This window comes from Myiozetetes cayanensis, unplaced genomic scaffold, assembly GCF_022539395.1.
Source record: "Myiozetetes cayanensis isolate MyiCay16 unplaced genomic scaffold, myiCay2020 scf13, whole genome shotgun sequence".
Lineage (NCBI taxonomy): Eukaryota > Metazoa > Chordata > Aves > Passeriformes > Tyrannidae > Myiozetetes > Myiozetetes cayanensis.
Genome location: NW_026086937.1, coordinates 12,634,158 through 12,777,048, shown reverse-complemented (window position 1 = coordinate 12,777,048; position 142,891 = coordinate 12,634,158). Strand labels below are relative to the sequence as shown.

The following is a 142,891-nucleotide window of genomic DNA, read 5'->3' as shown; positions in this document are numbered from 1 at the left end:
TCAGGCTGCTGTGTCTGAATTTATATGTGTCTGTGTCACAGAGGAGGAGGTCCTCATTTGTGATGGGGGATTGCAAAGCTGTGTGGGCTTTCTACATGAATAAGTGTTTGGGGAACCTGTCCAGACTGGCTGGGAGCCTCACCCTGACAGGTTTGGGTGTAAGGAACAGATATGTGCTGTTTTCTTCACTGAACTCTCATAGACATCCGAGATGTTGGGACTGGACCTATGTTTTGAGGGTGAATTGGGAGCCTCTTATGGGAATGGCTCAGCTTTTAGCACAGGTCAGGGCCTCTGCAGGGTGAAAGGATTTTCTCCTCATGGCCGTGCCAACTCCTGTGCCCTCAGGCCCTGCCACTAAGGCTCAGAGGATCTTTATTGCAGCGGCATTGCCACATTAAGCACCTTAAATCAATCATCTGTGCCTTAAATCATCAGTCAGGAGCACAGAGGGACATGGCTGTGTCCTACAGGAGTGGGTGCTGGATAAGCTCATTGTGGATGAGGGGATGTGTGCAGGGAATGTGGCAAAAGCAAAACAAATAGGCAACCCAAGTCCCTTCCCCTTTACATTTGGGGGTCCAGCAGCTGCTTGCATTGACTGATGGATGGCAGCATTGCCCAGGCACCTCCATTTACCCTCCTTGCCTTCCCTCTCATCTTTCATACCATGCTGTATTTCCCTCTGCTCCCTGGATGACCCTTGGCAGAAGCAGCCTTGGCCAAAAAACTAATGAAGGCACTTACTGTCCCTCAGGGTGTTAACGGGCTCACTGGTCCTCAGAGGCCTGTCACCCTATCAACTCCTCCTTCTTTGTGGGTTTGGGTTATTTTACAAGCTAGGTAAAGGAAGGGTCTGGGAAATGGATCAGCAGGAAAATGCACTGATGTGCTTGATACAAAGCTGCTTGTGCATGGGGCTCCTGTCCCCTGCTGCAATGCTCTCCCAGCTGCCCTTCAGTGGCAATGTGTTCTCCTGTGGGTGGGTGGTAGGATTAGCAAGATTTCCCTGAATGTGAACTTGCAATTTGTCATCCCCTGTGCTTCTGTGAAGACACAAGGAGAGCCCCTCTGCAAGGCTTACAGGTTACCTCATCAAAAGTGTGGTGGTTTGGGGTGTTGGAGGTTGGAGCCTTCACTGTGACAGAGAGCCATGATGTCCTTAATGCATCCCACTACCTTTGCTCTGCAGGTCTATGTGCACTTACAGAGAGTCCATGGATCTCCTTTCCTCTCATGTAGCAGACAATTTTTCTGGAAGGCAACCTGCTGCTACAGCTGTGAAATGGAAGTATGTTCACATGCTCATGCTGGAGACATGATGTGCTTTCCCTCCTTGTTGCTTGTGCTTTTGAGCAAGTGACAACTTATATTTGTCTCTCCTTTGACATGCATCAGAGGAGGAGTTTTAAATGAGCTTGCTTGTGTTTTTGTACATTTACTTCTTTTTTTCCCAAAAGTCTGTGTTTTCTTTATTTTAAAGAAGAAGAATGTTGAGGTTTTTTCTAAGATGATGTTGAATTCTTTTCATACTGGGGAAGAAATCAAGATAAAAACTTCTTGCCTGACAGTTTTTAAAAAATCTGCAATTTGTATCCAAACACAAGAAAGAGGTAACATCTGTCTCTCAGGAGTTCACAAAGTAAGTGACAAGGAGGGAAAAAATGGTATGTTGCTATGTGGTTCCCCAATGAGACAGATAGAGAATAGGCATCACTGGAGATCAGATGCCCCAAGCACAGATTTCAAAGCTGCTGCTACCTACCTGCTAATCTGGAGATGAGATGTACTCCTAGGGCTATTTAAAGTGTACTTTGTGTGCTGTGACACTCAGGTAGTCCCCCACAGTAGCTGGACCTCAGGATCTGCTGCAGTCAATGTGACCCTGGAATATGGCAGACCCTGGCAGCTGTCAGAATGTTGCTGAGTTTGAGCTATGTCAGGTCACAGGATCTGGCAGAGAAAATGAGGGCCTTCAAATAGAAAGCTGACTCTTATAAAATGTCTCCTTTTGTCTCCAAAATCCAGTGCAACCATCACTTCTCACCTCAACAGACAAAATTTATTGAAAAAATTTTGTACTGAAGTATGAGCTCATGTTGTGCAAACAGACAGTTTTACAAATTTGTTTGCATAAAATTATTCACCCCGAGTTTGTTGGCTGTGTATCCACCCTGCTGGTTATTCAGATGTTCTTCACTGCTCTGATTGTTCTGACTGTGCACTAGTCATCACCTGGTGCCAGGGGTGTCTCATTGATCACCTGCCACAGGAGTACAGCTCTCACTCCCCAGCAAGCTGAAACCCACAGCATTTTCAATGATTCCCACACAAACACTTTCAGGGTGAACATGCCCTGAGAAAGAGTGTTTGTGAATCTCCTCTTTCTTCAAGGACCTTCCCAAAGGAAAAGACTTTTACTTACTTTTTTTTTTTTTTTGAGAAAAAGCGTTCTCTGTTTTACATGAAGTGAATGCACTTGAAGCAAAATTTTTCCATGAAATCTAGTATTTATTCAAGATCACAGAGGCAGGTATTTAAGCACCTAAGGCTACATAGGAGCACCCAAAGGTGCCAAGCTTCAAACACTTCTTGTTCTGCAGTACCAGTTTTTTTTCAGACACTCTCAGGAGAGGTGAGATGGAGTCTGGAAGACAGCCCAAGTCTGAGACATATTGTTCTCTCTAGCTAGAGCATCTTACAAACAGAAAGCTAATAATTTGGGAGTTTAATGCCTCTGGGGAGTTGCAGCTCGACCTCTGTTCTGCTTTACGCATCTGGTTTTCTTGCCTGTGCTTTGCAGGATTGCATTTCTTTGATCAAAATCATGAAGGATTGGCTCAGCTGGGATTAAGAGGGACCCATGAGCCTGGCTCCCGTTGCTGAGTTTTAGACACACAACTAGGCACACAGCTCCCTGACTGAGTTGCAGAGACATGGAGGTGCTTCACTTTAAAAGATTCTCAGTACACAAGCAGTTGTTGGGAGATCCCTGATTGCTGTTCAGATTCTCAGCACCTTTCCTTCCCTATTTTTTAGCCCAAATTTATCCTGTTTTACAAGCCATGCCATTTTACAGAATTTTCTTTCAAGAGATTGAGTTCTTGCTTACTGTGTCAAATGCAGCTCCTTAGGAAAGCAAGAAATATTGTTCGTTGAATTCACCTCTTTACCTAACATAAATAGGAAGAGGAAAAAAAGAGAAACATTAGAACAAAGTATGCTGCCTCCAGAATTTGAAGTTATTTAACACCTACACAGTGCATTAGGCTTGTGCCTCACAGTGACTTGATCACCAGGTGGTATTTCTCATAAAGCTTACCTGGTCCACTGAGGTGCAGGTGCCAACACCTTTCCTGTTCAAGCTCTTGATGCAGAGACCCAGCTTCAGCTAAGCATGTGGCCACAAAAGCAGTTTTATTGATTTCATTGGGCCAGCTTGTATGTCAGCCAGTGCTGTGCTCACATGCTCTGTGAGGTCAAGCCTGTCTTTCTTTGTGCCAGGAAGGACATAGGCTCTGTTCATATTACAGGAGCTCAACAATATCCATCGTCACATGATAACAGCACACACACAGGCACCTACTTTGCAGCAAATTGCATTTAACGTGAGGAAAGAGAGATGAGCTTCATTTGCTGCAGGCAAAGCCCAGGACATAATTTCTTGCACCATGCCAGATGATGTACAATAGCTCATTAGGCAATAGCAACTTCATCACACGCCAGAGCCTCATATCCTGACCAGTGTGGGAGGAGGACGGGAAGTAGACTGTCAAATTTCCTGACATCCTTATGTGGTTGTATCATCACAGTAGCTGAAAATCTATCTTGAAGGTATTTTTCCTCAAAATTTCGCTCTAGCCCAAAACAAAAGTACACAGCCCTTGTTTGGAAAAAAGCATGTCCCAAAGCAGGGAACTGAGCTCAGGTCTCCCAGAGTGACAATAAATGTTCTCCAAACACCAGGACCCCAATTCAGAAAGACAAATTTTGTTGTACTGCCCTTGGCATCACCGACCTGCACTTTGGTTTCTACTTAGCATCCTCCTGAGGCAAGGCAGATCTCCACCTGTGCTCTTGTGTGTGCCCTTTGTGCTGGGATCACAGCATGGGATATTTTTGTAAATTATCTAATGACCGAACTGAAAAGATAGTCTTTCTAGGGTTACCACTGCAGGCAGGACATGACTCCAGAACACAGTATCCAAGCATCTTTGCATAGTAAGGGAGGGTGGTTGGCTGCAGTGTCTTCCCTCTGTGCCCAATGAGAAGGGCTGCAGGGCTCGGGTTAGCAGTATCTTGGTGATATGAGCCCCCATAGGGTTTATGTCATACCTATATTTCAGAAGTTACAGAATGTGAAAGATATTATTACCAAAGAAGCATGTTGTAGAGCCAGCTCCTCTGGCCTAACGACACCTTCTTTTTAAAGGTTTCTATGTAATGCAAATTTAAAATAAGGGCTGTGGAGTGGTTCTTTATTACAAGTAAAATGAATTCCTCTTGTGCCATTACGTGGAGAATGGAATGGTTGTGCAGCAGTAAATGGGCCTCATGAGAAGTCCAATGTTTAAGGCTGAGATGTGGTTTGAGAGACCACAATGTCAGTGAGGACAGGTTGACAATTACCCTTACAATCTCCTTTCAGTAACTGAAGTGAAACTGAAAATATTCAAGGAGATAAATACTGTCATATTGATCCTACTGATGCATCTGTTAGTTAAATGCCCTGTTCAGATATCATGGTGTTGGAAGTCAGAGGTTTTTTTAATGGTTGTGAAGCCAGGAAAAATGTTTGTCCCTGTTTTTTAATGGAAAATTATAGATTCTTTCATTTGTGATATTCAATCCTACTGAACCATTTTGTTTGTTTACTTTTAATTCTACTAATTTAATAAGCTTACAGTAGATATAAAAAAGGAGTCTAAAGTTGGTGGGTTTGGTTAAAAGTACTTTTCATCTAACAATTTTCTTCTCACTTTAGTTTACACTGTGGAGTTTGAGCTTTTGCATTCTTTTAAGCAATATCTTCTGGTTAACCAGAATATATCAGAAGCAAAGTCTTTGCTTTCCACACCTACTGTGAAATAAAAGCAGCATGCTTTTGTCTGCACCCCAGGATAACAGCATTCTCTCATTTGGACTATCAAAACTGCCTGTGACAGGAAAGCACTGATTTTACTAGTTCTGGGCCTTGGGGTGCTGCCCTCTTCTGGAAGGAATTGCAGATCTTGGGTCACGCCTAAGAGCATCAGTTCCTAAATCTGGGACCAAGCCCTTGACCATGGATCGAGCATTTTTAGAAGTAGGGCACGTAGCACAACAGAGGTGGTCCCAGACGTGACTTTTCAAGCAGAAAATTGCAATCAAAAATGGGTCTGTGCACCAAAAACTAAGATAAGGAAATTCTATGGCCAGCTCTGATAGCATAGCAACTCTATTCCTGCTTTTTCTACTACTAAATGTGCCCAAATGGCAGTTATCTTCTATTTTGGGGAGCAGAGAAATCTGGAGATGCATCTTATTCCCGAAGTGCAATGCCAAGAAATTATTGCAGAATGATTCAGAATGCCTATTATTTCCTGTGCATGGGTTAGTCCCCAATTGTTCCCCCAGTCTTGGGAAGTCAGGTAATGATTCACCATATCACCTCTTCATAAAAACTGGGCTGCTGTAAGTGATGAACCCCCAAAAATGTACAGCAGAGAATGAAATTAGGGCAAAGGTCTCAATCATGGCTCTGAATTAACAGAAATTTTCACTGTGTAAAGGAAGAAAGGCACATAGGCCTGAAGGCTCATAGGCATATGTGAACACTTGCCCCTAAAAAAACAAAGAATTATTTAGTTTTAAAGGAAGGATACTAGGGAGATCAGATCATAAGCTGAGGCAAAGTTGGGGCATTATGAAGGGTTCTCCTGAAGTTTATCTGGAAAACTCTTCTGCTTTCTGAGAGAGAGGATCATACGTAGGTGTCTGTCCTTTGTAGGGAAAGGGTCAACCTTCTGCAGGAGATATAAAACCTCTCTGGATGCTTGAGGTCCTAATCTGGCTTTGGAAGAGGAAAGGTGCTAAAATTTTTTTCAAAGGACAGAAAATGGGAGAATACTGAATTCAACCCACTTCCAGCCTTAATGTTCTCTGCAGGTCTTTGCTTTTTGACTTTTTTTTTTTTTTAAGCCTTTTTCTTTTCCCCACACCATCTGTAAAATTGGTTGCACAATATCCCATCTATGTGCCTGTCTTTCTCTGCCTGACAGGCAATTCTACTTCCCCCTTTTCCCAAGAATCATCAGGCCCAAGGGGATGGCAGGCAGGATTGACTGCTTGCAGGATGGCATGAACTGGAAGGTCTTGTAAGGGTCGCCAGATGCAATCTAAGGCTTGTGATGTTTTGTAGGTTTTGAGGAACAAAATAGTAGAAGCACAAAGTGTGTTTTTGCTTTCTCTCTCCCAGCTTCATTTACTTGCTCATTAAACTCAGAAGCATGTAGCTACACCCATAGAAAATTACTGCATTTCATAACCTTTAATTGATTTGCCTATTTATGGGGAAACTGGTATTTCGGGACTATCCAACTGTGCCATCACTATCACCTTTTCATGGGTCTCTCTCTGGTTGCTGCAGAGAGGCTCTGATGTGTGTCTGCCTGGCATAGATCTGGCAGATCCATAGGCTGAATTCTTCACTGCAGGTTACTGAAATTGGGAGAGCTCTTGTTTGTAGATGGGGCAGATATTCGTTGCAGCATGCTCTGCTCTGTTTGCTTGCCTGGGTGTAGATATTCCAGCAAAGATTTTGAAACACATCAGCGTGCTGCATGCTGCTAATTATGTTCCTTTTCTATACTATTAGGAAAGGTAGGGGCATGGCTGGCATGGAAAGTACTGTAGTCCACAGTCACTGACATGGGTGAAATTGCTCCCCACATCACTTCTCTCAGTCTCCTGGGATTTTCAGCTATTGTAAATTCAGGGATGCAGTAGACGTCTGTGTGAGCTAGGAGGGGGTTAAGGGTCCTCCCAAGGTCTATCCTGTCACAAGGGCACAATTCTGAAAATCCAATTCACTGGCCACAGCCTTTGTTTTGAAGGTCACATCTGTAAGGATGCAGCGCATGACAAGAAAGTGCTGCTTCACCCACTTTGTTGATCTCAGTTTTAACTTCTGCTTCTAACTTCTGAGGTTGTAAAGCCTACTGGCCATGAAGACTGACCATTCACTGTCCTTTCTGTAGCTAATACCCGTGTTTTGGAAGTGCTTATGCTGCTAACCCTGCTGGTGGGAAAGGTATTGATTCAGGCTTGGATGTTACAGGAGTTTTGCCGTACGTAAGTAACGGTTGAGCTGCCCAAAATAGCCCAGGACAAGCACCATTCAACCCACGGCTGATGTATAAGTCAGAACTCCAGCCTCAGCTGAGGGGTTTGCAGCTGCTCAAAGGTGGTGCTGGGTACTTGACCCAGTAAATCCCTCCTCAACAAGCCTGGTGTCCCCAGGGAGAGCACAGTCACAGTGTGTTCTGCTCTGCCTCCAGCAGGTACTTGTAACATATGACCAGCATGGGGACTTGTTACTGGGATGTATAGACTTTTTGGTGAGGCTGCAGCCAGCATGGGCAAGCACAGGGTGTGCTGGGGAATAGCAGAGCAGTGGTGGCAGGCCAGACCATGGCCCTTGCTGTCAGCTTTAGGAACTGATGCCCAGCTATGTTGCAGCATTGCCAGGAAGACAACCATGGCAGGCAGAAGGCTCACCAGGGAGCTGAGACTGCATGACACCACCTGCAGCCCAGAGGCACCTGAGGTCACTCTGTGGTGGCTGAGATTTACTGAGGCTTTCAAACTAGGCTGGTTCACAGCAAGCTAAGGGCGCTGCATGACCATAACGTGACCTGCACTTCTTTTTAACTCCAGAGCGTGAACAGTTATTAAATTTTCTATGCCTCGTGGGAAACACCACTTTTTAGGAGCTGAAGCTGATGCAAGGATGCTTTGTGGAAGGGTATACAAAGAGTATTCTTCCATAAAAGACCTTCCCTGTGCAGTGGGACCCTGCAAAACTGTCAGCTGAGGGTTGCTTTGTAGCAGAAACTGGAGCTGTCATGTGGGGCTGTGTTCACAAATGCAAACACAAGAAAAGAAGCCAGAGAAGAGCAGGAGTCTGTGTGTTCTTGAAAGCACTTGCAGCACTTCAGTCTTCATGTGTTTTGTTTATTCCACCCCCCCCCCCTTTGTTCCTCACTTATCACTGAATCTCTCCTCTCTTCCATTTCTCAATATCTCTCTCTCCCTGCCTTTTGAGTGCAGAGTTGTGCCCATTTGCCCAAGCATCTCTGCAAGCCTCAGTCTGAAACTAGACTGTAAGAGCCTCTTTTCATTCCATCCACGTTATGGTCCTCAGCAGGGCCACACTGAATGAGGCCAGAGGAGCTGGGTGTTCCTTTGCTGCACCTGGCCCAATGTCTGGAGCTTATTGCTGCATCAGAAGCCATCACGCACCCTCTGCCTTGAGAAAAATGACCCCAGGCCAAGCCACCATCTCCAGGTTATCTCCTGCTAATTGCAGGACATCCTGGGGAAGATGGTGGCATTTACACCTTTGATCCCAACGCTGCAAGGTTGGGTTCTCTCTTCTGCAGGCTCTGAGAGAGTGTAGGTGTTTGCTTTAGGCTATGATGACATGAGAAATACCTTAGTGAGGCGAGGCGTGGGTGTATTGGGGCGTGACTCAGAGGAAGTCAATGTACAGGGATTTGTTTTGTATGCAAGAGATCTATTCACTTTAGTTACCAGCATGGGTGTAATTAACTTTTCTTTTTACATTTTATTATTTTGATTATTAATCATGGCTTCAGAATGGCTGAGCCAGTGAAGATTTTATATGCAATTTCAAAAAGTCCAAGATCTATATTACCAAGGGCTGGCTTGAGAGAGCCAGGGAATTTGATGACAGTTCAATCAATAGAGTCTGATGAGGGACCAGTGCAAATCAAACAGGCTGGTAGCCTGGGGCAGGGTATCTTCCTTTAGAAAGAGAATAATGAAGGACATACTTAAAATTGGGCTTGGAGAAGTCTTGTCAAGACAGCTGTGGAGAGGATCAGTATGGAAATAGAACGATTCAAAGAAAATTAAGTTACTTGTTTAGCTACTCCATATTTCCTTGGCTTTGGAGTGGGACCTCTTTTTCTCTTATTTGTTTTAATTGACAATAGGCAAGATTAACTATAGTTCTTAAACACAGTAAGGATCACTCTGAGGTTACTCAAGTTTGCAGAGCCTTAAGTCTTGTCTTCATACATGCAGAGTCAATCTTTCTGCAGGAGACAAGGCTGTATAGGTCAAAAGCTTGCCACAGTTTGGGGCTCCATTCTGGTTCTGGTTCCCTTAATTCAGGAAGGAAAATTGAGATGCTGAAGCAAGTCCAGAGAAGGGCAACAAAGCTGGTGAAGGGTCTGGAGCACAAGTCCTATGAGGAAAAACTGAGACAGCTGGTGGTGTTTATCATGGAGAAGAGGAGCCTCAGAGGTGATCTTACTGCTCTCTACAACTCCCTGAGAGGAGGTTGTAGCCAGGCAGGGGTCAGGCTCTTCTCTCAGGCAACCAGTGACAGGACGAGACGACATAGTCTTAAGCTGTGCCAGGGAAGGTTCAGGTTGGACATTAGGTAGAATTCCTTCACAGAAAGGGTGATGAGACATTGGAATCGACTGCCCAAGGAGGTGGTGGAGGTACCATCTCTGGAGATGTTTAAGGAAAGCCTGGACGTGGCACTTAGTGCCGTGGTCTAGTTGTCATCGTGATGTCTGGTCATAGGCTGGACTCAATCTCAGAATTTTTTTCCAACCTAATTGTGGTCTGATTCTGTGATGTTCCAGTAGAGTTGCTGCAATGTGTATAAAACAAATCTAGGACAAATGCACAAGGACCACATGGCCCTGCTGCAGGAAAGCTCTTCTTGTCACAACCCTGCTGCATTCTGCAGTGAGATCACCAAAGTAAATAGAACAGTTGATGCCAAACCAACTTAGCAAGCAGGCTGCAAATCCTATAAAAGCTGAAAGAAATGTTACTTCAAAGTAAATAGTAATTCATTTTCCAAGAAGAAGAGGTTGGATTTAAGTGAGAGGAACATGAATCATGTTGCCTGCAATTTGACTTCTGTCCCAATTTGAGACTAAAATCGATAGGTTAGAATGCAAGTCAAGAGAAGCAGATGGGGCACCTTTTGCTGATCAAAACCAGAAAAGGTTTGTATAAACTCTGCAAGCCTGGAATGTTTTAATAGACAGGTTCAGAGGCTTTGATAATATAGTGTTTTGACTGGATTTCTCTGTTCTCATCCCAGATTGCCTTGTTTCTGTTTTAAATGAGAAGCACCTTTTCACAAAGGTGTCTACTTTTCCAGTAGTCAACTTCAGGTCCCAGCATGAAGCCAACATAATTCAGGTGGCTAACTGAGAAGAACAGGAGAGAAAAGGAGCTTTTGGTCTTGTGGGAAACCCTAAGATATGTTTGCATTCATCCTAAGAGGGAGAAATGGTGTCAAGATTTTCAGGAAATAAAGAAGGGATTTCTTGCAACTAAACACAGTACATTGATTTGGACATATGGAACAAAACTTCTATTTTGTTTTGATTTAAGTGAAACCTTTTTTTTTTTGATCTGCAAGTATTGAGAATTCGATATTGAGTAGTTCTCAAAACTTGGTTTAAAATGAAAGTATTTTCTTGCTTAGAAATTTCAACTCAAATACACTTGAGCCAAGACAGGCAAGAGAAAGAGAGAGGAGAGGGGGACCAGGTGGTTTTGCCATGGTAGAGCATAAAATGGTCAACTGGACACATGAGACAGAATGTGCAGGCTAGAAAAGTGCCATTTGAGCATGTCACTCCTGTCCAGAAACAAAGTGACTGGGTTATTACATTCCAGTAAATGTGACCAGGTAATTTCCAGACTAAAGTTATTTGTGTGCACTGCCTTCACTGATTCTTTCAGTCCAAGGATGTCAGGTATAGAGCCTGCTTGGGCATCTCTGCACCTATGTCACTGTCACATCTGTATCCATTTTGTTTTGGGAGGGGTGACAGTCTCATTGCAGCCTGGATAGTTGTAGATCTCCTCCTAGAGAATCAATCAATCTCCTTTTCCATTTCCAACGTTTTCTCAAATGAGATGCCAGCATTTTCTTTTTTGTTGCTGAAAGAGTGTATGTCTGCTGATGTTGAGGTATTCCCAGCCTGTAATACAGAAGAGGATGAAATGGCAAAGCTCTTTTATCAAGGGCAGAAAAGGGAAAGAGACAGAAAGAGGCCACTGCTGGTGAGTGCCAGGCACAGTGAAGACCAGAAAAGCTTCCAAGCTCTTTCTTGCAGTTTGTCAAATCCCTGGCTGACTTTTCCACAACTCATTCCTTGTACCTTATAAACAATACTTAAGTCAACGCAGACAATTGTGGCTACTGGTAAAACCCACAGAGAGTAGCTAAACACAATGGAAATTACTTATTCCACCATTTGTTTTTACTTTGGAGCAAGCAAATAAGAAAAGAAATGAGTAATTTTTCTTCATCCATCTTGGCTTTTGTCTGCTCAACAACATGTCATTTTTGTGTGTAGTTGTGGTCTTGATTTTTTTTATTTATTGTTGTTGTTTTTTATTTATTTACTTTTTTCCTGCTTTGCTTTCTTGGTTTATGATTGTCACCCAATGACAACTGCTAGTGCCACAGGGCTAGAACCTGGTAAAAGACAAAGCAAAACCACCATGCCTTTGGGGAAAGGACTCTTCTACCTTGCCGAGAAACATGTTTGACAGGTTTATAAGCCAAGGTGGAGTTGGAGTTCTCTGAGCCCTTCTGCCCTCCTTGAAAGATGTCAGGTGGGAACCTCAGCAAAGCTAGTATCTTGAGTAGCATCTCCAGGGTTGGGCAAACTGGTTCAGGAAGAAGAAATTGCATCTCGGACTGAACCTTTGCCCATTTCTTGATGGGCTGAACCTAAATTTTGTCTTCCAACTCAGAAACCTAAACCTGGAACATGTCAGTCCTCAGAGCTGAACCTTCACAGATACTGAGAGGTGTGGCTGGTATCTTCAGATCTTTCTCCTGCATGTCTGCCCCTCTGTCCTACCTTGAGGTTAATTATTTGAACATCAACCAGCATTTACTCCATGTATGCTAATCCCAGACTGGTGTGGGCTTCAGGCCTTTAGTAGAGATTTACTCCCCACAGGACCACAAACCAATGTGTCCCTTTGGCTTTGCCAAGAGTGTGTTAGAAAGCAGGGTCTGTGGGGATGCATGTGGTTAGCCTAAGCAGCCACTTGTCATTGTTGAAGAGTCTGTGTGGTTTTTAGGAGGAAAGGGATTGAATAGTCTTCCTCTGAGTTGACTCAGAAAAAAACAGAGCAAGGGGCTGAGAGTAGAAATGGAGAGGTTTCTTTTTGCCCTTAAGGCAATCTTGGAGATTATACCTCCATAAAGAGTAGGTCTTGCACAACAAAGATGGAAGAAAGGGCTACAGGAGACAGAGCAATGGAAGAAGGCACAGAAAAGGGAAGAAGCTTCCGACAGGGTACTCAGAGGCATTTGCTGGCTCAGCACCTTCCAACATTTATCAGCCTTGGGTGAAAATGGTGAGTGATGAATAGCAGGGATATGTACTGTATCCCTGAAATCTGGGATGGGCTCTAGGCTGAGGATGCCTATGTCCATTTTGTCAGTAAGCCATAATGAGCAGAACAACACAAAGATTTGTTTTAGATTAAATTAGGGATTTTGGTCTAAAGTGGTTCAATACTCCAGTTCTATTGTATTATTTTGCAACTGCAGTTGAATCTGTAAATCTTGATGCCTCTGCCAAAGGGGATAGAGGGACTGATTTCTAGTTCCTCAAGCCTGTAACATCAGCAGCTCTTCTGAGCAGAAAAATAAAGTTCTTGAGTTAGCAAAATAATGCTCCTGTGGCCTGAAACTCAGCTCAGAAGTGCTTCCTGGGCTCCTTGTGTAGCTGCTTCCCTGTTGCAAATCTTCATAAAGCAGAGAACCTTCTGTTTATATTTTCACTTGCAATTGGCAGGGGTTGGCAGGTTATCTGAATACTCTATCTCTGTCTGTATTTGCCTACTTCTGATCTGTTGACAGTATAAGAGTGTCAATATTTTTTCCCTTGTAAGGTGATATGAGCAACTGCCTAACTGTTGACTCAACTGAGGATTACTAATTTCAATAGCTAGTTAACAAATCAGCCCACACTCCAGGTAGAAGGTAAGTTCCTGCCACTTCTGAAAGAGCCCTGGGAAGCTAACAGTGATCAGTTGCTTGGAGCCCAGGGCTAAGCCAGGGTGGAGTGTGATGATGTTCTCTTTGGGAGGTGGTTCACCTGGCCAAGAAATAACCTGGGTGGAGCAGGTATGGTGCTTCATGGGATGCACTATTTCAGGATGTCTCTTCCTCCAGTTCTTTGGATGGTAGCTTCCAGAAATTTACTTTGCATTTAAATTGTGGCAAGTAAATGCTGGATTTTCTTTCCTCCTCTTAGTGCAATTTTATAAAACTTATCCATCTAGCTTGGATCTCTTCACAGAGAGAATGGAAAAGCAGGCTGTAGCAAAGGTTGGTGAAAAGTTTGCATGGAGCTTGCCAGCCCAAATCCCACCTACCTGGGTCATAACAGGGTACTTTTTGCCATGTGGCAGCTGCGGAGCACATTTCAGAAATAGGTTGTGTCCATCTTGTGCTGAGCTATGCCTTCCTCCAAGTGTACAGGCACTGAACATGAAAGACCTGTGCCTACTCAGCAGTGCTTTTACTCTAATTATTATTTTTAGTCATCTTTGAGATACCAGGAAATGGCTTCTACTCCATTTCCCATTGCCTTAAAATGCTATTGAGATGAACATGAGAATGTAGCACAGGCTGTCTGTGTTTATCTGGCTCTGCTCTGCTTTCTATTTGTTCTGCAATTGTCTTGTGAAACACTGTGTATGCTGTCAGGCATGATTTTTTTTTCCCAGCTCTGCTCATCCCTTTCTTTTGCACACATGCGTTTACAGTTTTTACAGTTCATTTTTTCTAATGGAAATAATGTCCCATAAAGGTCTGAGGTTGAGAGAAGAGAGGAGTTGCATGTGTGCTCTTTTCATTACATTAGAAATGAGGGTTGATCAAGTTCCACTGGAGTGAATTTACTTGTATTTCCATGTAACAATAGCCTAGAAAAGACTTTCTGTCTTTATTTACAGTTCTACCATGTGTATGGATACAATGAGCTCAGAATCTAAATAAAAGATGTGGTGGTGGTGGGAGATGTCCACCTCAGCAATTTGTGCACATGTATAACCTTGCTCTGTTGATATTCAGTCTGACAAACAATGTTTCTGGTTTTACTGAATTTTTTTGTCAGCTTCTGTGGAAAATATCCCAAACGTATCAAACTTATTCACTGTCAGTGCTGGGGAGGCATCCATTGTGCCTACAAATCTTCTATTTCAGCATCCAATTACCCATCCAAATGCACAATGCCACATGAAAAGCAGCTGGCAGTACTGCAGGACCAAAGGCATAGTTTAGTTACAGGTACCTGTACATAATGAAAAATTCTGGCTGCCTTGCTGTTTCACAGCATCTTTTACATGTAAAATGACTTATACAGATGGACAAGACAAAGAACGGGAGAAAGGAAATATTGTTCCTGTTTTTCTGGTGGAGAAACTGTTGGCCAGCCAATTTCAGCAAAGCATTTGAGGTGGTGCAAGGAGTCTGTAGGAAGCTCTGAAATGTAGTGGAATAAGTGTAGGAAAATCACCCCTCTCCTTTCTCCATGGCTGGGACAGCCAAGGTGGTGATGTGACAGGGAGAGCTGTGCATCAGCTCTGTGGTCAGCCCTTGAAGAATGAAGCTTCTCAAGGTCCTCTAGGTCTGCCTAAAGACATGAACCTGCACCTCCTGACTCACCCTGTGGCTATTTTGAGCACTGAAAACCCAAAATTTACAGATTCAGCTGCAGTTGCAAAATAATCCAATAGAACTGGATCTGAGCCACATTAAATCAAATCCCTAATTTGAATTAAAACAAATCTTGATAGTTTGAACCCATAATTTCTCATTCACTGATTAAAAAGTTCCTCTCCAGGCTGGTTTCTTACTTTTGCTCCTTACCTTCTTGACAAGAGCAAATATCTCCCTGCTTATCTCACTTGAAATCATCTATTTCACATTCATCATCTGAATTCAATTAAAAATAACCTGCAGCTGTAATTGTTGAGGGCTGTTTTTAACTGAACTCCCTTCATCCCAGAGCATGTGGGATTTCCCCCTGCAGTTTCAAGAGCAGGTGGTCAGTGGGAAATTCCTACAAGCTCCTCTGTGTGGGGCTGCTCTTGGGGTGCTAGTCACAGTGTATTAGATCTGACTTAGCATGCATCTCTACAAAACAGAAGACTGATTACATCCTCCCTCCCCTTTCTATCAATACTTGACACAAACTATGTGAAAAGGGGGGCTATGGGATGCAGATCTGCCCTTGAGTTTTCCAGTGCATGTGCGTGTGTGTGTAATAGGCAGCCAGAGTGTTCTCTCAAGATTGCCTGCAAATAAGTTTGTGCAGCATGACAAGATGTACCACAGAAGCATTTTGGTTCATTTTGAACATACAGAATACAAGTTCCCTGCAACACTTGTGTGACTAGCACGGTTTATATCATTAAGCAATTAGAAGCAAATGGGTTTGGAGTGTGTAAGTATTCGTTCGTCATCCTTCTCTTATTGTTAATGGGAAGCTTCCTGTTAAGAACTGGGTGAGGCCCTGCCTTGCAGAAGTGTTCACAAGCAGCGTGAGAGATTCTTGCTTTTGTTTCTACTTTGTGGGAACCCAGTGAAGTCTGCAGCTCAGACTGAACTGCAAAATCCAGACCTCAGTTGTGGAGAAATAACTTATTCTAGGAGATGAGAGGACCCTGATTTGGCTTCAGTTGTCTTAGCTTTTCTATCCTTCAGGAATCTCAGTAAAATTTCCTATGCATTTTTTTCTGTTTAATTAGAGCAATTTTTTTTTTTTTTTTTTTTTTTTGGTGGAAAGCTTAAGGCTCAGTGGTTTAACTCTCCTCTCTGACTAATAGCAGAGAAAAAATGTTAAAACTTGTTACTCTTCCTTTTTATTCAACTTGGCACATGAGGAGCAATAGTTTACTCAGAGACAATTTGGCAAGGGAATTATCTTGATTTCGTTCAACGTCTTTGAGTGTTGTAGTGAAAATGGGTTTTGATTAGACAAAGTCAAAAGCCCTTGAAATCCTCATATGTACAGTGCAAGAAGTGGAATCCTTCTCTTGTAACTTGTCATCGCTGTGTAAATGTGAGCTCTTGGTACCTCTTTCACTGGCTTTGAAAAGGCTTTGGATCCAAGAGCTGCTCTTGGGGAAAAAGGCTTCTGCTGTGTGCCAGTTTACTTGGCAACATGGTCTTTCTCTCATGGTCCAAGACAGAAATACACTGTGTATCCCCCCCCCCACACTCAAATAGGAGCATTCAGTGTGGACCAATGCTCTCCCCAGCCCATTTTGAATCTGGGATCTGTTTGCAGATCTGCTTGCACACTCTGTCATTTTGCAGCTTGAGAAGATGTATTTCTGCTTTAGCCAGAGAACTTGGTCTCCTCCTTCCCTGCGTCCTCTTCCCTTAATGCAACACTAAAATTATACCAACTTTAAAGGATCCTTGGCATCCAAAGTAACACACCCATATTGTAACTTGTCCAAATTTACATCTCCAATGCAACTAACCCTACGCACACTGATATCTTTTTTCAGTGGCAGGGTGGATGTCCGTGTCTACATCTTTGTGGCCATTCCCTGGAGCACAGTGCCATGTTTGGCTCCTGTTTAGATGTGTGTCCCTCCAAGAGCCCAGGTAGTTTCATTGCAGTGACACACAATCATAGCTGCAGACCAGCTAAAACCCACCCTGTGTCACTCAGGTTTTGGAAGGCTTTCCTTTCCTCCATTTGTTTTGTGTGTCACCAGGCCATTTCTGTCCCTGCAGCAAGGGCCCTGGGGCATGAGCCCAGAGCTGCTTTGTTCAGCAGCAAACCCACCAGCATCTAATCCCGTCTAATGCAAGTGGGAAAGCAAAGCTTGTAATATGGTGTATTTCCAGGCTCTCTTCCTTCCCTGCTGAGACAGGCCATGAAATGTTTCAATTTTACCATCAGGTAAGCAGGTTCTGTGATTAGCAGACAATGAAGTCAGATTTCCTGGGCTTTGTCCACTGGTTAATGAAGGGATGGCTTGTTGGGTTTGTTTAGGTTTGTTTGGGTTTTTTTTTCCCCAGAACTTTCTTTCCTCTACTGCATCATATTAAGACTGCAATGTAATAATAACCATTATATATGCACAGCAGAGAGATCCCCGGATGGACGAAGGGATTCTCTGGTGTTTAATAAAATAGTCTCCCCCACTGGTATTTCTCCTAGATCCTGGTTTTATAAATGTTCTCATTAAGATTCTTTTAATCTGGTAAAGGCTGGACCACTTCTTGCATCCTTCCCTTCAGAGAGCACAAGACACTTGTGGTTTCTATCTACCTGGTCACCAGACAGCATAAAATTTGTAAGAACTGAGTATTTTCCTGAGCATCTGTTAGCAGTGGTAGGAACTGGCCAGCTCCAAAATGAAAGTAGGAATGTTGTAGAGGGAGAAACTGGCTCAGTTACTGAAAGTCTGTCTCTCTTTAGTGGCCTACATTTCCTGTCCTGTTCCCCAGCCCTACCACGTATCTCTCCTATACAGAACGCTTTTCATTCATTGATTCCCAAACTGATTCTTATCAAATAAAAAGAGTTGCAGCATCTGGATGTGATTGGCATACAGACCTTATCTGAGCCAGGGCATCTCTCCCTACTACAGCTGTTCTTTGCCCCTTTCCATCTCTGTCTGATACCTCTTAAAGGGGTGTGTGTACATCTCCTAGTGCTGCTTGAATCCCAAGCTACAAGGCTTTACAGAACCATCCAAAGCAGTCTAGTAATGTCCCTCTACTCTGTGCTGATCACATGGCGATTTCAAATGACTTGAGCATTTCACATTTTTGTGTAATCTGCTTAATGTGGGGGCACTTTGGGAGCTCTCAGATTGCAGGGAGTTCAGGGTAATTTTAACTTGTTGGAACACCACAAGTTTCCACAGATCTGAGCATGGAGGTTTGGTGGGGTTAGGAGCTGCAGTACTTGCCTTGGAAATGAGCGGCGGAGGACTCAGCAGGTCCGTTTGCCTTTCTCTTAGAGCAGGCATTTACTGAATGAATAAGGACACTGGTTGGCACCTAATATCCGTCTTGGAGCGATTAAGGTGCAAGGAGATCTGCATGTGCTCATTTGCAGAGGTGACATTTCAGATTGAAGTGGATAGTGATCCCATCTGTGAAAGCTGATGTAAGTTATTTGCCGAACAGTTAGACTCCATTTTACAAGGTTACTCTTCAGTCATGTTTTATTGGCAGCACACTGACATGCAGGTTATTATGCAAATTCTCAGAAATGCTTATCTGTGGTTTGACACTGTTGATCTATTCACAGTTATAATCTCCCTGTCCCTATGTCTTTTCCTTCTCTTGGGATAAAACGTTACAGACGTAAAAGCTATGATAGTTCCTCACCCTGAGTTCCTTGCTTATTATATTCTCTAGTGTTTTTCCGGGAAAACATTTAGATCTCTGGTACTTTGGTCAAACTTCAAAAGAATCAATTGATTAGCAAAGACAAGAAGCAGTTTCTACAAAAGAGACAGCTAAGCAAAAAAAGTGAGGGAGAGGAGGAGCATTTTAGGAGTCAACTAATTAATCAGTGGCATGAAGAGGTTATCTAGATGCTTTATGCTCACTTACTCCCATGAGCTGAAGCACAGAACTAGACTGGTAGCTGCCAAGTGCAGAACAACCCAAAGGAGAGTGACTGAAACTTGCAGATGTGCTTATTCTTATTCCTCTTTATGGGAGTTCTTCTTGTCACACTGAATTGTTACACAGTGCAATTTGCTACCAGAGGAAGCTGTGAGTATAAAAAGCTTCTTTCAGTTTAAACTGGTAACTAATGACCGGCTTACTAAACGCAAGAGTAACATCTCTGGCTTGGGGTCTCCCAAAGCTGGAAAACGTTAAAGCCTGATGAAGTGCTGCAGGTGAGTCTGGTGAGATCTGGTCAGCAAGACCTGGTGAGTCTGGTGTTCTGTAACCCACCCCCTTCACCCAAGGGTGTGCTTGGTCCCTCTCCCATAAGCTTCTCTTCAGAGTCAGAGCAGCAGAAAATGGGGGAGGTGAATTGTCCTGTTTCAGCTACAGGATAATGAGACTTGTAAGGCACCAGTTCAGCAAGAAAGATTGCTGTGATTGAGATCCCACTATCCTCGAGTGGCCATGCAGAAGGGAGCCTGCCTTGAAGGCTGAGCTGAGCCCTCATAGGGCAGATTTTCTTGGCCAGCATTAGTGGTGATAGAGTGATGAAATAAACTTCATTTCCTCTCCTTTTTAAAAAAGGAACTGTATCTCACTGGGTAGAACCTCCTTGTCCTTCATCCTCTAGCTGAAGCCCAGAGCATGAGTCTTTGGCTTGTGTTTGTCCTTGGGAAATCTTGAAGAGAACAAATGCTGAGCCAGACTGAGTCTCCTCTGGCAGTCGGGGAAAGAATGAGTATGCAGGGGTATGTGGAACACTTGGGGCTGAACATAGCAGTGACAAAAAGCAGAACATGCTGAAATTCAATGCTTAATGCATGTCATCTTGCTGCTGGGAGGTTGGTTCTCCCTCAGGCATTAGTTCTTGCAACAGAAGATCTGAAGTCCAAGAGGTTTCCTGTGTGCCAGCTACTCCCAAGGCCTGTGGGCATCCTGGTCATGCTCCATGCTAGGTGGCAGGGTGGGGGCTGCAGGAAGCTGCCAGCATCCTGCCTCTGCCAACACCCAGGAGAGATGCAGGGAAAAGGAGCTCACTACCTTCAATAGCTAGGCTGCAGCTGATTGTCAAAGGCAGCCTAATTTAATTAGAGCTGAACTGGATCTTTATTTAATGAGAACTGAGACTAATTAATTTTTGGAGTCACAGTTTGAAAGACGCTTTGTTCCTTTTGAATAGGTAATTAAGTGAGGCGTACGCAGACAGTCTATGCTCTGCTGCATTTGCAAAGGATTTGTTCTCTTTCTTATCTTCATCTTATTTGTATAAGTACTTTGGAATTAGGAATTAATTGTTTTGTTGATAATGATGTTGGGTATAATTATCTTGCTTTAGAAAGGCAGACTTTGTCCAAGTACCAGGGCTTTGTCTACTAGAGGACGCTGACCAGACCAGAATTGCTCTGCCGTGATCATGGGTACAGAATAGATGACAAGCTGCCCAGGATGATGAGTTGTCTTTGAACTGCTCTGAGCTAAAGCTACTGCTCAGGAACAGAGTGTCCAAGTGGGAACCACTGCAGAGTGGCAGGTGACAGCATTTCATAACACCAGTTCCAGTTGGCTTTCCAGTGTAGACAAGTTGTCTTTCATGTGGCTTCAGTTCTGCCAAAGCAGTACAGTGTCACCACAATGCCTAGCTGCCTGGCTTCAGCAGAAGGAGATTTTTTTGTCCTTTTTTTTCCATTTGTAGTGGCCCTATGTGCACCACTGCACTGGATCAAAACAGCTTGGCTATTTTGTTCCTCACTCCCATAAAAGCCACAGGGGCTCTGATGTTTGGAAACAGAAGGCAGCATCTCATTAATTGAAGTGACATTCATTTGCAAGCCAAGGTTTAATATTTTGATTTTCAAAGTCTATGGAGTAATCTTCTGTGACTCATTCCCCATTGACAACAGCCATTAACCCACAATGTTCAATATCTAGCAGGCAATTTCCATTAGAAAGCAAACTTGGTATTTGAGCCCAGCATTCCTTACGATGGTCTTGATGAATCTTTTTCATTTGTGATGCTTAATACAGAGAGCTTCATGGTTTCTGGCAGCTGAGTTAGCACACAGCTGAGTACAGCTTTGATTTGTCTGAGGACCATCCCTGTCTTGACTGTTTTGTGGGCTCTCTTTGCTACCTCGCTGCACTTATGTACATCACGTATACCTGGGGGTGCATCTGTATGAGTCCACAAGGAAACCAGGTCACATTCACAAGACTTTTATCCATGTGCACATACGTTCTTTTGCAAAAGCCCATTCTTTGAAAGCTGTGGGTTGGTACAAGATCATGGCTGTACGACCAGTTTAAAGCCATTGAAATAGCATATGTACTTCTGACACAACAACACTTGCCCTCCCTCAGCTTGGCCCATTGATCCAAAAGAATGAAAATTTTAACTTCTTGATGGCCCAACCTTACTGGAAAGAAAAGGAATAGTTTATACTGACAATAGATAGAAACTAGGGCAATGATAGTGTGTCCCTGTCAGGATACTTCCCTGCCACATCCCTAGATAGATTTCTTATTTTTTCATCCCATCCATATCTTTGGAGATCCATTCTCATGTTTCAGTGTCTCTCTAGGAGAACAGTAAAACCTCTTTCAGAGGACTGCTACAGAATGGTACATATTTCAGACCTGTTGCCCAAACAGGGAATGCACTGTTGATCCATTTCTACCAACCCCAGTTTTTACACCTACCTATTCAACTTTAGAAGAGACCTATGCTGAAATATGTCTTCAGAGAATCCCTACATCTTAACTTTGGAACTTCAGCTTATTCTCTCACCTGGGGTCTGTCTGTGCTGAATGCAATCTGCTATAATCATGCTTTCCTATCTTTCATTGCTTAAGGGCTGCTTTCCTATTCCCTGACAGAATCATTAATTTTTTCCTACTCTTGCTACGTGTATCTCTTTCTACACTTTTAGATGCTCCAAACCCCTTGTATTTCCTTCAGAAACTCCTAGTGAGAGGCATTTGGTGCTCTCTCTCACCTGTAGGGCACTCTCTAAGCACAGGCCATGTGCTATGTTACCTGGCTGCCAAAATGGCAAGGCAGTCCTGGCAGGTCTGTTCTCCATTTCATTGAGACTGGAGCCCAAGAAAGCCATGCTGGTGGCTGCACCATTTGAGTGCCTGCTGTGGGAAGCCTCTGCCCATGAGGCCCTTCCTGGGCAAGGGATATTTCCAGAAAGAGACTGCTGTTCCCTTTGATCCTTTCCATGTGGAAAACAGAAGCAGTGACCACAGGGCTCTTTGTCCTTTCTCTTACCCTTCCCAGCTCCTAGTCCCAGCTCTGTCCCTCCCCTGCTCATGTTCCTGCACTGCTGGGAACTCTCGAGCTGCCTCAGGCATGAGAGGTGCGTCGCTCTTGTATTGATGTGGCAGCGTGGGGAAGGAGAGGTGAGGGTGCTGAGGGCTGAAGCAGGAGAGCCTGAGAGCAGGTGCACTGTGGTTAGGGCATATGACTCTATCCAGTTAATCACCTCGGAGCAGGTCTCCACCTATTCCTCCCTCTCTTTTTCTGGAAAGTTACTGTAAGTTGCATATTTGTGATGCTTTCTGCCGCTGCAGGCAGGATGACTTGTTTTCTACTATCCAGTCACCTGCAAATAACTTGCGTTTGGTCAGCTGCATCATCTAAGGACAGCCTAAATCTGCTGAATGGCTTCCCCAGCCTGGTTTGCACAGTTCTTGACCATTGTGAAATGCAAGAGGTTCTCCTACAGTTTACAGATGGCCTGACCTGAGATGATGCTGGATGCATCACGAGGGATGAGGCACTCTCTGAGCACAGAGCATTGCAGAATCAGACCTTGCTGGATGCAGAGGACGGCAATGCAGTGTTTGCAGACAGATGTGAGCCCCTGTCCTGTCTGGACAGAAGCTAGCTCTGGATTGAGGCATATGGCTGTGGTTATGATGGTGCTGGGTATACTGGTCTGGGCTCTCAGCCAGGCTCACATAGCTGCATGGCTTTGAGTTCTGACCTGAATCTTATCTGGCTAGGGCACAGCTCACTATAAGTCTGCTCAGAAGAGTCCATCAGAACAAGTCAACATGGTTATCCCACAGACGTGCCAAATGTGTCTACAGAAACGAGTAGTCAATCCCATCCAGATTCCTCACCATTAATCTTCATCTAGAGTCACACCTCTTGAGGCCAATAATGTTGAGATCAGCCAAAATCAATAAAATTCTACATTGTTAATATATCCTCAGTGCAGTGCAGCTGTCCTTGCTATGCAGGGAGCATAACTTAATCTCACAGCGCAACGTGTTGAATTTATCGCTTGGTGATATACAGGAAATATAGAGTGATGGGTGGGGAAAATCCTGGGGTTTGATTCAGAATTTGTGCTATATCTGTGAGTAAAAACACACATCTGACTCAAAGCAAACAGCTGCCGTTTGGGCTGTAGTCTTTCACAGTGCTGCTTTCCTCCTTTTTTTTGGCTGGTTCTGGGTGGCAAGAAGGGAGATCAAGAACAGAAATTGTATTGAATAAAATTGATTTGTGGGAAGAAAAGCAAGCAATCCTTTTGTGTTAGGGGAAGGCTATATCGTTCAAATGAAGAAATAATTTCCCTTTTAACTTAGCTCTTGAAAAATGCCACAGTGAATTATTTAATCTCTTTAATCAGAGCCCCTAATCTAGCTTCCTCACAGGCATTTGCTCACAGTATCTATGTCAGCCTCTTAGCACAGGGAAAGTTGCTCACCATTCTGACTCCTGTGCTAAGAGGAATTTCTGCATACCTGTCCCCCAGGCTGCTTGCTTGCTGAGCACTCCCCAGGGCATGAAAAGTGGGAAAATACCAAAAAGGGTAAGATACAGTTGTAGCCTGTTAATTAAACTGAAAACAACGTCCCGGTGGCAAAAAAACTTACTTAAGTCAATGAGAATTCTTCTGTGACTTGAATAAGGACAGTTTCAGCCCAGATCTAGATCCATGAGTCCTGTTTATATGGCTTTTGGGCCATTTAAACCTCTGCTGCTAATATTTGGGTTTTGAACTTCATGCTGCATTTTCATTCATGGGCTGCCCGTAGCTCTGGTCACTTCTCAGTTACTGAATGCAACATCAACATCTATAGGAGGTCTTTTGAAAATGCTGGACTTTGGTCTGCTTTTTCCTTGAGGTTCAGGTAACTGATATTATTCTGTTGTTGCTTTCCTTATGGTTTAAAGTTGAACTAGAATGACAGAGCAGGATTTTCTGGCTTTAGGTTTGGGACTAACTTCAAGGAAACCATAGAGAGTCGCTTCTTTTCATGCATGGTGTCTCCTGCAGGGTTATTCTCAGTGTGCATGTTATCACCTTGTGTGATATATAATCACCCAGAGGCTAGGACATGCAAGCACATGGTTGTGAATACCCACAGAAACACTGTGATCCCTTGCCCTGATGCCAGAGATAAATGCTTTGACTCTGGACTCTATTATATTCTCAGAACCAAACCACTCAGCAAACCTGCCTCGTGATTCCACTCAACCCTGTCATAATGATTTTAGAAGAAAACCACAAGAAACGTGGTGGTTTTGGGTCCTTGTCAAAGCACAGCAGAAGAGCGTTGGTTGATTACTTTTTTAAAATTCATTTTAACATTACATTCAGAGTGAAAGTCTGGGCATATACCTAAATATTAGAAATGTAAAGAGGGCCTTACATATGATTGTGGTAAGAAACCACTGATATAATTTGAAAACTTACCGTGTATGCAGGAGATGAGATAATTTAAATATAACTTTGTGAAATCCCACCATGAAAACTGTATGTGCTTATGGGTTACTCTACCCTTTCTTTGCTTTCTATCTTGTCTTAAAAGCCTGATTTTTCCTGATACACTAACAAATAAAAATATTCAAACTTCAGCTCTGTGAATTTAACATTTTCTTCTCCTATCCTCTTTGTCCATGCTTTCCCCAGACACACACACAAACAAAAAGCAGCCCATGGCATGTACCTGACAGTGATATGCCCTCCTCTCCACACCTGGGTATGAACGCACTTGCAGACAGCTGCCGTGAAACAAAATCTTTTTGTGATGAATAACAGCTCTGGAGCTCACCAGGCATCTGACTATTACTGGTCAGGGGATTGCTGAGGTCAGGGGCAGCATGTGCAATTACAAAACACTGGGCAGTTGTCCAGGCGATTGGTGGAGGCACAAGCACACCCTGTAGCTATGAGTGCATTTGAGCCTCTGGACTGAGCAGTATTGAGGACAGGGGAGTGTGGTGGTGGCAGCTCAGGCAACTGCAGCTGTGTCTCATGACAGTGAGCAGAGCTGTTGGGAAGGTGACTAAGAGGCTCCAAAGTGTGTAGCAAGTTTCTCCTCCTGGGCTATCCACTATTCTACGGCTAGTGCAGGGAGATTTGATAATAATGCTCACAACTAAGCCAGATGTGCTGCTCTGGCTGATTGGGGCATTACCATGTCTTCATACAACCCTTCTCTCTGCCTGGCCATCATGCCAAGATGATTATTGTCGCATCAGGCATGAAGGGAACACAATGGGGGCTTTGTTTGCAGATGCTGCTGACCACAATATGATGTCTAATAGAGTCTCACCTCTCTTCATGTTGATGAGACACTGGTGCATGAAGTGATATAGGAGAAGCACTGGCAGGGACTCGTCCTAGTAGGATGTGTGTGGTGACAACCACTGCCAGGCAAACAGGAGGCATGGAAACATCTTTAGCCTCCCCACTAAACAAACTCTGAATTAATTTCTCAGAGTCCTTTCCAAACTCTGTAACTGCTAATGCATTCAGTGTTCTGAATTGCTTCTCCTTCCCCCAAACTCTTATGGGACCAAGAATATCTGGGTTAGAGGCCATCAGCAGGTAACACTGGTGTGGCCCTCTGTGCCCTGTCAGAGGGAAGTTTGCAGTCCTTCCAAGAGGTGTGAAAGCTGACATAGCAAAGGCCTCCTGAGATTAATAACAGAATAGGGCTTTGTGTGCAGAGGATTCTTCACTCTTCTCCACTGCTTTAAACAGGAGTGCAGAGGGTCCTAGTGAAGACAACCTTACACGCTGTAGACAGAGCTCTCTTAGATCTCTTTAACGGTTGGAATTGTGAAATATTTGTTGCATCTATAATTAGGGAGTAGAACAGATGGCTAAAGCTTAGTTATAATTAAAGTCTAATGCACGGTAAAATATCCCAATGCAGCCAGTGATTCAGCAGCAACCAAAGAATTTTAATTCCTTCTTTGCTGGGCTTAAGCTTCAATTGCAGGAATTGAGACTTCAGGGAAAATCTGTTGCATCACTTATTACATAGGGACATGGCTCTATATTAAAGGATTGTGTGGAAATTTTTGATTGCTATGTATTAAGTTATATTGTGTGGTCTTGCTTACCTTAGTAGTTTGAAATCATGTGTGAAAAAGGCATGTGAATTGTTTTAACAACACAGAATCTGCATGTTGCAATCTGTTTTAGAAGAGACTTTCTTAAAACCTGTCTGCCTAGTAATTGATTGCTAATGCTTCGGGATAAGTTATTTGGAAAGAGGCATTAATGAGGTGCTCTTAGAAACACATTTTATTTATAAATCTGTTTCAAATGGAGCTTTCAGAACATCATTTAATGCACATTTAACACCACTTTCAAGTATGGATCAGAGACCATGAGAACTGGAAGTAATTGAATAAGCTTCTCATTTCCTGGGAGTCAGGAGACCAGACACAGAGTTAGCATTAGGCAAAGAAACATAAAGATGTGTTACTGTGAGCTTTGCAGACTGTGGAAATGGTTTTTATGTTTGAGGTTGGGCTTTTTTTTCCATATTCTTATTTAAAGCAGAGGGAGGTAAGTAATACATCCTGCCAAATGTATGCAATGCCAGCTCTCCCGAAAGGAAAACATGGAACAGTTCTGTACCATTCCTGGAGACTGAGAAAACACCAGAGGAAATGTTATTATGAGTGCTCCCCTTCCTTATCTTCTCAGATGACTTATTGGACAGATTTACCTGTATCTACCTGGGATATCAGGACATTCATTGGTACACTAGTGATGCACTTGCTGGGGCTACAGCTGCCTGAGAGGTTTTAAAGGTGTCCCCTCCTCCCCTTTCAGCAGGCTGGAAAGAGCTGTTAAGTGACAGGTTTTTCTCAAAGCTGTGATCAGCCTTGAATGGCCACTGCTCTACCTGGAGGACTTGTGTGGCACATCTTTCGTAGTGAGTGCAAAAGGAAAGACCTGGAGTTTACTGTGGATTATAGGCGTGCAGAGAGCCCATAACTGCTCAGTGCCTAATCAGCATCCCATACATTTTAGTTGTCCCTCTAGTGCTGTCTTAAGCTGCAGTGGATTTGGGCGCAGGAGTTGTATGTATGCTACGTGGGCTCCACAGGACTTAAAAAGCTCCTACATTTAGCAGAGCTAATGCAGATTGTGGATGCTGCCTAGAAATCCTTGAGCAGGAGGCAGGTAGTGTTAAAGTTTCCAAACTGATGCTGATTGAGCAATTTGTACCATGCTTTGGAACTCTGCCTTTAAGAAGGGTGACTTGGAAAACAAAACAAAACAAAACCAAAACTATTAACAAAAAAGGTAGGAATGTTTCCCATCTCTGAATTTGTCTCAAATGTGGGGCAAAGGGCTAAAATACCCTTGTTCTTCAAGGCTAGTGCACTCTGCAAGACAGAGCTGACCTCCACACAGACCCTAGTCTCTAAGTGAGTCTGGAACAGCCTCTGGAAAAAGTTATGGAAAGTCAGTGGCCACCAAGAAAGGCAGGGTTTGGTCTTTTGATGGATGAAAATAGAATGGGGAACAGAGGGACCTGCCTGCAGGACTCTTCAGGGAATTCAATATGCAGGGAGAATAAAAAGCATCCTCCTTCACCCTTATCACTATTCCGAAATCAAGTGTTTCTGACCTGTCATCCCATGAGACAACAGCAGCAGTGCTCAGCAGCGAGACTTGGCAAAGAAGGGTCTGTGGAGCGCCTCGGAGCCGGCCCCACAAGTGCTGGGAATTATGGGTGGCTGCCACCACTGCCTGGCTGCCAGTAATGCCATGGCCGGGATCTCTGGTGGCTGGGATCCCCGGTGGCAGGGATCACCAGATGGCAGGGATCACCAGATGGCAGGGATCACCAGATGGCACTGTTACGCGCATTCGCAGTAATTCCCGCACAGCAGATGTGCGCTGCCTAAGAACACGCAGTGTTGCTGAAGTTTTTAAGAAGCTGATTCTTGAAAATCAGCTGTTGATTTTCAGTCTGCCCCCTGTGTGCTGTCCCTCGAACCAGCGTTGCTGCTCAGGGGAGGTTTGATCCCCCCAGAAGGAGGGACTAGGCTTCTAAGAATGTAGGATCACCTGTGTGTTGGGTACCTCTCGTTTAGCTAGTGTTACCCCGATGGTATGTCACTTCTGGCATCTTCACTTCCTAACAAAGAGCAATACTGGCTTCTGCCATCCCATGGCCGTGGGAAAATTACCCTGGTTTGAAAAGCTGAAGTCTGAGCTGAGAGCTTGGGACAGAGGGTTAATCTTTTGCCGACTTCAAGGGTGCAGTGTATGACGTGCTTAGCCTGAGTCACAGCAGAAATTGTTTCACTTTGGAAAAAGTGAGGTGCAAAGATTTGATCGTATCAGATGTGAGGCTTTGTTTTTTTTCAAGGATACATACATGGGCTATTAACATCAAAGCGCAAGGATGGGGGTAATGCAAGAGACTCTTTTTAAGTTGTTATCTTCTCCACAAAGACAAGAAACACTTGACTCTTCAGCTTTCCTGAGCTTTGCTTTGAGAGGGGAAAAGAGCTTTTATTAACTTCAGTGACACCAAACCCTTATTTCACGCCCAGGTACTGTAAGGTCACTGATTAAATGGATTTTGTACTCCATCCTGAGGAGGATGGACTGACTAGCAGAGCTGAGCATGTCCCATCCTTATATTTTTCAAGCTGTAAGGCTGGATAAGAACCTCTGTGCCCCGAAATGCAGACATTCTTGGGCTGTATCTCCAGCACAGTCAGGAGGGAAATTATTACCTATGTGAACACACCCACGATAATGGTGAGCTGGGTAGTGCTGGCTGGGGAGGTGTGGAAGTGCAGGCTTTAGCAGAGGATATGCAGGTTTGCAACCAGGGCTTCTATCACTAGTGGTTAATGCTTTAGGGATTTTTGTTTTAATTGCTACTGTTCTTGAACTGGTTTTAATCCCATTAGTTCAGGTATGCCTGCAGGAGCTGTGCTTGCACCTTGGATTGCAGGAGAGACATGGCCTTAGTGCTGGGAACTAGAGCTCTGGCAACCAAGCAGTGAGTTTTTGTTGTATCTTCTTTGGAAAGGGTAAATTCTTTTGAGACTGATGCTTTTGCATTGATGATTTATTTTCTGAAGCTGCCAAAAGGACAGAGAGGTTTCTGCCTGCGTAGAGTAGGCAGATGGGAAGCAGCAGGAACAGCAGGGTTGATAGCAGCAACATGACATGCAACTCAGCTCTGACTCACAAGGAAAAGTTAGAGGGAGTGAAAGATGAGTGACACAGCAATAGACTCAGTCTACTGCATTTTCTCTGTCTTCCATTGAGGCTGACAGTATATGCCATCCTTGCAAGGAATTTTCTCTCTAAGTGAATCTCTCTACACAGACAACTTGATTCAGAAAGGCTTTTGCCTTGCTTCACGTAGAGCGAACCTCTTCTTTCATTTGCTGCTGGACTGGTGCTGCTGCCTGTCACCAGCACTTCAGAAGCTGATATCCTTGAAGTTCCATGCACCAACCTCTAGGCTTCTGATGTGAACACCTGGGAGATAAGGGCAGAGTGTGGGAAAACTCTGGGATGGGGCTGTGGTGAGAGGATGAGTGAGAGCCTCTGCTAAAAACTGAAGGGAAATTGCAGAGAGCTCCTGGTCCTGCCCTCCTCTGCCACCCACCCCACTGCACAGCAGAGCTGGGGCAGGCTTTCACCCACAGGGATGTGGTCACTGAGGTTTCTGTCCCCAGCCTGGGCTTGACCCCACCGGGTGTGATGACACTGTGTGTATTTGCGGCAAGGTTGTCACCAGAATGCCAGACATGTTGTGTGGCAGCTGTATGAGGAGGCCAAGCCTTCCACCTACACAGCTCCTGCCACCCCTTTGATATGCAATCCTGACCCCACAGCAGGGTGTTGCCACCTGTCCTGGAGTGCTCAGGCCTCCAGCCCCACTTTAGCCCAGCCTGTGGCCCCGCAATGTCTCGGGAATGCCTGGAGACGGTGGTGCAGCTGCACCGGCATCAGGGAGGGAAATTCCCTCTGCCCCACAGGTCTATCACTCTCTCCCCACCTCAGGTGGTGGGAGTTTCCTGTGGGAGTTGCACAGTGTCCTGCCAGCTCTCAAGGACAGGGCAGGCTCTCTTGGGGTCAGGGCACTGCTGGGAGAGAGCCTCCTTTCGGCCTTGTTTCTGGTTTATCACTATAATCACTACTCTCTGTGTTTTACCTTCTTCACATGTGCACGAATAACCACCAGGTTTGTCCAGGGAGATGGAGCAAAATTCCAGTTTTGGTAGCTCAGACCTGGTTCCTTTTGCTCCCTCTTCATAAAGAGAAGAGCCCTGTTTTTTGTAACAGTGAAAAGAAACCTCTCCAGTGTTCATATCTGCTCTTTGCTGATGGTATTACCCTTACAGTTAATTTTGTTTGGTGACTCCTTAACCATAAGAAAATGGAGACTGCAGCTTCTAAAACACATGTTCAGCTTCAAGTCTGCTCTATATTATCTGCTTCCTGCTATGTGAAAACAAGTGGCAAAACCTCCCACTGCTCCCCATTTCTGCAGAAAAAGACCCAGTGTGTCCCTTAGTGGTGGGAATGTCTCTAGAAGAGGTGACATCCATAGCTGGACTGAGGCTTTACCATCAGACAGTGATGTAGGAAACTATAACTCTGAGGATCTTGGTGGGGGGTTAGTGAGATAAAGAGGCTGGGGAATTAGAAGGAAAGCCAGCCTCAGGCAACCTTTTTGGCTTGGAGTGATCCCACGGAAACACACAGAGTTGGCACTAGTGGGAAGCCCAGAGCACAACCCAATTAACCTGCTGAGATGGGTGCTCTGGGTTTCCTCCTAGCACCACTCTTTGCCCTGGGACCTGGAAGATGGGAAAGCCTGGAGCAAACAAGGGATGCCACTAAATGTCCTGTGGGAACTGGAAGTCTCCATAAACATGTGGGAGAAGTGGAGAAGAGTAAAAAGTGTTTTGCTCTAAGCTATGAGGTTGGAGTAGAAAGGGAAGCAGTGGGAAACTCCTGTTGTAGCTGTTCTGGGTGAGTTGAAAGTACTAATAGTTTCAAGGTTTCTCAAGCACAGAACTACAGCATGTCCTGACAAAGACTACAAAGTAGATGATCGTGAGGGGTGAGAACATGGAAGACTTCAGCTTGTGAAGTAGTCTGTTGTGAAGTAGTCAGTCTTACAGTCCCTGTCATCTGAGTTCCTGCTGAGACAAGATCCTGGGGACAAATACTTGAGAAGTGGTTTGTGTCTCATGAAACCATTCCTTATCCCTGCAAAGGGATTCCCAAACTATACTGTCTTTTACTGTGAGTAGATGATGCTCTGACACTACAAATGTGACAGAGGAGACACCAAAGGCAACCAGAGATCTCTGAAAGCAGTTTACCTTGTGCTGATGAGCAGGGCTGGAACAGCACAACTCCTGTGTTTCTTCCTAACTCTACATAAAACGTTGATGGCCAACAGGAGGGTTGTGCAGATCTCCAGATGTGTGGTACTCACATGCAGATGGCAGTCTGAAGACAGTGTGTATTTTAAAATCCACAGTTTTTAGCAGTGAGATGTTAGCTTGAGGAGAAGGGTGTGGAGAGCAATACATTAACACACCTTTGTCATCTTCTCTTTAGATTTGCCTATAGAGTTTTGCTGGACTGCTTGTTCACTGAGTTGTCACCAGTCCTGGATGCAGACTTGGCCGTCGGTGACCAAGAATGACCTTGATCACGGATGTTACACAGCATTGTCCTGGAGCTGCTGCCTGGGCTCAGCCCCTCGGGCCCCCACCAGCAGGTCTACGCTCCACTGGCAGGACAGTGCCAGCATGGAGGGCTGGAGTATGAATGCCCTGTTTTACTGCTTTTTGTTTGCACTAGGGACAAAATATGCTGGGTGGATGGGCAGGATTGTGTGTAAAATTGTGGTATTTTTATTTACTAGTTTATTTTTTAAGTTTGCTGTTCTCCCTGTCCTTTGTCTGTCAGTATGAAAGATGAGGGGGAAGGCATGTATGAGCCAAAAGCCAGAAATCTGACACTTCTGGAGCAGTAGGATCAGAGATTGGCTGGAGGCAAAATCTGAATTCTTAAGGAAGTTTTTCCCACCATCGAGCATTCGTGTAGATTCTCCAAAGCCTGTGAGGGTCATACTCCTGTTACCTCTTTCCTTTCACTGGAGTTACTGGAGTCTTTCCTCTGCTCACTTCTGTTCGTGAAACTCATAAAACCTTAACTCCTTTGAGACCTTTAAATATCTCTAATACTTAGTTGAAATTGGAAAGTGTGCTCAAAAGGCACACTGACGTGTGTTTCTATTCCCTTGAACAGCCAAGCTAAAAACATTTCATTGCTGGTAGGAGGGAATTATTTCCTTCTCTTCAACATTTTCTAACAAAAAATCCCCCAATATCCCACAGATCTCTTGCTCTTAAAAGAAATTCATTTTAACTTAAAAAAAAAAAATTAAAACAACCACAACCACTCCTCTGGAAACCCGAGCTATGAATGAAATGTTTCATCCCCTGGTGTAAAGGGTGGGGCTGATTTCAGGCAAATCCTGAAACCAGTAGTTGAAAAGGTGGCTCAGAGCAAAGCTGGCATCTCTCTGTCTTCCTCGACTCCAAGTTGTTCAAAGGTCCTTGGACCCATAGATCAGTACTGGAGCCACAGAGGTGTCAAGAAACTGTGCCTCTCTCTTTCACCCTTTTCAGGACGGGGGCTGCACAGAGGCATCCAGGCACTGACCTGGGTGGCAGTGGGGAGACATTATAAATCCCCATCAGTCTCCTCCTAAGGATATAAATGTTTGCCTCTGCTAAAAGATAATCTTGTGGTCATTTCAGTGACAGCTCAAATCGAAGCCAGAGAGAGGGTGAATGGGGGGGTAATGGGAGAGTAGTCCACAGCTGTTTCTCTGGCTGTTTTTCTCTCCCAGACGTCGAAGCAGCAGTGGCGGAGTGATGCCCTGCATTCCTGCCCACCTACACACATGCTTCCTCCGCATAGCCCCGTGCTGCCTGCTCACCACAAGCACTAGAGGCTTGGCTGTAAATCCGCTGTCCAGACAGATCCCTGACACCCTGGCTTCCGCCCTGCTTCTGCAGGACACGTGCCTATAGCCCTGAGATCAGCATCACACTCACTACCAGCAAGAAGCCTCCTAGGAAGGGCAGTGAACACTGAGGATATCACAAACACCCCGCAGCTGACTACCTTTGAAGTCTGCTATTGCAAGAAGCTCCCCCTTGCCTGCACTCCCAGGCTGCTTTGATCACAGAATCATAGAAAGGTTTGGGTTGGGAGGGACCTTAAAGATCATCTGTTTCCAACCACTCTGCTGTGGGCAGGAATACCTTCCACCAGACCAGATTGCTCAAAGCTCCATCCAGCCTGGACCTGAACACTTCCAAGGATGGGGTGTCCACAGCTCCTCTGGGCAACCAGTTCCAGTGCCTCACCACCCTCACAGTAAAGAATTTCTTCTTAAAGAATTTCTTCCTAAATTAAGAAGTTTTCAAATCCTCATGTACCCACTCAGTCCCCCTCTGAAATCTCCAGCTCTTGAACATCTTGGCCTCCTAGTAGATTTTCTTTAAGGCAATGCATATCAAGTTGGCCAAATACCACTGAGCCCTGAGAGCCTTCCAGCTATACATGGGGCACTGTCAGCTCACACACACACACCCTGTGGCTTGTGTTTCCACTGTGGACTGTGCTATGCAAAGGAGTGCCTTGCAGCTGAGAGGAGCTGGGTGCAACCTAACTGCAAGGGTGGATATCCGCCTAAATTCATGGTCAATCAACCCACAGCTAAATGCTGGCTGTGAGCAGGAGGGAGAAAGGAAGTTTGGGTTGGAAGAGAGAAATCAGAAGACTTGCTGGCTTTTGCAGGGCGATTTTGTGCACTGCTGCCAGTGGGTTTCCATGGCTCTGTTTTCCAGCTTGAAAAAGCAAGAGATTGACCTTCTGAGAACACATCCAGATCTCTGTGGGAGGCTGAAAATGTCCAGTTCTCCAGGAAAAGTAGCCAGGTGCTGTGTGCACTGCCAAAACAAACCAAACTATGAGCAATTTGCATATGCCCAGCCCCAGGTACAGACTGGTACAGGTCTTGGGCACTTGGTGGCCCCTTTTGACTTTTTTATGGAAATGTCTTTGCTAGAAACCCCTCTCATCAGTGCCTTGTGAGTGAGAAAAGAGCCCTGCTCCAAACAATTATTTGTCATCAAAATTATGTGGTGCTTCTTTTCAAAATTAAGTTGTGTTTTTTTCAAGAAAAGTTATTCTTTTGGTATGAATTGCTAGATGAAGACTAACTACCTCTTCTTGACTGCGGTGCTGCTAGATGTGTTCAGCACTAAAACCAAGAATCACAGGACTGATGGTTTGGGCTGTAACAGACCTGTATTTACTGTGTGGGGTACCAGGGGTACTCTGCTGTGCAGAGCTAAGGTAGCGTAAAACCAGAGGCCAACTTCACCCTCGGAGACAGAGGCCAGCCCAGCAGCATCAGTTTCAGGAGCTGCCAGTTGTACTTCACAAAGCCCTTGGGATGTGTGATCTGGGCATATGCCAGGTGAGAGACTGGACAAAATCAAAAGTGGGTCTGTCTCCAGGTGGGAATGGTCCAGCCTTTCCCTGCTCCCAGTGTGTTGGCCTTGGCACTCAGGCCATGCTGCGGAACACTCTTCTCCAGCTCCCATAGAGAAGTATGTAGAGCAGGATTTCAGAAGAATCTCATCTATCTCATGGCAATTCTTTTGTCTTTTATGCTGAAATCTGTCAGGAAAGACAAACTTTTCCAGGCTGTTGGAAGAACATACAATGCTTGACCACCCTTCCATGAAGTCAAGCTTGGAGAGGTAACAGCTAATCCCACCACGGGCATAGTAGAAGAAACCCAACAAGGTTCTGGTGTTTCTCCAGGAGCAAGCATAGGGTCTCAGCAGCGTATACAGAGCCCAACCTGCTGACTGATGCTCCTCCCCAGCAGGCTGGTTATCCACAGCCACAGGTGGAAGTCCAGGAGCAAAAGAACATGAACCCAAGCTCTTGCTCAAATGGGTTGTCCATGGAAAGGATTTGCCTGCCATGTCTTTGGTTAAGGGTGTATGCTCAAAGCCTAGATCAGAGCCAGGCTGTGAGTGTAGACGATGAGTTTATCCAGCCCTCCTTGCCCATTCCCTGGAGTACCTGCTGCCTCAGGAGAGGCAGCTGCTCAGGGTAAGCAAAGCACTGATTTCAGCAGTGGAAGGGGACACAGCCCTCTGCAGCCATGCTTGCCGTGTGAGTGCAAGCCCTTGTGTGATTCCTCCTTTCCCCTCCCCAGTAGGTTCTGGTTTGGAGATTCCCACACTTCTCCAATGACGCAGGCTACAAGGTTTGGTGTTTATTCTGGGGTTCAGCCTAAGAGAAGGAAGGTGTTTCATATTACTGATCTTTCACAGGCAAGGCAGAGGAATCAGTGTCCAGCAGTGAGGGTTTATTAACTGCAGTTAATAAACACATCCTTCACTTCCAGCCTCTCTTCCTTGGTGAATGTCACTTAGCGAAAGCTGCTTGGGCTTGGCCGGGGATCAGCCCTGCAAGTTTACAGGATTCACAATTCACAGATGTTAGGAACTATCAGGCTGAGTGTGGGTGGAGAATGTCAAGACTGAAATAGCTCCCCTGCCACCCTGGCACAGGCAGCAAAGAAAATGTTTCCACGTGACATTCTTCGAACAAAAATTTCCTACAAGGAAAACACAGAGGGAGAAAAATAAGAAGCAATCACTGCTGTCTCAGAGGGTTGCTGGTTTTTCCTTGGGAGGCTGGCATTTGTGCTGACAGTGGCACAAAATATGTGCTATAGGTGAGCTATAGGGCAGCCTCTTACACTTCTCTTCATGCACACAAACATATAGGTCTGCTTGAAGATGCAATCCTGCTAGTGCACAGATATGTGGTTGCTATTTTTTTCCTGCTGGAATCCATTTTAATTTAGCTCCTGATTCATATTTCATTCATTCTCCAAACCCACAAAACCAGGATAGGTTTACAGCCTGTACTATTTGGATAAATCATGGTGGGGCAAAACACAGGGGGACAAAACAGGTTGCTTTTCTAAATGATTTTCTGTATGACTCAAAAGACAGAGGAAAAAAAAGAAAATGAGGTGGTGGGGAGAGAATTAAAGCTATACCTTCTTGCTTTCACGTTCCTTCAGAAAAACCAGATCTGCTTTTCATCTTTGGTACTTTGTTTTGGTGGACTTCACTTTGCTCTTGTTTCTTTAGGCTTTAGTGGCTGAAAAAGATTTGATTTCTATTTTCTTTAATTTTCTCCTCAAGAAAATATTGGGGTTTTTTTAATTAAGAAAATGTATATATTAGTTACAGAACACCAGAACAATGAAAGATTTCTATGTCATCTCAACTCTTTCAGAAAAAAATGGTCAAAATCTATAGAGGGAAACATTAACAATCATGTCTGATAGTTTTCTTGCAGGGAGGAGAGCAGGAAGGGGAGGCAGAAGAGCAAAAGTTCAGAGTTAATTTTAATTGAGGAATTTCCCCATATTTTGTCATTCAGCTTTTGAAACTGTGACCACAACAGACTGTTTGAACTGTGGTGTGAGAGAGTCTGAAAAATTCCCCAAGCATCTATATGCAGGTAATAGCCACAGAGTTGACAAGGAAAGCTTTTAAAGTACAATGAAATTCAGCACGGGTGCTGCACCCAGCACAGGAAACTCCGGCCATCTGGAGACGAGGATGACCAGCGGCCACAGCAGTTTGAAAAATTGCAAGGGCTGCCAAAATTAAACTGTGAAGTCAGGCGGGAAGGCAACCAATGACCGGTGAGATCAGAAGTTCAGAGAAGCCCCAGATGAGCTCCCAACAACAAGTGTGGCCAGCGTACACCAAAGTTTATTAAGGATGTTGAGAGGAGGGGAAAATATCCGCGCAGAAGATGCCCAGCTGGCGAGGAGGGAGTGGTGGTGATGCTCATGTCACTTGATGAATCCCATTGGCCAAGTCCCCAGGAGATCCCACCCATTTGCAAGTGTAAAATAAATCTCTAAAGTTGTACCTCGTGTACCACTTGACCTTATTGCTTTTAGCCTGCTGGCTTTATAACTATTTATTTATTTTATTTTGGTTTGTCCCCAAAGAGGGGCTCAAAAGGAAATGAATTTCGAACCAGCACCTTTCACCACCTTGCAGTACTACCCTGATCCCTGCATCCAGCGGTGAGTCTCTGAGCGTGACGTAACTCTCTCCTATCGCAGATTTGATCTGAGTGTCTTGTGTAATTGTTAACTTTTCTGCTATCGTCCGGTGGCAGCTGGGCTGCACGCGGAAAAAATGTGCCGCTCTCTTCATGCTCAGTGGAGCTTATTATTATTTTTGGCTTTCTAACAGGTTACTGTTTAATTATAGGCATCCGTTTAAGATATCCCCTTTTCCTCTTTGGCATTAGAGGGGAAAAAAGTATGATAAATAACACGAAGGCTGATAGTATCTTCCCTTGTGTTTTGGAGCAGAAGGTTACTCTGTGCTCTGGGTAGTACAGGAATTGCTTTAGCTTTCTATAGTGTGTTTATTTGTTTCTTTAAATGAAAAAACTCCTGGAGATAATATGAGCTTAACTATTAAGCTCTGAGATTTTGTAATTTAAAGGATAAATAAACAATTTAAAACATTCAGAGAAGAAAAAAACCTGCCTTCTAAGAGCAAGTAATTTTCCAGGAATATTTTTTCCTTCTGTCTAACAGCCAGCCTCAGTGCCTGCCAAGCACTCTTATTTTAGCTTTGTTGTTATGCCGAGTTTTATAACTTTCCAGCAGATAAAAGAGCATGTCCGCACGAGGTGTCACAGTATCACATTGTCGGTTTGTTTGTTTCCCCCAGCAGAAGACACTATATTTAAGCATGTAAATGACATGTAGATGGTATTTTTCCAGTCATAAAGTTTGGAGAGGTGAAATCTTCTGAGCACAGTCACTTGTTGAGCTGTTTTAAGACTAGTTTCTGTCTGTGTTTCGTAAAAGCCCTGGCTGGTGTCTTACGAAGGCATTCAATCCCTGGAAGAGTTAACTATTAACTCTACATCCTCTTTAGGGTGTTAGGGAAGGCTACTCACGCTGCATAGCTCTCTGTTGAAGAAAGGGCTTGGCCACCATCACCCAGCCCTTGGCATTGCAGGCAGCTTTGTGATCTCAATTTTTTCCCCCTCACTATTGTGACTTGTTACAAGGTTGGTGGGGGCTTTTATCCCCTGCTTAATCCGCTGGGTGCCTGGTGCCACTGCTGTGTGAAAGTCCTGGGGAGGAGTGTGGAGACCTGGCAGCGAGGAGGGGCCGCGTTTGGGGCCAGCAGGGGGGAAGGAGCGGAGCTGGGAAATAGCGCACGGTCCTTGGCCGTGCTGCCGTGGCAGAGGAAGATGGAACGAAGCCGGCGGGGTATTGGATTCCCCGTCGAGATCTTCCACAACACGAGCCCCAGGGCTGGCCAGGCACATGCAGCCACACTCTGATCTCCTGCAAATCCGCCCAGCCCTGCTGATCCCGGCGGGGATGTGCCTGCGGCCAGGAGAAGTGCAATACAAGAGAGGTGCCCATCCGGGAAGGTGGATTCAGGCTAGCAGCAGCAGACTGTTTAGCAGATTAATAAATTTCCTCGGCTGGAAGCCACAGCCAGGCAAATTCCAAAACAGAAAATGAAGAAAAATAAAAAAGGGGGAAAAATTAATTTAGAAACTATGAAGATGCACTGGGCAGTACCAGCCCCTCTTGTCAATTGCACCCCACCTCATGTCAAATAACAGGTTCAGAAAATTGGTGCTACAGCTCAGGCAAAAACATTCAGGTGGAGCAGGAGTTAAAGAGCAAAAAAAATCCCTTGGCTGTATTCTGCAGATTTTTTTTAATGGGCCTTTCACCCCTTCAAATCTACCTTGTTCAGCAAGTCAGGCCTTTCAGCAGAAATGCTGCTCCTCGCCACATACCTTAAGCAGTATGATGAGTTTTCAAGTGAGCACTGTAGTGTGGGAAGCCTCAGGACAGATAGAGTTTGTGACACCCCTCAGTCATAAAACCTGTTCAAGATGTAGCTTAGAGTAACAACATGTCTCAGCTGTTATGCATGTCTGTTTACATGAGCCAAGAGTGGCATTTGTCCAATTGTTAGCGACTGTGCTCTGCCACAGGTCAAAATCAGCTGAAAGCTGGTCCCAGAGATGCTTTTCTCAGTCTGAAGACACAGACAGTCTTCAGCCTTAAGCTCCATCAGTTGCTTATTCATGATGTGCTGGGTGACATTTCCCTGACTGCTTTAACAAAATTCAATAGTTTCAGAATTGCATTTATTTTACGCTGTTTGAAACAGTTCTTCTTTGATGTGGTCAAAGTACTTTATTTAGCTAATGCCAGTGTGCTTCTCTGCAGCTTTAAAATTACATCTACTAATTATCTAACCATCAAACAGATAACGTTGAGCTGAGGCATGCTGGCAAAAAAACTCAATAGTGAAAAGTGTGTGGAACCCTGTCAAATTGTGGGGAGGGTGTCACACATATTTCCCTGTAGTTCAGTGTGGAGGGGGAAGCAGTTATAAATCCCAGTTAGCTCAAAGATTTCTGGCTCTGATTTACCCTCTGCTGTTGATTCATCTATTAATTTCTTCAGTTTGGGGGTGTCTGGCAGGCAGGCAATGTGGGACACAGCTAAAAGATTTCCTCTCTCAAGAGGTGAACACAGATCACACCAAGGAGCATTAGCTAATGTGCCATTATAATGCTCATATCCTTAATGCCTATCCTTAATGCCTATCCTTAATGCCTATAATGCCTATCATAGGCCACTGTGAAATGGTATATCCAAACAACACATAAATTCAGTGCCACAGATGAGGAAAAATAGCTGGGTGCCCTGAATCTGTGCTTATCATTGTTTAGGCCACTCCAGCTTCTGTCTCAACAGCCCAGCTCCCTCACTTAGGCTACTAATTTCTTTGTAAAGGTGGGTATCAAAGCAAAGCATCACAAAAAAAAGCATAGAGAGCTCAGCTGTGGCACAGGGCATCAGCCTCCTCCTTCACAACCCCACTCGTTGCTGTGGGTGCTGGAGTTCAGTGCTGGAGCTGCAGCACAGCTGAGAGGGGCAGAGGGACACTGGGTGCTGATGGGGATGTACATCCTAATGCAGAAGTGAAGGGTGCAAATGTAGCACGTGACTGTCTGAAGTGAGGTTCATTGGAAAGGTATATCCTGAGTGTGCTCATCTTTTGTCTTAAACAGAATGAGCTAAGAGATGCTAAAATTCAGCAAAAACCTCAAAATCTTTCTCTGTCTGCTTCCCTTATAAAAGGAAATACTTGAAATCGGGAATATAGACCACTCAGTTCTCTGGCTCCTGGGACTTGGAAAGTGCTTCTGTAATGAAAGAAGCAGCTGTATTGAAGTGCCAAGTCACTGACCCCCCTGAATTACTTCTTTGGATGGTACCGTGGGAGCTCATCCTGTGCTGCAGAAAACCCAGGTCAGCTCTGAGTCATAAAAAGAGCTGACTATCTGAAAGAGGCGGGATTTCCACCTTCCAAGAAGTGCCCACCTAGCTGCAGCTGAAAGCCACTAATGTAAGATGAAGAAGGCACTGTAATTATGATCAAAGTCCAGCCGTTGAGAGCTATGTAATTAGTATCTCTCTCCAAAGCATGTTTTTTTTCCAGCTAATGCCTGGTTGGGGGAGTGATGTTTACAGATAAGTCACTTGTGTTCTTGGAAATAGTGGTCATTAGGCTGTGTTTAAACCAGGAGCTCTCTTCTTTTGGGGCTGTTGACAATGCACCTGCTGGTGCACTGGACTATGGTCCTGCCTGCTCTGCTTCTCCCCTCTCTCCATGACCAGGCTAATTGGTGGTCTCAGGATTTGGCACCCTTGGTGTGTGAAGGTGTTCACTGTGGCTCACTCCTCCCTTCTGGATGAAAGGGCTCTCACACAAGCTGCTCCTTCTTTCATTTCTGGCTTTGTTTTCTCAGTACAATATGATATGGTCCAGCCTCCCAATTCTCACTAATAACAGAGGAACAACTCTGAAATCCTCCGGTCTCTGCAGCATCTGTGCTGGAAAGCTGAATTTTCAGACATGGTCCTGAGTTTTGGGTCGGTTGCCAAAAACAAAAACAACCCCTCCCTCTCTCCCCCCAACCAGGTATGTAAAGAAAAAAATCTATTTTTAGAAGAGAATGAGGGAAACCATCAGATATCAGTTGGCACATAGAAAGGAGGGGAGGGTATGGGCCATGTAAGCATCACCTATTGGGTGCTGTATCCGGATAGATTTTGGTGAGCAGGGTCTAGTTCCAGCCAGCCAGAGCTCCTGGGTTCAAAGAGATCTTTCATCAGGAGTATTGCATGTATCACTTCACCTTCCTTCATTGGTTCCCACACGTATCAAACAGGGCTGGTAAACGGACTGTGTTTATCAGATAGGAGTCTCTCCAAGGTTAATGCTTGCAATGCAGCACAAAGGTGAAAGCTCACTATACCCAGGGCTCATCTTTGCTAATAAGCATTAATGAAACGGCAGGCTTCTCCTCTTTGGGGCTGGCTACCCCTCCTGGCTACAGGCAGCAGTGTGATGTCCCTTCATAGTTGGGAATCCAGTAGATCTCCTTTCTCTTGGGTGTTAGTATTGTGACAGAGATTTGCTTAAGTTGTCATAGGGTCATGTTCTACAGGAGTATCTCATCCTACCTGCAAGCTCTACAGAATCCTTTCATTTAGGCAGCTTACATGCTTTTTCTTTCCTAATGCTATGCTTTGCTGAGGGATAACTGAACTCCTGCTCTGACAGGGTGGACAAATCTCAGCTGCCTTCACCTTTAAGCCCAAATTTGCTGTGTTGGCAGAAGAACTTGAAGTCAAGTAAGAAAAGACACAGGACTGGGTATAGACCTATTTGCAGAAACAGCCAGTGATTGATAGAGCAGGTACTTTCCAAAGACTCAAGAGAGGGGCCAGAAATTTTTCTGAGCAGCTTGTGGAGTGCTCAGAACAGCTGATGCCTTCTGGAGGAGCAGAACTGGCTCCATGCAGGAAGGAAAGGTGGAAGGGAGCTGAGGAGGCCCTTTCGCTATTGGCCTTGGTGAGCTCTCCTGTGAGGTGGTCGTCACCTTCATGGCTGTGCTGCCACCCCTGGTAGAGATTCCATGGGGGAAGGACCCCAGCTGGAGCCAGATGCACACGAGGGGACAGCATGCCATGTGCCAAAACAACTCTCACAGGGTGGCCTCCTTGGCAGGAGGGCTTTGCAGACACCTCTGCTGTGGACATGCTGCCAACATGGCATAGCTGCCTTCAGCACCTTGCCAGGGGTGTGAGCTGCTGGTGTGAGGAGGGAAGGGTATTTATCTCTTCCTTGAGATCCGTTCTTTGGTCACTGTCTTGTTCTTGCACTGCAATCTCATTAGAAGATGGGTCTAGAAGATAGAATCTTTGCAAAACAGTGCTCAAAAGCCGTACATTAAACCCTCTTCAGTTCTTTCTTCCTGGTACAGCCCCTGCAGTCCGATGATCACTGCTGCCCTCCTCCATTCTGTCCCTGCTTTATGTCATAGAGACTTCATTGAGCTGAGGATATTGCAACCCCTCCACAGTCAGTGTCAAGGACAGCACTTTTACCTCTTCAAAATGGTATAAGCTTCTCAAAAAAAATTTGTCTGCTTGGAGGTACTTTTAAAGCTGCTTAAAGGATTGAAGTGGAACCAAATCAATGATTTTCTGTGTTTTCTCAGATCTGAAAGGACTGTATGGAAAACATGTGAAGTCTTTCATGTGGTCCTTTTTACTGCAAGGAGAGAGCATCTAATTCATAGTACTTTGCTCAACTTCCAAAAATACTGAAGGAATTAAAGAAGCAAGTTCACTTGTTCAGAGGTGATTACGGTGTTCATGGTACATGATATAAGTTATAATCTATGCTGGTTTACATTGTACCTTCTGCTACAAACTAATTTGCAATAGATCCTCTCAACAAAAACAAGGATTTCTGGCCTGATAAAAAGCAAAAGGGTTCAGCTTTGATTTCGGGAAAAATAAAATTCTCTGACGTTCAACAAGTGTCCAAATGAGTATTGAACCCTTGTAAAAAAAAAGTCAGTAAGGGTCATAAGGTATGGGGGAGGAAGGAGGGTCTTGGATGAGGAAGAAATCAAGGAAACTTAGCTTTCAGTTTGGTGCCTGGCCCTATGCTACTTTTGTACTTATGTGAAAACCTTCATGGGAACATGGACATTGCTGTGGGAGCCAATGCTTACAATGCCATACAAATTTTGACTTCTCTTTACCTTAAAATTTTGTAGCCCATGATCAACATGGAAATAATCAGAAGGAAAATTATTTTTTTATAGCAGATTTCTGGAGTTTGTTTGATTAGCTCTGCTGATAATAGATAACATCTGCTTAGATAGCTTCATGCAAATATCTGTATCTGTTCATAGGGCTTTCTTGGGAGTTTTTGGTGCCTGTTTATAATCACCTACTACTGTGTAGCAGATCATCTCCCCACAGGATTTTGCTACTGAGTCATTTCCAGTCAGGTGTTTGAATGCCACAGGTGGCCTAATGTGACAAATACCAATGCATATAAGCAAGGGTAATTCGGTTAGTGCACGGAGCTATAAAGAGAACAGCCACCTCCAAGAGTGAGAAGGGGGAAACCCTGAAGCAAGTGATCAGGGGTTCAGTAGGTTCTTTGCAACATAAAAATAAGTCTGCTTACAAAACCTTGCCCTGGGAGGGTCAATGCCTGTCTGGTTTAGTAATGTTGATAAGCACCAAAGTCACTATATGCTGAACAAATGCATGGAAAGAAGCTTGAAGTGTGCTGGTGAGCTGGATGCTGCAAACAGCAATGGTTCAGCTGTGTATTGCCAGCAGTGTCTGCCTCTACACCTGGGAGCGGGAGGTGGTGGGACACAACAGTGGGATTGCTGTGCCTGCTGTCAGTGGAGTCTGTGAGGTGGCTGTGACAGGTGTGAAATTGAAGTTCAGCTGGCTCTGAGAGTTAACATGGGCATTAGGTGATCAAATATAACAGAATTTAAAATCTCAGTATTAGACAACAAAGTTTCTTTGCACTGTCTTCCAAGTTTTGTTGTTCATATTTGTGAATTTTCCTCTTAAAATATACAGGTTGGAAACGTCATTACTGGTTTTGATGGAAAGGGAGACTCTGTGTATTCATAGCACTCCAGGAGCTACAGCTTTAAGATAATCATGAGCAAAAATCATAAATCACATTAGGTGTGGCAATGTATTGATAAAATTATAGGGAGGCAACCCTGTAATTTCTTAGCACCCGTCATGGTTACAAAAGCAAAGATCCTCTGAGTGCTCCAGGTAGCGTTCCCTTACACACCAGCAGTGTTCCTGATAAACAGTTCATTTGTCTTCCAGGACTATAATCCGCTCTTAATTCTTTGTCCTTCGTCTGCCCTGTCTTGGAGCTATTTTGTGACACAGAGAAAGGTTTCTGCAAGAGCTCTTATTTTTGAGAGAAGGATTCTCTGCCCTTGGGCTTAGCAATAGCTGCCCTGCCACAGAGTAGCTACGTGCTGAAAAATGCAGCCTGTGCAGCATTTAGCAGAAGAGTATCACTGGTGGCAGGAGTGAGGAATGGGAGTTATTGTTTAGTATCCAAAACGCATCAGATTTCACAAGTTGGCTGTGGGGGTAACAAGTGAAAGCGTCAACCAAATTCATATTACAAGAATCTGCAACTAACATCTGCTTTGCTGGTGTTTCTGTTTTGCATTTTAATTATTTACTGAAACACAGGATGTTGCTGTTTACAGTTTCCTGCTTCTAAAGAGTTCTGGGAACTTTCTGTATTATCATGATGATTTAATTTATATTTTTGTAAAATTCGGCCTTTGAGAGAAAGTTTGAGAGGGACTTTGTAAGTCCCCTGAGCAGTTCATAGAGTAAAGAGTTTGTGTAACTAAAGACAGAAGCAGCTTTTGTAAGAGAAGGGGATTTAGGGAGCCAACTGTCTTACCTGGCTCAACACAAAATGTCATGAGTCTTTTGCAATCGACAGTCTCAGAACCTTCCTGTTCTAAAAAAGAATCATGTATTTCATGTTCCCTATCTGGCATAGCTGTCCCTCTGGTCTATGACTATATTTATATGACTAAATGCCCTGCTATGCATAGTTTTACAAAGCTAACAATCAGCATGGGCTGCATGATTTCTCTTGCTTTGCTTCCTCTTGGTGGGGGGCCACGTTGAGGCCCATGAGGGATGCCCTTTCACCAGCCTCTCACTGACACCTCCTCACAGTGGCCAAATTTGAGCTGGGCAGGGTGCCTTCCCTGAGGTTGTAGCTGCAGCACAGCAAGCACTTGGGCAAACAAATCCCAGGAGCTGTTGGGGAAATCCAGGTAGAGAGAGAATCTGACTCCTTAAGATGTCAAAAAAGTTCAAATCTCAGCAAGTGGAAAAGCAGCTCCATTCTTGGTAAAGGGTTTAGTGTCCTGGGGACCATATCCTCTTAATACTACTGATAGTGATATAGTGCAAGCAGGGAAGAGACTGCTTGCAGGAGACATGTCAGGCTCTAAATGGAGCTCAGAGCATGTTTCAGGGCTACAACCCCACCATGAGCCATCAGGGCTGCAGGCACAGTCAGAAAAGCCCAAGCTGTGTGTGTTTCTGCCATGCTGTGGAGTCTGGGTATGGAATACCCCTTAGGTTTGGTCCAGAAAAGACCGTTCTGCTCCATGCATGCAGTTTAGCAGAGGTGGAAGGGAGCTGAGCACTGAATTTCTCATTTTGTTTTTCTAAAGAGTTCAGATGGCACCAGCACTGAGGACAGGTTTGGAGAGGACTGAAACTTCCTTACCAGGGAGAAGTAGAAGCCACTTACTCTCTCTTCTGCTTTCTTTCTGTTAGGTTTGGATATTTTTTCCCCTTGGCTCTGGTTTCTTTCAGAGCCTTGTAGTATCTAATGAGAACCAGTTCCTCACTCCCTGATTGCCTTTCTGAAGCTCTGATGTGCTTGGATGAATTATTTTACTGTCTGTAATAAATAAAGTAATTTTTTATTCTGTGTTGTGGTCTCTGTATTGGTGTGATGGAGGTAGACTAGTGAAATTTGAGAGATGCTGATTGCACTCAACACTGCAAAAATTCAACAGACAATAGTAAGAGCCACAGTTCCTGTGTGAAATAGTGAAAGCAAGCTCCTTGTAAAAAAGAGACTGCAATAAATTGAGGTAGATACTCAAGGTAGATACTCAAGGTGTTGGGGTAAATGCAGGAAAAATACTGATGAGCAAATCTCAAAAGAGGGGAATTTGATTGGCCAAGCCTCAGGAAGCTCAGATTTCTGGCCATCACCTCTCCAGAACTTCAATTTTCCTTATTAAATACCTAAGTTCACTACAGAGGAGTAGTGATGAAGGCCTGTAACATCTGTATTTTTCTGATTACTGTCATCTCTTGAAAATTACCTTGCCCACTTTCATTTCTGGAGCTGTTGCTTTCTTTTCTTTTAATATTCCCTGATGCTCTGGAGACCTAGGTAAGTTGGAAGGATGTGGTTAACTGGTTTAGGCTGCTCTGGGCATTTAACAACTGCCTTTTCCCCACTCCTCCTCCAGAAGAAATGAGGGGTCTCCCCATACTGTGCAGCAGAATGCAATAGTAGAGGTGTCTGAGTCTCCTACTTCCCTAGATGCTCCCAGGCTGCAAACCACTACTGATGGTGGATGAGGGGACCATGGAGTGATTTTGGGTTAGGCATTGCCCCTGGAGAGACAAAAGATGATCTCTGTTGTCTTTAATTGTAGCTGCAGCTGGGCAGCAGAGGTTGGCATGTGACTGCAGGGCTGGAGGCAGTACCAACCCAGCAGGAGACCTCAGCAGAAACCTGTGCTTGTCCTCTCCTTCACCGAGCAGAGAAAGCACCACTCTGTTTGTCCTGCTGTAAAACCATCAGGGCTGACTGGCTGCAAATAGTGTTGAGCAAACTTCAAAAAGTAGACCCAAATATGTGTTCTCAGCTGGGTATCTGAAATTGAGCAAATGATGTCTTTTACTTAGATCAAAGGGATTTTTTTTTTTAATGGACTTGAAAATGTTTTGTTGCTTCTGAACAGTTTGCCTGAAAAGTTTCTCTAGCAATACTTATTTTTGGAATTGGCTGAAAAATACCTCAGAATTTTGAGGGCTGGACCTGGATTTTCCGCTTGTGCTGCTCTTGAGAAGACTATCTCACTTACTGTGTAAAAGCTTTCACCTCTGCCCAGCTGCTCTGACTCTTCCCTCTGCAGATGGGCACTGCTTTTAATGACCACTGCAATAGGTTTGGGGAAGGGATTGACTGGAAAAGTTTGTTACAAAATAATGCAACTGCTTTTTAATTGGTTTGGCGTTCAATGCTTTCTTAAAATTGATTATTTACATTTTCTTTTATTATTTAAATTTGGAAAGCCTTGGGACCACGTTACCCTGCAGATGTACTGATTGTCAACAGGTCGCTATGTGCTTTACAAATCTTGGGATACTCCTGTACCTCAGGAATGGAAGGACAAAGATGGACAGGACACCCATGGGCTGGGGGTTGAGCTGCGTGTCCTGAGCTCCATGCTTACACTTTAACTCTGAGCTTCTCCACAGAGATTGCTCAGGATTCTAGCGGTCTTCTGGACATTATATGGACTCTGTTCTCCAGACTAAAAAGCACCAATTGCATCGGAACTGCTGTGGCAGTGCTTCACCTTGGCCAGAGCTCCACCTCTCTCAGCCCCTGCTGAGAAAGGGAGTGGGTGTCAGGGCTGAGCAGAAGGGGAAGGGATGTCCGTGGCTGAGTTTCCAAGGATGGGTGAGAAGGGGGTGTCCAAAGTTGAGTGGAAGATACGAGAGGTCCGGGGAAGTTCACAAGATGCTGAAGGAAATGTTGAAGGAAAAAAAAATTAGAGATTACGTTCTCTAACAATTAGGGAACAGTAGTGCTGGTGGAGTGATGGGCTGCCTGAAACCCTGAGGACAAAGAAATATCTCTATTATATAGAAGTGGTGATTCTTTTCAGACTGATAATGATGACATGTGAATAGCTGATGTGATGAGACATTGATAGGAGATGCAGTGGGTTCCTGGGCTGAAGGGGTTACTGATAGCACACTGAAATCATTCTGTTTCCAGAAGTCATTCCCAGCAGTTTGCAAGGAGCAGGCCATGCAGTGCTCATGCTGGAAACCCTCATCATGGTAGCAATGGGAATGCAGAGGGAGTCTTTTTCTCTCAGAGGAGCTCTGCAGTCTGTGCTGGAGCAGGGTGCTGGCGTGGGGCACATGGCTGCAGTGATATAATGTGCTTTGAGGGGCAGCCACAAAGCTGCAAATGTAATATTCACTGCAGGCAGAGTCTTCCTTAAGATGACTCTAACTGAAAGGAGATGATGAATGGAAAAAAAATCCCCCTTGTGTTTTGCAGTATGGTGAATTAGGAGGATCACTCTGTGCAGCCAGTTTCACTTTCTCTGGCATAGGTCAGTCTTGCCTGAGTACTGAAGGGTGGAGCAAAGAGCAATCACGAAGCAGAACCATCCCTTCCTACCCCTTTCCATTCAGCTTACACACATATGCTTCCAGAAGACAAATCTAAGTCACAGGGAGATCAGGATGCACTATTACAGTAGACCCTAGCAGAACACTGAGCATTCCTCTGAGACAGAATTGCTTTAATTCCTCTAAATATATAGTTCACAGTTGAAACAGGTTGTGTGCAATACGAGTGCCATTTGCCTAGTGACTGTGAAAGGTAACAGTCACAGAATCACAGAATGCTGAGGGACCCACAAGGATCACTGAACCCAACTCTTAGCTTTCTAATGGCCTAGTGTCTTTCTTATATTGTGGTGTCCAAAACTGCCCCAATATTCCAGATGAGGCCATACCAGTGCAGAACAGAGTGGGACAATAATCCCCCTCGACTAGCTGGTGATGCTTTGCCTGATGCCTCCCAGGATATGGTTGGCCCTCCTGGCTGCCAGGGCACTGCTGACTCATATTCAGCATTCCTCCCCAGTTTGTCCTTGGTGGATGCTGCAGGACATCGTCAGTGTCACAGAGCTCTTTGCCACTGTCACTCCCAGTTCCCTCTTGTGTTCCCCATATCTCCTTGCCTGCTGGCTACTTCTGAGATCAGAGTTCACCCTTTTGGCAGTCAGCTTCTTTCATTTTCTAATGCACATCTCTGTGCCACTTGACCACTTTTCTCTAGCTGACCCTCCCCATAACCCATGCTGCTGTCCACACAATTTTTTAGTGAGATATCAGATCTGGGAAACATCTGAAAAATGTGGGAACTGGGAAAAAAGAATGTGCAATTGAACCATAGGTGAAAGTTCTATTCCGTCTCAAAGGAATCCTGTGTTGGTGTTTGTTATTCCTTACATTTGTCCTTTCTAATCCATGCAGCCATCAGTTTTATGGAAAGACAATCTGATGGGTTTAAAGAAGTTGCTGGAAGTCTAGATTTTAAAATGCTAAATCTGAGAGCTGGGCTCAAAATTGAAAGGAGAATAAATACCTGTGAGCACAGTTCAGCAGGACCTGCCTCTGCCAGGATGAGAGTCAGTCTCTTTTCGGATCATGTGAGCCAAGACCTTGGAATATGGCATGAGGCAGAGAAAAAAAAGCAAAAACAATGCATTATACAGTGCAATTCATGCTGGGAAGGGAGGTTGCTTGTTGATGAAGTAGACCCAGAAAAAGTGCACTAGAGTTCAATGAAATTCAGCTGCAATCTTCTCCGAGGGGGTTGAGAGCCTGTCTATCTACCATTTGGCTTTCATTTTGGCACCCCTGTTTGCAGCAATGAGCCAGTCCGATTTCCAAAGGTCCCTAAGAGGTGCTTCCAGGGTATGCTCTGCTGGTTGAGGGTGGCCACTGCGGTCATGGGGGACAAGAGCGCTCCGCACTTCGGGGAATTCCAGATGACACTGCCTGCCAGGCGCACGCTTGTCCCGTGCTGCCAGACCCCGCATCCTTCTCCTCTTGCACAGCTGTGAGCCTCATTAGGTACTGATGTCTACAAATCACTGCAGTGTTACAACTCAGAGCAGGGGGAATTCCAGCAGGATGAGGGCTGCCAAGTTCCTCGAGTTTTAATGGTGTGATCTGAAAAGGAGCCCCCTCCCCACTCAAAAGCTAAAAATACAACTGACACCAAGATTTAGGCATTTAGGCATAATGCTCATGAACTTTAAATCGTTTGTTTACCATTGCTTTTGATATACTTCAAGGTGTTACTGCAGAAGACAGGGACGAGCATATGGATTGGGATTGCTGATTGTGGACTTCTCTGCGACTTAATTCTCTGCCCAGATCACACCCTGTGATGGTTGAGGGCTAATCTATTAAGATTAATAATAGTTCAAGAAGCATTCAGGAAAAAAGATGAGGGTTTAGTCTGGGCATACAGTTTGGAATTATACTTCCTCCCTGAACTGTGAATATGGTTTCAATCTGCTTACAGCATTTCTGCAGCCTTGATTTTCATTCCTGGGAATTGGCATTTTGGTTCCTGAAGATAGATAAATTAAATTTGGGAGTTTCTTTTTGTAGGAGGTACAGTGCACACTCCACCTGAAGAAATTAAGGCCTTTTTTAATTTCTCTATCTAAACATCCAAAATCACTAGTTCCTTTTAGAGCAAGCACCAGACTGGGACTCGGATGACCAAGGTTGTATTTCTGGCTTGCTGCGTAACGATGAGTAATCCTGTGACCTCCAGGTGTCTTAGTTTTCCCACAGGTAAAATGTGAGTAATTACCCTGTCTTCCTTTGTAGAGCACTTTGAGAATTATGAATAAAATGAGCCATATTAGATATCATTATTTAGACATTATTAATTATTTTTTTGTACATTCGCATAATGTGGAAGTGCTTTCTTCATAAGACCAGATGTTCTTCTCTCTGAATCAAAGTTTCCTGAGTACTCCACTAGCAGGTCCTTTAGGTGAATGTATCTTGTGAAAAAAGAGCAAAATCTGTAGCTTGCAGAGAAAGACTTCTCTGGCTCCATCTGCATGTCCACTGGCTGAGAACTACATACTCAGTGATAGAAAACTGTACACCATTGATAAGACATCTCATGGGGAGAAGCAGAAAGCAGCATCCTGTAATTTTGGCAAGAAGAAGAAAAAAAAATCAAGAAAAAAAAATCTCCAAATCATTTTGCTCGTCCCTATTGTGAAAGTGTTCATGTCACAAAATTTTACACTGTGGCTATACGCCAATATCAAGTCATGAAGTTCTGCATCTTCAAACTATATGATAATTTCTGAGAATTTGCACAATGTAGGAGAAACACAAACCACCCCAGAGCTCCAGCTTTCAAGGGAAACTAAGGAGAACAGAAAGTGCTTGGATCTCTTTGTACCCAACACAGCAGCTTCACTGAGATACCATATTCATTTCTGGTTTCCTCTTATGAGGTTTATACTGTACTATTAACCCAGGAGTAGTTCACAGTGTTGAAGCACCAAGCCAATTTTGGATGAAAAAACAAAGGAAACCGGCTATCTCTTGGTTGCGACAGTCTTTATTTTTGGAAGGAGGCTGCTGGACTCACACATGCGCCCCAGTGGTGCTTGAGCTGCACCCTGTGTCAGATTTGACCCTCTATCAGCGAAAGCAGGTGGCATCTGCCTTTAAGGTTAAAGCTATAGAGGAGGGGCTGTGCATGCTCAGTATCAAACCTAGGTCTTGTTTTCCTCAGGAGCTTACAAGTTTTCCCCAGTGGTAAGTCCAACCTGAGTGTTTTGGCTTTAGCCCTTTCTAAGAAAGATTGTTTGCAGTAAAAGGTGGCATTTTGGGTGAGAAGTGTTGCTATATTGCAATAGTTGAGTTTAATAGTTTTCTGTCATTGTTTCCTGGTATGGAAAGTGGTTTGGGGTTTTTTTTGTTTTGTTTTATTCCTTTAATGTCTTCGATGTGGAGGTAGAAAGGGGGTAAATGTGGTGAAGACTGGAAGAATGTGCTCAGACTGAGCAGTGGGAGCAGAAATGTCTTGTTTTCCCTCTAGTTTGTGGTCATGCTGGGCCAAGCATTCGGGGCTTCATTTCCTCCAGTGTTGGGACCCTCACCTCCAGAGAAAGGCAACTGTAGTGCAGATGGGTTACAGCTTATGAGAGGCAAATGCTGTGCTTGCCAGGATTATTTGGTTTGGCTGTTGGTTTTTGGAAGGGTGGGTTGCTTTTTTTGTTTGGTTGATCGGTTTTTCGTTGTTTTGGATTTTTCCTTGTTAAGTTTAACATTCCCAGCCTTCTGGAAGACTCTGAAATTGAGTGCTGTGTGGACACAGCTACAGGGGCACACGTCTCTGCTGTATTTTGCAGAGATCTCATCAGTGAGATGGCAAAGGGGATCAGCTGGGACACATCGCCACCGAGGGGACTGTAACACAGCTCTTCTGGGGGAGTGGTCAGGAGGCAGCAGAACAATCAGTGTGTCTGAGGCTTCAGCCCACCTAGTGAATCTAGAAAAGTGCTTTCACCTGGAGTCTGGGCTGCTCTTGCTTCATCAAAATAAATAGGACGGAGCTGAGCTAGATTTTAGTGGGAGTGCATTGCTTCCTGAAACTTGGGATTTAGTGGTTCAGGAGCAGCGTTCCAGTGCTGCAGGAGGAAACACTGCTTTTGGTGAGGTCCTGCTTCTCGGAAAAGGTTTAACTTGCTATTAATAATCCCCTGGTGGTTTTTGAAGGAGGGACTTGTGGATGCAATGTCCTGTTCAGCTTGCAGTTTGATGGGGGCTGTAAATCCCCCTGTAGTTCTAGTCTGGTGTAGCTAGTGCTCTCTGCTTATGAAAAGCAGCCTGCTAGCTATTTCAGCAGTTGAGGTAGGGACTTACCTTAAAGTAGAAACACATTAGACAAGACTTACTACCATGCATTGTTCTATTGTAGTCAGCAGTTTGGTATAAGAGCCTGTGTTCAGTAGTGCCATTTTCTACTATGCCCTTTGGGACAAGTAGATGTGGCTAAAAGGGATGTTGCTTAAGTGCCTGTTGATAAAAAAGTAGCTGATTGGTAGAACCAATTTGAGCAATGCAAATGCCTGAAATCTTGTGATTAATTTTCAGTAAAATAATCATTGAGTGCCTAAAGTAGAGCATTTGCTGATGTGGCAAAGGACAGATAATTAGTGACATTTATGCATAGATTTTGCTTAGGCTTTAGCTGTTATTTTCCTGTGGAAATTCAGGCACTTAGGTATATGTTTAGTAGACAGAGGCTGCTCCTTTGTGTTGAAAAGTGTTAAGGAAAATGGCAGTAGGTTTAGGTTTTATTAAAATTACAGGAAAGAAGACATTTTATCTTGCACGCAGGTTTGTGCTCAAGTTGGTTTTCATGCAGCTTGACAGTCCTTTCCCACGTGAGAGCAGGATGGACCAAACTGAGTAAAAAGCAATGCTGGCCACTTCTCTAACGTCCACAATGTTATTACAGCTGCCTTGCCAAGGTGGGCTACCTAATCCTGGTGCCTCCTTTGGTGATTGGCTGGGTGCAGGGATAAAGATGAAGCAGCTGGAAAATATCCCTCTCTGGAGAAATTTGGAGTTGTGTTTGGTAGAGGGAAGTACCAGCAGTATCCTTAGCTGGTGTTATCAGTGTGTGCAGCTTATACCTCCTGCCTCTCCTGCACTGCAGGCTGTGGGCACTGCGTGTTTTGGGGTAGGTTTATAGTATTACTGCTGAATGGGACCACCACGGCCAGAGCAGGCAGGGTGAACTGGGTTGCTTTGCCTTTTTGACACAAAGAACTTTGTCCAGCAGTGAAACAAAGCTGGGGCATGCCGTGGCATGCAGCAATCTAGTTGTAGTGAGACTTTTCAAAGGCAAGTTCTCTGAGGGAGGTCTGTTTTGTTATAACTCTTTTTCTGTTGAAGTTAGTTCCTGTTTATGCAGTAACAAAAAGTGTTCAAGTCAAGAGCAGTTATGATAAGTGGCAAATAATTGTTAAAAGTGACCACTCTGGTGGCTTGGGAGAACCCACTGTGGGGTTTCTCTGCCCATTCCTATGAGGTCAGGACTGAGTGCAGGGTATTAAGCAATGCCTGAGGTCTGTGGGTTTAGGGGCAGGGCAGGTTGCAGAGCACGTGCTCCCCCCACTGTGATCCTTCAAAGCTTGTGGTGGCATTGAGTTGCAGCTTAAGTAGAAGGTTTTAGGCTGGATATGTTCTTCTGGGTTTCAGTGTGGCGTTCTTGAAAGTGTCTTACCAGACTGAAAGCCTGAAAGGAGTAATTTCTGGTACTTTGTGGGATAACTGCTGTTCTCAGAGGATTTGTGATTATTCACACGTAGTGTGGCTATGTGCTCACATCTGTGAGGCAGAGCTATTAGCTGTGATACTTCTGCATTTTATTTGTCTCTGGCTGTTCTTGAACTTTTAAATTATGTTATTTTGGGGGTTTTTTAATCACAAAAAGGATAAGGAACTGAAATGATACTTTTACCTATTTTGAGGCATGCCCAGCTTTGGCTCTGAGGGCTTAAGGCACTTGGATTTCCATTAGTTTAGAACAATGGTCTGCACTTTTCTAAGAGCATGTGGTTCTGTGGACAGCAAAGGTGAGGAAAACCCCACTATTTGCAGACTGGAGTTGTCCTCAAAACATGCCAAGTCACACAAATTCAGTCAAGAGAGCTAGATCCCTCCCTGACAGCAGACAGAAGTAGATACTTCAGGAAAAGAACTGTAGTGTGATCCTCCCTCTGAAACGCTCTTTCTTAATTTTGGCAGCTTAATAAATTAGGGTCTTCCATGCAATTTGTTCAGACCGTTGTGTTAAACAGGACCAATATGTGCCAAATCAAATATCAGTCCAATTCTTTGGAATCCAGTTACAACCTTGGCTCTTGCCACCGCTGTTTCCCTGGCAAGAAGCACAGCCATTTGCTTGCATTGTGCTGAAATAACTCTGTAATATGAAAATTTGTCAGGATGCCCCCAACCCTGTAGCAGGAAAGGTGGTCACCTGCCTCATACTCTAATTAAAGTTGAACTGAGAGTTTTTGTCAACTGCAAATATACTCAAGAAATTCCTCCCACTCCCCTTATATTCTTGCAGCCGTCAAGTATTTTGACATGGGTGTAAAAGCTGCTGTGTTTGAATTTAGAAATTGGCCAGTAGGATGAGAATGTGCAGCTGTGGAAGGCATGAGTGCTCCAGCTCTGTAACTGCTTCTCTTGGGTCCACCTATTTCTGTGAGGCTTATGGGAGGTTAAGGGGATAAAAATGGCCAAGGTAATTAGCAGATATGGTGGAAATAGTGGGTCAGGCTCAGAAATTGTTGGAGGGGCAAAGGCAGTAGACAAATAAAAATTTTGATGTGATGGAACTTATTTCCATAGAAAATAGAACAAAAATATTATTATTATTATTATTTAAATTTTTAAAAATACTTGGTTTGAGACTTCAGCTGCAGTGGCTGGGTGTAGGAGAAGTTGCCTAAATCATCCAAGGGCATGCCATTTAGAGAGGCAACCAACCAGGGACAATGAAATCACACACTGCTGAGCTGCTTCACCTGCTTCAAAGACCACCTGCTTTATATGGGAAGTCAATTATTTTGGGGTAAAAGGGAAAGTGGATTTTTTTTCTCTCTGGGATTCTTATGATGCAGCATCCCAGTGGATTCTGAGGTATATTTGTTATAATATATAGGGATAACTTATTGGGAAGGTTGGCCGAATTCCCTCCCCTCTAAATACAGCATCTGCAGCAGTGTGGAATGTGTGTTGTACAGCTGTGAATGTTCCAGGCATTCAACATGTCTCCTTTTTCACACAATAGCTTCTATTTATGGGTTTTCATCAAGTTGTACTCATGCATTCAACGTCTCTGTGTGTGTGTTTTTCTCTTTTTTTTCTTTTTTCTTTCTCCCTTTTTTTTTTTTTTTTTTTTTTTGCTTTTTTTTTTTAAGGTTTGTAGAAACTCCGAGCCCCTTCTCCTGGAAGGAGAGTTACTATCGATCAGCCATGTCCCAGGGCTCACAGCCGAGGGAATTCCTCAGCCCAGAGGTAATCCAGCATCTCTGGGACTTCCTGGAACAGTAAGTAGCCCTTATGTGGAATTTATGAAAGGTGTTTTAGGACAGGATGCCTCTATAATTAGGCTGCTCAGAGGATTGATGCTGTGGGTTTTGGAGCCTTATGTACCTGTTGATTAGATATGGATGTGATGATTATATGTATCAGTCTGTGGTGACTGACAGCTCTTGAGCTCTCAAGAGGCTCTACATCCAGGCTATGGGGACCAAATGCAGTGATCAGCAGTGACACAGACTCTCTTCAAGACCTCTGGTGGCTGAACTGAACACTTTCTAGAAAGTGATCATCTAAGGCACATGGTTGGCATTTTCCCCTAAGGAAATGGGGTCATTACTCTGTGTCCAGGCTGCATGTTTTCCTCTTTTGCTGAAGCCAGGGAAGGAGAGGAGGTGAAGATGGTGCAGAGTTCACCCTATCAGGTCCACTGAAGGAAATAAAACTGACTATGTTCCCATTCCTGACTTGCCATGACTAATGCTAAAACAGTTACTGCTATAAATCGTCCGTGAGTTCTGTCTTTCAGTGATTTAACTCTTGCACTCTTATCTCATCTTTCTGGTCAGGCAAGTGAAATATCCCTCCAGGCTGTGTCCTGGTTTGGGGCTGATGCAGTACAGCGGGTGAGGAGATAGCTGTTCATTAGTAATGACTTACTTTGTCATGAGACTGGTTCGTGGTTATGCCGAAGTACTGGATGACACCCTAGCAGGAGGGATGGGAGGGGAAAGGTGGGGTGGTGGAAAATGGAATTTGGCCGGTTTTAACTTTAGTACTGTGTTCTTTTCAGACCAATATGCTCGGTTCAGCCAATCGATTTAAACTTCATCGATGGCCCATCTGAAAATGGCTCTACAAACAAAATTGAGATTAGCATGGACTGCGTCCGGGTGCAGGACACAGAGCTGAATGACCCCATGTGGGTGAGTAGTGAGACCTTTCTTGACCTTTGGGGAAACATGGAGAGTTTCTGCAGGAGCAGTTCCAGCCGTGCTGCCCCAGGGCCATCTTCCTACCTTGGCTGACTCCTGACCTGCTCTCCTTCTCCTGTCACAGCAATGGCAGGAGAGAGGGACGAGGCAGCTAAACTGGCAGGAGAGCTGAGGAGTCTTTCGCAGACTACTCAACCATCCCTGCGCTCTCCCTGCTTAGAGCTAGTTTATGTGGCCTCAAGGTTAAAATAGTTTGGATTCTAGGCCCAGTTGCAATTTTGCTACCCAAGACCAGAGGGTCTTTACTGGATTTTGTTTTCTTGAGGGTCATATAGGAGTGAAAACTTTTTTCCAGACCATGGTTAGCTTTTTTTTTTTCCTCCTGTTTCTCCAGACTAGAGAGTGTTTACATTGAGTCTTGGCCATGGGTGTCTCATCAGAATGGCTCAAGGCTGGAATGCCGATGAGGCACTGGTGGTTGTTGGTTCGTTGCCTTTGGCACAAACAGACTGGCTCTTTCTTAGCAATAGCTCTACTGAAGAAACCGGGTGCTATTCTTGCAGGCTGGAGCAGGAGGTATTTTGGGAGTCTGAGTTGTTTATGTCCTGTTTCTGTTCTTCCTGAGTTTTGTATACTTTGCGGTAAAAATAATGTGTAGTTTGAAATTTGTGTTGGTGTCTGTACATTTTCTTGTTACGCTGTTCCTGAGAAAGTGTTGCCATTTAATTCCCTGGCTCATCCACCACGATTTTCAGTGTGCCCAACAATGGTATGTTGGCAACTTGAATCCTGGTAGTGTTTGTAACCCGGAGGATTGTGTCTGCAAGCAAAGAACTCCTGGGTCAGGCTGATTGCAGTCCCCAGTGACAGTTTGACCTGTTAGTCCTGCTTTGGTGTGACTGCAGGGGAGACTGCAGTGCTTTTCTTTTTCCATGGAGGTTGCAAAGGGTTAAAAGGCCAATTTGAGGTTGGGTATGTGCTCAGCTAATGTGGTGAAGCTAATCCGAGTGCACAAGGAGAGGTGACTGACATTAAGTCTCGTTATCTTTTGATTCTGCATTTTTGGGGGCACAGAGGGGTGGGGTGCAAGCCTTCCATCGCATCTGCATCTCAGCTTTTTCCACCACTATAGCAAAGCTCCAATGAAATGTTATCTCTTCAATGGGCCAAAAGATTCTCCACGTTTACAGGGACTTCTGATTTTCAAAATGCATAGTAATTATCTGCTTGAACTATATCCTCTTGAAAACAATCCCCACGAGTTTAAAGGTCACCAGCAGAAACTTTGCTCCTTCCATGCTCAAATCTGGACTTGTGGCATTGAGCACTAACAAAGCCTTCCCATCTCCAGCTCCTCCAAGCTGCCTGCAGAGAACAGTGATGGCTGATGGGCTCACTGAAGGCCTGTTCAGAGTCTCCCTCTCCTGTCTGTGGAGCAGAGAAACATGAATGGAAAGTCCCTTTCCCCTGTCCTCTCTGAGCCCTGCTGAAGTGAGCACTGGTGCTAGGGAAGGACACAGGCAGCTTTCTCTATGCAGTAACCTCTTGCTTATGATGGGCTTGATTCCAACCTTGCAGGAGGCATTTCTGGAGAAGTCAAGCTGTACAGCGACTTCTTTTTAAGAAGGGTTTTTCACTGACGTGACATGCTGAAGGGGGAGCAGAGAAATTCCATCCTCACCCTTACTGTAAGGCACCAGCTCAGAGTACATTAATGTATGTACATTAACAAATGTTCCAGTTTGTCTCCAGTGGAAGACAGCACCTTTGCTCAGTTGAATGCTGGACAAAAGCCTTCACAAAGCAAAATATGCATCGCAAACTTGTGCAAACAGCCCGTCTTTTAAAATGAGGAAAGCTCTTTTTACTCCCCTTACCACCACCACCACCTCCCTATAAATTTGCAAACATCCCTGACAGGTGACAACTCCCCTTGCAGAGAAGTCTGTGTTTGCTTTGCTGTTTCTGGGGCTCAAAGCGGCTGCAGCTTGCGTTAGCAGAGAATGTGTAGCCTGAGGCAAGGTGTTTGCTTTAATCTGAAATACCTTACAACCCTCTTCCCCTCCAGCTTCTCTTTTCCTTTGGATAGCTTCAGGGCACGAGCTTTCCTTGCACCTGTCTCTCCTGTAACCTCAGCCATGTCACTTCTAGACACGAGGTGCTGCACGCAGCTGATTGCAGCAAAGGGTTGAAGAGGGCAGATAAACACAAAGGAATGCAGCAGAAACAGAGGGGCCCTGGGAGATGAGCACTGAGATCAAGGCAAAGGGCTTTATAGTATTACATTTGTCTTAGCAAAAGAGAAAGGCCAGCTTTTCTCCAAAATGTATCACCATGTGAGATTTAAATGGGTGCAAAGCAATTAAGACTGGTGTTTTTGAAGCCATTGTCCTTCTGTAGACTTTGAGGCAATCCCAATCAGCCTTTAAAATAAGTTCTGCACCTTCTTTCAACTTGCTTCTGAAAAATGAAACTTTGTCTTAAAAGATGTCCACCTTTGATCCCAACAGTTGTGTTGGTAAGACCTGTGATTTTTTTCTTATTATTTAACTTTTGGGGGTACAGTTGTTTGTTCACGATAGAGTTGGCAGTGGGGAAGGAGCTATAGTGTTCAGAACAGTGCCTGAAGAAACTGTCCTACCAATGGGCTGGAAACTGAGCATAAGTTCTGCCCTGGTGAACACCCATTAGTTGTGTTCATTGCCTTGAAAATGCAACTGTTTAGAGAGAGAACTTGAGAAGAGGGATGGTTGACACAGAAACCCCTCTCATGTGAGCCACAGCCCTGTCTCTTGCTGAGCCAAGCCCTGGCAGTTCTCACACACTTGTTTTTAAGGAAGAAACATTCTTCCTGTGTCCATACAAGAAAGGGGTAAGAGAAACTGGTGATCTGTACTGTCTTGGGATGAAAAGAGCTGGAGGGGCCAGGAAGAGAGTTTGTGGGTCTGGTGTAACACCAGACAGTCAGCAGCCTTCCCTGGCTGTGTGCCTTGTGACCAGCTCTTTCACAATGTCCTGGGTGGCCCCTCCATGAGGCTGTTGGCTGTGCCCCTTCCTTTCCTCTGGTGTGAACCACAGGCAGGCTGGAAAATCCCAGCAAAGATCTGCCTTTTTGCATGACCATAGTGAAAGGCTGGTGGTCCCTGTGGGTGTGGAGAACATTTAGTTTCTGCCATGGCCCTAGTGTGGGAAGGAGCTGCGGATGTCCAGGGAGGTAAGTTGAATGTGTGTCCTTGTGGGCCTCCTGCCACTCATTAGACCCACCAAAGAGGGGGTCCCCAGCCTCTACTCTGATCAAGGATGTAGCCAGCAACATCTGTGCTTGGGTGGTGTCTAGCTCCCTGCGTTCAGGAGGAACACTAGTTGCAAAACTTATAACCTGCAGTGCTAGAAATTAGGTAATGTTATAGTAATTCTGTATTTTTGTGTGACTGACTAAATGCCCTGGAGCAACAGGGAGGAGGGGTCTGGAGACCTCTCTCTAGGAATGAGTGTGTGGCAGTGTAATAACCCTGCATTGCCCTGGAGCCCTGTTAGTGCTGTCAGTCTGACCTACCAGGTGCAGAATTGCTTTTCTTCACCATCCCTCAGAAGTCCTGTAAACTGTTCACCAATGCTTAGAGATACTATTCTGGACCCAGCTGCTTTGGGCTAAGGACTTCAGCAAGCAGCATCCTGATAAAAGTGTTATTTGAGGGATTTGCAGAGTCTGTAAGTCTTCTGCCACCACCATCCCAGCAGTGTGTCCAGTGTTCCAGGGCCCTTGCTGGCAGGAGCTGGAGTGCTGTCCCCAGGGATGGAGCAGCTTGTCCCCCTCCCCCTGTACATACATACCTTCCTTTCATGCCCCTGAGCGAGTCATCCTCCCACAGCCTCTTGCCTAACCAGTTCAGTGGAATGCCTTTTGCCCAGACAGTCGCCGTGGTCGGAGTTTTCTTAACCTGGATCCATCCCTCCCCATAAAAGGCAGAGAGAATTCCTTTCCTTTTTTTTTTTTTTACTTTTTGTTATTTATTTGTTCTTCCTCATCTTCTGCAAATAATTGTGGGGATTTGCTGTGTGTGGCTTGATTAGGCACTGCTGAGCTCCCTGTGGGGTGGGTTTTTGCCTTGGTGATGGTGGTGTGGTACAGGATGTTGTCCTTTTGGGTTTGGATACTCAGCTTCATGGGCTGTGGGTGTCCCAAACCTAGTAGCTTGGACAGAAATTTTGGAGGTGCGATATATGCATTTCATACTCTCATATGTGAGAGCTGAAGCTCTGTGTCTGCTGTTCTTCTTTATACATAGAGGTGAAGATAACAGTTGACTGTAGGATAGACAGGAGGATGTGGAGGTGTCAAGGCTCTCAGCCTCAGCCCTTTTCCAATGACACATCTCAGAACTGGTGTTTGATTCCCAATGGAAACAAGAAGCCTTTCCCATATTTAGCTTGCTGTAGGTGCATGAAGGAGCCACCCAAGCCACCTTGTACAAAATACCCTCCCCCGCTGCAGCCCAGTGGGCTGTAGCGGAGCTACTCTGACCCAGGGTGGCTGCTGGCCGTCTTCTCCATGCTCTCAGTCTTGGTACCATGTAAATCAGTTCAGTAATTCATATTTGGCAGCTATGCACTGAATTCCTGGGTTCCCCATCACCTGGGAGCTGTGGTCAGGATCAGATGTGCAACACTACGATGGGCAGACAGAAAAAATTCCAACCTACTATCCAGAAGGATGTCTGTGGCATCCTATCCAAGGCTTTAATATTAAAGCATAAGCTCTAAACATTGTTAACTTTTAATTGCTTCCTTAAAAGTGTTGGTCTGGACTAGGAGGACTCCACTTGCTGCAAGGTAATGGCTGAAGAAGCAGATGAAAGCTGGTTAAGAGACAGTGAGACTGTGGGACAGGCTGGACATCCCTGTGTACCCACAGCAGGGCAGGGAGAGTGCCTTGGTGCAGGGACTGACTAACACATGGTATGTGCTTCTATGGGCTCTGGCAGGTGTTGCAGCCTTGCATTTTTTTGGGAAATGGTTTTGCACCTGGAGGATAAGGCTGATTTGATAAGTACATGCAGCAAAGTGGGTTGTGTGGCCATCTGTTTCCATGCCTAAGTATTCCTGGATTGACCATAGAAAGGAAGGAAGGACTCTGTACAGCACAGGGATGTGATCAAAGCTTTTATTACTGTCTGGTTTGTGCTTGAGAGAGTTTGAGTCTTGCCAAGTTTCTCTTCTTTGTGGGTATTTATTTGTTCCATAGCTGTGCAAAGAAAGTTGAGATTATGCAAAGGCATTTCCATAATGAGCAAATGAATTATTCTGTTGGAAGCTTCCCATCCAGCACCTCTCTTGTTTGCAGTTAAACTCAGAAGCTTGCCTAATTTAGGTTTGGCTATGTAGTCCTGCTCAATGTTTAATCTTCTGCAGTGTAGGTCTCTCCAAATGATCATCACACTTAGGGCTGCAGATCCAAATCTAGAAATGGTCAATTCTTTCAGATAAGAATAAATGTAAAGAATTTATCTGTACATTCAGTTTGGCCAAAGCCTGAAGATTTCTCTTGTCTCTCATCTCTGTGTATCACAGGTCTAAAGATGTATTTATGCTTCTTTAAAATAATTTTTCCCTAGCTCCCTTTCCTGTGCTACTTGGCCCTGGTTCTGGCTGCAGACCAGGGCTGGCTTCATTTCTTGTAGGAATGCAGCCAGTTGATGAGTATCCTTACACCCAGTGTTTTATTTTTGATGTAAATTCACAGGATTTTCAAGGGTATTGAAGAAAACTAATGTCTGCTGTGCTATAGATCATTTTGGAAGCATATTTAAGATTCCTCTAAATATTTCTTCCCTTTGAGCATCTTGCTTTGCATCCATCTTGAGAAGGAATAAACTAACTTGAAGCTGAAAAACACAAAATTACTGGAAGGTAGTTTTGTGAGACGAGGTGTTCGTTCTCCTCTGGAGGGGTGGTTTTAACACCACGACTCGTATTGCTACAAGCACATGAAGTGGAAGAGTGAAGCAATTGGAGTCCTGTCATCTGCCTACATGCAAATACCTCAGAACAAGCAAAGCAGTCACTTCGGAAAACATCTTCCCCAAGCAGCTAGGCCTGCCTCCAAAGGTTTCCATGGTGCTGCACATGCTCCTTGAGCAAATATGGAGCAATAATGCATTAGTGCTTATTTTACATCTTTAAAAGGTCTGCACAAACACTGAATGAATCTTGATCTTGAAGCAACAGATTGTAGGAACTTTTACCTCTGGAGCAAGTTTTAAGGTTTATGCTGTCTTGATGGGAACTTCACTCTGTTTCTACCTAGTTGATGGGATCCTCTTAGGACCCTCTTTCCTTTCCCTCCCCTGCTCCCCTCCCCCACTGTAGATATAATTTCCGTAATTGTTGGGAGCACTTTGATTGGGTTAAAGCCTGTAAGTGGTAAACCCCTTGGGCAACTTGTGTTTCAGCAAGCCACAAGGTGCAGCATGAACACCAACAGAAGTGGAGTGGCCATCCCCAGAGTTCACCTTCCTCTGGACAATTTGTGTTTGTTTTGCATTGTTATTTCTGGTTGTTTTTAAACCAAATTGCTGGAAGAAGGAATATAAGATCCTTTTCTCTTGTTAGCTGAAAGTAAGGTGATGAACTGAGCTGTCTATATTCAGCCAAATGAAAACTTCATGGAGCTTTGTGGTATCCCTCTTTGTAGGCTGAGATGGATGGAGAGCACCTGTCAGTGCTGTTGCAAGCTGCAGAGCTGATCGTGCCAGGAAGGGGTTGTTTCTTCCCTGCTAAGACAAACCTAGAGCACAGCCCTGGGAGTGTCCTGCTCGCCTTCCTGGTCCAACACAGCCAAAATGTCTGTGCCGCAGAGAGCTGTGGGGTGTAGCTTTTGTTTTAAAATTAATTTCTTGCATTAATTGGGATCCTTGCTTTGAAGAGAGTCTTATGCATCCAAAGTCTCATGTATATGTTGCTTTGTGGTTCTGCAGATCCTGCCCACGGTCCTGTTAATGACTGTTATTTTTTCCTCCAATATTTCACGAGAAGACTTTTGGACTAGGTAATATTTTCTTCTCAATGTCTGTACCATCTGCTTTCCACCTCACTGTTGTTGATTTGATAGCACTGAAATTAAAGAGGGAGTGAATTGTCAGGCAGTCAAAAATTAAATCAGTCACTGTGAAGCTGTAGATTAAGGAGTGGCTTGTGGCCTGGATTCATTTGCTCACTGCTGACTGAACTCTTTGCTAATCAGCATCTGAACTTGGAGAGATTATTAAAAGATCAAAGGAGTTTTCAGTAATGAATGTAACTGTCACTCTAAAAGAATGGATTTTTATCTCCAGCCTGCTTAAACAGAAGGAAAAGGTACCCTGAAGTACTCTTATTTCTCTTTGAGAGCATGGATGGGTATGGTGGACCTCATGGGGATGTCCAGACTGGATTAAAATTAAACAAGTCTGAAACAAAAGTGATCAGTCTTGTGGGGAAGATCTCTGACCCAGTAATAGAACCCCATGGCCATTGCCATACTAGTGGTGGACATGGCACGTGAGAACAGGCAAGGGTCTCACAAAGTCCAGCACTGCGAAGTACAACATTTCTGCATAGGAAACAAGGCATAAAGCAGTTTCCTGGCTGCCTCAGGAGGTGTGTGGTACCCCAGCACTCCGGCGCAATGTAGGATAACTGTGATGTGTTAATACGAGAAGTGGGAATGGCCACTGGTAGCAGGGTCAGGGTTTAACCAGAGGTTTGGAAGACTGTTCTCGAATTATTGCAAAATAGTAGCTTTCTTTTCAGTAGTGGATTATTTTTAAAGGATTTGGGTGGGAGGGAGTTGGCAGTGGAACAGAGTCTGGTTGGAAAGAGGTGCTGTGATTGTGCGTTTATAAACAGTTCTGGGTTTCATGAGACCAATCTGTAGTTTATACAAGATAAGGGAAGAACAACACTTTCCTCTCAGCTGCTTGTGCAAGAGCAGCCCTGGTCTATCAGCAGTTGCTCTCTCTAATTGAAAACAAAAGCTCTGTAATCTGTTATCTCATTTTCCCTTTCCCTGGCCAGAGACTCCACAAACCTGGGATGCAGGTTTGTGCCATGACCCTGTCCCACCTCCAGCTGGAGGGATGGGGCTGTTTATGCCAATCAGGAGCAATTTTCATGAATTTTCGTGTGTAACCCTCAGTTAACTTTCAAAAAATATTTCACAGATATTGGGGGAGGGAAGGAGAGGGTCAGTCATGCTGTTTTGAGCATCCAAAGATCCTCACGAGGCAAAAATGCAGTTTGAATGTTGAGGCTTGTTACTCCAACAAAAGAGCTGCAGAGGCTTGAACCCCTGAAATCCCCTGGTCATATTTCCATGCATGAGTGTCTGCTGACCCGCGTTTTGCGTTCATCAGCGCAAAAGTGTCTGCTGGCCAGTGGTTTTGCAGGCTTATGTGCTGCCTCACCAAGAGCTCTGTGTTCATACAGTGTTATCTCTCAGCTTCTTTAGTGAAAAAGCAACTGTTCTTTAAAGAGAATCACTAGGGTACAGAAAAAGTTAGAAAACAAGATAAAAGGAGCACCAGGAATAAGCAGAAACACTTTTTAATAAATCATGTATGCTCTGTGACCAATCTGTGTCATACACCAACTGTGAGTCCTTGCTGGCACTTTCATGGGAATGATGCTTACCATCGTATTGGAGGGTTTTTGGTTGTGCAGGCATAGGGCAGGTGTGGGGGCCTTGGATCACCTTGGCTGGAGAGCTGAATCTCTCTGGAGGAGTGTTTTGCTCTCTCCTTAAATGGAGCTCAGCAGCCAGAGGGCAGAGTGCCCCGGGGCTGTGTGCGCCCTTCCTAAACCAATATTGCATAGTGGTTGTGAAGGGAACTGGTTTTGTTTCACAATTCCTTTCCACCTTCCCTCTCCCTGCTCCCCTCCATGTAGTGTTATCTCCTGACATGATGCCATTAACTCACTAATTAGCCCTAGGGGTGTTCTAGGGGAGATAACGAGACTGTAGGAGCTCAAATAAGCAGCGTGCGCAGATGTTTACCCAAGGTCGGAGGGCAGGGCTCTTGTGACAGGCGATTGCCTTGGGTAGGGCATGTTCCTTGGGGAAGAGAAACTCACCTGCACCATGGGCAGAGCTGGAGCTGGGCTTCGCTCCTGTCTTTGGCAAGTCCACCTATTTACCCTGCACTCTCAAAATGGGGGGGGGGGGGGGGGCGGGGAGTGGGAATGCAGTTTGGAGTCCTTGGAAGAAAGGATCCTCGGTACTAAAGACTTTCAGACAGGGTATGTTTGTAGCTTGAAGACTCATACATTTGAGTGCATTCCAAAGGAATTTCTGGGCTTCCGACCTGTCCCTGGGTCATTGGTGAGGAAGCCACGAGGGAATCTTATTTGTGCTCCCGGGTGCAGCAGAGAGAGCCCTCTGAGAGCTGGAGCTGCTTGGTCTCTTTTGCACGGGGATGAGCCACAGCTCCATGAAGTGCTCCAGAGCAGCCTGCCAGTCAGCAGCAGGTAGGATGATGCCTTTTATGCATCATCTCTCTTTTTTTTTTTTAATTTGTTCTGTCTTGCCACAGATGGTTGGATTAAAAACACAAAAAAAAGAGGAGAGACCCTGCTTCACGGACTGCAATGTTTTTCTCTCCCTTTTCTGTGGTTTAAGCAGTGAAGTTCTCTGCATGAAGTTTTCAAGAAGGCAGGTTGACTTACATTTTCTTGAAAGTATTTTCCTTTTGCTCTTGAACCTGGCTGTCTGCTATCACAGAGTATCATGTCTGTCCCTGTAAAGTCTTCACTGGAAAGACTCTCAAAACCAATTGACAGAGGCTTGCTTTTCGAGCATTCAGCAGTTATTCAGACGTAACAAAAACAAAAAACAAAACACCAGCACCAAAAAACTGTTCTGCTTTTCCCCTCCTCCTTCTCTTATCTCAGTCCTAATTTGTAAACATTTCTGAGTTAAGTGAATGTCACAGTCTGTGGTGATGCGGTTGATCCAGATGCTATTTTTATAGGAGCAGAGAGGTCTGAGCAGATTTTTTTTTTTCTTTGATCTGCAGAAAATTCTGCATGAACCACCTAACATGCAGGCAGGTGTGCGTGCACACATCCACCCTTCTACAAGAAATTACATAATCTCCAATTAACACTGCAGTTGTGGTAATGACATTTTTAATTGTCGCGATTTTGCGCACTTGCCTCGTGACCAGGAAGATTGAGAACTTGCACGTGGCACTGGCGAGAGAGACTGGGATGAACCGTGTAACAGCACAGAGAAGGAGCATTCAAACAAAGAGCTTGAATCAGCAGTTTGGCTTGGCTGACAGCTCATTTTGGAAACTTAGGGGTCTTGTTTGCGTATTACTTTTTTCTTCAGCATACCAGCAGGAGCCACAAAGCATTGCCAGAAGCTTTCTAGAATATCTGAGTCAGACCTGGGAGGGTTGCAGCTGAAACTTTCAAATCTAACTAGCAATTATTATTTTTAGTTTCCTACAGTATTGGAGGTAAATTGCCTTAAGGAGACTTCCTTTCCTGAGGCTGAGCTACTTTTTTTTAAAATTCAGTCTAACTAAGCATCCAAAGCATGAAGTGCCAGGCTTTTCTCTCACTGCTTTGGCTTCACTTCTTTGTTTTATACTTTGTTCTTTCTCTGTTCAGGGTGGGAGAGAGCTTATTTGACTGGAAGAATAGAGTTAAATCTTGTTCATCTGACCTCCATGTGAAGTAATTCTTAACATGTGAAAGGAGGGCCTTTGCCTGAATCTGTTTGCTTTTTCTGATTGGTATAATAAGGCATACAAGGCATACATACCCATTTACAAAGATTGTCTTGCCATGACTCCAGACCATTACAGTCGGTGTTTCCCTTGGAGACCTGTCCAGAAGGCTCAAACTGTAACTATCACTGCCCCATGGCTGAAAAGCGAGTGTGCAGTCTAAGGAGGTGGTGGGGGGTCATTCTGCTTTTATGACTCAACCACTTAAACCTACGGTATTTCAGAGAGTCAAGTTTTCCTCTGAGAACCTCAAAGATAGGCTGCCTGGCTGCTATGGTTGTTGGAGGTTCATCTATGTGAATTTTTTTGCATCTGCAAAAGGAGAGAATGAGAGCCCAAGAGCTTTTCTTTCTTGTGGTAAGGTAGAAAAGTTCAAGCCTTCCCTTGTCCATCAGTGCCCCTAAGAATATTCAAGGCATGACCCCAGCCCATGGGACAGAGGGGAGCATCTTTAGGTCTGAAGCCAGTGAAACAAAAGTTAGGATCCCTGGGGTAATGAGAGGGATATGCTGGTGCCTGGGCTGCAGCAGTGCTGGTGCGTGCAGTGTCTGGTGCATGCTCTGTTACCTCCTGCCACCCCGTTGGAGTGGTGGTGGCCTTATGGTGTCCCTTGTGGATGACTGATTTGCAAAAAGCCACTTGTCCAGCATCCACTTCAAGGTGACCACACAGGCTAATGCCTCTGAAACACTGAGCCAGGTCAGGGCAGTGTGTACAGAGGGAAGGGATTTGTGCTGACATGTCAATTTATTCATGCTATATACACTTCTCCTCGTGTTTGACATGCAGATCTCTTTGGATAAACTTCCACATATCTCTCTCTATCTGGGTGTTGTTTCACCCACAGCCACCTCCAGCCGCCTGTGGGACAGAAGATGGCAGATACACAGCACAACAATGCTGCATTAATGACTTGGAAAAGGAGGATCTTCTGATAGCATAGCTATGAAAGAGGTTTTGCAATGACTTGCTGAGATTGGGAGATTTATCTGTGTATCTTCTCATCCTCTCGCCATCCCCTCCATAGAGTTTGAACTCGTGGACCAATATCAAAAACTTGACAATATTTAGGGATCAAAATAGTCCTCTGAGCATAGCATAACTTTTCCTCACTATTAGACAACAGAAAATCCATTGGTGACTTCTAGTTTGATGTCCAGTTCTGTGTAAGCTTTGCAGTGGTGCTACAAAGTGACACAGTTGGCTAAGGGTGCTGAGGCTACTCCCTGGAAACCTTGCCTATATCTCCAGATTAGCACTTGTGTGGCTTTTTGGCTTGTGCCCATCTCGGGTGAGGTCAGGTAAGTACACCAGGCATAGCCCCTGGTGTTAAGTGGTGCTGGGGAAGGTGGAGAGGAGGGGAAGGGCTGGGGCTGTGGCAGTGCTCTGTTGAGTTGTTCCTGTGATGTAGGAAACCTGTTGTGTGCTCGGCAGGCTCTTGCTACCTGGTAGCTCAGGAGTACTGAAGGTGTGCATGGCCCCAACCTGAGCTGGAATGTTGCTGGTGGTGATAGGCAGGGCTCTGCCTCGTCTGGGGAGGGCTCAGTGCTCCTCTCTGCAGCCTGTTCTTGGAAGTGCCTCCTTGCATCATGCTTGGTGAGGAGGAATTGGTAAGGTGCACTGGAAACACTTGAAACCTTTTGCTCTTGTGCCCAGCAGCCCCCTGTTGAACTGTGCTCACAGGGTGGGAGCTAAATCAGACCCCTATCCTGCTTCTTGTGGCAAGAAGCTGCTGTGGGGGAAGGAGGGCACTGCGATCCTCTGCTCTGTGTTCCGTCATGTTTTGCTTCCTGCCTGAAGATGGTTTTGCTCTGTTTTATTAGTGGCAGTCTTACGAACGTGCTGCCCGTCTGTAGCCTGGAGAGAGGCTCATGTGAACTTGCAGTGTCCTTTATTTCACAGAGGCTGCTGTGCAGTGAAGAAGGCAACCCAGAGAGCTTGGCCCTCTGAGAAGCACAGCCTGCCTGCTTCCATCTCCCTGTGAGCCCGAGTCCCCTCCCTGCGTGCTCAGAGAAGCTGGGGTTAAATGATGCCCAGAGGCGAGGCGTGGCAGGGAGCAGCAGCAGCTCCTGGGCAGAAGCTGAGCTTCAGGGAGGTGTTGAGGCCGTGTGTGGGTTTCAACCCTGCCAGGCTCCCCTCTCCCTCCCTGCAAAGCACCTGTGGGTCGGTCACTCACCACTCGCAGTGGGAGGTTTGGTGTTTTCTGCGAGCGCTCGCAGTCCGTGCTCGGCAGTCCGGCACGGGGCTGCTTGACGACAGGTCCTCAAATAAAACCAGGGAGCGCTGTCATTAGGCTGGGCGGGCAGGCGGCCGCGCTCTGATCTGGATGTTTGGTTTCCTCTCTTTCCCCCCCTCCCCACCTCTTTAAAAAGGTGTTTTGTTTCTCCTTGCTTGCCCTGCTCTTTGGGAGCAGCTGGCTTTTGTTCTCGCCGTGCATCCCGCTCGCTCGGCGAACCCTGGCGCTGGGGTTGTTTTGGAGTGGATCAGGGTGATCCAGCCCCGCTCCAGGTGGGCGGCCGGAGCTGCTGGCAGCACAGCGCAGACCTCGCACCGCCGGCACGCTCCGGATGTCTCCATCTGGGACACTGAGACAGGAGGGGGAATTTTTTCTGCTTGTTCAGAGTAAAATCACAGTGGGGCCGTTGCGATCTGCCCGTCTGTGTGCTCTGCTCTCGCCCAGATTGAGTCTCAGCTAAGTGCTCTTACTTTCAAGAAGTTTGCTGTGGGTATAGTGTCCTGGTGGTTTTTACTGAGCAGTACCTAAAAACTTCTCTCATATACTAAGTCAAAATCGTGAATCCCTTTGGATGAATTGCCTTTTTTTTTTTTTTTTAAATATTTCCTTGGCGCAAGTTAGAAACAACTGTAAAGGAGGGAAAAAACGTAGCTGGAGTGATGCCCTTGCAAACACAGGACCTATTGGCTGTGAGAATGTATGAGAGCACACAGATGATGGAGAACGTATCTGGATTATGGTGCATGAAGCCAGTGATTGATTCTCAGCTCCTTGGTGTTTTTATCCCAAACCTGCGCACTGCAGCAGCCAGATACTTGGCTGCGTTATTGCACTGCCGGTGTCGAGCACTGCATCTCAATCCCTTCCCTAACGTTTTCGGCTTTGGTAGCAGCAAAGCCTGTGCCTGAAAAAAAAAAAAAAAAACCTGGAGTCTTCTCAGAAAATAAATAAATAGGAAAAGTTTCTCAGAGGGGCTCCTTTGGAGCAACTCCATGGCTAATCTTTTGAGTTCCCAAACTCATAGAAAAGTGACAGGGAAAGTTATTGTTTCCTTTTTTTTCCTTGTCTGTCTTTATCTTTTTTTCTTTTTCTCTTTTTTTTTTTTTTTCCTGTCCATTTCCCCCCCTTCCCTTCCCTTTGCTTTTTAGAGATTGGTGATAAGGAATTCTAACTACTTAATGAGCTGGGAGAGGCCTCTCTCCATTGGAGTGGAGGACTCCAGGTGGCACTTTGACAGATTGGACAGGTAAGGCAGGAGAGCCCCACCTCCTCCTCCTTGCCTATGGTTAGGTATATAAGGGAAACTTCAATTATGCAGAGAGGCACACTCTGAGTCCTGTTATCTTCCAAGTAGCATCACATATTTTTAGGGTCTTCTAGGGGGTGGGAGGTGTTTGTCAAAATCCTGGAGCCAGAAGAAAGAACAGCAGCATTGATCAATTTGACTGCTAACATGTTGTACCTGGAAAACAATGCCCAGTCCCAGTATAGCGAGGTAAGGATTCTAGGTTTGAGCTATGATATCGCTAATTATTTTTATTTTTAGTGAATGTGTGCGATTTCTTCACTCCTGAAGTTAGGTGTGGAATATACACTTCCTTTTCGAAACTTTTGCAGTTTTACAATGGGAAGAGTTTGGGCTAAACATCTGTATGAGAGTGAACTTCAAGTCTTTATATTTGGGACAGCAAATTTGTTCTGGGAACCTTGATCAGCTAAACATAATTTTCTTTCACTGGAGAATCAAGGCAGTTGTTTATGGTGGGCAATGCACACAGGTTGCGTTCCCGTAGCAGTCTGAACACTGTCTGTGTTGACTGCATTATAACTCTTTTACGAGTCTTTTATTGCCAAAATTGCTGCTTGGTGGTGGTTAAAAGTGGATGGTATCTAGGAAATAACAAAAATGTGTTATAAAGCCCTTCTTAGGTTACTTTTTAAGTAAAATATTATGCAGAGAAAGGTTTTGTGCTGCAAATGCTGCGTTAGCGTCCACACCAGTAACTCTTTTACTCAGTGCTGTTAATACCTTGCCTTGTAACTTACAAGCAGCAAGGTATTTTCTACAGGGTGTTTGTATAAGCATATTATATGAGGATGAGTGTGCGTACAATGGATGCGTTTTGCTTTCTACAGCCCTTTGCACCTCATGGGTGCGAGTGGAACACAAACTTCAGATGCAGCTTTGATTTAATTTTTTTTAATTATTAATTTAATGGCTTTTAACCAGCTGGGTCGATGCTTTGTAAGGTGGCAGTGGGGAGAATTGCCCACACGCTGTGCAAATCTTTCAGGAAGTTACCAGGGGTTGAGGGAGATCTAACGACAATATTGGTTTGCATTCCAGCGGAGACAGCAGCTGTGTTGACACTTGCCAGAATGGCAAAGCAGCCACAGCTCCTCTGTGTGCGCGCGTGTATTCCTGGGGAAAGGCTTGAAGTGCAGGGCATGGGGTGCAAGACCCAAAGCAGACAGAAGCAGACAGAAGCTCAGCCACTTGGAAGAGAAAACAGAATAGAAATTGGAAGGCCGAGAGTATAGCTAGGAGACATGATAGCTGGTGAGGGAAAGCATGTTAAAAGTACACACCTGGGGCTTGCACGCCTGGGATGGCGGGTTTGCGACTCAGGGAGAGCAAGGGGTAAACTGAAACCAGTGTACTCTCCCTGTGCCCCTCTGCAGGGAGTGTGTGTGGGTCCTTGCTGCTGCTGCTGCCGCTGTGCAGGAGACCCAAACGGTCTTTTCTTCTCTCTTCCTGGGTTAATTATAAACCCTTAAATGTGGAGAGAGCACTTCTTGGAGTGTTTGCTTGGTGTTATTTGGCTGCTATCTGATCAACTTTCGCTGAATAGCAGCGGTGGGGCTGTGGAGTCCCTAAGGTTGACTTGCTGAGCTCATCTGTCAGAAGCGATGCGCTCAGGAGCGTTCTCGCTCCGCTTAAATGCTGCTCATCATTGTTGCTGTCAGGGGAAGTTTTTAAAAGGCTTTAGCTCTGATTTTTTTTTTTCCCCTCTCTTTTTTTTCCTCCCACTCTCCTTTTTCCCTCGCTGTATTTGAGCAAGGTGCACCGAATTTGTTCATCCAGCGAAGCATTGTACACTGGGGAGGGAAAACTCGATTAGCATTGAGTTGGCTTCATTTCTGAAGAAGAGCAACCTTGCTAATGACTCGTCTCAAAAGAGGGAGGCTTGTTAATGCTCAGTTAAAATATATTGGTGATGATGGACCTCGCCCATCCTAAGCTTGCAAACAAGAAGTAGGCTTTGGCATGGTTTCCTTAAAAAAAGTAAAAATAAAAAGCTCTTACTGTGCAAATAGAAGCAGCACTTTGTTGTCATTGGTGCTTGCTGTAGTTCAGATTTTAGAGCTGTTGCTGGGTTGGTCACAAGGCAGCCATACCGACTCATGAAAAACTTAGTATAGACTATATTTTGAGTTTAAAAAATAGACAAAAACTTATGTAAGGAGGGGAAAATTTTTTTTTTCTTTTTCCCTGTACCAAACCCAAGTTTTAAAATGGAGAGCAGGGAGTCTTCTCTCACCTGAAGCCCTTTTTTTTTTTGGGGTGCTCTACCCAGCCGCCCCAGGTTCCTCGCAGCTAGCTTGCAGATACCGAGCTGTGCCGTCCTCACCCATGGGCTGTGTGGTGTGCTCTGCCCTGCAACTTGGGAACCGGCCCTTGCACGAGCCCCGATTCGGGTTGCGTGGTCAGGGTGGTGAGCTCACACCATCGCCCACAGCCCTTCGACGCCCGTGCCCGCAAGCGTGGTGCTGAATGCCATGGTGAGATGAGGTGTTCCTCCCAAATGGGTAAAATCTCCCTGAGAAAAGCTGAGAGAGGGAACAAGGGTGCTGAAGTGAATCATAGCCCTGAGAGGCTGGAGGTGGAACCTGCCTCAACCACTTTTCCAGCTTATTCTAACCCAGCATTTGATCTGGGTCAACTACAAGAATGATTAAACTCTTTGCTGGCGGAGCACTGGACTTGATGACCCTGGTGATCTCTTCTCGTGTGTTTATGAGTAGATGTGAAAAGAAGAGAGACACTGGGGTGGTTATCATAGGGTGATGAGGTGCTGATGAACAGGAATCCTTTGAATCTCACTGTGTCTTTCTGCCTCATCTCCACATCTGGAATTTTGTGTTGTATACAAACGTTTGTGGGGAAGCATGCACAGAATTGGGTGTGAAGGAGAGTATCTGCAAGTTTGTCCGGTCTTGTCCAAGTTTCCTGGGTGCTGGGAGGGGGGAGGATGAGAGCAACAGAGATTCCCTTTAGGAATTCTGGACTCTTCTGCAGTTTGGCTGAGATGATGACGCAGAGTTTGGAGTGTTTGCTAAAATCAAATTAAATCATTGCCAAAAGAATAAACACATCTTGTTCAAACACTGATAAGAAATATGTGCCATGACTCTTGATTATATCTGTCATCCTTCCCAAAGATCTTCCTGCTCTTTGTGGGAGACAAATTAAAGAATCTTTTTCCGTTCAGATTTTTATCGTAGTTTTGGGAGGGGAGAGGGGGAAACTACTTTTATACTAAGAGAGCTTGTGTAGTGCTTTATGACTTTTTGGCAGCATTCCTTCACACTGGGAATTTAGAAAAACTAAATACAGATGGCTGCAAATGTGTTTGAGGGTTGGGTTGGCCTGTTCAGAAGGGTGCATTTTTGGTTCTGTTCTTCCTTTCCATCTTAGCTTTTAAAATAATAATTCAGATGCCTGTGTTTGGGCTGTAGTACCCTGGATGTGAGTTCTCTTTGCAGAAGCAGGCATGTGGGGCTCTGGGGTGGCCTAGAAGGATGTCCTGAGGGAGCTGGGCCTCCTCAGTGAGAAAAACGTTTCTTGCACCTGTCTGGGATATTGGTTCAGCAAACATTAGTTTAAGGTTAAGGAATCTGGGGGTTGAGATGTAGCTGATTTTTTTGAGCATCAGCTTCATGGGTGTGCAGTAGAAGTATGACTTGGGCTGTCACATGGATTTGGCTGAAAACTACCAAAGGACAAAGCCATGGCTTTCCTTGGCTGTTTTTGCCACATAGCAGTAGTCACACCAACTCCCTTCCTGCTACCCCTTCTCTGGGGTAAAGCAAGCAATCTCTGAGGGATGCTGCCTGGTCACTGCCCAGGAGAGCAGCCCACCTGCTCCCTTCCTGCAGTCTGGAGGTACAGAAAGAAAGGCTTATCTCTGCAGTACCCTCTGTACCCCACATCTTGGAGAAAGTACTTGAATAGATGCTATACCAAGCCTAATGCGTTTCTCAAGGAAGAAGGTTTTAGCTAAACCTGACCTCTCTTGGTCCTATTTGTGACGATGTCTCCGAGCTCTGCTGGCTCTGAGCAGGCAAACAACTCCAAGTCCCTGCAGGAGGAAACCTCTCCCTGAACGGTGCAGGATTCAGGTACAAGTGCCATGCCTTCCAGTGGCCTCTCTTTATTTAAATATTATCAATACCCCACGTTTGGGCGCAGTCTGTCATTAGGAGCAAGGAATAGGGAGATGTATTGGAGGTTGTGGTCCCTGATTATGTCCAGCTGCAATTCCATCTACGCTTCTTGTGTGTTCATCCTTTTGGTTTTCCTGTAATTACTCTTAGGGATTCAAGTCTTTTTCATGTGATGACATCTGTGCAAGCTTGTGAGGCATGTGTCTTATCCTTGGGCTGCAAAGGTCTTCTGCAAGGATATAGAGGCTTATATAGATATAACCAGGTTCCTTGTCCTCTGAGAGGTTTTAAAATTTCATTCCAGTTGCAAGGGTTTGACCTGAGGTAGAAAAGCCTGAGGTCAGATATGCATGTATCTTTTGTTTGGAGAGACTAAGTGGATGCTACTGCCCATTTTGCCAATGAAGAGGGTGAAGTAGACAGAGAGATGGGTAATAGGAAGCTGAGACCTGCTTCTTGCCATGTGCTCCCATCTCCCTCTCAGCTGAAACAAGGGGATCGTGCTGGGGGAGAAGCACAGAGAAGGGCAAGAGTTGAGTGAGGTCCAACCCCTCATTGGAGCAGGTTTGTCATGCCATAGGTGGCTTTTTGTTCTATCATAGGGTACCAGTAATTTTTTGTGATAGTAGAGGTAATGTGACCCCCATATTGAGCAGTGAATTGAGGATTTTACCTGTAGAAATCCTCTCCTTGCTTTTAAGATGGAGGGACCTCAGCAGTCTAAGGCTGTGGGTGTCGCCCAGAAGTAAGTGATTGTAACCTGCATGTGGGTGGAAAGAATGAAACGTGTTCTTCATTACACAGAAATGAAACCTGATGACATTCGACCATCTGCACAGCTCTGTGTATGGCATGCAGTACCTGTGCAGAAATCAGAATAGTTTGACTGTGTGTAAAGTGTTGGTACTGATCAGGACATGCTTTGGGGTTTACACAGCCGTGCAATTACACTAGACATTGGATTGGAAATTGCATCTCCATTTTACAATTTTTTATACCCAAAAGAAGCATTAGTAAGCAGTATGAAATTAGGGACAGCTGATCTCAGTTTCTTGCTTCATTTGGCAAGAAACTGATACTAGGTGTTTTCTAGAATGAAAGTTTTTCGGTGTGAGAGATGAAAAAGAGCTGCCATTGCAGCGCGGTCAGGACGTTCTACATCTTGAACTGGTTGCAACTGATGATCCAATTTGTTTGCTGTTAAGTTGGCCTTGCTTGAGACAGGATGAAAGTATCCATGTATATATATGTCTTTTTTTTTTTTTTAATTATTATTTTTCCCCCTCCATGGGCATAGAGAAACAACAGAAAGGAACTTTTTCTGCCTTGTGTGTTTCAACCCATTTGGTGGCAACCTTTTGTCTTGTGTTTGTCCAGTTATGCCAAATGGAAGGGTTTATTCCCAGTTGTGGCTCTGTGTACCATGAGACAGAAGCATCACTAGTTCTGTGAAGAAGACATTGCTTCTGCAACAGGAAAGCTGTGGATGTTGGATGTGAGAGGGTGTAAACCATTTGCTTTGCTCTTTCTTTCCTCTGGAAGACGGTTATAACTAGTGGAGAAACTACTTATTTCATTATCGTGAAGGGCTGAATAAAAGTGGGTGTTGCATGGCTCAAGGCAAATTTTAAATTCTATTTACAAAATGTTCCCACTGAAAAAAAAAATCTGGAAACGCTTCAGAAAGGAGCTCCTGCACCGATGGATTTGTGCTAGACATTGTTAAACCCTGTTATTTTTCTGGCACTGCCTCCAACGCGTCTTGAGAATGTGCAGAGTAGGCAATAAAATGAATGCAACTCTTTTAAAGCAAGGTTGCATAAATCATCAGAAAGGAGAGGAGCTTCTCATACACTAACAGCAACACTCACTCCATCCTCTCCAGCAGGGAAGTGAGCTCAAGCTCTTTCTGCCACTTGGCCTGGATTAGTGTTAAGTCACTTTTGGTATCAAGTGGAATTAAGAGGAAAATGATTTCTCTCCAAGGGTGTTAAGGTTCAACTTTTTTTTTCCCCTGATGAGTTTTCTAGATTCTTTGTCTCAGTGCCATGATCACCTTGCAGTCCCTTGTCAACTATCCAAGGCCCTGATCTTTGGAGTGTTACGTGAGCCCAGCCATGGTTTGGCATGTGGGTGGGTCTCTCCAAGTGAATAAACTTGCTGTTCTTCAAAAACTTCCTGTTTTGTTTTAGTTTCTTCAGTTATAGTAGTAAATTACTTCTGAAGAAAATATTCAAGTCTTTAGTCTTCCAAACAGAGCTTCCCATCAGAGCTTTGCTGTGCTAGAACGGGAACCTGTAACTGTCAGATGGATTAAAGAGATGCTTCCCAGTAGGAGCAGACCATGGCATAAAGCCTTGGCAGAGCAGCCCAGAACAAGACTTTGCAAGTGATGATTTAGCTGCGAGCTGCTGGGAAGAAAGGTTCACCCCTACATTTCTCTGCCCTCATTCTTATAAACTCACTGACTCCTGGGGAAGAATCCCAGCTCTCTTCTGAAGAAGAGCCTATCAGAGGCTTTCCAGGGTTAGGTTAGCTGCTTGCAGCTACCTTGAGCAAGGAGCAAATAGAGCAGGATGATATTTAAGGTGATTGGGCTTTTACTTCTGTAAGCCTTCTAATATAAGGAGCAAACCCATCGAGAAATTACTTTTCAGGAAGTTGTAGATAAGACACATGAAAGCTTCAGTTCCTTGACGTTGGCAAAGTAAACTTGTATCCTTTTCAGGAACTTGAATCTAAACTTGATAGTATTTAAAATTACTGACCATTGTTATCAGCAAAATGTGGGAGATGGGGGGGGAGACGTTTGGTGGTTGCTTTTTTTGTTGTTGTTCCTGTTGGATTTTATTTTTTGATTTGTACTAGGTTTGAGTGATTGTGGAGTTGATCCAAGAACACTCAGTGATATTGTTGTATTTTTGCAAATCCCCTGTCACTACTGTTTCACCTGGAGTCTTAATGGTACAGCTAAAGGAGTAGTGTTTTAGCCAGGATGTGCATGTTAGTATCTAGAATAGATGGCTTGAGGTGTGATATATTTCTGGGCTTGTGCTCAGTCGTCCTGTTTGGAAGTGGACCCAAGTGGCAAGGCTGAGCATGCTTGAAAATTAATGCATTGATTGGAGTCCAGCAGCCTCTTGGGATCAGTTCCAGAGTTTGGATCCGGATTAAACTTTCCCCCAAGGACTTTGGGAAGTGGTATACAAGGGGACCTGGTGAAATTTGAGATGAGTCCAACTTCCTCAAGATGGCAAGAAGATGAATGTTTTTACCAAGGGCAAGAGAGTGGGAGGAAACGCCCAGTTTAGGGAGGGAAGGGGAAATATTTTATGGTGGGGTAGTGTCTGGGAATGAAAGGGATGGATTGTGTCTCGGCAGATATGAATCTTTCAGTTTTAATCCACATCTAGGAAGTAAATACAAAGAATCTTGCTGACTTCTGAGAATGGGGAGAGGGAGGAGGTGCAGTGCTGGGCTTTTCAGCTGTACTGCTGAGGCAGAAATCCCTGTGCTGTGGAGCTGCAGTCCAGCTGCATAAGAGGATGATGCACAGAGCTGGAGCACGGTGCCTCAGGAATGGAATCAGGAACAATAGGAATAGGTGGATGCCAAAAAAAGTGTTGAGTCAGCAAGTGGATCTCTGCTGTATGGGAAACTTTAAAGTGTTTAGTCATTTTGCTTAGTTGTTTCGGGTTTTTTAGATAATGTCATGATGTCTCTGGGCATCACAAAAGTCTTTTTTGGGGTGTTATTGCTCAGAGAACATAATAAAATTCTGACTGATTGCTCTGTAAAACTTGGATTCTGCAGATTTGTCTTGGAGACTCAGTAGCCTCTGCGAGCCTCTACTGTGATTTCTCACTGCAGCAGTTTTACTCTGCATTTCATCTACATCCTAGGAATTGGTTCCATCAGGAACACTGATTGTGACTGTCTAGAAATAGATGAGTAAATTTCCCTCCATCCTCTTTTAGCAGCAGAAAAGTGTGCAAGAAGTTCTTAAAAAAGAAACTAGAACATACACTGGCTAGGTGTGATCTAATACTTTGCAAACAGGAAACTACTACTTGAAGAGTAGGGTGGGAAAGCTGTTGAGAGGAGCCTTGGTCAGTCTGATGAGTTGTGTGTCTGAAAGGAACTGTGATGTTCAAGTTGGAGGGGTAGGGAGTTTAACATGGTATTGAATGGAAATTAGTAGGTATGTTGCTACTCAAAAAATCTGGAAGAACCCCTTTCTGTCTTTTGGCTATTGAAATCACATGAATCAGGTTAAGGGGGGGCAAATAATGAGAAATTCCTTGCAGTTAGCTTAGCTAACTTGCTTATTGCAAGAAGCAACCAATAAAATCATGGAAGGTCTGTTTTAGCAGAGTATGTTCCCATCTTTCTGTTGATGTGAGTGATTCCATATTGAACAGTGAACTTGTCAACTTCTCACTTTGCATAGGGAAAGGTCTGTCCAGCTGAGTACCTCATATGTTAATCTCTGAAGCTGTGCCTTGTATAAATGACTGCGGCACCATGTGTCCTGGTGTTTGCTGAAATCAGTAGTATTGGACTGGAGGGAAATACTGAAAACTGGGCATTGTTGTCCTGTTAAGACATTAGGTCCCATATCAGAGAGCCTGTTGGAAATCCTGTGTGTGCAGAATATGTGGCAAGGTGATTTAAATGGGGAAAATACTGGATATTAATAATTAAAATTAAAAATATTTATGTTTAAATAAAAATGTAAAAATAAATATTAAATATTCCTCAATATTTAAATTGGGGAAAATATTCTTGAAATTTATACAGCTGATGCAGTAAAGTTGCTGTGGAAGAAGCCTTGGCTTTGCATGCACATTGTGTCTGTATACTCTTACATACCCGTCTCTTAAAAGACCAGCTTTTGGGTCTGTTGTATGCACAGCCTGGCATCTTTGGAAAATGTCATCTAGAACTCCTGCTCACCTCTGAGTAGGTTGCAGCAGTGATGTGAAGCTGTTTCCGATGTGTACCCCAGAGGCTGGGTGGTTAGGGGAGTCTCCTGCTTGTGTGTGTGTGTGCTGCTTTACTGAACCCCAGCAGATCACTGGGATGCAGGCAGTGACAGCTTGGTGTAGGCCAGGAGATGCTTTAATACAAAAAATAGTGTTGGAAGGCAAAGCCTTGCCTCCTTTTGTTCTCTGCAATTGGGATATAATCAGAATTTGGCATCCGATCCTCTTGACTCCCCCACTCAATTTTGAAAGCTTTTCAGTCTGCTTTTTGGTGTCCCAGGCTTTTGAGAATATCATCCAGGAGTTTTCTTGCCTGATTTGGAAACATGAAATGGCCAAATACAATAGAAAATCCAGTAGATCTTTCTTTTAGTCTATAAGGACTCTGATGGTACCGTGTAACCCCTTTCCTCTGCTTGCTCTAACATGTTTTAATTTGCCCTTTGCCCTCCTATAACTCTTCTTATGAATTCTTATATTCCGTAGTTGCACCACGCTTCAAAGAGTGGGCGTGGGGGGTTTATGTGTGTGGCTTCTGGTGGGTTTTTTTTCCTTTTTTCTTTTTGGTATGTGTTTAACTGCTTGACTTATTTAACTTGCAGATGATCTGAATTTCTTGTTCTGACTAAAATGCTACCTAGCTGGAATATTTTAGCTTGATGTCTGAAAGATGATGCATTCTGATTTATGGAGCATAGTGTTGAATTTGGGAGCTCAGTTCAACTCCTGGTGTTATTCTGACCCTGGTTATTCATTGTCCTTGTGCCCTTTGGCCATACTTTGGTGGTTACCATGTCTGCAACCTTTCACTGTGGATGACACACAGATATCCTGTCCAGCCTAACACTGCCCTCTGAACACAATAAAATGGTACATGTCTGAAATTACTGATAACATCAATGGTTACTGTCCAGTAAAGAGTTCAAGAAAAAAAGCAGCTTTAATCAACTACTTGAGTTTTCCTCTCCGGCCCCTGCTTCTCCTCCTCACTTCCCCATTTGTATTTTAATTGGTTCCTCTTATGTTTAAAGTTTTGGGGTTTTTTATCCAACTTTTCAACATTGTTGTACAAACTCAGCACACAGGATTTCTGGGCACCTGGCTGAGCTGTTTCCCTAAGGTTGTTATCAGCCTCTGAAATCAAGCAAAAAAAGCTTTGCTGAGATCTTGCAGTCTTTTTCTAGTTTTTCTGATGCTGGTCTTTGTCTTCATTATGTTTACACCTCTTGGGAGTGTGAGGGGGTGCTTTTCCAATTCGTCTGTAGTTAATGGCTCTTCAGATCTTTGTTGGCATTGTGTTGTCCAGCTGGTCATGGGAGAACTTAGAATTCTAACTCTTGGCCTCTCTTTCACTTTTTAGGAAGCTGAGTTGTTTGGGTTATTAATCAATTTCCTTTACGATTTTGGAATTCTAATGTCTCATGAAAACATATAAATACGAAAGAAAGGAGGGAAGAACACCAAGGAAACCATACTATATCATCTCTACGAAATGCATGAAATCATATTAAATTGCTGAGCATAAACTCAGGGTCAAGAAATGACTGTGTTGCCGGGGGGTGGTGGGGGGGTGGATTTTGGACTTTTCCTGTTCTAAACTGTCTGAATTTTCAAAATAACTAAGCATAGCCTAGATACTCTAATGAAAGTGTTTCATATTCATGAAATAGGGCTTTTTTTATGTTTTAGGAAGACCTTATCGTCTAAATACCATAAAAAACACAGACTTTCAGAAACCAATTGTTTTCTATGCAAGTAGAACTTTTTTTGAGAGCCTAATTCTGAATTATTTTTTTTTAAGAGCCTAAAATGCTGCTCTGGGGAAGTCAGTGATATTATTTTCATATATATTGGAAAATATTTAGAAGCATGTACACAATGTAGGATGTCCAGCCTTAATATTTGTGTGAAGTGGGATGCACTGTCATTTTGATAATCCTTGAATTAGACAAGGTCTTTTACATGAACCTGTGGCAGGTGGTAGGAGTCAGGAATTACAGGCATTCCTGCTTTGGGCTGTGCTTGTTTTAAAAGGCACCTTGCTTCTGGCTGAAAAACACTTCTTGCTAAGTTAAATTAATTAACCAAGGGGCAAAACTCAAACTTTAGCTAAAAAGGAAAACAATTACAGCTAGGGGGGGAAAAGATGACTCCAAAGCTTACAGCCCTTATGGTTGGACAGAAACTTGCCCTCACATTGCTTTTCATTAATTTGTCTCATTCTCAAAGTCCACGTATGCAGGCAGGTATTTGTAGGCTTAAACTTGAAGTTTTGCTGAGTTCAGCAGAACTGTGTCACAGTGAGACACGTGGTCTATAGCCTTACTAGGTATGACTCTTAAAACTGTGCTGCTTTTGTAAACCTAAGGGGTGTAGATTTGGCATGATGTGCATACTGGAATGGCTCATCCCAGTGGAAAGCACAGAGACTTTTCTTCCTCCCTTCAGTATACAAGCCATACTGTTTTTCAAGTGTGATGGCATGTGTTTGCAAATTTCTGATGTGCACTGATCTCTCCTGTTTGGTGTATGTAGTGTCTTGTCCATCAAGTAGGCCATGGGGCTGTTTGGCGACTGCTGGGAGGGAAGGGAAGGTCTTTAAGTGGGCAGAACAGTGAAGTTCTTAAACTTTTATGTATCTGAGCTTTAAACGTAGTGGTGTGATTTCAGTTGATCACTTAATGTTGGGATTTTTTTGGTGGGGAGAGGGTAGTTGTTGGGGTTGGGTTTGGTTTTCTTGAGTTTTTTTCTCCTCCCCAGCTGATTAAAATGAAGGACTTTCCTTATGTGTTTAGGTGGTGCTGGAAGCTATCCAGGCAACTGCTGGGGCTATCTTACTACTTAACATGAAATACCTGTGCAAGAAAATTGTGTGTGTCACTCATGGCATTTTGGTTTTTATTCTTCTTGGAAGAAGAATATTTATTTCTTTATTAGTCTTAAATTTAGTTTGTTACAATTACTGTGGTTGTACATATTGCACAGCCCTGTAGCTCTCAAATAGATTCTCTTCTAAATAATATAGGAGGTGGTATGCGGAAATATTTGTGTTCCCTGCTTAAGGATTGAATTGAGCTGAGGAGATGCTGTTTGATTATGCTGCAGCAGGTCTAAGGGCCGTGATGGGAGTGACTGACTCCAGGGCCTTCTATGCACTCCATCACACTGGGAACCTGTTACGCCACTAGGATGGGAAATACCTTCTCTCTTCCTGGAAAATGCAATGTCCCAACAGTAGGATTATTCAAATCAGATTTTGTTCTATTATAGTGCCTGGGAACCTATCTTGGTAACAGTTGATATCTTTGGTTTAACCAAAGTTATCTGCTCTCTCACTCTCTGCACTGAGTATACGGTGCACATTATCGTTTTATCTGAGGATTTCCGAGTCCTTGGTGTATTCAGCTGAACAGTAGCTCTGGGGAAAAACCTCTTCAAAACAGACCCACAGAATCTGTGTTCATTTTAGAAGTGGAGCTGGAGGGAGTGCTGCCAAGTTGGTGTTGAAATGACTGTACACATCTTCCCCTCATGGCTTGGAGGGACCAGAGTGGTGTCCAAACTGAGTTTGTTCCTCATAAAGAAATATTTTAGTGTGTGTCTTTCTCTCTCTCTTTTTTTTTTTTTTTTTTTTTTTGTTTTTTTTTTTTGGGGGGTGTTTTGTTTTGTTTAAATGAGAAAACAGGGTAGCAAGGAAAATGAAATCACAGCTTTCATTGTGATGAGTGAGCTGTCTTGGCTTCAGCCCTGATCTTACCTAAGGGCCATGGGTGGAGCCCTTGATTTCTTGGCACTGCTCTATAGTGGCACAAGCAGAGTACCTACATCTGGTATTGTATCAGCTGCCTTCTGAGCAACTGACAGCAGTACCTTGGTTAATACTTGTGATAGAAGCACTTCTGTTTAGCTTGAGTGACTTACTTCCACCTACTAAAATCCTTTGCTAGGAAGGTTTGAAAACTTAGGTGGATTTATCTCTCTGGATATATTTGAGGTATGTGTCATCTGATTTGGATAGGCATCAAGCACTCTGGAAAACATTTATCCTCCTGCTTTTAAGATAACTGTTCTCCAGCAGGATTCTGAGTATTTTCCTGGTCTTGCACTGAAATGTTGCTGTAAGTTGCTTCCTACTAGTCCTGCAATTGTTAGCCCGAGTGCGTCACTGTGGTGCAGTTAAGGACAAAGCACCAGATTTGCCAAGCGCTGTGCAAATCTTTTTGTTGCTAATAACCGTGGCAGTTTATTAGTTTCATCATCTCATATCTGTGGAGAATAAGCACCAGGTGTTTTGTAAGGCTTTTTGAGTAGCTGGGCACTGTTCTTTAGCTGCACAGATCCAGTGGTGAAAATTAAAATGCAGTCAGTAGGTGTGTGTGATATAGATACTTGTTCTTTTGGCGTTAGGGAGAAAGGTTTTGATAGGGGTGGAGGCCTCCAGGTGTTCTACACCTGAAGATGAAAACTTTTCCTTCATTTTCTCAAGTGGAGAAACTTTCGGAACTCTCTCTGAAATGTTGGTAACTGGGTAGTTAATAGCTGTAGCTGTGTATTTTAGGGGATTTTTGCTGTGGAAGTCCCCTTGAGAACTTCTTTTGACTTGCATTAGTTGCTTCCCTCATGCCTTCATACAGAAGTCTCTTTGCACATCTATCTCATAACCGTATTAATTAACACAATGAGTTTAAAGCAGGATGTGGCCAGAGAACCGGGGGTGGGTTCTTTGCTGCAAGGCAGTATGAGAAGGGCCCCAGTTTGGGTGGGTTGGGGCATCTTCCCTTGCACACACCAGCTCTGCCATGTGATGGAGCATTTGCATTGCCCTCTGGTGGCAAGTGCCCCGGAGCTGCTGGGGTCAGAGGAAGGGCTCTGCTTTACCTTGACCACCACGTTCCCTGGGGAGGCCCAGCCTCCCAGCAGCAGAACCGTGCTTATGGCTCTGCAGTTTTCAGTCTGGGTTTTCATTCAGCAGCCTCTCCAGTGAAACCACATTTCTCCTAATCGAGAAGCATGAGTTAGCACAAAAACCTGAAAGTGAAGCTGATGGGATATAGGAAGCGAAACTGATAGCTCAAGATACAGTATTGAAATGATATTCAGAAATACAGATTCTAAGATCTAATTGTAGCTGTCTAATTATTTGCAGTTAAACTTGCCTGAAGGTTTTTGTAATGCTTCAGTGATATTAATAGTTTCAGAAACTTGAATGGAGGGAACAAAATAGTGAAAAAAGCACTGAAAATAGATAATCTTTTCTTTTAGCTTTGCATACAATTCTCTTCTTTCCACCAAATAACTTTCTCTTTATATCAGGATTTGGTGGTGGGGCTACATTCTGTAGTAGTTTAAAACAACCCCACAGCAAAACATGAGCTTGTGTTAAATTCTGGGCTACAAACTTGCCACTAATTAATTTCTGGATTAAATGCTGTTGTGATTCTTTCTGTAAATGGTGAAAGGAAGCTATGTTTGTGCAAACACACGCCCTGCCGACCCCTCTTGTGGGAGGCAATACCTTTCAGACTGAGTCTGCAGCCTCTTTTTGTTCTCGCCATACCCAGTGTTGCTGGGGCCAAGGGGCCTCGTTGAGGTGGTGGGTGAATTCCTGCGTGTGCCTTTCCCGGGCCTTTTGCCCCTCTAATTGTCCTGTTGTCAGAAGGCGTGTGCCTCCCAAAGTCTTATCTGATTCCTCCAAAACCTTGCAAGCAGTTCAGATGTTGACCCCTTGAGCACAAACAACTCTCCCACCTGCCTTGGGGCATAGCTGTGAGACAGGGTTTAGTGCTGTGTGTGTGCAAACCAGCGGCTGGCTTTGTCACTGGGATGGAGCACCTGTCTGGGGAGGGAAACAAGGGGCCAGAGAAGGTGAAAGGCTGGTAGGACTCAAAGCAGGAGAAGGGGAGTCCAACAGCTGCTTGTGTCAGCGTGAGGATAAGTGCAAAGAGATTAATAGTTATTTAAAGAGCAAATGGGGACACGGCATTTGACTGTGGCATGTCAGTGTATAAATGCAGTGGAATGGCTGCTCTGGCTGATAACATTTAGACAGATGGTCTCTGGACTGAAAGGAATGAAAAGGATCTTTGATTCTCATAAGGGTATCTTACGTTTTAATGGAGCACTTATTTTATTATTTTTGTTTAATTGATGTCCAGGCAGCACCTTCAGCATTTCCAGACTCTGCTGTCTTGTTAATGCTGAGTGCCTGTTTGGCCATCTTTCTCCATCAACTTAAGTTGACCGGATTAGAGGGAATAGTTTTAAAGTGAAAGCTGAAACACTATTGTTTTGCTGTCTGTATGTCTGAGCTGGTTTAGGAGACAGTTTTCATCACAGCTGTCCTTTCATCATTTGCTGGTTAGGGAGTATGTCTGATGGTAATCTCCATGAGAAATGAAACAACTGAGTGATAATTCTACATTTTTGGGAAGTCTTCAGGTCTTCCCAGGTATTCTGGGGCAGGAGGGCAGAGAGGGTTGTTTTTTGATTAAATAGAAAATTACTGAGCGGGTAAAAGACTGTTCCTGGTACAGTACATCATCATTTTGGCTCTTTCTGTACAGAATCATCCTCAAGGGAAAACATGTACCAAAAGTCCGTTAAATAGGTCTTGGTTGACTGAATAGCCTGCAGGAGATGAGACATAACTGTCATCTGCGTTGCCAAAGCTGCAATCTCCTTTTGGAGAAGGAGAACAAGTCTGGATCACTCATTCCCTTGTCAACTCTTTAGCATGCCATGAGTTCAATTGCAGATATTAACTTTCCCATCTAACAGGGGTGCTGTGCATCTATAACATCCACACTGCAACAGAGAAAGAAACTGAGGCAGGGAGGGCAAATGACTAACCTGAGGCAACACGGAGAGTCACTGGTTCACCCAGGATTAGGACTCAATATGTAATTGCTTTTATTACTCTGCTGCCTGCAGGCCTCAGACAAAGCAGAGGCCCATTAAGTGCAGTGCTTTTTACATGGTGAGGAGCAATCCCTGCCCTACAGACCTTGCTGCCTGCAGTAGGCTGAGGGTGGAGGGGGAGGTGAGGTGCCTTGCCCAAGGACACAGCAAGTTGAAGACAGAGCAAGGGAGGGAGCCAGCCCTCCCTTCCCTCTGCAGCCCATTCCACTTTCCAAAATGAAGTCCCCTATGCTGTTCCCCAGCAGACTTTCCCCTTCACAGCACAGCTCTTAGTTGCAAGCTGATCCATCTCTGGAAGGTCCCAAGTGCCTCACTGAAGATCCCAGACCATCAGCCTCACCTTCAGTGTTTAATGAAAAGCACAGAAAATATCAGCCTCTTGCAGTGAAACAGAAACCTAAGGAAGAGCTGCAATGGGAGGTTTAAATTTCTGTAATTCCTCCCCTTCTGGAAGAACAGCTGAGAGTGTAGAATCTTTGGGCATAGGGAGGACACTTCATCCCTGCAAAGGGACCATCCTGTTTTCCTCTGGCTGAAAAGACTGGTAACGCTGGATGTTAAATGGCTTGTCTAAAGTCCTAGGAGAGCTCAGCATATAGCTTGTGCCATTCCCCTTCAGGTACTTAGAGGAGTGGCGTGGTGCTCAAAGCTTCAGTAGGGCTGCTGAGATTCCTAGTATTGGGAAAGCTTTTTGATACGGGCCTTGTTGTTGGTGCTGATTCAGTGAACCTTTGATTTTTGGCTGATGAGAAGTTGTCTGGAAAAGGAGAAACTGTTAGAAAGATGAAGAAAGTTACGAGCAGACTAGTTGAAATACTCAAAGATAGGTGAGCTTGATGGTTCTGGGTGGAATTGAAGCTATAAGATCTTGAGGGACGTGAGCTGCTTTTGGACCCTTGGACAAGAGGAAGAGCTTGAGTCCCTTCTGCGGTGTCAGCAGCTAACAGAACCAGGTGCCTTTATTGCTGTGTGTTCCTGGTTGAGCCCAGAGCTGTTGGGAATGGGTACCACAAACCTTTTGGATGCTGCTTGCCCTAAGCTGGTTGCAGTTAGTACCCTTTGGACATACACAAGGATGAGACTGTGTAGCTGATGGAACCCCATATACCACTTGCCTGCTGCCCTGTCACTGTGGCCAATGCTGTATCCTTCAGAGGATCAAAAATGCGTGGTAATTGTGTAACTTTCCCCATGATATTTTCCCAGCTTCCAACTGTTTGTAGTTCAGAATTTTAAAATCAGGTACACTTGTCTTGATGGATTTTTCTCCAGCAGAACTTGTCTCCTGCTTTCTTTAATGTATGTAGGCTTTTAGTATTGCAGCATTTTGTGCCAAAAAAATTCCATGTTTATTTGTGGTCTTTGTGAAGAATCACTGTGTGTTTAAACCAAAGTTTTGCTCAAGATGTTTGTGTGTTTCCCAACTCTTCTTCTAAGAGAACATGAAAATTAATTTTGTATTTGCTTTTTTCCACATCACCTTGGAATGTATCCTGTTCTGTCATACAGAATTCCAGCTTTCTCCTCATTGTCTTTTTTCCAGGCTGAAAAGTTGTCATCTCCTGTATTACAGAAACGCATTAAAAGGATTTGCTTATTCTTGTCACCTTCCTCTGAACTGTGTTCCCCTCTTGTCTCTTTGAGGCAGGGGACCACGGCTACACATTGAATTTTAGGGCACTAGGCATGTGGTTTCTCTGTTAAACTCTTAATCTAACCTTTGCTTTTTCTGTACTCCATTCTCCAAGGCTTTTTGTTTTGATGTCTGCAGCTGTTTCACATGTTGTGTCTACTTAAGGCTACTTCAGTGCTACACACTGTACGACCGATTCTTCTCAGTTATGAGGGGGAAGCCTTCCATGCTGTCGGTTTCCATTCTGCTTGATGAGAACTTGAATTCTCCACCACTGTCTGTGACCAGTCACTGGGAATTGAGTGCATGGTGCAAAGTTTGGCGCCACAAAACTTTTTTTCCAGTGAGTCACACTTCAGCACAGTTGCTACCTGAGTTAAAGGCCCTAAGTGTCATGGTGTGTAGAAGAATCAGATCCACAAGAAGAGGAACAGTCTTTGTGTAGAGCACAAAACTGTTGGAGACAATGTAACCTTGTACAAGTTAGAGTCAGTTGCACTGTAATGAAGCTGCTGATTTTTATCAGGTTATAGCAGTACCTCCAAAAGGTCTGTCTGGGTGTTGCTAGACATAGCAAACCTGTCTCCTTGTGGTGGCTTGCTGCCATGCGAATCGCCTCCTAGTTGTGTACAGGCTCCTTTCCCATCTCTGCTGTTGATCCACTGTGTAACTGTGAGCAGCTTTACTTCCTTCTGTTTCAGTCACCGATGTAAAGAGGGGGGATATCCCTTGCAAGGCTTTGTCCTAGTGTGACACATATACAGTGGTGCTGAGATTATGCTATGTACCCTGTGTTGTGAAGGCAATGCCATGTCTAGCCAGCCTGTCCTAATGCTGCTTCTCTAACATTCCTGTGGATCTCTGCCTCCAGCCGCAGTACACGAACCTGGGGCTCCTGAACAGCATGGACCAGCAGATCCAGAATGGCTCTTCCTCCACCAGCCCTTACAACACGGAGCACGCGCAGAACAGCGTCACGGCCCCCTCGCCTTATGCCCAGCCCAGTTCGACTTTTGACGCTCTCTCGCCCTCCCCAGCCATCCCTTCCAACACAGACTACCCAGGACCTCACAGCTTTGATGTATCATTTCAACAGTCCAGCACAGCAAAGTCAGCAACATGGACGGTAAGGATATAGCATCACTTTGCTCCTTCACTGGCTTCAGTCCCCATGCCCTTAGTGATACTATTCCTATGATACATATCAAGGCTTATGCAAGGACAAAGTGACCCGAGTACTCTTCAGAGTATGATGTGTCACACAGATGGGAAAGATGTATCTTGGTTGCTCTGGGAGGGTGTGGTAGGAATTTAACCATCAATAATATCACTAGATCCCAGGTGAATAAAGTGCCTGGTTACTTAAAGACCTTTTGGGTCAAGTAGGTATGCTGAAATAAAACCTTGGGTGGGCATTAGCATTGCTTCAGTACTTCCCTTGGCTTTCTTCAGCATCCATGGGTTTCTGTGAGGTTTAGCATACGGGGCCATGCCAGCAGGATGGAGGTGGTGCTCCTTGTTCAGACCCATGCAGGGTGAGGCTTTCTCTTTTTCTGTGTCCTTTTCTTCTTGCAGCTTGTGTGGGAACCCCACTGTCACCAGCTTAGGTCTGCCCTGTGTTGGGTTTCTGTTAAGAGGGAGGGGTTGTTTTATTGTGGGGTTTTGTTGTTGGTTTGTTGTTTTGGTATGTTTTATTTAACACTTTGCTCTTGCTGTCAGAATACTGCCTTATAAAAAAAATATGGAAGCTTGAAACCTGAAACCCAGTTCTTGGTGGTGCTGGCTTGATTGTTCAATCTCTGGAGACTTCATAGTCCAGGACACAGCACTGCAGGAGCTGTAAGTCCAGCTGTTGTGGTTTAGGGCTCTAAGAGCAGACATGGTTATAGTAGATAGTATTGCTGTCTTAAAGGTGTTCAATATTTGCCTTTGTCTCCTGCAGGCACTTAGAGTAGGTGCAGCAAATAATGTCCTACCCCATGCTACCCAAATAAAAGCAAGGATTTTATTTTATTTTTTTTTAATAAAAGAAGATCAAGTTTCTACCAAAAGCTAGGAGCATTAAAATAGCGTGTGCTTTTTATTATTATTATTATTTTCCTTTTTAATTGGACGAACTATTTTAATCTCAGATTTAAATACAATCTAGTTGCAAATGCAACTAAAAAAGTAACTCCCAGCCACTGCTGCCAGCAAAGCAGCAGAACCCTTGTGCTCCACTCTGGAAAAAGATGCCACATAACAGTTGATCACTGTAAGCTTGCATCCTCTATGTTTTAAAAGCCTTTTCTGGTAAAATTTGTCTAGAACTAATATTAAGAACTTAGTTCAGAAAATTGTGTTAAATGAGGTTAAAATGTAATAGGTCCAGTCACAACCGAATTTTTCATTTGTTTATGCATAAAAGGGTGAGACATTTTAAGGTTGAGGTTGAAATTACATTTTTTACTCATCTGCATGAGGAGTGATGCTCTTCTGTACTTCACACTCGTTTTCATGTCCATGTTTCTCCTATGGCACTATACACATTTTCACTTCCTTTTAGGTGAGGAAACTGTGGGTCAGTTCTACTTTGCATTTCTCAGGGCAAAAAAGCGCTGGCTTGGATTTTTGCAAGCTGCTCTGGAGAGGGTCCTTTGAAGGAGATATGAAAAGACATTCTCTTTTGATACATATGGTACAAAGAATTATCTAATGCAGCTGCAAGGAACCAGAGTGTTTGATGCTGTCCTTTCAACTACGAAAAGCAGTCTTTTGAAATGAGGCTTGAACGTATGGAGTAGGCTGTTCCAGCAGAGATGAAGGCGAGAGAGCTTAAAGTAAGCTTAAAGTTAAGCAAGCACTTGAGATATTTTACCTTAGTGGTAGTGGATTTCTGGGATAGAACTGAAGGCTGAGTTTTAGTGTTGATATGAGTAGTGGTCAAAGATCAGATTACATGCTCACTTTAAAAATAAATAAAATCAGTATTTGGTGACTACAGTCATCAAATGTGTGCAGCCTAAGGGAAGGCACATTTAGCTTCCCCTCCTTGACCTTTACCCTGATGTGGACCACTCTACCAACAGATGAAGGTGTGTTTCCTATACACGTTGCAATCTGTCTAAGTCTATGTATTTTACTAAAGGAATGGGCTCCTGAACAGCTCTCTGAACAGAGAGGAGTGAGTGTGGTCCAGGTGTCCCTGCACTGAGCCAAGTGGCCCAGATTTAGCTGCTCATGCAGGAGCTGGTAGTGTGCTGTGTGTTGGCAGTGGATTATGACAGTCCTGTGGTGGTGGCTGGGGACCTTCAATCAATACACCTTTCAGAGCAGAGCATCTTTCCATCTTCAGAGCTCTGCCCTTCTGCTAATTAATCCACCAACTCGTTTCACATGAGCTCTTGAGCAGTTGGTAATATGTGTTCGACAGCTTTATCAGTGGGGTGGGTGGGGAAGGACGTGAAGGCTCTCCTTCCCACTGTCGTCCTGAGAAGTGTGGAAACACGCTTGAAATGTTGATGAAAGGAGGAGTGATTGCCCCATCCTCTCAGCAAGAGCAAGTTCTTGGAGTTGCTCATCCCCCCCCCCCATGTGACTTCATACACTTTGATTAATGCCTGTCATCTTTTTTTTAATGATGGATTAGGAACTTACCCAACTGGAAGAGTTTCTTCCACTGCAGTGACCTATTAAAAGTTTAATTACTTGATGACCCCACCCTTATTAAGAGTCCAAAACTTGAAAGCCTTGTTTCTGGGTTGTTGTTTTTTGTTTGGTTGGTTTTTTTTCTTCCTTCCCCTCTTGCAGTTCCCCAGGGTAACAGTATTGTAAGGAAATCCACTGTATTGCCCTTTCCCCTGTTTGGGAGTGGATGAGCCAGATAGACCCACATTGCCCTGCTGGGAAGGCTCAGGGGTGACTGGCAGGGGATCTGCTGTGCTGGGTGATAGCTCATTTCACCTCACCAGAGCTCCTCCGAGCTTTTGGGCTGAGTCATGTCAGATCAGCTCATGGGAACGAAGACTGTGGGCTTGGTAAGAGGAATGGGTTAGTTCTCCAAAAAGCAAGAGCTGCTTTCATGGAATGATTAGAGACCTGTGAAGATGCTTCAAATTTCTAAGCCACTTGGTGCATTTAGATCCCAGTCTGTGTGCTTTGGAGGCAATAATCTGGAATCACATGTAGATCCCAAGGTTACTTTTGTTGGAGGTGGGGGGAAGAAGAGTGGGTACTTGCTGACTACCTAAATGCCATGTGTCTGAAAATGTCCCTGGCCTGGAAAAATTTTTCTCCTAAAACTTTTTTGTTTTTTCCCCTCCAAATTCTGGAAACTCTTTCTGTGGGGGAGTTTTATTGTCCCCAGACAGTGGACACCCTTTGCAAAATCAGCAGTATTTGTACAATGTAGGCTGGAAGGGAGCTTCTCTGCTCAGGTTTGTGATGGGTTCCTAATTAAAGGGGGCAACAAAAAAAAAGAGCACAATTACAAAGTGAAGCACGAGCTGATGGTAGATGAGAAGGTGATTCCATATGTATGAGCAGTTCACTTTGAAAATATTACGAGTTTTTTCTCTGAAGCCCTTCATGACCTTAAGTAGGAATTCCAGTAAAACGTGCTGTCTAATCAGGTTAGGTCTTCATTTGTATGCAATGTTGATCTAATTAATGATGACAAATTGAGATTGGATTGCAGAGGACTTTATAAGCATCCTTGATTATTTTTTTTAATTAATGACCTCAGAATGCAAGTAAGAATATAAGCAAGTTAATCAGTCTTTTCAGAAGGAAAATCTTTAACAATTGAAACTCTATTGAAATATTTAAAAACAAAAGCCTTTATAGTCTAAATTGGACAGAGTTTCTCCTGTGCATACTCATACAATAAAACCTTTTTGAAAACCATGCTGCAAAGGAAAAAGCAGTTATTGTTTGTAATGCTGAGATGCAGAGTAGGTTGCTGAGGTTGAGTGAGAAGCCCTCTGAATTGGGTTAAGTAAGAACTTAAGCAGAATAGCGTCCCATTTATTGTGGAAAATTCCCATGTGCCCATGTGTGGCAATATCTCCTCCTATTTCTGCAGCAGAAGAAAGCGAGGCATTTCAAAAGTTTGCCACCGCAGATTTTTTTCTTTGTGGAAGTTGTGTGCAGACCTTCCCCACCCACTCTGAGCACAAATAAATAAATAAACAACTGCACTCCCTTTTCCCTCTAAAAAAATATTTGGCAATCACCTGTCACTAGCAGAACCTGCTACATGGGGAAAAACAGGATTGCAGTAGGAAAGTAAAAATTAAAATTGTATGTCAAGATAAGTAAAAGTTAACATTACTGCCAAATGCAAGCTATCAAAAAATTAATCTGATCCGCCCATCCCCAAAAGCAAGATACCACCTTATAAGTCATGAGACTCTTTTTAAAAGACAAACAGGTTCTTCTTACTCTTCCCCAGGTTTCTGAGCCTTTAGGGTGCATCTACTAAATATTTTAAAACTTTTCATGGTAGTCACGAGAAGGCAGAAATTGCTTTAAGTTTTTAAATGAAAACTGAAATTTATTTGCAAATTTTGGATTCAGCTGAAGAAAGATACCCAGCCCTGCAAGACTTGCATAATTCAGGTGTTGGCAATACCTGAGTTTAGCAGTTTTATTCTCATGGCCTGCAGTGGGTTGGAGCTGAGCTGGGGTTTGTTATGAAACACAGAGCTCTCCAAAGGTGCAGTCCGTGTTCCAGGCAGGCTTGCTGGTTTTCCTGTTCTCTGTAAACTCAGCTGTACCTACAACCATCAGAAAACGCTCAGATTTCAGACTCTCTTTGCTAGCAAAGCTGGATAATAATCTCTGCAGCGTGCATGAAAGCAAGTAAATGGATAGTGCCAGTTGGGCTTGGTGGATTTGGAAAAGCTGCATTTTAAGGAAGCTGAAAGGAATGCACTTAGATTAGTCCACACGAGCAATAACAGGTTTCTGTGGTTGAGAGAACAGATTCCTTGGCTGGGCTATCTCAGTATTTTTATTTCAGATTGGTTCATTCCATTTTTATTTTTTTATTTTAAATACATTCTGTGTCCTGATCGACCTAGTAAAATTGGGAAATTGTTGCCAGTCTCTATAAAATGAATTAAAGGACTGTGCACAAGCACAGTGAAGTGCTGAAGGGGCAATTAGATGTGTACATTGCCTTGACTCAGCAGTTCCTAATTATGTGTTCAGTGTTCTTTTAGATAATCTGTTCAAATAGTGCATCATTTCAGTAACACTGGCAATGTCCAATATGTCCTGACTGCCGTAATCTCTGCCTCACATGAAGACTTTTTCTAAAGGCTGGTGACTCTCCCGATGAGCACACAGGTGGGGCTGTGCCAAGTGTTCCTGTGAAATCTTAGCCTTGTGACTCCTTGCTGGTGTGTTGGTCAGTGCAATCGGAGCTTTCCAGTTTCACCCGTTAACATTGCATTTAAACCTAGCTGTCAGGAGAAAGGCACTGGAAGTGGCCTTGTTACAGGATTTTGGATTTTCTTGTCCTCAGAGGCTCTTAGTCAGCAAAAATATAGGATTTGGTTGTTTGTACAGGGCTGGTGAGAAGGGTCTTTGTAAGGAACTCATTTGTGCAGAGGGTTTACAGACCATGAGCGCTCAAATTGGTCACCTACTGGCCACTCTGATAAGAAATGTAGGCTTTCTCTTCAGCCCAGCTGGTTGTCCAGCATAATTTCACTGGTGATAAACCCCCCCCTTGTTACAAGAGGAGTGAGGAAGGGAAAAGATGCTGTAATCCAAAGGGAGAGAAGCAATCTTCAAGGAGGAGGCAGCAGAGGAGGAGATGGGGTTGCAGCCCTTGGATGCAGACGCTGCAGGCTGCGAGAGCTGATGCAATGGTGTGAACTGAGGGCTTGGCTCCTCACCCATCCCGGCGAATCAGGAGTGCTGCTATATTTGGGCATTTGTCTCAGGTGAGAAGTGGTTCAGATTTGGCTTCCTTAAGCTCTCAGCAGCTGTGCCTCTCTGAATAGGCTGTTTCCAGCACGTGTGGGCTCTTGGCACAGGGCAGATCTCAATTGCCACCATTACTCTTGTGCAGGGAAGAGATGGTGATCCTGTTTTCCTGCTTGAAGAGCTTCTGAGGTGTGTTTCCCTCAGTGTGACATTACAGGACCTAACAGCAAGGCTGTTGAGGCATATGTAACTTGTCCTAGGTCATCTACCTGGAAAGAGAAGAGCTGGGCTTGTTGTCTTTGAAGGAGGTGCCTTTCTCACGGCAGGGAGGTGTTTTCAAGCTCACAAAGCTGAGAAGAACCAGTTCGGCTGTGAGAACCAGCCAGGAGGGGCCTGCTGGCTTCTGTTTGGGTTTTTATGCTTGAGTGAAATGAGATCTGAGTGCATTAGGTTCCTTTTAGAATGTAATTGTGCTTTTTCCCCATAATATCTTTGTCATGTATATTTTGATTTTATTACTAGTTACCTTCTTCTGTTACTCCTTACAAGCAGCTGTACAGATCTGCATAGTAGTTTCTAGAAAATGTCTTGTGATGTGATCTGTCTTGCTTTTCTTCTCTTTCCTTTTTGTATCCCTGATTGTTTTGTAAGTCCTACCGAGGCAGTACTGCCTGCCTGTATGAACTGGGGTTTTGCTGTATGCTCTCTAATAGACCAGTGATGACAGAGCTGCACTGTGGTGTAAGACCGCTCTGTAAGGGACAGTCTGTACCCCACACGTCTGGTGATGCCCAGGGAGGACGAGAAAGGAAGTTATTTACTTACTCTATGAATTGGTATCTAGTAGCACTGAGAACTGAAAATTTGGGTCTCCTGCTTTGAGTATGTTCTTTCAAACGGCACAGTTGGTGTGGGACACCCAGCACGCCTGACCTGTTGAGAGAAAGCAGGCATCAGATGTCATGAATGTCCTTCTCTCTCAGCTAGGATTTAGTCTCTTAGTTGCAATGTTTGTGGCTGATTCTCTCCCACTGTAACAGGAGATGAGTTAGAGCTCACTTCAAGTCCCCCTGGATCTGAAAGTGAAAAATCATGAGACATTAGAACATAGGAGGATAGAGAAACAATGGGGAGGGGTTATGTCCCCCACAGGGCCAGAAAATTCCCCTGCTGATTTGTATCAGCAGTTTCTAGTTATATTGGCATCAATATTTCTTTTTCCCAGAAAATTTGTTATAAGGTTTTAGCTATTTTTGAAGGAAAATTCAAAGAAAAAAAAGTAAGTGCAAGAAACTTTTTTTGGTTCTTGAAGAGTTTGGTATTTTTTTTTTTTTGGCCATGTAGAGAGGAAAAAGTGTTAATTAAACATAATTTTCATCAATACAACTTGCACAAAAAAAGCCCCACCTACTTTCATGAGAAAGGAATAAAGAGAATCATAATCCTGGATTAGGTATCTTTCACTACACATATATAAAAACAACACCGTGTGAAAAGGGGGAAAATATATATGTGTACATACACACACCAAACATACCAATGTGCCTCCAGCAGTATTACCAAAGGAATTAACTTTACAAGAAACAGCCACAACCTGGAAAGAAGCCATTTTTCAAATAAAAGCTGAATGAGACTTGTGGTTTATGAGAACTATGAGAAGGAAGGGTTAAAAAAACATTTACAGATAAGAATAGCTGATGTTGGGAGATGAGTGAACATCTTTAAGTAAGGGAGGGTCACTATTTAAATCAGCTTTTTTTTTTTTCCCCTCCTCTTAGCTGAAAATTGGCTTCTAGTAAGAGCAACATGTAGGATTAATGTAGCACTTTAAGTCTTCAAAGTACTGCACAAAGATTACTTCCCTAATCAGCAAACACCTTTGCTTGGTAGGCAAATCAGGAGTGGAGTCGCCATTTTAGAGAATGGTAACCGAGGCGCCAGAAGTGCCAAAGTTTCCAAAACAGTAGTTTTTTGGGGTGGATTTTATTCCCCCCTTTATTTTTTTTTTTTTCTTTTTTTGATGCTTCAGTTTTTCTGTAACATTCAGCATGGGGACTGCCTCTGGGCTGGCTTGTAAAAGCTGCTGAGCTCTCCTGGATTTCACAAGTGCTAAGCATGCAAAGCAGCCCGGCAGAGCTCAAAGAGGCATCAGCAGAGTTGCCTCCTTACCTTTCCAAAGGTCACGGCCCGCTGGCCCAGAAGGGAGGCAGCGGCTCCAGGGCAAGGAGGGTTTCCTAATAGATTTCCCCCATAGCACTGATCTGTTTAAGGTAAACTGCATAACTGAGCACTGTTACAAGCTATTTCAACCCTACAACAAAAAAAAAGGTCGTGCAAAAACTGTTTGAGTGGCTGTTTAATATGTTATTTTTTTAGTAAAGTATATCAGGTAGGCTGATGCAAGACCTATTGCTCACTTTGTAGAGAAAGACTGCCCTTGGAGAGGATCGTTCCTTTCTTTAGGTCAGCTGAAATATCACATTTGTCATAGATATTATGTCCCTGCCAACTCAATGCAGAGCACACAGAGCTTTGGCAGTGTGCTGAAGCAGCGTAATTCTGTGTGTGTTGCATTGGTGGTGCTCCGTATGCTGAGGGCTTAGCTCCAGTGCTTGGCAGACCATATATTGTGAAGAAATTCCTACTTTGTTTTAAAAAGAAGTATCCTGGGTAGGGATGCCTCCTGTATAGAAAGAGCATGAACTTTATTATGCAATGGAAGTCTTTTCATGAGGTTTTGCTATGTGCAGGTGTGTCAGATTTGTTATTGTAAACACAGCAGGATAGCTAACCAAGTAAGAGCTTAGATCCTCTTGCAAATAGACGTGAGTATTGATACAAACTTTACCGTTTCCAGTTGGTAAAGATAACACTTAAACATTGGAACAAAAGTTGGTGGAGCCGCAGAAGGAGAGTGCTAGTTTTTCCTCATTTTTTGGGGTTTTTTTTAGATGTATTCTGTAAGAGTGGATTTTTTTTGAGGAGAAGAAAATATTACTTGTTTGATTAAAAAGGAGTATTTTATGATCTGCTGATACACGTTAGCTGCTGAAATTCATCTAAATTCAGCTTTATGAAAAGTTGAAAAATGTGCTAGAGGAAACATAGGAAAACAGCGCTTAGGCTGATCTGGCTTTCCTAAACACTTGAGAGAGGACTTGGGTCTAAATTTTCTGGCTCTGTTGTTTTTCCCCATTAGCCATGATGGCTATGCTGCCTTGGAGCTTTCCTCCCTGCATGTTTTGTGCCCTGGGGTGCACCAAACTCTCCTCCTGGGGAGAGAAGCCACCCTGCCAGGAGATGCCCTGCTCAGGAGCAGCAGATTTGGCTCCCAGCCCAGCCTCGGAGCCACTCCTGCCCTGTGATTTAGATGTAATCTGGGTAACATTGTGCAAGTTATTCCCTCTGCCTCTGCTCCCTCTCTTTCCCCTTTCTGCATACTCACACTCAAATCTTGGACTGTGTCACGATGATCCTGTGTTGTAAAATGCTTGGACCCCTGATGTGAAATGCTTGAGGGGGACGGCTGGACACTGCTGCTTGTTGTGTGTACCCTCTCAGTAGCCTTATCTTTCAGGCCTCTTATTTTGGCTTAGTTACAGGCCGTTAGAGTCTTTCTACAAACTAACTTTTGAGGCAACCAAAACCTATCTCCAGGCTAAGACTTGAAGGCCGAATGCCTCTTGGGTTATCGCTTCCCCTGTTTGAGGTCTTGAGCTTTACCAGCATTGGTCCTACCAGGTGTGAAAATTACTGACCCAGCAGCCATTTGAGAGCTATGGGAATAAGGAAAGCCTCTTCCTGTTTCATAGGCAAAGCATGATGCTGTACCAGCTGCTGTATTAGCTGTGGTGCCAAGCCTTGACAAACTCACCCTGCCACTTGTCAGGTCTTATTAGCTCAAGTGTGTGAGCTGTGGTGGGGAGCTGACTTGCTCTTGACCTTGCAGTGGGAGTAAAGTGAGCCCAAGCTTGCTGTTAAACCTGCACCCAGAGCTCCTTGGACCCCCCTTAAAATGCAGGGCTAGAAGAGATTCCCATGGGGAAGGGATGGGAACGGTGCCACTGGGCTTGGTGCCCAGCCTGAAGGGTGTTTGCAGAGCCGGCAGCGGGGCAGGCAGAGCACCCGCTCTGTCTGCATTTGAGCATCAGCATCACCATGGGTGGGAGAGAAAAAGTATTCCCATGAGATGTTTGTCCAGTGTCTGAGCACTGAATGATCCCTCTTCATTAATCAGCAGGGTGGTGGCTGCTTTTGCAATGAGTTCCTTGTCTCCCATCTCTTCTCCTGCAAACCTCTCATACAACTCATTCTTAGTCATTTTTTTTTTTTTGACCCATCCTTGGTGAGTTCTTGTAGGCATATGAGCAAAGTGGACTTTTAACAAAAAAGAGTCTGTGCATTTCTACAGTAAACCTCTTACAGTATTGGTACACACAAAGGAAGTGGTGAGGCCCCTAGGAAAATCTTCAGAGAAGTTACCATTAGTTCTGTAAGGTTTGGCAAAGACAGAGCGCACAGACTGGTTGCTTTGCAATCAGTTTCTGTAAGGAATTCATAAATTTGACCTTTATTTGGCGTTCCCTTTGTGTGCTGACTTCTCTGAGTCATTTTGGCCCATTTCCTTTGCCATACCTCTCAAAAGGGCTGCAGAGGTTGGAGTCTGTCTTTCTGGGCTTGTTTTTCAGCAGACTGATCTGTGCAAGATAAAGATGGGGAGAACTGGGTTGCTCTGGTGCTGCTGGCGTTCAGAGGGAGCACTGCAGCATGGTCCCTGGCCGACAGCAAGAACAGCTACATGGGCAGGACGAGTTCCAGGATGATTTTGCAGGGACACGTGCTGGAAGAAAACAACTTCCATGCTCCATGTCTTGATGCCGAGATCACAAAAACCCTCTGATGCTGTTAGTCACTCTGTTGATCCCAATCTGTTTAATGGGGCTATTTTGTTTCAATACACTGATATTCTGATGTGTGTTTTGCAGCTTATTTCAGAGAAGCTTCCAAAACATACACTCATGAGGTGTACCTCTGTAGTGAGATGGCTTGGTAGCATTTTAAGTGTTGATAAATCACCTGTCCAGGATTGACTCTGTTGGTTAATGATTGAGAATGGCTCACCTGTGACTGCTTCCGTCTCCACCACACAGGTCTGAGCTGTTGCCAACCACCCCCTTGCCTCTGGAAGTCCAGCTCCTGTGGTGCACCTTACATTGGACCCCCCAGGTCATGCTGTGTCCATGGCATGACCCCAGTGTAACCTGCTCACTGGGGAAGTCAGCGTTTCTCTGCTCCCAGGAGGAGCAGAGCTGAGCATGCAGGCAGGTGCTGACTGCCAGAGAGTGAGTGGTGCAGGATGGCCAGCCATTCCTGTGTGCTGGGGACTCTGGCTCTGGGCAGCTTGCTTCCTCCAGCCTGCCTGGCATGGCTCAGCAAGGGTGTAGCAGAGCAGTTCACTCAACTTTTTTTAATGCTGGTTTGTTGGGGTTTTTTGGTTGTTTTTGTGTTTTGGTTTTTTTTTTCCTTTTTCCACTGGCCATACCAATCTGATTACACCTTTGAGGGATCATCTGCCCCTAAAGCTTAATTAAGGAACTCTTGTCTGACTCGTCACTGACTCACCTGCCTCTGTATGAGCTCATGTCTGACTTGTCCTAGGAAGATAGTGAAATATGTCAGGCTTCTCTGAAATATAGCAGTTTTTTTGTTTTATTGCATCCCTGACATTGCTGTTGGCTCCGGCAGAGGTGAACAGAAAGATGACTGCCCCAGCTTGGTTACTTTTATCTAAACTTAGTCGCTTGCCTCTTTGTGCCTTGAAAAACCAGATGGGGTTTTGCTTGCACAGCTGTAGGTATGTTAGAGTTAATAAAAAAAAAATATTAAAAATTAAATAACCTTTGAGTTTTGGCTTCAGGCAAAGTAGGTGAAATGATGTGTTTTGGAGATGAATGCTCTTGCAGGAGGCAAGATGTAGCTTGCAGGAGAACATCTGCAACCAATCCATTCTGTATGAGATGGGGCCAAGACTTGTTTATATCTCAGTACCTGTTCAAACATGTTATAGCGCAGCAAAAAAGAGGTTTTGAATGCATTGAGGAAGGGTGGGTAAGACGGGAAAGAGACATCAAGTTGAATGTTTGCTTAATAGCTTTGATTTCTTCATTAAACTTTTAAGCACTTTAATAATTTGGTTCGCTGCTTTCAGAGCACTGTAGATTTTTTTTTCTATTATTATATTCTTTTTCTTTCTTAAAAGTGAAAAAACTCTACTCATCTTGGTGCTGTGAGGTGAGCTTGCTTTCTGGCCTGGAGCAAATCTGCTGTTTGTTATTCCTTTGTACCCTCACTGAGGACTGCTGGTGGTAGGATGTTCTGTAATTCACTGATCAAAGACAGTGCAGAGACTCAGTTACCAGGCTGGCTGCCCCGACCCCAGAATGCAGCTTCCCAGTCCAATGCCCCTTGCCAGCTGCTCCCATCCTCTTTGTTCTGTAGGAACTGAAGGTAGCATGAACCTCTTGCAACTGCAACTTGCAGAGCTCCTTTGCCTGCCTTTAATTGTGCACCTGAAATGCCTCTTTCTCAAGGCCTGTGGCAGCATAGAACAGTTACATGACTCAGGAGCAGCTGAAGTGGTGAACTTGGCAATAGAGGTTGTCCTGCTGAGGTTCTCATATCATCGCGCTGATGTTTCTTATCATATTGAGCTCTGTGGCTTTAGGTTTTTTGTAAGATGATGCCTCAGATGCACATGCAGCTGTATTATTGGTTTGCATGTGTAACTAATGAGAGTTTTGAAGGTGCAGACTGTGTATGACTGGGATCTGTTGTCATTGGAGTGTAGCAACTGTTACTTGGATCTTTTTCATTGTCTTGTGGGCTGGATTCCTTGCTGGGGAGCTGAGGGGAACTGATTTGGGCTGAGTAAGGTGGAGGATGTGAACACAGTGCCTCTAAAATCCTACCAAAGGAAAGGGCATGTATTCCAAATACTCTGTCCTATGTAGAGATGGGGTAGTAATACTACCTGGGTAGTATTTTGCCAGTGCTTAAAAACAGCAGACTGCTTTTTTGTTCCTCCCCTTTTCTCAAACCAAATCCTGCTGTGACTTTGCCAAAAGTGCTTGTGTAAGCGAGGCAGTCCTGGTCATGTGCTGATCTTCATCAAGTCCTCAACAGGGAAGCAAATTAAGAACTGCAAGATGCACAAATTCCTGTCCTTGGCCTTTGATGTAGACAGGGCTCTTCCACTCTGCATTTGCTCATCAGAGGTAGGTTATTCTTACATGTCTTCATGCCATTGTCAAGTGCCTGGTGACTCTTGGTGCTTGTTCACTTGTGCTCCCTGGCTGGCTACCAGGAAGGCCTCCTACGTCTTGTCCACACTTGGCAGGTAGGCACACATCCTAGGGATGGCCTTAGGCTCCATGCAGTGTTGTGTGGACTTGCAGGCTGTGCCTAGAAAGAGATCTGCTGTGTCTGTATGGTGCTGCAGCAATGGGCAGGGTTCATCATCCCTGGCACATTGCAGCTGGAATGTGATGGTTTTGGGGCTGTGCAGAAATGTCTTGGCCGTGCCTAAACTCCTTTTTACTGCATGTCAGACACTGGGTTAACATGTGGCCAGCCAGCACTCCCTGCAGCTGCACTATGGCCAAGCCTTGAGCAGGAGCACTGTTTGCTTTTGCCTTGCACTGCAAGAAGTATCCTGACCTGGAGAGGCATTCAGGGCTGTGTTCAGATGCAGATTATATCTCACTCTCCCATGCTTAGGCCTTCAGATGAGGAATTTAGGTGCCCTCGTCCTTCCTTAAATTTGTTTTGCTGGACTGCATGAAGAGCCTGATGTGTATTTCAGGCTGCCCAAATGGGTCTCTGTGCTGATACAGTGTTGTCTCATGCAGTGTTCCTTTTCTTCCTTCAGATCTCAGTTGCCTTGACACTTCTGAGAAATTGGAAGAACTTTTCCTTTGGAGAGAGTTTCTAAAATGGTTGCCTGACTGTGGTTTTGTTTGCTTGCTTCAGAGCTTCCATCCTGAGATCACTGAGGAAGGTGGCTGAAGCCACTAATGACACCCTCTTACTCAAGCATTGCCTTAATGCTCCAGTTTTATCTCTCTCCTGTGCAAACATTGCCTTGTCCCCAAAAACCTCTCTTTGCTCTTTCTGATACAATAATGCCTCCCAACCCACTACAGCCATGTGAAAATGGGTCCCTCTTGCTTTTGCAAGGACTTTTCAAGGAGCTTGCTGTTTGGAAAGTCAGCACATGGGGAAGCACATATCAGCCTGTGTGGGAATGGGGTGGTGGGGGTGTGTTTTGTTTTGTTTATTTCCCCTTGGCTACACAAGCAGCTAAAACCTGTAACCTACAGGAGTTGGAAGCTCCATGCAGAAAATTAGCTTAGGTTGGTGGAAGAGTTGAGATCGCATTTTTCTTGGCTAATTAAAGGATTAAAGGTGCAGAGATTTAGAGTGAACTGTCAGAGTGCTACAGAAGAGAGCCTTTGATGGTTGAATCCGACTTGAGATTAAACAAATTGCATTTAAATAAGAAATATGTGGCAACAGTTACAGTCTAGCTGGGCCTCTATTGTTTGCTGTCCTCCAGGATCAGGTAGCTGGTGTGCTGTGGCTAGGGCTTCTTTTCCCTTACCAACTTCCTTCTTCACAAGTGTCTCCCCCCAGATTGTTTCAAATCTGTTGCCTCCATGCTTTGTAAAATGGGCTTTTTTTTTTTTGCTTTTTTTTTTTTTTCTCTAATGCAGTGCTTTGTGCAGAGGAGCCTTGCTCTCTACCTTACACAATAATGATCTGCTGCCCATCACAGTAGTAGCATGGTCACATACTTGTGGTGTGTTCTGTAATATCTCTGATCCTATTTAGGGTTTTTCTGCATCCTGGTGCTTTGCAATCTGCAACTGGAGAGCTAAATACTTCCCTGTGGACTCTTTTCTGTTGCTCATTGTGAAGCTGGTGGATGGAAAGAGTCTTTTGGGTTATGTCGGTTGTTTACTGGTGTCTTCCTCTTACGTAGTGGTGGCTGATAAAATTCTGGAGATGTAGTTGGCTTCTGTAGGTTCAAAGTCCTTGCCTTCTTTGATGTCGGTTGTCTTCAGTGGACTACAATTGCAAATGGTTTGCCAGTGTTAGTCCCAGCCCTTCTCCTGCCTTTTTATTTGGATAGGAGTCAATTCAGAGCTGCTAAGGGGATGTTTTTAAGTGTTACCCTTGATAGCACTTGCAGTGGTGAGGCTTGTGAGCTTCACGGTAGCTATCTCAGAACAAGCCTTGCTTTCTGCAAGGGCAAGAATTCATCTGTACAGCATCATACAGGACAACAGCATGTTCTGTCCATGGAGACTTTGCACCTTTCTCTAATGCATCACGTATGAGCTGTAAGGAAAATGGGAGTGCCAGACAGTGTGAGCCAATAACTTCTGATGTTGCAACTCTGTCTTGTTTTGTTCCATTTTGTTTCATTTCTTTTTAGGGAGGAAGGGGCTTTCCTTTTGTTACCTGCAACCCATATAGGATCAGGAGGGAGTTTTGTTTCTTTTTTTTTTGTTGGGAAGATGGAAAAAATCACAAAATTGAAACTGATGAAAAATCTGCTGGGATTCCATAATCACTCAAAAATATGGCATTAGTTACTAATTGGGTGTGGTTAGTTGGGAAATATGACTTTAAAATTATGTTTCCCAGGGAACTATTCCTGTTCTCATTGTTATCCAGTAACAAAGACTGCTTTTTGCTTGGGAAAGCAGTCTTGTTTTGAATGGGCTAGGTGTTCTCACAAAGCATCTGTTGCTTGGGGTCTTCAGAGCTTGCAGTTTGCAAATGAAGCAGTGTAGAGGTAGTAAGGAGGTCTACAGGGACAAAGACCTGTTTGGTGTTTTCCTTGGAAAGCCATCTTCAGGTTGTGGTTGCAAGGATTTACATCTAAATCCACATTAGTTCCTGTTATGTTTCCAGTTAGATCATGCAAAGGACATAATTGTCTTTGTTACCAAGTGAAATAAATCAATTGCTAAGTATTGAGAGACTTGATATAATCTATTTCCAATAATTTATAGATCTGTTAGTATGTCATGAAGTATTTTGGCAATCGTTCCTGATGAGTTTACCTAGCAGACTTGTAAAGTGCATCCAGGTCCATGCAAGCTTGTTTTATGCACTTATGCTTTCTTGCTGAAATTTCAAAGCAACCTAAAAATCAGATATACGGACTGTGCTGTGTTCAAACCTTCCATTTCTTAGGTGATATTTTACTGCACAGTTTCCTTTGGCTTGCATGTCCACTGGGATGTGGTTTTTCTTTCTACTCTTAGAGGGAAAGAAACGCAAAGCTGAAGATTGTTATTTCTATGAGGGATAGGAAGGACTGCTGCTAACATTTTCCAAACTCATTGCAATCCCTTTCTCAATGCCGCTCTACAGAACAGCTTTCTTCCCTTAGCTGCTGCAGTTGTATGGCTTCAGGGCCGCTGGAAAGCATGAGAAAAAGGGAGGAATACCCCAAGCCTGGGATAGGCTTGTTGCTCTTCCTAGCCAAGAAGATGCCACAGCATTGACCTCACTAGCTGCCTGGGGGTGAGGTGCTGCATTTTGGAGGGGATATATCCATGGCCTGATGGCTGCAGCAGCCACACTGTTACACTCCTCAACATGGAACTGTATGAATTGTTTCCCACGGTATATAGGAAAATCAAGGTCTCAGTTCAGTAAGGCACTCGAGTGAGTGCATAACCTCTAGCACGTGAATATTCCCAGTGAAATCTATTGGGTTCTGTTGGAGTCAGCAAGGCTGCTCCCAACCTTAAAGGTAGGCATCTGCTTAAACACCTTGCTGAATCATGTCTTGACTTTGAAAGTAGGCTCAGGAGAAACCACATGAGTTGACTCGAGGACTGTGCTTAGCTAGGTCATTGTGGATGGAAGGAGAGGGCTGAGAAAGGGGAGGATCTGGGTAAAACACAGATCCCAGAACCCTGCAAATGCTGGTAATAGCTAGTGACTGTGTTCTCATTTGACTTTCTTGCCATTCATCCCCAAAGCTTAATTGTATGAATAAAAGGTTTAAAGGTTTGACTTACCATTCATCCTAAGTATGCTAGAGTTGCTGCCATGCTTTATTGATCTAGCTTAGATCTGAGTTACTACATCTTTATGTTCTCAGTAAAACTATGATTTGTTCAATTAGGTGTAATTTTTGTCTTTCCTTACTAATCCTTAAATTTTCTCTGTGGCTGAGAACTAGAGTATGTCCTCATTGGGTCAGTAATTGCAGAAAACAGAGGGATGTTTGCAGAAATGGTTTGGTTCAGTTTGGATCCTCTGTCTTGTAGGAGGGGGAGAGAGCCCTTATCTGATGGTCTTCATACAGAGGAAGAACATCTGTCCCTGGTTGGTGTCTGCGTGGTAGTTTGTTGCCTTGCTCACCATTCTGGCCAGAAAAGCTTTGTTGGCTTTTCACTTTAATTATCAATGAAATGCTCCGCAAACAGGAGAACAATATTTGCATAGATGTAATTCTGGAAATTGAGTGTAATGTGATCAGGAAATGGGACAAGTCCTGGCTGTTATCATGGAAGAGACTTGCTGGTACCTGCACCCTGTTTCAAATGTAATAAGATCTGACTCAGGATAGTTTCCTGGACGTTAACAGAGAAGACTCAATGCCATTTTGGCAAGGGACTAGTGCTAACCTTTCTGCACAGGAACAAAAGAGATTTCTGGCAAATTCGTAAATCTGTTCTGAAAGGGCTGCTAACAGTACACTAAAGACTTAGAGGGAAATGGTCTCCCTTGGAGCAGAAAAGCAGGGGCGTGTGTGTGTGTGCGCTTTCAGGACTTTCTTTTTCTGAGACAGAAGCCAAGGAACAAGGCGCTTGTGTGCGCTGCCAGTGAAATCTCACCGGGAAGACATGATGCTACTTGCAAGGTATGCACAAGACAAGACCAGAGGCGCCGCAGTGCTTGATTACTGTCAAGGGCTCAGTTGGAACTTGTCTTTGCTCTTTGGCCTGCAGCATTTATGTAGAAATTGGGGACGCTGCTGCTTGCTTCCAAAGCTTTACCTTGATGGGTCCTGCCCACATGTAGGCAGGGAGGAAGGGGGGGGCTTGGGAGCTTATGAAGTAAACAGGAAAATTACTCACCTTAATGATGCATTTCACTGGCACTGCCACTTTGAGAGGCTGTCAGATTTAATGCTTTTTGTCTTTCCTTCCATCATCTCCCATAGGTGTGATTAATATTCTATTAGAAGGATGAAGTGGAGAGGTATCTGTACTTTCCTTCAGGGGGAATAAACGGGGAAAGCAAAGTGAGTAGGAGAGAAAGGGGATCACCTTTTTCCATCTGAGCCATTTGGTCCTTGTCGAGAGCGCACATACAGAATAGCGTTCACTGACAGACTTGGCTGGTGGCCCCTTGTTTTATCAGAGCATTCCAGTTCACAGCTGAACCCACTGGCCTCCCAGTTAGCTACTGGCCCTGCTCCATGGGGTGCATTGACCAGTTCCTCACTCCAGAAACAGTCAGGAGCAGTCCTGCACTTGTCACAGCATAGGAGATGTAGCACTGTAGGAAGGCAAGTTAAAAAATACAAATGATCTGTATGTGAACTTCTTCAGGGATTTTTTGGCCTTTTTGTAGAGTCCATTGAATCTAAACCCTAAGCCACGAAAGAATGAACGGGATAGAAAATGTATCTGGGCAAAGGTGTTTAGTATGAGAGGTCAGAAGACATTAAATCTGGTTTTAGTTTTGAATCCCTTTAATTCTCTCTCCTGTATCAGAATGAGCATGCAAAGACAACTGGTTTGCATCTCCTGTAAGTGACCCAACTAGGAAGATGGGCCAGTATTTGACACACATACTCTTACCCTTGCAACGTGCTGACCCTGTGGCATTTTCCAAGTTGGACAGTCCTTTGGCATGAGCCAGAATTTGGGTGGAAATCTGTCACCATCTAGCAAAGTGTCCTCTTTCCAGGGTGTTGAGTGGCTTGTGCAGTCTGTGGCAGGGTGCCTGATACCTCTGAGTCTGACTCTGCCCCTGAGTTGCAGGCTTGGGATGTTTCTGATTGAAAAGACTATGTTGCTAGACCAACTTCGTTGGTTTTTTGGGGGTTTTTTTGTGGTGTTTTTTTGTTTTGTTTTGTTTTTAAATGTGTTCTATCATCTAGCTTGGCTTCCCTCTGCAGTAACAGATACTGTACTAGTGACTCATTCACTTTTCTCTGAGTTATTAATGAAATGCCCTTATTTGCAAGTGCGGGAACTAAAAAGAGTTTTGGACTTAAGTCTTTAATTGGGCATTTTCTTGTACCCTGCTCCTTTCCCTTGATTCTTAGTTGGTGTGGAGCTTAACTGAACCTGTGGCTATATTTCAAATTGCTGAGGACGCAAAGCCTCTATCTGCTCTGGGAGGGGCCTGCAAGATCTTGACCTGCTTATCTGGGACTTTTACAGCTGACTCATGTTTTTGAAACCAGGTTAGATTTGGTGGGAGCAGACATATTTTGGAGAGCTTTAGGATTTTTGCTTTGCTGTTTACTTTATCTCAGTTGAGCAACCTTTATGTACTACTGTGCTGCTTCCCTCCTTACAGTTGAGTTCATCACCCTTTGACTTTCAACAGGGGACAAAAGTAACAGGAGATGCACTAAAAATTAGTATGTCATTACTCCAGACAATGTTTCCTCTAGCTGATTAGGGTTTTTGGAGTTTGGCTGGTAGGATGGAGCATGCTGCAACATGTGGACTTTGAAACAAGTGAGATCTGGGAGGCTAATAGGAAACACACAGCAGCTTTCCTCTTAGGCTGAGCCCAAGCAGATGACTGTAAGAAAGTTTAATCCCCAATGCTAATCTAGGCATACTGACTTAAACAGGCATGATTAACAGTGCTGACAAAAGTTAAGCTTATGCTGAAGATTTTTTTGCTAAATCAAGTCATGGAGGTTTTTACCTGCAGCTTTGGTATATACATTCTGATGTAACGAGTAGAATTGCCTGGAAGGATTATTGCTGGTTATGTCATTGTCGCAGTGTCTAGTTGGTGTGATGCTCGAGGTCGTACAATCAAATGAGTTTCAGGTGAGCAAACACGTGTAGTCATATATGTACTGTCCACTCGCATTACCTGCAAGCAGGTGTGTGCATTTTTATATAGATGTAAATACTTGCAACTTCAGTGTAGCACTTTGCAGTGGGTTGCGCTCTTGCTAGGAAGATGTGAAGTAGCCACCTGTCACTGAGAATCGTGGAGCTATGAAAAGAGGGAAGAAGTTCAATGGAGTTGTTCACAGAACTGCTTTTGCATTCACTTTAATGGTTAAAAATTTTGCCCTTGAACTTTACCGATTTACTAATTAATGCTCAATTATTGAAGTGGATGTTTTTCAAATCCAATTTTAAGTGACTTTAAGCCTAACTTTAATCACTCCTCGTTATTCTGATGAAATTTAACACATCATAGCCTTTAGGTGAGTTTGGGTAGCATGAGAGAGTGGACTTCCTACAGTGTGTATTTCTTAATGTTTTATCTCCTGTGGCAGGCAAACAGGTTGCTTATTTGTTGTGCATTTGTAATACGGAAGCCACCGGGAGACCGAGATATCAGGGAAGATGATGTTCAGCATTGGGTCAACTTTGCCTTTCAGCAGATTCATTCTCATTTCATACCTTCACCTCACTACATTTCTGGTGCAAAGTAATCTATCAGAAATGCAAATTACTAGACATTGTTAGCATCTGAAACTTGTTCGGTACTGCTGCAGTTTCAGTCTAGAAATTAGCAGAGACTGGACACAATACCCAAGCAGCATGTGAGCTGGCTACATAAGCTAAAGGCATTTGACTGCAAGAGTCTTACGATTTTGGTTTTTAAAGAAATTAATTTCAAAAAGGTTTAGAATAATACACTAGCAAAGGAAGAGAACTCACAAAAGCAAATCATAAAGCCTTCCTTTACACCCATTACTTTGTATCAAAAATAAGTGTAAAGCTCGCCTCTGAAGTTTTCCATCGGAGGCTTTTTCCTCTTGAAACAGGATACTTTTCAGTTAATTATTTTTTGTTGTTGTTCATTTTTAAAGTGTTTTCAAGCCAAACTTGAAGAGGTCTTCAGTTGTTGATGAAGCAAGTCTGTAGATATGAAACTGAAATGTAAAAGTTCTTGAATGTAAAGTTTTCAAATTTACAACTGTTTCACAGTGCAAAAGCAATATGGGAAATTATCAGTGTCATTTCTGCTATCATTGTGGCTTTGCTGGCAATGTTCTCTACAGATATTCCTAAAGCAGATGATACATCCTGATCAAGGTAGTTTTGAATTAAAACCTCTGGGAAGCCTCAAGCGAGACACTAAATATTGTCACATGAAGGAGTGATCTCATTATCCTAAAGATGGGAGAATCTAGCAAATGCCCTGAATTCGATATTTTGGGTAATTTCAGGGGGTAGCATGACCACTTGTGAACGTCCCCTTCTCAGTCTGCCTTCTGAGTCGGGATGTTTGCGGGGCGGTGGAAGGGGGCTGGGCGGGAGTGTGGCACAGAGGGAATCGCATCGTCCGGGGAGGGGGAACGCGGAGCCGTCTGCCTGCCAAGGCGAGGGGGTGGTAGTGCCTCTGTCGGAGGGGAAGAGCTGCTTTTCCCCCCTTTTTGCACCCTGCGATGGCACAGTGGTGCCACAGTGGCCCGCGGTCCCCAGGGGAACGGGCGGGTTGCACCGGGCAGCGGCCCCTGAATCCCTGTCCGCAGGCTATGTTTCTCCGCTCTCCTCCCTGCCACCCCTCCCCTTCCCCGTTTACCTAAGCAGGTCAACACACACACGCACATAGATATTTATTTTTTGCGCTAAGGTTTCCAAGGCGCAGCAGCAGCTGCCGGCGCTGGGAGTGCCGCCTGCCCCGGGGCAGACCCGACACGCTCCTCCCTCCCCGCGTCTCCCGTTCCTCCTGCGGTTTCCGCGGCGCTGCCGGTCCCCACGCACCCGTGGGTCGCGTCCCCCCTGGGCGCGGGCGGGCGGCCGGGGGGACGCGGGGCCCACCTGCCTGATGTCAACATCCCGGCGGGCGAGGCCGGCAGGAATGTGCCACTCCCCGCCCGGCGCAGGTAATTAATCCCTGCGACTGACAGGTGGCAACAGGCGGCCTTTGGCTGCGGCTCCCGGGGAAAAGCGCTCGGAGGAAGGATTTTAATAGCTCGTCAGCACCGTTCGTGCGCGCCTGGCAAAGGCGGCGGGGAGGGGGCAGAGGAGCCTGAGGGGGAAACGAAGCTTAAGTCTTTGCAAAGGCGGACGCCCTTGGGTGATTCACTGCCCTTCCTCAAGAGGGAAGAGAGTGTGACATGGTTTTTCCTTTGCCCCGGGGTGGAGAAATTTGGTAAATGTCTGCAAAGCACTAGTGAGGCTGCATCAGTATCATCTCCGGCTCCCATCCTCCCGGTCATCGCTGGATGGCTCCCCTTGCAGATGGGGGATATACTCACTGGTACAGTGGGCTGTGAGTCTGGGGGTTTTTGCCACGCGCAGTGGATCAGGAGGCACCCGAGGTGCTGGTGATTGCTGGACCTGTCAGTTGTGCCCATGGTTTGAATATCTGCTATGTCCAATAGCAGCAAGTTGTCCACTTTTCTCTGGAGCCTGGTGAGATAGAGGACTTGAGGCTGCAACAAGTCAGCTAACAAGTGGTGGGGTTAAGATTATGCTGAGCTGAACGTTAAGTCTGGAAGGAGTTGTCCATGTCTGCAGTGCTCCTGTTAGAGCTCTTCTTCACTGAGTTTCCTCTGGGTACAAGTTGGTTCTTATAAGTGACTGTGTGTGTGCGCGTGCAGGTGTTTCTGATGTGCCCCCACATGCTCCCAACAGTTTTTTGTAAATGAAAAGTTAAATCATGGTTTATCAAAACAAAAATGTTTCAGGTGCTTGAGTAAATCTCAAATTTTATTCTTAGTAGGTAGCTTCCTTTCTTTCCACTACTTTTTCTTCTCCTAAATAACTGAAACATGCAGATTATTTTCTAATTTTTTTGTGACTCTTTTTTTTTCACCTGTGAATAGTTTGATGGAGTTAACTGTTGCTTTCCCATTCTTCCAACCTGTTCTTCTCATGTTTTTTTCCCTTCTTGGAGTTACTTTGATAGGAGAAAAGGCATAGTTGACTGATGTGGCTTTGAAAATATCAAGTAAAACAAGTCTAGTTAACTGAGTTGAACTAAAACATGACTACTTGAAAGAAGTTTGAAAAAGATTTTAAAGACCTGTTGATCTGAGCAGAAGGGACTCAGGGAGCTGTAATGCCGTAAGCCAACCTCTGGGATCACCTTCAAGTTGACATCCATCAGCATTTGTAGTGCTGACTGAACCCTGCTCCTTTTAAAGATTTAGGAACCGTAATCCCCTGGCTAGATCAGATGGTAAAGCAGATATTAGAGGTAGATTTTGAAAGGAGTGTTTGGGGGATTTCACTGCATCAGAGTTTTGCAGGGGAGTTGAATGCTCAGTGAAAAACCATTGCAACTTGTATTGCACTGTGAGCATTCAGTCCTTTCTAGCAAATATTCTTCATTTGAGAGTCGAAAAATGTTTTGTTTTCTCCTTTAAACCCTCTCTTGACACACCTTCCGAAGAAGGGGCTTACTGAGAAATCAGACAGGTGTTGCCTGATGGTAGCTGGAGTGTGTATATTGTGGTACTGAATTACCAGCCAGGGTGCCAAGAGTGGGTAATACAGTATGTCTGCACAGGCAGGTGGGGAGAACAGAGCTGCAGGCACTGGAATGTTTTCATCTTTCCTTTTAAAACATATTATTAAGCAAAAAGCTACATTCACAACAGGCAGTACTCGAACCCCAAAGAAAAGTCTGAGCTAAAAACTCTTTCCTCTCCCTCTTGAACAGAGGATATGTTGCCAGTCAGCTCTTTTGTTTTAAAGGACATTCAGGTCTCTGTCTGGTGGAAGTGGTGTTTGCACTCCTCAGGCTGTTGGCACAACTTTTGTTCCTACTGCTGGATAATTGTCTTGTTAACTGATAGGCTTGTTTGTTGGGTCAAGCTCATTTTTTATATTTGTACTCCAAATTAATTTAGTTTTCCTTAAGTGTGTTGATTAATAGTCATGCTTTGGATTTCTGGGAATTTCTCATCTCCTGATCTTACCCCTCACTCAGCGAGTGTCTATCAGTTCACAAATCAAAACAGTGGCAGGGGGACACCTCCTGCAAGGTGGGGTTGTTTGGGACCACTGAGGAGCAGCGAGAGGGGCTGATCCTTGCTTGCAGAAACTGAGTGCACAGACAGCTTCTGCCTCGGGATTTTTTTTCTGAAGCGCATTTGCTTTGAAATCTATATACAATATCCTGTCTTGCTCTGGATACAGCGATTATCACTGATCCAGTACGAAGTTGTTTGCATCTATTTATGCCAGTAAGTGGCTGTGCATCAGGTTACCCGTGGTTGCAGCAAAGTTGGCAGGGTGGGAAACTCGAGCCCCTTACTGTCTGACAGCAGGTACCCCGTGGACAGATTTACACCAGTGTTAAATGACTGCCCGTTCAGTGATTACACGCTTGCAGGCGGCTGTGCCTGGGGTAGATGTGAAATAATGGCTCTATGCCATGTCTTCAGGCCCTGTGCAGTGCCTGTGAGGCTTGAACTCCTTGCAGTTGGGTGACAAAGGTGGCTCAGCCCTCCTACTGTCTCGTTTTCCTCTGCTGGGCACTGCTGCTTGCATCGCCATGCCCTGACCATGTCCTGAAACAAGAGGTGAGGCTCCTGGTTAGCCTCCTTTTCTGACATGCCAAGTTCAAGATGTTGGCCAGAACCTGCAGCTCTTTAGTTTACCTTGTGTTTTGGGAACGTATATATATATTTCTTTGTTGGACAAGCTTGTTCATTAGCTCTCAGCTTTTTGCTTTCTGTGAAATTAAACTGCGGGTCCAATGCTTCCCTTGGTGGTTGTAGCCAAAGGGGCCTGACAGTAGGGATGCCAATGGGTAGATGAGGAGCAGATCCCTTTCTCTGCTGGTGGAGGGCCATGCTGTTTGATCAGGAGCTTCAGTATTTATGCTGGTGCGGGCTAACTCACTGTCCTTCTGAAAGCAGTGATTTTTATTTTCCTCCTTCTTTGTAACCCCAGCTTTCTGTCTTTGAAGATATTATACATAAAATTACAGTCAACACCACTAGTCCTACTTGGTGACCGAGGGGTGTGTATCTCTTTCCATTTGTTCAATTCTCCAGATGCCTGCAGACATGGACACGTTGGCTCCTGGCGTGTGCTGTGCCCTCTGTGCATCATTGCTCTTCCGTATTTGTGCTTTCATTTCAGCCCATCACCTTTGGGTGCCCAATTTCTTTACACTTCAGTGATGTTAAGGCATCCAAGTGATTAGTTGGCTTTTTGAGATTTTTGAGGCTTTCTGTCCTTGAAACCATCACAATGCTATGAGCAAACTGATGTATTGAAGGAAACAATGCTCTACAGATTTTCTTCCTCTTTCACGTATAAGGGATTCTTCTTCTACCTCTTCAGATGAAAAGACAAGATGGTGAGCTCACTCTTACCTTCAGTAAGGAATTGCTTTTTAATTAAAAAACAATAAGGAATTTCAGGTTTAAAAGATGTACGATATAAATCACCATCTAGATCTGTTTCGCAACTTTTTTTGTAATTGTTTGGCATGTTCCCTGTTTCCGCGGGCTGGGTAAATCCTTTGTGGGTTTAATCTCTAGCCTGCAGGCACATAAAATACATTGCACAATTTGGCCTTTGCATTTTAAAGAAATCTTTTTTCATAGCTTAAATATATGTAGCATCTTCTTTGCCACATGGCAGGATGGTGTTGAGTGAGGAGGGAAGGGACTGGCTTGGCTTATATTTAATCCCCTCTCCTACCCAGAGTCTCTCCCAAATTTGGTTTTTCCTGTGTTAACCATGCGTACACCACTTTGAAATGCAAATAATCCCTGAATATCACTAACTAATCCTTTTGCTGCCACGTCAGCCACCACCCATCCATGCACACGCTGGCTTTTCCCATCCCAATGGGGTGGATGGCCCAGTCGTGCTCTTGACCAGTATGAACCTGTTGCTGCTCTATTTGAACAGTTGGGAAAGGGACTGTAGTGGCCCATGGCTGCTAAAGACCTTTTTTTGTGAAAAAAAAAAAAACCAAACAACCAAAACTACCTTGGGGCTTTCACTTTTCTTTCTCTGCAAGAACTGAGGAGATGGAAATGGGAAAATGCCAGCAATTCCTGTGGGTTACATTGTTAGAGTTACTGGGAGAGCTCTGCACTCCTCAATTCTGAGCACCAGGAGAAAACCGAATATCTCTGGAGTGGGGTACTGAAAAAAACTGCCATATTTTGGAACAACCTTGTAGAGCAGGGAAGACTGGACAGTCTCCTTCATGGGAGACATCCAGGAAAATGGGTTCAGGTTATGCAGTACTGAACCAATTAAGAGTTCCCTTGCAATTCTCCTACTAAAGCACATGCCTTTATTTCATTGAGGGGTTTTGAAAAGAAACCAACAACCTCAGCCTTGATGTGTTGCTGAATAAAGGTTTCCAGATGTGAACACACTTCAGGGAAACACTGTTTCAGTGTTACTGTTTTAGTAGAACACATCTTAAGAGAAACCTACTATGCTCCAAAAGAGCACAGTGAGCAGTGTTCCAGGTGTTCATTGCATGGACACAGCCTCCCTTGTGGAGCCAGCTGCAGAGTTTTGCTCTAGGTCTCGCCATTGACCTAGTTTCTGGGTTGTTCAGCTCTTCTGGTCTTTGAATATTCAAAACCAAAAAAATTGTATTTTTAAAACCTCTTTTGTGGACGTAATGCTTTGAGTTTAGATGTGAGGAGATTGCTACAGAGGTACTCAGTAGATATATGAAATACTTTTAGAAGATGACTGAAATGTCAGATTTGGTACAACTCCCAGATTGGTCAATCTTGCTTTCAAGTACTGTTCAGTCCCAAGGTTCATGTTTTTATTTCATCTCTCTGCAAAAGTAGGAGGGTTTCTTCGAAAACAGTATAAAACACTTTACCTGTGTGGTTTCCAGTGCTTCCAAGATTACAGGGTGCTGTGAAAAGAGTAGCATCTGTTTTGTTAGGTGGGTAATGGATGTCCCTTGGAAGAGAAGAGGTGTGCCCAAGAAAAGTAAAGACTTCATGTGTTTGTGAGAAGGAATTGCTCTTTATTTGAAGTTTTTGCCTTTGGGAAAACTAGGATGTAGATTTATTCTCTGTTGTTTTGAAACAGGTAAAGGTCTAGGGATTTTATCACTTGTCTGGAAGTGTGGCTTTTGTGCAGACAAATGCAATGCATTGGTGCTTTCAGTTACATGTGCAAACCCATCCTCATCCTTCTGGTCTACCTCTATCTCTAGGTGACCTTCCTGACTCTCTTGGTCTTTTCACCTTTCAGTATTCCACCGAACTGAAAAAGCTGTACTGCCAGATTGCCAAGACATGTCCCATCCAGATCAAAGTGATGACCCCACCACCTCAGGGAGCCGTCATCAGGGCTATGCCAGTCTACAAGAAAGCTGAACATGTCACTGAAGTGGTCAAACGCTGCCCGAACCACGAGCTGAGCCGGGAGTTCAATGAGGGTAAGGAGGGCAGTGCTTTGCTGGCAGTCCCTCTCCAGAGCTGCTCAGCTGATGAGTGGCCAGTGCAGGGATTTGACAGCAGCTTCACAGCAAACCTTCTGGAAACAGACTTCCCTCCCTCTTGTGCAGCTTTTTATTTCCTATGCTTAGCAGGAAGCGTCATACAATACTTTAGCTGTCCCTGTGCAAGCATGTCCTTGGGAAGAAAGTACTGAAATAAACCCCATGCCTGCCCGGGTTGGATGGATGTCTGTCCCCATGGCAGGCAGTGTTCCTCTGGCAGCCTTTCCCTGCTCTGCTTTTGCCCCTGCAATGAGAAGCAGCTGTTCCTGTGCTCAGGAATGAGCTTCCATGTCACTGGGACAGGGATCTAGTAACAGGATGCAATATCATCTCTAGTCCTTAATCCACGCCTCAAAGACAGAGGGGCTGTTTATCTCTAGCAGGACAACACAAAGTGTCAGTATCAACTGTAGGCAACCGTCCTGTACACTCGCCACTGTCGGTTCATTATTAATGTTTTAATCTTTTACTTGCTTCTCCTCATGTTAGTGAAGTAGCAGCTGTTTTTAAAATGTCCTGGGATTCTCTGCAAACTCGTGGACTGGGTTCCATTTTGCCTTGGCCACTTAAGTTCACATAAGTTCACATGAGCATCTGTTTTATTCTACATGCATAATTTATCTCCTACTGTAAAAAAAAACATGTTCGTGTCAGTTAGCAGGATGTCTTAGGAGCCTGGATCCCATTGCTGGTTACAGTGCAGCCAGCTAGACAAGCCTGAAAAATAAGCAATGAGTTGGGAGTGTAAAATCAGTGAGACAGTTCTTCAGAACAATTTTTCGTATTAGAAAGTGCTTTTCTGACAGAACTGGATTTTTTGAGTGTTGATACCCTTCAATAATATTAAGAAAGAAAAAATTGAAACTATGAATTCTCATTCTGAAATAGTTATTCTCTAGAAATAAGCTGTATTTTGAGTAGGAAATGAATAGTTAATACACAAAACAAATTCTTGAGATGAACCCATAGTAGGCTTCTTTCCTCAGAATTTAGTTGTCTGTTGTAGAAACACTAAAGAAAACTTGCAGAAAGGAAACTTTGAATTATTGGAAGGTGGCCTAGGAACCAAGATCATGTTCCCTTCTGCTGCTGTAGGCAAGCAAGATTTTTCAAGCTGTTAACAAAATGCATGTCTCTCTTGCTTCTTGAATCCTTTTTAGCTCTTAGGATCAAGACTGATTGGAGGGAGCAGAAGAGGGCTAGAAATTGATGGGGAAAAGAGTAGGAATTGCAACTTGAAGGATTTTGCTTTATGTATGCATTAGAGAGAGGAAAAGAAAGGCTTTCAGCTGTGTGAAAATCCACACGAATTATGTGCTGGAAGAGGTGCTGTTGACATTTGGGCTTGCTTAGTCTGGGATCTTGGGAGGCCCTTGTTCAAGTTTAGTCACAGGTGCCCAGAGTGAGCTTGAGAAAGTCCGTGTTGCCTTTGGTGTCTGGTATAAGGCACCTTGGGAAGGGATGCTTTAAGGGCTGGGAGGCAACGTGTGTGCTCTGATAGACCTCTGGGGCCAGGAGTTCCTTTAATGAAAGGTCTTGCCACCCTGTGCGTGATCTTGCTTCACTGAACAGTGTCTCTTGCTTTTTTCCTCCTTGCCCTTGCAGGACAGATTGCACCTCCCAGCCACCTGATCAGGGTGGAAGGGAACAGCCATGCCCAGTACGTAGAAGACCCCATCACCGGGAGGCAGAGTGTGCTGGTCCCCTACGAGCCACCCCAGGTATGTTGTGAGATCAGGGTGTCCTGGCACAAGAAGGGATGGGGATTGTAAGCCTAGTCAGAGGAGTTGGGATCTTGTGCTTTCCCCATCCTCATCACAATGAATCCCTTCTTCCTCTTTGTCAGAAACGAGCTATTAAACACCCTCTTTATCCCTTGAGGGGCAGGAGTTCTTCATTTCCTTTAAGGAAGATTGTAGTGGGGGCCTTTCTCACGCAAGTCCAGTTGCAACTTGGGAAATAAAAGAGGAGAGCTTGGAAAAAAGCAGAGCTTTCCATCCACCATCTCTTGTGCTCATCCCCTTTGTCTTATCCAGGTCGGTACTGAGTTCACGACAGTCTTGTACAACTTCATGTGTAACAGTAGCTGCGTTGGAGGGATGAACCGTCGCCCAATCCTTATCATTGTGACACTGGAAACAAGAGAGTAAGTAGTGTATCATGTGTGTAAACCTTTGCTGGAGAGGTGGCCTTCTGGCTCCTCTTCCAGTCAAGGCAGTATTCCACATCCTTAGGAACAGTTTGATTCAAGGGGCTGTGGGATATTTTTTAGATCTTTGCAGGTGGGAGTTGCCCAACTTCTGGGAAATCCTGACTGGGAAATGGGAGGTTCGGGTCCATCTGCATAGCCTGGTAGGAAGCTGAGGGGTGCTGCTGGCCTGCATCCAAGATGCCAGCTGATGTTTCTTCTCACCTCTCTTCCCAGCGGGCAAGTCTTGGGCCGCCGGTGCTTCGAAGCCCGTATTTGCGCTTGCCCAGGCAGAGACCGCAAAGCAGACGAGGACAGCATCCGCAAGCAGCAAGTCTCTGACAGCACAAAGAATGGTGATGGTACGAAGCGCCGTAAGTAGCTGGCAGAGCTGGGCAGATTGCAAATTGTGCTGTCACTGGGTGCGGTGTGTCCCCGGTGCTTGTGCTGCAGGGACAGGGTGGCGCTGTGCACAGGCTTGGGGGCAAGAGGACATGAAATGTCTGTTCTCCAGGGGTGAATCAGCCTAAAATAGGAGCTGGTGTTCACAATACAGTGTTTGACAAGCTGGGTTCGTGGGCTTTCTTACAGCACTGCCAGTGGTGCCTGGGGGGATGTTTATTTGCCACCTTCCAATTATATGCCTGGAACTCAGCTTTTTGAACCTTTACTGCTTGTTTGGGGCTGTGCTGTTATTCTCTGCTTCATTTAGCCAATGTCTTGTGCTGTGGCATGTGTCTTCCAACCACAGGGATCTAGATTAAGGCTATACATAAACCCTGCTGTGCATCAGAGGTGCTCAGGCAAGCAGCCTCTCTCTGTGCTCTAAAGAGTGCAAAGTACTCATTGGACAGGCAGGATGTGGAAATCCAGCTTTGGTTTCCCATATACCCTCAGTGATGGCACTAGGCTGAACAGCAAGGCAGATTGGATTGTGGCTTTGTTTTCTCAGTGAATACTGCATGTTCCTTGCCTGTTGTCTTATTTTGTGGATCAGTGATTCACCAACAGCTCGAGGGCACTGTAATGCCAAAACTCACAACCTTTCCTGTAAAGTTCTCAACGTGGCTTGCTGGGGTTTTGTCTTATGTCTAGTGCTCTTTGGCTGATGTGTTTCCCCAAATGGTGTGGCCAACCAACATCTGCAGTCATGTCTGCCTTACGGAGCCAGGAGAGCTTGCAAACACAGTTCTGGACTGGCTCAGAGATTCTTTCAGAGCACTACAGATCTGAGCTGGCCATGCACTTCATGTCTCTTTTGTATCTCTTTTTGCCTTCTTCCTCATACCTTCCTTCCCCTCCCCTTTTTTTTTTTTTTTTTTTTTTTAATGGGATGATTTTGGGGTTTCTCTTCCAGCGTTTCGACAAGGAACTCATGGCATACAGATGACATCTATCAAAAAGAGACGTTCCCCAGATGATGAGCTCTTATACTTGCCAGTGAGTTCTCAGTATCTTTGCATTTACCTTATGTTTAGTATCTTTCTTGGTGACTTGAGACTCACCTAGACTTCAGAGAGAACTGATGATGGGACTGGGATGTGGAAGAATAATTTCTATTTTTTTTTAATACCAAGAGCTACTGATTTTAAATACATATAATAAAGGAACACTAAAAATCCTGTTAGCTGATGACAAAGAGTGGCTTGTGCAATGCATATGAGAATATCCCAAGGGATCTCTCTGTTCTGGTGGAAACACTGTCTTTGAGATCTAACTAGGTTTCCTCCTCCCTCATTTCTGGGTCTGTGGCACATGACTTTTCTCTAGAAATACTGGGTGTTATCTTACTGATAGGTGGATGCTTCTGTGGCTTTTATATGTGTTACCATTGTAATGTAGTGATAGAAGTGATAGTAAGTATAGGATCAGAAAGGACAAGAATCATCTGTAATACGCCATTTAGCTGAGCCATGTTTAGTTGGATTAATCACAAACCACAGTGTGCTTAGAAGAAAAGGGAAATCCAAACCAGCTCCCAAATTCAAGTGCTCTCTTTTCTCAAGGCATATAAGGTTCAGCACCAGGTCTGCTTACATCTGAGACAGGTAAAGACATTTTCTGTCTAAATAGATTGAGTCAGAAAGTTGCTTTGGGTTGTCGTGGATTTACACTGAGCCATGACAACCCCAAGATGTTCATCAACCTGCAGTGTGAGATTATCACTGTTCAGCATTATGTGCTGTATCCCCAATACAAGGCTTAGCAGTTTCTTTGTGTATGCATATTGTATGAACAGAACATTTGCATCCTGCTCTTCTTTACTTGAATTTATCTAAAACTCACTAAGGTGGCTGTCACTAAGGAGTATAGATGCAGTCTTTTTTAAGCTTTTCTTCCCCCACCACCTTTCCTTTTCCCATGATGCAGGTGAGGGGACGGGAGACGTATGAAATGCTGCTAAAGATCAAAGAGTCCCTGGAGCTGATGCAGTACCTTCCCCAGCACACGATTGAGACCTACCGGCAGCAGCAGCAACAGCAGCACCAGCACTTGCTCCAGAAGCAGTGAGTATGAGAGTGCTTGCAGTGGTCAGTGCAGTGGGGAAGGGGGAGAGAGGAGAGAGAGACACAGAAGGCTTCTGCACAGTTGTTCATAGGGACATGGTACTCAAATGAGGGCTAAGCAATGGGACAAAGCAGTCCTCCTTCCCCAGGTACATGTCCTGATTGGTTTCAAGGTCCCTTTTTAGTCTCATGTCCCACACATTTCAGCTTTTGGCCTCAGAGGGTGATTGAGGACAGGCTCAGTTCCTCATTTCTGACTTCCAGCCAGAACCCAAGGGGCAACACAGAAAGGCAGAGCCATGGACAGCCTGTGGTGAGAAACCCGCTGTGTGTGCCTGCCCTAGCTGGGGAGCACAGGCTGAGTGCACTGCTCTTTCTTCTGCTCCGGAGAAACGGCAGCAAACATGGAGCCATCTCCCCATCTAGGGGTATCCCTCTGAGCATCTTGCCAAAGTGTGTAGAACTGGGACTGTGAGCTCTGGCTCAGCTGAGTGCCTGGATCCCACTGCTGTGAATCTCTGGTGTGCTGGAGGGCTAGTGTCTCAGTGGGATAACAATACTTCAGGTTGCTCAGCTATAAAACAGGAAGCTGAAAGTCAAGAACAAGGTTGAAACATGTAAGATTTCCTTTGTGACCCGTGGTCACTTCAAAGAAAGACTCTACAAATGCAGTTTTAAAGTGTTATCTTTATTATATGTTATATATTATTATATGTATATGTGTTATATGTTACTTTGCCAACTGACTCTCCATGTTGCTCATGAGAAATTTTCCATCTGGGCAGGTGTAGGCCCTTTCTGAACTCAGCTGACAGGGCTGCACTGGTATTGATTTGGGTGGTGCCAAGAAGATGGGGAGAAGAAGGGCCAAATAAGTGTCTGGTTTCCATATTCCTCTCAGTTCCCAGAGCTTTGCAGTTACAGAGGCCAGGTTCAGAGAATGACTTCCCAGACAGGCTGTAAGCAGTGTCATTCATGGGCATTGCTTCACCTGCTGTCTCGGGTGACACAGAATAGCTGCCCGGGCTGTAGGTGGCTGCCAGCAGTAGTGCTTAGGATCTCGCGCGTTCCTGCTGGAGAGCTCTCACGTCAGGAGGCTGTGGGTATAACTCGTTCCCCTGCAGAGGTTAGCAAGAGGCCAAGGCACCACATAAGTCCCACTTGAGCCTGTAGGGATTTATTTTGGGGCCTTGGCCTTGTCTCAGGACTTCTGCAATACCGCAGCTTTCAGCCAGATCTCTGCGTGTGTTCGCATTTCGGCCTGTGTGTTTTTAGTGTCAGCTGGAGTCTTGTGGAGGTGTGAAAAAAGGCTTGTGCCAAAATGGCTGGAGCATCCAGGGCCTCTGGACTCCTTTTTTTGGGGCACTTAAAAATCTCATTATTATTATTACTTACTTTTATCAGTCATCTACACTGTTTGTATATACTATAGCTTGTATTTACTAGCTTCTAGGCATTGTGGCCTTTGTGCGCTCTTCTGCTTGTCTTCAAAGCTCCACCTGAACCACAGCCATTTCAACTGAGAAATAGTTTTGTAAGCAGAAATGGACAGCAGCAGATGACAGCTTTTGCTTGGTGCTGACAGTTGGCTTTGCCATAATTACTGTTTTCATTCTTCCTATATCAGGAGGATGGGTTCCTGGCAACGGAGGTTGGTATTTGTGTTACCTTTAAGACCAGCGTGTAGAAGTCCAGCTATTTAATTTAATGAGATCATTCAGCATGTCTCCTGGCACTTGTCCCATTATTAACTCGTTTTTCTCAGTTGCTGAGTGTTCTCAGATACAAGGGAGAAAGATTAAGAGCTTTTAAGGATGCCAGGAGTGAGGAGAAAAATAACTTTCAGTGTTTGTCCATAGCTGCTGCAGTTGTCTCTTCCAGTAGCCTGCCATCAAGCAGGGTCCTCTGTGCTGAAATGCATGTTCAGGCAATAGTTTCTTAGGTGCACTTGGGTTTTGGTGCTTTTTCCTCAATAATCCCGGGTTTGACTTAATATCTGAAGGAATTTGTTCAGGGCGAAGGGATTTTTAGGCTAGATGCATTTGCAACTCAAAAAAGAATCATAAAGTAGTTTCAGGTCTTGATGTGAAACTGGGGAGAGCAGATACTTTGTAGGGAATGGTTTGGATAAGAGCAGCCTGCATGCAAGAAGGTTGCTGGGAGATGTCTTGCCACTGCTTCCCTGTCAGGCTGGCCAAACTCAGCAGCACAGAGACTCCTTGGTGAGTCTGTTCTGGCCTTTCATTTTGTAAGTAGGGGTGTACTTCCAAAATTCAGGCTCAGTTCACCTTAGTTCAACACATATGTGAAAAGTGGAAGCTAGGAAAGTGTATTATACAATGACTAGGTTTGAGTGTGTTGGAAGCAGGGTGGGTCCCAGCAGGGCTCTGGGGGACTGGAATGTTTGCAAGTTGCCTTGACTGCTCTACAGTCAAGCCTTGATGGAGAAATTGCTTGATTTTTTTCAGTTTACTTTTCTGGGCAACGATGAACATAGAGAAGCTATCTATGTGTGTGGGAAGAATTGTCCCTTTCATTCCTACTTGGAAAACTTCATCTTTTTGGACAAGTAGGAAAAGCAAGGATGAGGTTATAATAACTACCTATAAAGGTAGTTTTAAAATTGTAAATCTGTCATTTTGGAAAACAACTGTATAATTGATCTCATATACATACAGACCAGTATTGCTTTGACAGGCCAGCAGATGCAGCTATCTGACTGTTCTGGAATAAAAAGGACAAATCTGGTGACAATCAGAAATCTCACATCCCACAAGATGACCAAAATACTGTAGTGTTCTGTGTTGTGACAGACTACAATATTTCTCTGTCTCATCTCCTCTCTCTGCTTGCTCCTTTGTGCATGGTTTTCTCTTATTTACTGTTATGCCAAATACCTTCATGATCATTGGTGGGAAGCTGTTGGGGCTTTTTCCCTGTAGTTTGTGTTCTTCCTTTTTCACTGCCAAATCCTGGGGCCCATGTTTGAGCTGCAGCACACATTTAGAACTATGACGTCCTTTTCATGGTCTGCCACCATTTGTGTAAAACATAGATTTGCCAGCTAATCACTGCTGAGAAAGAGGGCTTTTATGTCCAAGTGGGATCTTGTATCCCAGCAAACATTTCTTTCATATCAGCAGGGCTGCAACTACCAGCCCACTGGCTGCCTTTCGATCTCGTGAGCAGCACAGCTCATTATCCAAATGAGAAGGAGTTAACCTCGTAAGTGAGGTGTGACAGAGTTTAGTTATCCAGTGCCTGGAGTGCTCCACCTGAGCTGGGAGCTGCAAGGATCCCACTGCTTGGTGTCTCAGGGAGGGGGCTGGTGGGGAAGGTGTTCTTCATACTTGCACCTAGTTAATCTCATTTTTGCAGTGAAATCTAATAATGGATTTTTGCATGTTTTGGTTTGGTTTTGCAGTGCTATGCTTGCATGTGAACTCCAGGCACTTGGATAGTGTTCTAACTAGAGAATTGCCAAGATGAAAGTACCCAAGTAAAAGTGCTTTGTGGGCTCCAAAGATACAGTGCCCTCTGCATCAGCTTGTGGCCCAGGGGAGTAGTTGAGCTGTAATCAGTATGGGCAATAGGCACCATCCTCTCTCCCTAGCACCAGCCTCTGGTTTTGAAGTGATTTGTAGTTAAATGTGGACTCAGTGGAAGCTGCTACTCCTTTTCCCCTTTGGTTGAATGCTTTTGTTCCTCTTTTGTCAGTGGGAACATTATCAGGGCATTATTTGTATCCATGAGATTAGGACACAGAATTGGATTTCCCTATCAACTAGTTGTTTTCCCTTCCTTGCCAAGCACTCACTTGTGCCTGGGGCTTTCCAGCTTCCTAAATCTCCCTGTCACATACCCTCATTGTAGGTGCTAAGACATCTGCTTTTCCCCTCCTTCAAACCCATACTGTGATCATGAAGGTGGAAAGTGACTGTTTCTCTCTTGGTGGCTGGTGAAGGGTCTTGTACATTCATCTTTTTCTTTTCTCTGGTTCCTTCTTTACAGTCTCCTTTCGGCCTGCTTCAGGAATGAACTCACGGACTCAAGGAGAGACCCTCCCAAACAGACCGATGCCATCCTAAAACATTCCAACCCCCCTAACTCATCAGTATATCCATAAACCGAGCTGGCAGGGTCACTTTGCCCAGCCGGTGGGACTAGAAACAGTGGGGCAAATACACAGCCTGATAGCAGCAGAGTGAATAGTGAGAGTAATCTTCTGAAGGGACTCAAACTTTGCAAAAACAACAGACACTTCTACAGACCTCTTACCTGTAACTCATAGCATTGGGAGGTCAGGAACCATGATGTTGTCTGTCTTGCTGTAACTTTTTTCCTGTTTTTGTAATGTGTCGATATTCTTTCTTCTTACTTCTGTATTTGTGAAACTCAGCAGGGTTTCTCTGAGCAGGTCTCAATTTTAAAATGCCTTTTGTCATGTTTAAGTTAAAAAATGTGTTCATGGACTGGGGGGACAGAAGCAGGGGATGTGTGTTTAAATGGTCTGTGATAGTTTGGCCTGTTTTAATGCTGGTCATGCACTAATGGTGCAAGCAGCTGATGTATTTGTACTGCTGGACAGGGAGAGTTAATTATATGAATTGGCACTGCTAAGAAATAATTTTTTTTTCCACTGATTTAGCATCATTAATTGTTTCCCCTTATTTTTAACCTTAAAAAGGATCTGATCTAAAATACATCAAAATTGTAAGGAAGACTGGGTGACTTTGACTTTGCACCAGACCTGCTGGCATTGATCCACCTTTACTGAACTTAGGAAGCTTGCTCCTGAGTCTGTGGGCTCGATCCAAGTGGTGGGCTGAGCTGCACAAGTTGAATGTGAGGTTGAAGCGTAATTACAGCCATATATGCTCAATGTCCTTGTCTCTTTGCAACTGAGGGTGTAAAGGGCAGAGTGTCCAAAACTGCTCATTGCCCTACCTGTGAAAAGGGGTCAGAGTTTAGCCCCTTTCCTTACACACGTTTAGCAGTTATTAGATGTCGCCATAGTGTTTTCATCAACCCTACTATCTTTTATCTCTTCTCTCCAAATCTCATAGTTCAAAGGAAAGCAGTGCCAGCATATGTTGCAGTTGACTCAGCTAAGTGGCCTCAGGCCATGCCCACCTTGTCCATTAATCCTGCAGCCAGAGAACTTTGCTAATTTTGTCCATGAAGTGCATCTGGGTTTAGCAATTCTTGCACTGAGGACTGTTTCTCAGCAAGGACTTGTAAATTCTCACACTGCTTCTATCAAACTTTTATCTCCGAAAGCTGCTTGCATGTGGCTTGACAAGGAGGGGTTTGAGTCATTTGGAAACTTCTTCTCTAAGTATCAATCCCAGACTATCACAGTAGAGGAACAATGAACTGGCAAGTTATGTGCCATGGAATTAACCTGTCAATGCTGAGCATGGCACCAGGTGTGGATACTGGCAATGAGAGAGGAGCTAGTTGAGAGTGGGTGTTTTGCCTGCTGTGGCTCTTCCCTCTGAGAGGTGCTCAAACATCTTTACATGAAGAACAGCCCCTAATGTTGGTAAGGAAGTGTCCTTCAACCCACACTCTCAGGCAGTGGCACCTGAGGAACCCTCTGATGTTCACAGCAGCAAGAAACAGAAGGGTGAAGAAGTTCCTGAGAGTACAGCAGGAACGGTGCTCCCTGCGGGCTACTGTCTGACCAGATCAGCAGTGGCTGGGGAGCAGAACTCAGGTGCAAATGCCAGTGATGAACAGCTCCTGGGACTGTATTAATACTCATGGGGACCTGTGTGCCCTGCAGTGCAGTCTGTGCTGGATTTATTTGGGGCAGGTGCATACCCAGCTCTGACAAACTTGTCAGGACAACCTGAAGAGAAGGTGCCTCTCAAATGCAGAGCGAGCCTCCTGGCCCACCCACTAATGAAAAAAATGCCTGATACACTGGGAGAAGACTCTTATCTCTGAACATCATATCATCTGCTTCCAGGCAGCAGAGCTGTGATCTAAGCAGGTGATGACTTGTACTAACACCTCCTTTGAGAGCCATATCCCATCTCTGGATATCTCCTTCGTTGTCTTAGCAAGACTTGTTCTACCATAGGAGTGTGGAGGAGGGCTGATGGAAAAAAGCCCCTAAAATTGTGATTAATATGTAAAAAATAACTAATTAAACCCCAGTAGTGACTATTTCTTATAATTGCAGCTCTACCATTGTTTCTCGTGTAAAGATAATCAAAATCAAGTGCCTCTTTACTTTGCCTGTAAATTCCAGGAAATTCTTAAAGATCACAAAGCAGGTAACTATTGTTCTGTGCCTTTTTATTTGGGAGAATGGCAGTGCAATTCCTTTCACTGTGAGAGGTGGGATCTGAACTGTAAATGCAGCCCAGTAGTAAGATTATGCTTGGCACTGTCGTCTGTCCTTCCAGTGAAGGTTTATTCCTGGATATTGGTCATGTTTGCTTGTGGATGGCAATATGAAAATACTGTGACAGGGAAACACTAATCTGTATCTAGAGCTCTGCTCCAGGGCATGTCCACCAGCAAGTTTGAGGAGGCAGCCCACCAGAAGTTACAAGGCATCCACAGCCTGCCCTGGGAAATTCCATTTCATGCTCCAGTTCATCATCTGGTCTGACCTCATCTCAGACTTCCACTAAATAAGAATGTAAATTATTTGGACCCTGTTGTTCTCTGTAAAGGCTTTCCAGTTTGTTCTACTTTAGCTATAAGAGGATGATGATTGTGAAAGTGATCTTAACGGTGACTTGACTTGCTCTCCAGCTACAAGGTGCTTAGAAGGTGCTATTTTTATTTTTTTTTTTAATGAAATACCTGGAGCTGAAAGTAATTTTAGTTGCTTTGTAGTCTGTCCTCTGCAGATAAAGTGAAAACTTTTTTCCAGCTGTCTTTTCATTGCTTCTTTTCCATCTCTGGGGCTTCAGGAAAGTCTTTTCCTTTCAAGGAATAACTAAGTGGACTAAATGGGCCTTATCAGTCAGTCAGGTCATATCAGTCTGTGTCAACTGGTTGATATATATCCACTCCCTCTATTACAGCTCCGTTCCCTGGAGAGCAGATTGCATCCACTGCCTGCCTTGGGAAATTCCCATACTTGAAATCCAAGGGAAGTCATTATCACCAACCCTGTCCCTTAGGTGCTGTCTGCCTGCTTCCAGTTAGTTACCAAGCCTACAAACCACTGGTGTGGTTAAAAAGATGCACTGTTCCTTGCTCTTTGGGATGTGAGGAGCAAGGGTCTCTCTCTGCTTTTTATTGTCCTGCTTCACGGGCTTTCAAAGCCCATGTGTGCAGGACACTGCACAGATGAGTGCAACTGAGCATTGTCTGTGTCACTTGTGTGCTATTACTAAACTACATCAGCCCAGTGGGAAACCTTGCTTTTAAAAAACATTGCCAATAGGCACGTTGACCTTGTGTGAACTTAGGATGTGACCTTGCTATGGCTACTGTAAGGGAAGACAGACACAGACCTGGACGGATTTGATTCTACTTGTGTGTTTCTGCATTGTGACTGGCTCTGGCTCTTCAGGGGCAGCAAACTGTAGGTGCAGGGGCTTGGGTGAAATCTTAAACTCTAAACCTGAGCTGCTCTGTCCTTGTATTTAATGAACCTTTGATGTCATTTGCATTAAGGCTGCTTACAGGTCAGTGTGCTCCTCTAGTCAATGAGGACTCTGGGACTTGTCACTCAATCACATAATTGGTCTACCCAGACAGTTTCCTACATCTGGTGAAGGGCTGGTATCCAGTGAGCTGGGAAAGCATAGAGTTATACAGAGTAACCTGTGAACTGAACTTGGTTCATATATGGGAGAAGGAAGTTCCTTCCTGACCTTTTGAGATGATCAGTATATGCCTTGAAGCAGAGAGACAATTGCTCTCATATGAGCTTGCATAACTACAAATGTTATTTGCTAAATAATTACATAGCCTCTTGAAGAGAGAAAAATTTCAGTTGCAGAATGTGACTCAGTGCCTTTTGTATCAGACTGTTCCAAGAAGTATAATAGCCTCTTAATTGAAGTCCTTATACCTTGATATTAAAATGCATTTTGTTGGCATTGATATCAAAGAAATGTTAATGCTTCTACTTCTAATCTTTCTTGAGACATAGTAAGTACAATTTTAATGAAAATCACTGTGCAACAGATATCTGTTTCAAAAAGAAAATGAGAAAAAAAGCAGTATATTTTAAATGAATCCTCAAACATGATGTAGTCCTTGTGCTTAATACCAAAAACATTTTCTTGTGTTTCTAAGGCTGTTGCTATATTGATGTGTGACATTAATTTTCAATAAAATTTTGCATCTTGGTTTATCTTGCAACTTTTCTTTGGCTAGATGGCTTTCTCTAGGCCTTTAGAACTTCTGCTTATGTGATGGAATAGCTTAGTTGAAACAAGTATTGGTACAAAGAAAAATGCTTTTGTTCCCTGTATTTTATTCACTTGAGTTTGATTGTCTTAAACTTGACTCTTATGAGTATGAATGAGATAAGAATGGAGTCCCTAAGCTATATGTTGAAGTATGCATTTGTTTTCTAAAGTGTTTTCTAAAGGTTTTGGTTGGCTTGCTTTTCTTTTCTTTCTTTTATCCCCAAAGTATTCTGTAGTCTTCTAACTAGCTTTGCTGAGATCACTGTCGATGGCGGAGAGGGCAAATATGGGGTGACTACTGACCTCAAATAATGCAACCCAATCACTTTGTGAAATTCTTTGTCGATTTGATTTGGAATTTCACTGTGTACATAGTGACCGCCTCACGTGCACATCATGCAGATTTTGCTGTAAGAGACTTTTCAGATGTGTATTAATTTCAGCTGAAGCTCAGTTAAGATGGGTACCTGAACCTGTAAAGTAGAAATACTCTCTGGTCCTAAATCCAGAAGCCTTTTAGGCTAAGGGTGGTGTCAGCCTGACTTGAATTTCATGGCTGGCCTCAACTTCATAACTGGGGAATTGAAACCTCAGATCTGAATCATTCCCTTCATTCTGAAAAGTTGGGTCTGAACTTCATGGCTCAGTTTCACTTCCCCTTGGGAGTTGCTGCCATTGTTAATATTAATTTGTGAAGCTTCTTGTGCTTTCCACTTCCTTGAGTCTATGAAGTTTGCTGGATCTTGTCCTGCATCTTCACTGCCAAAGGACAGTTCACACCCTTCTGTACCTCCTGTAATTGTGTAATTAGGTAACATTTCTTCAGGGCCTTAGATACTCTAGCCTGTTAGCATAGATGTTTTCTCCACCCAACACTGCAAGTCTTGAAAGTGCAGAAGCTGGAGACAATGTAATTGTATGGAACTTAACCTTGAGTGCTGAAGGTTTTAATAAATTATCTAGGAATAAGCCTTTTCGTTCCTTTTACACTTCGCTTATTTGAAGTAATAACTATTCTATTTGCATAGAAGAAAAGCCAGTTCCCAGGAATTGGTGTAACCAGTTATACCCAGATGAACAAGTTTCCCAGTGGGAAATAAGATGGGAATGTGCCCTTCCCCATTCACCATGGGGTCACTGTGATATGAGTGCCAGGCTCTGCGGTGAGCTGGGTGACCTCTGCTCTGCAGGGAGACCATGACTTGTCAGAGTACTTGTGCTTGGGAAGTGGGAACATTTCCCAAACTTTTGCCCAGTCCTGCAAATGCCCCTGGTGAGAGAGAGAAAATCCTGCTCTCTCATGGCATGGCGATGCTCTGCCAATTGTGCTGTTGGACCAGCTTTAATGATAATTTTCTGCATATCCCACATAAGACCCCACTCCAAATGGGATGCCACAGCTGTAACTTGATCTGGGAACTGGGCTGCCATTCAGAAGCAGTCTGGTCTTCACAGTCTGGATCACTTTCACAGCAGGATTGCAGCTGGGACCCTCGGGGCTGGGCAGTGGGGAGCTTGCCAGCAAGCCTCTCAGGCCCAATTCACAAGTATGCTGGATGGAGTTTGGGGCTGGATGGACTTGAGGGAGGCTAATGCTGTTGTTGAGTGGTAGTAAGAACCTGATACTCTTTGTAAGCAGCCTGCAGGGTTTGGATACCATCTTTTCCTTTACACCAGCAAAAGCTGCTTGTTGGCATCCCAGGAAGCTCTGACCATCTTAGTAGCGGTCCCTAAGGTGTATGGAATCTGTCTTGAGCAAAGAGCTTCTGACCGTTAAATATACACCTGATAACAACCTGATTATATGAATACCTATGAATTTTGGAGAAACCAAGGTGATAAGTGCCACCTGATCTGAGAATTGTTTCTGCAGTCAGGTGTCAGGGGTAGTTTGGATGGTTTGAAATGGCTTCCTCAGTTCTTATTCTTATGAAAAAAGTTTTTGAGCACAAGGAGAGCTTAACTTAAAAATGCACTTTGAATTTTGGTGGCTGCTTGCTGGCTTTACGTATATTCTTTTCAACTGAAAAACTACGTTGACATTCTACCTTTAGTTCAAAATTCTTATTTAAGTAAAGACTTTCCCTTTTTGTTATTTCACTTTTTTTTTTTCTTAATAAACGACAAGAATACCTGGGAAACTTCTTGTCCTGTTGACTCACTCTCCAGTGATCTTTATCTGTGATGCTCCTATGGTGTCAGTGATGTCACTAGCAGTAGGTCATGTAACCCCTTGGATGCACATTCTTAACAACCCACTGTTGTGATTCCTGTCCTAACTTCTCCTTGGTTTGCAGGACCTCCATGCAGTCACAGTCATCCTACGGCTCTAACTCTCCACCACTCAGCAAAATGAACAGCATGAACAAGCTGCCCTCGGTCAGCCAGCTCATCAACCCCCAGCAGCGCAATGCCCTGACCCCAACCACCATCCCCGACAGCATGGGAACCAACAGTAAGAAACCCTTATTCCTTCTTTTCCTGTTCCCTGTGTGCTCCCTGCTAGTCTGGGCAAGGAGACTTGGCATCTCCAAGTGGCTAGTGTTAAGCTGGAGAGCCTGGAGTCATTTGCTCTGAACCTGCAGAGCCAAATAAGTATTGCTCACTGATGTGCCATGGGGCAAGGCTTCAGCATCCTGCTCAGAGCCTCGCAGGGGTGAACATTGCTGCTTCTTGCTGCAGATTTAGCTGGCTGCACTGTCCTCTGGCTTTCAAGATTTGTTTCTTCTTCTTTTCCCAGCAGAGGAGATGCAAATGTTAGCAAGAGTTTTTTCCCCTCAGTTCAATTAAGACACTTCTTAATTTCAAAAGAAATATCTGCATCTCACAGCTCTGTTCCTCCTGGCTGCTGAATAGTGCCCAGCAGGCCTGTAAATTCAGGATGACAGACGTGGTTCTGGGGGCTGAGTTTTGTTGGGGTTTTTTTGGTTGGTTTTTTTTTTATTATTATTATTTATTTATTTCAAAAGCACTGGACTCTCGCCCACACCTGTTGCTGATCCCCTTCGGGTGCTCTTGGTGTCTGTGAAAACAAAGCTGTTTGGCTTCTGTATTGGGTTACTCTGCTGGCTCTGTCCTACTCCTCTCCCATGGCAGGGCAAGCCAAGACGAGGTTTCTTGCTTAGGTTTCTATCAAGCCTGTCTGTGAGGCAAGGTGACATGACAGAGGCACTGCTGACAGTTGCTCCTGTGACAGGAGAGCTCCTGAAGGACTGTCTGTCATCTGGTCCTTGTCCCCGGCTGAAGCTTCTCATGAGCTCACACTGTGCAAGGCATTGCAGGGGACTTAGAGCTGCTTGGGCTGTGGGTGCTGTCCTTTGGTGCCGTGCTGGGGGCGAAGCAGGGGTCTGGGGATGCCGGGGTAACAATGTGCTCCTCCTTCTTCTCTCCTCCAGTTCCCATGATGGGCACCCACATGGCCATGACCGGTGACATGAATGGCCTCAGCCCCACGCAGGCGCTGCCTCCTCCCCTCTCCATGCCTTCAACGTCCCACTGCACTCCCCCTCCTCCATACCCCTCAGACTGCAGCATCGTCAGGTGAGCGGGAGCAGGCTGCCCGGCGCATGTTTCCCACCCACAGCGAGCAGAGGCCTTGCGTCAGGAGTCTGAAGGGTCCTGCCAGGTTCCTTGTCCCATTCTACTGGAGCACTGGATCCCCCTGGGCCCTTGGCGGTCCCGAGGCTGGCACCCTCTGGGCACCGAGCCTCAAATCCCCACCTCTGAGCAGCTGAGAGAAACAGGGATGTTAGGACTGCAAGAAAGCTGAGGGATGCAGCATCTGTTGGACTGGTGGAGCTTGAGGGTGCCAGGCAGTCTTGCAAACATTTCTTGATTTTCTTTTTTTCCCCTTTGGACACTTGACAAGCTATGGCTGGGGTCAGAATCCCCTCTGGCCTTCATAAGGTCAGACAAGTTGAAAGATGCTGCCCATGATCCCTTACGCTTAGAGAGGAATGCGCTGATTAGAAGTGCATGGTGTGTCTGAGCCCCAGACCCCATGCCTTGCTGAAGCCCTCTGTGCATGCAGCAGGCTGCCATGGGCTCAGACACCAGCTGGGTGACAGGACCTGGCAGGAGGGTCTGTGTGAGCCTTCCTGCCCCAAGACCCAGGCTGTGCAGCACTAGTTCTTGACTAAGGCAAGGTGCTACCATGAGGGCTGTCTGGTAGGTGCTGAGCTGACGGACTCCCTCGTTTGACATGGCAGCAATGTGGCTTGCTGGCCTTGGGATGTCTTGGAGGAGGTCAAGCCAAGGGTGAAAGCTTTGTTTCCTGTTGCTGCAGATTGGCTGAGTGTTTGGTTTTTCTGTGGTTTGGGCTGTTGCAGCCAGGGTGATCCTATTTTCTCTTTCCTTCCTTCCTTCCTCCTCTGCAGCTTCTTAGCGAGGTTGGGCTGCTCATCCTGTGTGGATTATTTCACGACCCAGGGGCTGACCACCATCTATCAGATTGAGCATTACTCCATGGATGTAAGTAACTCCTCACCATTTCGTTTGTTTGCACTCTTGGCCCTGCTTTTAGAAACAGGTCAGAAATCTAGACTCAGTATACTTTTAATTTTACATGATTAGTTTGATTCAAGGTTGTAGCACACAGAGAAGTCATGTTGTGAGGTGAAGAGAGGCTGGACTCAGGGCCAGCATTGTAACTGCCTTGCCTGGCACAGAGAAGGAGTGTCTCCCCTTCCCCAGCACTCTGTTTTAGCCCCCGAAGTGGCCCCAGCCCACGCGCCTGTTAATTCTGCAAGGCTCGGTTTCAGTTTACACCTCGCTCGCCTGCAGACAAGTAGGCTGTCCAGAAGTGGTCTGCATTTTTCCCTCCCTGCTTCTGTTTTCTGGCCTTACCTTAATCATCTTCCCTTGCCACTAGCATGTCAGCCCTGTTTGTTGTTTTTCTTTTTTTTCTCTTGCATGGCTTGTACTGCAGGGTTGCTGCTTCCTCTCCTGAGCCATTGCTCTCCTCTGAGCTGGCTGTCCCATTTTTTTTCCCCTGAGACTTTGGAAGGCTGAGGTGCTTTTGCTCCCTAGTGTGGGCTGCCTTCCTTCTGCTGCTGCTCTAATTAGAAAAGCTGAACCAAATTAACCAAAGTTGGTTGCTAATTTTTTCAAAAGCTGGTACCATGATCCCAGAGTTTAGGTAATGCAACCCTCAGGTTTTGTGCCAGAAATGATGGGACCTCAAAGTACAAGTTTTCAAAGACTATCTCTGTTATTAAACTTATATTCAAGTAAATAAGATTTCCTATAGAGTCGGACCCAGAAATTTGAATACTGGAGCTCAGACTTGGATTCTAAAATCCTTTTGCAGCCTTTGAAATAAACATAGAAGTTTTCAAAGCCATTGACCTTCAGCAGCCCAGCATCCCCCACCACTGACAACCAGCAGATCTGAGGTTTCCTTGGAGGCCTTGCAGTCCAGTTAAGCATCTGGCTTTAGGTCACCATATCTTATGCCTGAACGTGTGTTTTGTGTAACTTAAAAATAGACCTTGTGCCTTAAAACCAGATCATTGCTGCCTCGTGACCCCACATGCCTGTTCAGAAGTGAACCACCACTCTCATGGTTTGTCTTCTGCAGTGCATTGCGGCCACATGGATTTAAGCAGTTTTAGTGCTTCATAGGCATTTGCAGGGTGGCCCATTGGCTGATTTTACTCCTGGAACCCGTCTTGCCCAGGGAGTGATTGCCCTGCTAAGCCCTGCACCTTGCCTTGCAGGATCTGGTGAGCCTCAAGATCCCAGAGCAGTTCCGCCATGCCATCTGGAAGGGCATCCTGGATCATCGGCAGCTCCATGACTTCTCCTCCCCTCCTCACCTCCTGCGCACCCCCAGCGGCGCCTCCACGGTCAGCGTGGGCTCCAGTGAGACACGGGGGGAGCGCGTCATCGACGCCGTGCGCTTCACGCTCCGGCAGACCATCTCCTTCCCGCCCCGCGACGAGTGGAACGACTTCAACTTCGACATGGATGCCCGGCGCAACAAACAGCAACGCATCAAGGAGGAAGGGGAGTGAGACCCCCGGACTCCCCCTCCACCCCGCCTTGGCCACAAACTGCTCAGCCCTTCATTTGTCTTCCTTCTGCTTGGTACTGCACCCCTGGACGAAGGGCGGAGGGAACCTTCTTGCTCACTCATGCCAGGTTATGCCCTTGATGCTGTCTAGGTCATACTCCTGGACTGTGACCTCCACCCCAGCTCTTGCAAGGGGAAGAGCTGAGCAAAGGGGGAAGGCGGGTGGTATTTCCTTGAAAACTCTGTTGATACCTTCTTGAGAAGGAGTTCTTGTTTTGTGTTTTCCTTTGGGGAGAGGGCTTCTTTTCTTGACTTTTGAATCCTCACACACGTTGTGAGTGTCCTGACATGCAAACTTGTTTCCATCATCCAGCGATCCCACTTTGAAAACAGGAAGGCTAAAATAAAATTATTTTAAAGCAAAAAAAAAAACCAACAAAAAAAAACAAAACCAAAAAAAACCCACAAAAAAACAACCCCCAAAAAACCAAAACCAAACAACCAAACCCACACCAACAGCAAATGCAAAAAATCTAAAGCAACCAAACCCTGAACTGACCATCCAAAAAATAAATGGGAATCGGTTTACTGAACATTGCACTTAAACAACTTCTTCCCATGGAGCTGAGTGCTCTGTTCATGTGTAATATTCTTCAGCGGAGACAGCACATGCACTTTGCTGGGCAGGCCAGCACTTATGGCACCTGCATCCTACTTTTCCATTTTCCCTCTTCCCTCACCTTCTCTGGGAAAAAACAAATGTGCTGTCTTTTCTTGTTTTGGATTTACATTCATATGTATGTCCTGGTTTGCTTCTTTCAGGCTATAAGTGTAAATAAAACCACTGCCACTGAATTCTGCCCCCACCCAGCCTTTAACCATTATGTACTACTACTGACATTTAAGATAGAGAATTAGGCTTTGCCAAACACGCAGCCTGGCTAGTTTAGCATAGGGATTTGTCCACCTAACCTCCGGTTGAATGGAGGACCAAGAGCTGCACACTGATCTGTAGGGCTTCAGCTATCCTAAACTCAGATGATCTTTTATTTAGACCAGGCTAGATTGGTTTCCTCTGAAGTAAAGTAGAACTGTCTTTAGATATATCTGTGATAGGCTGGAGCCTTTTGTGTTTTGTTGCTGTTGACTTATAGGCTAAGTGACAATCAGCTAAAAGTAGAGACTCAAAAAAGAAAGAACTGCCAACTACCCTAAATCAAGGACCATATAATAAGTGTTGTTACTGCAAAAAGTAATGTTTACATGAGAACTTGATTTTTCTCTGGTTTTTTCTTTGTGTTCTGCAACAGATGTGCTCTGAGGCATTTCCTCTGACTGCCAGTGGTCCTGTGGACAAGTTACTGAACAGGGTGTTTTCATGTTTTTATGGGCCAAGGTAGTGAGACTCCAATGAATACAAAATATACCTAAGCTGAGGAGCAAGGCTCAGCACAGCTGCTTTCAAATTGGCTTGCTCTTTTTAACAGGAGGCCTGAACTTTTTTGTCTGCGGTAAGATGAAAAAAACAGCTTAAATGACTTGTCATCCTACCTTGCTACAGCCAAACAATCTCGTTTCAATGCAGTGGCTGTTTCCTGAGCCCTGCTGTGTGCCATGTATTTCATTTAAGTCCAATATGGTTAGCATCCTCCATCTGTCTGCTGTGCCAGGTCTATGTTGTGTTCAAAGACAACAAATTGCCTTTTGGTAACTGTGCAAGCCTATTTGGGTTAGCTATAAATGGTTATGCCAGATGGTGACTGTAAAATGTGTATATAAATATTTTTGTATGTGTAATTTTTGTTTTCCTACAGCAGAACATGGCAATTTTTATTTCTTCTTGGGCTACTGGGTCACACAGAACCACAATAAAATGTTGTTTGTTTTTCTGTTTCGTTTTTTTTTTAATTATTATTTTTATGCAGATCGCTTACAGTATACCTTGTAACAAACAACTAGTGACTGGACGAATATATTTGTATTTTTCATACTGAGATTCCTGTGTTACTTTGCAGTTGAGGGGGGAGGGGTGGGTACTGAAAGCCTGTTTTATCATTTTATTTTGTAACACTTCAAAGAGCAGTGTCCTAGATTTCAAAGTATTTAACATGCTCAGTGTGAGAACTTACTATGTCTCTTATCTTTTTTTCTGTATGGCACAAAAGAAGCAAGTAATTCTGCTCTTGATGCAATAATTAATTCAGCGGGGCAGTGTTAGCGTGGGGCAAGTCTTAGTCGGTTAACAAATTCCTGGAGGTGAATGAGGCTGTGCCCTTCTCACATCCAAGATTTTGCGTTTCCATTGTGTAATCTTTCTGAGCTGTTTCAGTATTGTACTAATATTGATGCAAAGGAACAAAATCATTTTTAGGAACTAGGAAGCTTCTGTCTATAAAGGTTAATGCAGTTAGTGCTGTGTCCATAATCTGGGTACAAGAACTTCAGTATCTGCTTTTCAACTCATCAGTGAGATGGAGCTTTTCTGATGCACCACTAACAATAAAAATATATGCTGTGAAAACCTTATTTCTACTGGATAGCATTACGGAGCCCACTTCTGTATAACTGGAATCTTCAAGTGAGTTCGAACTGCTGTAGCTTTTACCCTCTCCTGTAGAGCTGTGATTTTGTTGTTGTTGTTGTTTTGATGCATCAAAGCGTTATGGGTTAATTGAGCTGAGAATCTGCCAATGCTTGTAGCAATGACAGTGTTGTCTTCACCAAGACCTCTGTGTTTTGGAACACCTTGTTGTTGAAGTCACTGAAAATAAAAGCCAAACTGAAAATGACACTGAATTGCCATACAACTTCTTTTCTTGCCTGTGCGCCTTTTTGGAAGTGAGCAGGAGCCTTTGCTGCTGTGTCCTCCTCTGAGCAGCTGGGGCTTAGTGTCATGTTTGCCCACGGGTGCAGTTTTCTCCTCCTCACAGCATCCATGTCAGGAGAGTGTGTTTTAAGGTGTTATCATGCATTCATGTGCTGCTGACAGATGGAATGGGTCAGCCCCATAAGCCTCTTGCTGGACTGCGATGTGTTCTACCTTTTGCATGGCTTTTTTTTTTACCCTGTCATCAGGTTTCTTTATTCTGTTTCTGAGCAGTGCACCAGGTAGTGCCCTGTGTTCCATGTCCTGCTCAAAGTCAATGGAGCTGTGACTGCTGTGTGCCCTGTTCAGGGGGAGGGAGCACATGCTTCAATCAGGTAGTGCTGTCCTTTTCTACCTCTGTCCTTGGGAAATAGCCTTCCACAGCCATCTCCATCATCTCTTGGAGCTTGAGGGGGAGGGGTTATCCTTCTTATTTAACTACACTAAAGGCTTGTGCATCAGTCTATGCATCCTCTCCCCTAGCAAAGCTATTTCCCTAGCAAAGCTATTTCCCTCTCCATCTCAATTCTTCTTCCTAGGATTTGGAATAAGAACAGCTCAGAGCCAATGGAGTGACTCTCCTGAAAGTGTTGGAGTGGCCTCCATCAGCCAGGGACTTCATTCTGTCCATGGACCACCACATCACCAGCCCAGCTCCATCAGTGGTTTCTGTTTGGGACCTCATGTCTATCTCTTGCAGTTTCCTGGGTTATGGTTGGGAGAGGATGTTCAGGAATGGGGAGAGTCAAAAGAAAACCCCACAAAGATCTTAGAAGAGGTGTCCATAGCTTCCCTTGGGAGATAGTTTCATTAGGGTAGAGAATGCCTGCCTGATTTCTTTGGTTCTGATCACTGTTTCTTTTCCCTTTTGCCAAATGTTTAGAGAAGTAGTTGTCTCCAGATGCCAGCGTCCAGAGGCATCAGTACCCTGGTTGCACTGGCAAGTAGGAATTGCTGAATGTGATGTTAAAAAGTCTGTGGTGTTAACTAGTATATTGCTTTCAAAGAAGTGCTACAAGAACTAGGTGTGAGAAATTGTTGTTTCAGCTAATTGACTCTTTGCCTCTAGATGAGCAAATTGGATCAGATAAGATTTCAGTTTCCATTAAGCAGGCAGGCTTGAAATATGGTTGCAATTTCTGTCTGCTGCGATCCACTGCTGAAGTAGGGAACCTCTACTTGCTGAGGTTACAGCAAGGGTTTCAGTGCTGAGGAATCCCAAGCTGGTGCTCTCCCTTTTGCCCTCCACCCATACCCATTGGAATTTTGTCTTTGGATATTGGGATGCTTCATATGCAGGCATGAAGTTTTTAGAGCAGGGATCCATTACAAGCTTCCAGCTGTGTTTTGCAAGCCTGGGTGGACCTCTGAAGATGTGCATGCCCTTCTATGCTGTTAGTTCTGAGTGTGCTGAAGCTAGCAGTCCCCTGGAATGAAACTTATCCGGACACAACAAAACCTGGCAAATATCCAAGTGGAGCCTGTGAAGAGTGTCTTGCTCATCACGTTCTTCCTGTCCTGTATGCCTTAGCAGAAACCTCTTCCTTTCTGGTGGCAAAGTGACTGCCTGGGCTGTGGGGGAGGACTGTGGGACTTGGCCTCCCGTTCTGCCTCTCTGCAAGTTGTTTCTCTGTGCGAAAAGCATGTGGGCAGCCCAGCCCTAGCTGGAGCTAGGAGCTCAGCCTGTTTCGCCTTCTGATTTACTGAGCTATAAAATGCATAACTTAACATCATTTGCTGTGTGGAGGTTATGGAGGAGCTGTGGCAGGCCCTGCAGAGCTCCCCTGTGTGGTCCCCTATGGACTGTGTCTGTGCTAAGCCTTCGCCAGGAAGGTTTGGCAAACAGCCTTGTTTGGCTGCCAGACTCGAGCTGGTGGTTTCTGGGTCCCGAGTTGTTTTGCCTCTCTGTGACCCATGGCAGCAGGGATTTGTTCTCTTGAGCATGTAGCAAAGGGTGGAGGCTGGAGTTTTGGAGCCTTATTGATATTAGGATACACTGGCCATGAAGGTCAAAAAACTGGAAGGAAGTTAATCTTTAAGCTCTGTTGGCAAGGACCGGCTGTGGCTTTCTCCCAGCTTGCTTCCCCAAGATTAAGGAACCAAATTTTATTTGGAGGTATATGGCAGTTGCCCTTTACTACAGCTTTGCTCTCCTGATCTGGGTCCCATGAGCTGATCTTTTCCTTAAATGCCCAGCTTCACCAATTGTATGTGCCATTCCTTCCCACAAGGTCTTAACATCAGCACTGTGGAACCAGGTAGTTTTAGTTTTGTATGTATGTGTATTTTTATTAGTAGGTGTCTTTCATTTAGTGAGGATTTGGAACCCCTCTGCACCCCTTCTGTCTGCCTGTGGATGTTGCAGGGCTGCCCACTGCAGCCACGCCCTGCTGCTGGCTGAGCATGGCTATGGGCTTCTTTGGCTCACACTGGTCAAAGTCCTTTTTTAAGGTGGTGATCTATTGGCTTTGTTAAAAGCTTTGACTTCCTTGCAAACACTCCTAGTGTAATATGTTTTGTTCTTAGGAAACATCAGCTCTTCCTTCCTGAAATGAGCCAAGTGCCTGGGGCCCCAGGTGAGTAAAGGAAAAGCTCTGTGGGATTAGGGGCAGGAGATGCAGGATGAGGGGGTTGCAGGTACAGCCCCAGGACACAGGCAAGCACTGGGGGCATCCCTGGGGGCGGTATATGGTGACTGTGCCGGCAGCATTGAAGCCAAGGGCTGAAGGGTCCCAGCTACACCTGTAGACCTTGACTGCACCCACTGTGTTTCTGTCTTGATGACTGCAGACACTGCAGTACCATGGCTCACCCTGCTCCCACAGCAGAATCCAACACAAGTCCACAGACAACTGGATTTCATTTTGAGAGCTCTAAGGTTGTTTGGTGAGGGTCTCCATGCACCATTCAGCTGATTTCCTCACTGCCATTGCAGTGCACTGCCCTTTGCCTTTGTGGTGAGATCAGCAGCCAGTGGCTTCTTGGCTGTGCCACTTCCCTGGACGATGGGGATACATGCTCCAACAGGAGGTGGGTGCCTTCTGGCACGCTCAGCAATTACTCACAGGCAGCTGGGCTGATACCAACCAT

At 44.6% G+C, this 142,891-nt stretch overlaps 1 protein-coding gene across 8 annotated transcripts; it reads left to right on the top strand.

Moving 5' to 3' along the window:
• The first annotated feature begins 37,273 nt into the window (after positions 1-37,273).
• TP63 (tumor protein p63) lies at positions 37,274-137,565 on the top strand. 8 transcript variants are annotated; one of them, XM_050308793.1, is made up of 14 exons: positions 37,274-37,426; positions 56,179-56,307; positions 57,093-57,225; positions 90,098-90,352; positions 117,591-117,777; positions 119,446-119,561; positions 119,877-119,986; positions 120,266-120,402; positions 121,386-121,468; positions 122,399-122,535; positions 133,220-133,377; positions 134,318-134,462; positions 135,299-135,392; positions 136,640-137,565. In XM_050308793.1, the coding sequence occupies exons 1-14, from the start codon at positions 37,365-37,367 to the stop codon at positions 136,934-136,936; spliced, it is 2,043 nt and encodes a 680-aa protein (XP_050164750.1). In that variant the 5' UTR covers positions 37,274-37,364; the 3' UTR covers positions 136,937-137,565. The 8 variants fall into 8 exon arrangements, with proteins under 8 accessions (XP_050164750.1, XP_050164752.1, XP_050164756.1 ...); XM_050308795.1 differs by lacking the exon at positions 37,274-37,426 and having other exon boundaries at positions 120,266-120,390; XM_050308797.1 differs by lacking the exons at positions 37,274-37,426; positions 56,179-56,307; positions 57,093-57,225 and adding an exon at positions 71,562-71,737 and having other exon boundaries at positions 120,266-120,390.
• The last annotated feature ends 5,326 nt before the right edge of the window (positions 137,566-142,891 follow it).

Bases quoted from the DNA above. Each gene is read 5' to 3' on its own strand.
- TP63 (XM_050308793.1), top strand. From the start codon at position 37,365: ATGAATTTCGAACCAGCACCTTTCACCACCTTGCAGTACTACCCTGAT. The intron at 57,226-90,097 runs GTGAGTAGTGAG...CTCTGCCTCCAG, and splicing joins AGCTGAATGACCCCATGTGG to CCGCAGTACACGAACCTGGG. The intron at 121,469-122,398 runs GTGAGTTCTCAG...CCCATGATGCAG, and splicing joins ATGAGCTCTTATACTTGCCA to GTGAGGGGACGGGAGACGTA.